We start from the raw sequence: 144,179 nt of genomic DNA on the forward strand, positions 1-144,179 counted from the left end.
TTTTGATGCTAATTTGCTCACTAGTAATTGCCAATTCTTCTTCTTCTTTTCCTTTTCTTTTTAAATGGAGGTACAGGGGATTGAACCCAGGATCTTGTGCATGCTAAGCATATGTTCTGCTGCTGAGCTATACCCTTCCCTCACTCACTAGTAACCGTGTGCTGAGAATCATATGACCTCATGTTCATCCATTATGATTTTGTTTGTAACCCCAGTTTGAATAAAATTTCACTTAAATGAGCTTTTCTGTTCTACACACATGCCCACAGATATAGTTTAACTAGGAAACATCACCCTAATTGGGAAGAAAGAGCTTGCAAAATACTGTGAAGGTTACTCTCAGGTAGCACGCATTTGCAGCCTCTGAGATGGTGAGCAGGGGGCAATCCCGGCTACAAAACTGGTTCCAGTGTCTTAACGTTTTATCTCAGAACGCAAACCTTGCCAGTTTCGTATATGATCGAATGGCGAAATCTACTTTTATATCACCAGCAAGACGCTTTCCCTTGCCATACCTTATTTATTCTTTCATTCCACAAATATTTACTAGGCTCCTACCATATTCCAGGCAAGGTTTGAGGCACAGAGGACATACTGTTGGAAAAGACAGAAAGGCTCCCTCATCAAGTGGTGACAAGTGCTAAAGAGAATTCAAGTAGGTGTCCTGACCGAGAGGCCCTGGCTGCCTGAGAGGTCAGCAAGGACCAGGAGGTAATTCTCAAGGAGGTGCCATCATGCAAATAGCAGGGACCGAGCCCTGGGGGAAGAGGGAGTGAGTGGGGGTGCAGAGGCGCTCTAGGGGTGGGAGCTTGGTGTGTTTGGGGATCTGGATTGGGGTGGGATGAAGCAAGGCGGGAGAGGTAAGCAGAAGCCAGAGCACACAGGACACGGGCTCTCAAACCTGAGACCTGCTGCCCTAAAATGAAGTTCCCAGAAAATATGTTTTTTCTCACCTTAACTGTTTTTTTTAACTTAAAAACACATTAAGAAGGCAACAGCTATCTAATTCCTCTAGGAAACATAAAAGTGGTATTAAAACTGGACTCCCAGCCCCTAGTTTGTGGGTGGCCCATTAGTTGATGGATCTCATATCCAGCTTTTCTCAGGAGAAGACCCCTCCTACATGGCCCATGTCAGTTACGGGTTATTTTGTTATAAGGTTGTTATGACAACTGCACTCCATGCATTGAGAAATAATTTGTGCTTCCTTTCCAAGCGCCCTCATCTCATCCCTCAACGGGTAAATATAATTAGTCCAAAAGTTTTGCTCGTAAGTCCCCACTGGTGTCATCAGTCAACCACTAATTCATGCTAACAGAATCATTTAAAAAAGCGATTTATACTAAAGTACTTTGTGTTTCAACATGTAGTGCTTGGGCACAGCTCTTCTGGAAGGTACTGAGCAGGCAGAGGATTGCCCGTCAGGTAGAACCAACTGTGCACATGGAGGAATTTGCAGTAGTGACGCAGGTACAGCCAGTGGCTTCTCCTGGGGTGAGGTGATTTTCTGCTGTGGTGAACATTTTTAGAACAAGTTTGGAACAAATCAAAACAACACACATCCTTTTTACTTTGCATTTAATATATAATATCGAGTCAGGATCCAGGCTCTGATGCTGATCAACAGGTAGAATAAAGGGCAATCCCACAACTGTGGGACAGCTAGCTTCCCTTACCCTGCCCATTCAGTGCCAGTAGCAGCCCCCTCCAGACTGTTATGACAATCAAAAGTGCTCCCGTACAATGCCAATCACTCCCTAAAAATGAGAACCACTGAGGCAAGAGACACAGAAGGAGTTTAGGTTTGATTCTAAGTGCCCGGGGGAGCCCACTGACAGTTTTGTGCTAGGAAGTGACAAACTATTTGCATTTTTAAGTGACAGTTCTGGAAGCCATGTGGAGAATCAATTGTAGTGAGGGCAAGAATAGAGGCAGGGAGACCAGCCAGGAAGGAAGGTAGTTGTCCAGGCAAGAGATGATAGTGCCTGAGACAAGGATGGAAGGGGCAGATGCAGAAAGAAATGGGTAGATGAAGGATGTGTTTTGAGGGTAGAGGAAACAGGATCTACTGATGGAATGGCTGTAGGATGAGAAAAGGTTTTAGGCTTTAGGAACTGGATGATGGTTAGTGATGGCATTTACTAAGAAGGAGAGGATGTGGGTGGTGGGGGATGTGGTTTGGGAATCATGAGGTTGGTTTGGGCCACGTTAAGTTGGAGATGACACCCGTGTGGAGATGTCAAGTGAGCAGTTAGATGTATGAGTTCCCAAGAGATGCTCTGGCCGGAGACAGGTCTGTGAGTCTGTGGTACCAAAAGGGCAATGAGAGCCAAGGGGTTGGAGAGTGGAGGAGGTCACCTGGGGGGAGGGAGTGGGTGGAGGATGGAAAGGAAGCCAGGGCAGAGCCTTGGGGCCCTCCAACACCACGAACGAGGCGCTCTATTCATTATTCCATTAAGAGAAACACTAAAGTTTTTACACTAATTTAAATGGGAACATTTAATGATTGATGACAACAGTTTTGGCTTATGAACAGAAATTTTGGAAACTAGTTATACTCATTTATCAAAGCCTGAGGATGTACTTCATAACTTTCAAATGATTTCCCAGTGCATGAAGTATGATTATCATAACAATCTTAAGATACAAGAGTCGTAATTAATGTTTGAATTAAGGGCAGACTACATAGGGGAGAACTTGGGCTTGGGTTCTTATGAAAAACCACAGATGAAGTCCTTTAATGAATATTTACTGGTCACCTGCAGAAAACACACTGAGAGTTTTTGGCTTAAACATCCCTTGTTAAAAAAAATCCATTGTATATTTTCTAAGGGGATTCGACAGATTCTGTTTTCTCATTTTTAAAAATCTTTCTTTTGTGTAACTTTCACATCATACAACTTGAATGTTTTTGAACTTGAAGGCAGTTACAGTGACTTTTCAAATAGACACATGCCAATTAAAACATGTCACCCCTCCAGCTTAACCAAACATAGTAACTGTTTGCTGGGCCCCCACTCAGGTGACAGGTAAGACAAGCAGCACTTTGCATCATTGTCCCTAATCTTCACAACGTCCTTGAAGAGTATGTCTCCCGCTTTCCAGGGGGAAAATCCTGGACGATCTGGAGAACATCACAGAGGTCCCCACGGAGGGAGCGCAGGGGCCAGGATTTGGATACAGCTTCTGGCTCAAAGCCTTCCTCTCTCCCTTACCTCATCTTGCTCCCCGTCTTCTGAAAGACAGATGCTAGAGCCTGGAATATATATAGAAACCCTCCCACCTTAAAGAGAGATCAGTGTCACATCCCATTGGGATTGGCTTCTCGACGGCTCACATTTTGAAATGTTTTCCGGGCACACGGGGATGAGCGTCAGAGACCTTTCTTAGTGGTGTTGCCGTTAATGCCTTTATAGGAATTCTCCTCTAAAGGTTAAAGTGGTTTATCTTGTCTCCTTCCTCTCCAAAGGACCTCTGCTAATTGAAGTTTCTAAATATATTTAGGCAAGTGCAGGGGTGGAGTAGGAACACTGGTAGGGCCCCGAGCCCACGGATTTTATTAGATACAAATGAGCTATTAATATCGGATGACTGGTGAGGGTAGAATTTGCTGTGTACTTAGGCAGACACCCAGGGCGGAGCGGTGCCAGTTCACCCGACGAGGAATCTGCCCTCCCAGAAGTAGAAGAGGAGCCGTCCACATCCCGACCGGAGGAGACAAAATCACACCACCAAAATAAATCCCGGCCTGCAAAAGGGATAAACAAGAATCTGGAACGTGGAAGTACACAGGAGAAGAATGGCTGACGCAGTGGTAAAGGCGCCCCCTGGAGGAGAAGCCCCAGTGGGGTGTCCCCTCAGCAGACGATGTCGTCGAGTCAGGGTGGAAGCAAGCACGGGAGCGTGGCTTTGAACCCCTCGGGGTTAGCAGCACCTTAAGACGGGCGGGGGCAGTTCTAGGTCCGAGATCAGGTGTGGCCAGCATTCAGGCAGAATAACCCAGGATGGAACCTGGAATAAACAAATGGTTTTAGCTTGGGAAACCACCAGGGTAAGAGATGCCCTTACAAGCAGCTGGTCTCTAATTTAGGGGTGATGCAGGGAGTCATGTAAATGAAAGTCAGTATTGATAAGCGCCTTGGAAACACAATTATTTAGCAAATAGGATCCAACTTGCAAAAGAGTCACCTCAAGGTTCTTCCATCAAGAATCCAAAGACAGTCTCTTCGCTGGAAGCAAAAGGACAAGATTGATGTTTTATTAACATCAGCTGAGCTACACGCTGGGCACTGCTATTTTTCCTTTTTGCTTTGCCAGAGCTCACTGAATTTTTCTTTACTAGAATGTTCATTATTGTTGTTGGGATTTTAAAAAGCCTTTTACTATGTTTCAAGTCATCTACCACCTTCCAGAGCTACTGAGAACCCTACTGCCCCCCTGTATTGAGAGGCATGCATTCATGAAACCCTCCGGGTCCTCATCACTGTTGCCGCAAGCCGTTATTAAGCATTCACTGTGTGCCTGGCTCTGTGCCAAATATTCAGTGGCCATTACACAGCCTATGAGAGCATGGCTACTATTTTTCCATTTTTACAGTTAAGGAGACTGATGCCTGAAGTGATGCAGCTCAAAAGTGATGGAGCCTGTAAAACAAGCCCACATAACTCCTGTGCCCCGACTCTTAACTGTCACATCTGCATGGGATGGAAATAAGACAGAGGCAACTCTATCTGACCCAAGACCAAGGAAAAGAAGAACATTTTCTCTCTCACATTCTCAAAGGACGTCTAGTCCTAAAGGCGAACAGCAGCTCAATTTCAACTTTTTTCTTTTCTCTTTATTTTCCCCTTTTAAAAACTCACTCTACTTTAAGGGATAAAGAGAGTTGAGCTGTGTGACTTTGATTTATTTGGTTTTCCAATTAAGGGGGGAATTTACCAATTGTCAGCTTTTCGCGAAAGTCTTCCTTAGAGAAGTCAGTCCCAAGCTTTTAAATATAATACAGCCTTTAAAATATCATGGTACATTTCAATGATGACGGCCTCTCAGTTGCCAACACTGAGCTTCCAGATCTGCTGTAAACGTTCTCCGTTCCAGTGCTTGGAAACTGCAGGCCTGAGGATTCCCTCCAGCACCTTTTTTGGGGACCATTGCCTTAAAAAACACTTAAGAATTATAGAAGTGTAGCGGGGAGGGAATAGCTCAGTGGTAGAGCACATGCTTAGCATGCCCAAGGTCCTGGGTTCAATTCCCAGTACCTCCATTCAAAAATAAATAAATAAACTTAATTACCTCCTCTTCTAAAAAGAAAAAAAGAAGAGTTACAAAAGTATAACTGTTACACAGTCACCAGACTCAAGAAAAATGGACTTTTTCTGTTTGAAAGCTCTTCAACTTACACATTGCTCCCTCTTGGACCCTGGGATGAATCGATGGATCACCCTGAGTCTCTCTGGCTTTCTTTCCCACTTGTCTTCCCTTGCAGAGTCATGTTCTTCTGGATTTCTGAAGCTTTAAGTTTTTTTTTTTTTTTCCTTCCACTACTGTGGCTCTGCTGGTGCCTTGCCCTGATTCCACGGTCACCTTCGCCAGTGTCTCCTGCATCACCCTAGCTGACCCCAATGTCCACGCCGTTAGAGCACATCATTCGTGTTTTACGGCGTGCCTACCGTGCGTTAAGCATTATCTGGTGACACAGTGAGGGACAAAACCTCTTAACTCCGCTCAGCCTACTTCCTGGTTCCTTGATTTTCACTCCTCCAGTAACTTTCACGACTCGACCCCACAGGGCACCCTTCACGAAGGGCCATGGTTCAGGATCTGCTGTTTCAGATGCATTGGTCTCAAATTTCTGGGTGACGCAGTGAGCGCAGGCCGCGGGCGTTCACCCCGAACGTGCTCTCTGGCTGGCTTCTTGTCCCGCGCCACCCAGGTCATCGTTCCAGCGATGGTCACCAGTCCCCTGGAATTTCCCCAGGAGCTCGGGGTCAGTCCTTAACTCTGGGCATTCTACCACATTCCTTTTTTCTAATCCGCCCCCCCCCCCGGAATTCCAGAGCTTCTATGGAACCACGCGGATGGGATCTACTTCAAGGCCACGTCACCCCCCTCAGCTGTGCTGCCGATGCTCTCTCCCCATTGCTCGAACTGACGGCTGGTGGAGTCCTCTCTTCGCAGCAACTGCTTTGACCTCGCCACGCTTCCTCAGCCCGGCCTCCCGCCTTGCCCCGGACGACCTCGCCAAGCAGGCGGACATCCCCCAGAGGCGTGCGCTCTGCTCTGACACAGCCTTCCTCCCATCCGCTCCTCTCTCCAACCACCCTACGCGGTTCTTTCCTTGTCTCCTCCTCACCACTCAGCTCTTCTAGAATCAGTGCTCTCGGCCTCCACTTTTTCAGTGCAGACTCTCTAATCCTTGCGACTTGGCTTCATGTACCCCCTCCCCAAACTCTCTAAGGTTCCCAGAGACCTCCTGAGCCTGAGCACAATCCTTCCGCAGTTACACTTACAAGGCTCCCCCTTCTCAGTCCATACTCTTCACACGGCTTGTTCAGCCCTCCTTCTCGGCACGCTTTCCTTGGCTTCTATGACCTTCCCTACTTTGTTAGCTCTTCTCTGCGCCTCGTGTATACACTTCATTGTAGATTCTCCTGGACCCTGGACTGTCCTAACCATTTCTAGGTTGAGATCTCTAGGAGCTAAAATCGTAGGGAAAAAAAACTCCCATCTAAAAAATTCTTTTAAATGAATTACTGATTTTTATTTATTTTGGGGGTGGGTGGGTAATTAGGTTTATTTATTTATTTAATGGAGGTACTGGAGATTGAACCCAGGACCTTGTGCATGCTAAGTGCACACTCTACCACTGAACTATACCCTGCCCTCTTAAAATCCCATTTTTTTAGTATAACATGGACAAGATCTTTAATGACGTGGCTCGTTTTTTCTTCTCCATTCTTTTCTTTACCATCGCTAATTGCCCCACACTCTAGCTACACTGCATCACTGTCCCTAGACGTGCTGGGCTCTTCCACATTCTGCCCTCTCTGCCTGGCACACGTCCTCCCCTACATATCCTGTGCCCGGATCTCTCCTGGTTGGCTCACTAGACTGAACCTGGAGGCACCATCTCCTCTGAGAAGTCTTCCCTTACTCGTCTGGTCCTGATTATGTCCCCTTCTGTGCTCCTCACGGTCACAGCACGTGTCACTGTTTATTCATGTGTCTGCCTCTCTCAGCACAGGGCAGACTCCTTGAGGGCGGGGCTGAGGATTTGCCCACGTTTATACCCAGCACGGTGGCTGCACAGGGCTGGTGCTGGTAACTGCTTAGCCAGTCGGAGCCAGTCATCATCTCTCTACTAATAAGACCAACCTTTAGACCTGAATTTCCTACAGCCTGCTGAACAGCTCTCTGCCAGATTGTCGTAAAACTTTTTAATTTACTTTTCAAGGGTTAGGATGGGTGACTTCTACCTTCTTCTTTTGGTTTTTCTTGGACTTTTAAAATCTTGAGTGAACAACAATTGTTTGGGTTAAAAGGAAATTATCTATAAAAGTGATCTATCTTTAAAAAGTCAAGATATGTTCATACTGTATTGCTTAAATCACATTTGCTTGCAGGTAACAAAAACCCAAATCAGACTACATGAAGCATAAGAAGGGGTTCTCCATTAAGATTCTGGTGTGTCCCAGGATAGCCACGAACAAAAATGTGGCAGCACTTGGTAAATCCCAGACCCGTGAACCCAGATGCCCTGAGAACCCTGTCTCTCTCCGTCGCCAGCCCAGAGAGCAGAAGAGATGGCAGGAGACATCTCTTAATCCCCAAGGTTTACTATAGCTTCCACCAGGCACAGAGAAACTCTATTCCTTCTTACAGTCCCAGAAGGACAGCTCCCGCCTGGACCACCTGACAGTGGCCAGAAGGGACATCACATTTTACTGTGTGACAAATCCCACAGTCATCCTGTGGGTTGGAGGTGTGTCTTTAGAAATTGGTGGGAAGTTTTATATATGCATATATTATACATATATAAATACATATGTGTATATATACATACACAAATTTGGGAAAAAATGGTTACTTTTTTTCTCATTCCTATCCCCTCCTCTGTCTCTCGGTCTCCAATCACACGTATGTTGGACAAACTGAAATTTCCTCATGGATTACTGAGGCTTAGGTACTTTTTAAAAACACTATTTCATTAAATTACCTTGCTATGCCTGAAAAAATTAAAAAAGAAAAAAAGGAAAGAAATTGGTGGGCAGGTGCTGGAATGTTCCAAACTACAGGCATCTGTCACACACACTTCTAACTCAGGCTGTTGTCTTGCTCCAAGTTTTCTCCAAATATCAAAATGCTTCCATCCCTCCAGGTTCAACCCTAAACACCACTTTCTCTGTAAAAAAAAAAAACCTTTACTGGGTTCCACTTGGCCAAGCCCCAATTTTTTTCCTTTACTCTGACCTCCTCTGTACTTTTTTCATTCTGCCTTATTTTACAGTAATTTTATATGTCTGCAAACTGAAAAGATTAAGAATATAATGGAATTAACTCTGGATTTTTAAGTCAGACCTGAATTGAAACTGATTCCCATACTACCTAGAGCTAGGTGACTTGTGACAGGTTATTCAGCTTCTGAACTAGTTTCCTCATTCATTAAAAAAAAATGACACGAGGAGTCAAGGATGGAGTAGAAACTCACATGTTCTTGTGAGGATGAAGGAGATGTGTGGACACCGGGCACGCAGCCCGTCAGTGGACACTCATGAATCGCTTCTCCCTTTGGGTTTCTCTCACAGGACTGTGAAGTCCTTGCGGTCGGGGCTTCCCACTGTGCTTACTAAATGCTTTAAAGGTAAGTAGGTCTCCATCAAACGTTTGTTGACTTGAACTCTTTTCAATTTGTCTTCTGAGCCAGACCTGGTCAGTAGTATTAATACTCACTGAGAGGTTCTAAGTGCTTTGCCTGTATTGACTTCATCTCCATGGTAACCCGGGAGACAGGCTTTATTGCCTCTATTTTACAGATAAGGAGACAGGTGCATAGAAGTTCAGAAGTCTGCTAGAGGTCAAATACTATGAGGTGGTGAAGTGAGGCAGGGGTGCCAGGGCCCCCCGCTTCTAATCACCCCAGCTAGCGAGTGGCTTCTTAGGGGCGGAAAGTATGTCTTCTATGAAACAGTTCACATTGCTTTTGTTTGTTTGTTTGTTTGTTGAACTAGCTTACGTTTTTTCTAGTAATCACAACAAAGAGTTTTGACTTTTTCATCCCTTTAATTAAAACTTCCAGGAGAACAAACCCAATCAAAAAATGGGCTGAAGACCTAAACAAACATTTCTCCAGTGAAGACACACAAATGGCCAACAGGCACATGAAAAGCCACTCAACATTGCTAATTATAAGAGAAATGCAAATCAAAACTACCATGAGGTATCACTTAATACCGGTCAGAATGGCCATCATTAAAAAGTCCACAAATGATAAATGCTAGAGAGGCTGTGGAGAAAAGGGAACCCTCCTGCACTGCTGGTGGGCACGTAATTTGGTACAGCCACTATGGAGAGCAGTATGGAGGCTCCTTAAAAAATGGAAAACAGACTTACCGTATGATCCAGCAATCTCACTCCTGGACATATGTCCAGAGGAAACTCTTAATTCAAAAAGATACATGCACCCCAGAGTACACAGCAGCACTATTTACAATAGCCAAGACATGGAAACACCTAAATGTCCATTAACAGATGACTGGATAAAGTTGTGGTATATTTATACAATGGAATACTATCCAGCCATAAAAATGAATAAAGTCATGTCATTTGCAGCAACATGAATGGACCTGGAGGTTGTCATACTAAGTGAAGTAAGCCAGAAAGAGAAAAATACTAAAATCACTTATATGTAGAACCTAAAAAAAGGACACAACTTATTTACAAAACAGAGACAGATTCACAGACATAGAAAACAAACTTATGGTTACCAGTGGGAAGGGATAAATTGGGGGTTCAGGATTTGCACATACTAACTACTTTATATAAAAAACAGATAAATAACAAGGTCCTACTGTATAGCACAGGAAACTATATTTAATACCTTGTAATAGCTTATAATGAAAAAGAATATGAAAAGGAATATATGTGTGTGTGTGTGTGTGTGTGTGTGTGTATGACTGAATCACTATGCTGTACATCAGAAATTAACACAACATTGTAAATCAACTATACTTCAATTGAAAAAAAAAAAACCCAAAACTTCCAGGAGACTTAAAAACCTCCTATGGCTGATGACAATGATCCTAAGATTTTACCAAAAATATAAATAATTGCAGTTGAGCATCAAGGGCTGATTTATGCACCACGCTACCAGCTCCTCGGGTCCTGGACCCAGTAGGTTTCAACTTCCTGGACGATCTGGGAGTGCCAACTGGTAGATCTCCAAGCTGGCTGCCAGCAATGCCACACCAATTAACCACTTGCATAACTGTCCCAGTAGGCAGCCCCGGGGAGTCAGGGAAAGCCCAAATTAGCTGTCCACTAGGAATATGGTGAAAAATCCTGACCTGAGCTCTTTATTCTTAAGATAATTTCCAGTTATATTTCATAGTTGAAGCCCAAGAGTCTTAATGATTGATCTCCTTTGAGCAGAGCTCATCGATCACCATCGTGTATCCAGATCACCTGGGCCAGGAATGACTTGGCAGGTAAGGGGGAAAACAGCAACCCCAGCTCGCACAGCAGCTGTGTTTTTCCCAGGTATTCTCTTCTCACACACATTTTTCTTCCAATAGATCTTCCCCTGAACTTTGTGATAAGGACACAACATTATCTCCATTTCACAGATGATGACTTGGAGGTTCACACAAGTGAGAAGGCCTGGGAAAGCTTGTGTGAGTTTGTTATAATGAAAGTCTTCCCTCCAGGGCTTTCTATACGTACATACAGTGTCATGTTTCTGGAGACAGCAAAATGCAGTCAAAATTTCAGCTTGGTCATAGTCAGAGGAATAAATGGGGCTGATAAATACCTCTGGGAAAGAGGTATAAAAATGTACAAGAGAAAGAGTGGCATGTATCTGGCCAGGGAAGAATATGAGTCCCCCCTAATCTGTGTCCTTCGTGGGCAAATTTCTTCTTGGGGGTGGGGTGGGCCGGGAGAGAGGGGACGGGATCATCCCAGACCCACGTAGATGGAGACGCACTGTCTCTCACTTAAGTTTTAGTTCTTGTTCCTCCCCCATCTGAAGTCTAGAAACTGGTACTTTCGGTTGACTAAGTGGTATCCACCAGTGATGGCTTCTGCTGCTGAAATTCCTCATGTAAAAAAGTTTGCATATTTAGATCTGGAATTCCAGATTTTGCAAGTTAGCATTTTCTTAATTTTTCAAGTTCCATATGTCCTTTCTTTTCTGATTTAAAGTGACTCTACTCTTTTCATGTTTCAGTCTCCCTGTCTCTATAATTTAGTTTTTTTTAGTAATTTGGTTTGTCATATTTGGCAAAGGAGATTTGAGAAAAATCTCTCAAAAGAGTAGTTAATTTTTTTTATCCTAAAATCTAGTGTGTGAATAAAGGAAACAACAAATTTTTAATCAAAGTAAGCAATAACGACAGGTTTATTTAAAACTTCCAGTAGAGAAAACCCACTAGTTTTGGAATAAAAGTACTTGATGTACGAGAGCGTTAAGTGAATATAAAAGATTAGCAGAAGAAAAATAAAACCAAGCATAGTACAAAAAAATTTAAAAAGTTTGAAATGGATTTAAACAGGGATGTTCTTTAAATCCTCCAGATATTTAAGAGTTACTAGGTTTGGCAAACAATTCACTTGAAAATTAAAGCCTATATCTGTATTGTAAACTCCATAAAAATTGCTTATTAAATTCAAGCACTCCATACCATTGGTATTGAAACATACAGACAGTCAATTTCAGAATAGCAGGAATTATTCATTTGCTCTCACAGTTACATGAATTAACCAGCTGCATAACTGTTTTTTTGGAGAGGATGGGATAGAAGATGTAAAAAAAAAAAAAGTAGGATAAAATCTCTAAAAAATTGAAACACAGCAAAATTCAGACATCAGTTTGTTTCTTTAAAGCAACAAACTGAATTTTACAGTATATTCTACATTTGTCATTTCCCACTCCCCCCACCCCCTCCAATACTCCTAAATCCACTAGTCTAATCAATTCCTAACTTCCAAATATTCTGTACATATATATTTAGCAAAGAGCATATGCCTAACATTATTCTGACAGCAGTATGGTCAGCATACAATTTTAGGAAGATTACTATGTATATCATCAAGATTAACCTTTACTTAAAAAACAAACAAACAAAAACCATTACTAAACAAACAGTTTTAAAATATTATGAAAACCCATGAAGAGAAGACTCCACCTGGGCTCTAAACCTGATAAAAACACACGTCAGCAAGACTATTAATGCTAAACTTCTGCCACACGATGACCTTAAAGTGCCAAACACAGAAGAATCTCTTAGGACCATTTTTCCAATAGATGATTTGTCCCTGGCTTGGCCATCTCTCCTTTAACTATATGCAAAGTCCTGCGAAAAGTATGCATTTCAGTTGACTTTACAACAGAACGTTACAATGTAAACTAAACAGGTTCTCGATATCAACAGTATGTTACCAAGCTTTTAAAATTTCTGAATCCAACAGTTGGTCGCAGAGGTCAAGTATGATCAAGGCTCCGTTGTCAGTTCTCGAAGGTGTCTGACTCATCCATCCTTCAAGTACATGCAAGGCTCAATAGTTTTCAAGAGGCAGAAGCCCGAGGCCGTTTAGGACACGGATGAAATAGGATTATGAGGTGAACCCATCTGAGTAAGAACTTTATCCAGCCACTGGAGGGGGCCGTGCAGATGGATCTCGATCCAGCAGGGGGTGCTGGTCACATCCTGGCGGTGGTATTCTGCTCCCCAACCCTAGAAACAACACTGGAGGTCATTTAACTTGCTTAAGTCAGTGGTTAAACTTAGGAAGCAAAAAGAGTTCACATAATCAGACATTCCAATTAAAGACATGGTTCTCTCCACAAAACAACTGCTTTGTGTGCATCGACGCACACACATGACTTGGTAGGCAATTTCACAGCTCCCCAGAGTCCACACGTAGATTCCAGATTAAGAGGTACTGGTCTTGGGGAATGAAAAGTCTAAAATACACTATAAGACTGTCTTAATAAAGATATTTTCTTTCATTTTCCTTGCCCATTATGTTACTGATATTGTAATAGATACTGTTAAATTCTCATTTTATCATCAAGAAAATAAGGAAAAAGGCATGGTAGATGAGCTGACATTCTATTTCCTCCTATTTTGCCACTGAAGCTCATACACATCCAAAAATTAATTAGTAATAACTAACCATTGCCTTGAATCAATAAATTCCGTATTTTTTTTTGAGGGGGAGGTAATTAGGTTTATTTATTTATTGTTGGAGGAGATACTGGGGATTAAACCCAGGACCTTGTGCGTGCTAAGCATGCGCTCTATCACTTGAGCTATACCCTCCCCCCAATAGATTCCATTATTCTTTTGTACAAGAAGGTAGCTTGCCAGACATCCTCAGAATGACTGAAGTAGGACATGGAAGTTGACAGAAGAAAGTCCTTATGCAAAAAAACTAATTTTGCTATTGCAAACATCAAAACCTCACTGGTGTGGTGGACGATGGAAAATGAGGTTCTGATAAATAACTGTTTCACGAGAGATGTCAGAGAAGGTTGGGTACCATTTATCTCTGCTAACTACTTATTTTCAGGAATTTCAAGAAATGTATCTAAATATCAGAACTTTCAGGAGAAAGCTGTGATACATGAACTGCTTATGTATAAACATCCATTCATTTGTACATATTATCAACAACCTGCTAAGTTTAATTAAAAGGTTTGTTTATGTGCACGTTCCCCGCATTAGACAGTAAGTTCTTTGGAGGCGGGAACCAGATCTTACTTATCTTTGATCTCAAATACCTGGCACAGTGATCGGCACAAAGCAGAAACTCCAGAAAAGCTTGTTCAGCTAAAATGACTTTTACATTTTTCAGATATGGGGAGTTTACTGTGCAAATAATTTATCAAATGCATGTTTATATTAAAGTCTCAAATTGATCATCTTTAAAAAATAGTACAAAACTGGCTATTAATATTAGTACAATTTTCTAAATCCTTTCTCTAAGAGATTAAGTATGAGAGGGCAAAGTGTGCAGTCCTTGTGATAATAAAGAACACTGCTGTACCATGCACACATCTTTTGTTGCCAACATATAATGAATAGCTGCCCTTCATCATGTCAGCAGGAGTTAAATAAGGACTTATTAAAATAAAAATAAGATGTTTGTTTAACTCTCCAAATTCAACTTTCCAGGTATACCCATCACAGCTTGTGTAACCCTTCATTTCACTACTTATCACTTCATTATTAAACACGGACCAGGCCATAAGCATCTTGAAGCTAGAGACTTGAGGGGCTTTTTCAACTTCATGTTAATTCTTTGGAATAGGGCTAAAAATGTTTGCTGAATGAATGAAACCTAATACATTTTTAATGTGTATTTTGCATTATAAACTTTTTATCAGTGTAAAGGTTGTTTTTACTTGTGTAAAAGTAAATAATTAAAAATATGTAAAAGTAAAATCATTAAAGTAGACTGAGTAATCAATAAGAAATGAGTTTGAGGAGAAAGTCAGTTGAAGCATCAGAGTCATAAATTCTCCTAGAGCGGTCCTTCGATGATAATACACTCTTCAAAGGACCTCAGTAATGATTCCACAGTTTCCAACTGCCCCATTTTAAAGGTAATGAACATGGGGGTCAGGAAGGGATCTCTGGGCCTTAATCACACAGTCAGAACTAGAACCTCAGTCTCCTGGCTCTCAAGAGGTCTTCCTTTCTCCAAATCAGTAAAAACAACAAACAAAACAACACTGGTTAAAAAAAAAAAAAAACCCCAAAAAACCAACACTGGCAAGTCACTGTCCTCATTTTAAAATTCATCTTAGTCAAAATGCTAAGTCAAAAAATAAACAGTGCACGTTAATAACAGATGAGAAAGCTCTTTGAAGTCTCACAGGTACACAGCATACAGGTAAACCTCTTTAAAAGGTTAAAAAAAAAAACCAAAAAACCTCTTTCAACACTAAAAAGGTACCACACTAGACTATATGGATCTGTTAAATCATGTTTCAAGAAAACAAACACTAAGAGAACACACTGAAAATCTGCTACTATGACTCAAATAAGTAGGGAAGAAAGGATACTCAGGGAAAGATATCTTTGCTGTAAAGGATGATTAACAAAATGAAGTTCCAAAATTACCCTCTGTAATAAATGCATCACAGAACGGGTTTAACAACAAGTTTGGTGAGCTCCTGAAGACAGGGCATAAAAGATTGCCTCACCCGAATATATAATTAGTTTTGTTTCTCAGGGTCACAGAGGAGGAAAATTTATCTTTGAGGATTCAGAGACAACTCAGTCAGCCACTAGAATAAGTTACTGACTCATACATTTAATTAGATATTTAAATTTTTTTACATTTCCATGGCATCTCAAAGTTCACAACATGATCTGAGCGTTCAGGCAGGAGCCTTATGAACCCTTGAATTATCAGACCATCACAAGCTTTACTGGAACCACCAAAAAAAAAAACTGACCAGTCAAAAATAAATCCCAGGGTGATGCACTTGTATTTTCACAGAAAAGATCACTTGCTTACGGTTGAAACAAAAGCAACAAGTGTTACTAGCGTAAAAGTACTAAAAACACAGAATGAAAAAAAAAAGAGGGGTGTGAGTTTATCGAGCTGATCTCATAAGACAACCAGGCATTTAAATTATATGTTACATACATAACACGACATTCTAACTAACAGTATTACAGTAGCTAAAATAGTGCCATTTGCATAAAGAAGAGTTAGTAAAGCCTGACATTTAACACAAGCACTCGTACATTCCAGTGATAGTTTCCTAATAGCTGACACCCTTGTTAAAGTTTAAAAATGCCTAGATAATAAGCTGGCTGCTTCTGTGGACACGTATCAAGAGGACACAGATTTACATGTAACGCAGGGGTGCCTTAAACCCTGATGGGAGGACTCAGAGCTCGCTTACCTTCACAAAGCTCATGCGAATAGTACACATCTTTGTGAGCTCGTAGACTGTCTCGAAGCCGTGGTTCACAGACTGCGCCAGTAACTGAGCAAATTCTTGGTTATTAAAAATTTTCAAACTACACCCACTGGGGATCTTGCAAACGGTTGTGGGATGAAATCCGTGGTGGTAGTTGCAGTTCCGACTCTGCACAAAGATGCTGCTGTCGCTGAGGCACTCGGCATATACCTCGCCTCCGACATAATACAGATGAACTCCTGCAGGGAGACAGCGTAGAATTTGGTCATTATCGTTCTTTTACAGCTGAAAAGCATCAGCGTAGCCTCGGAATATACATTTACATGGATTTAAACTTTGGTGGATGAGATAAAGACATGCTCCAAGTCTTGCACAGGTGATAAATCTCAGTCAACTGCAGCAGGTGATACAATGCCTGTATGTGAACATGCACGTCTAGGAGTTTTCTAGGAAATAACACAGCGAGGTCAGTAACGGAGCACGGCAATTTCATTTTGAAAAGCGTTTCATGCCCTACGTGGCCATGGACTGAGAGCATGTTCTCACTTTAAAACCACGGCACGATGAAACTAGATCTGATTATCAGGTCCTACACACACTCATCACATAAGCTCTCTTGCATTTATTTTGTAGCTAAGGTGTTTGAAGATTTTTAGGGTGCGGGGAGGGAGAACTGAGAGAAGCAAAAGAACCAGAAAACCACAGGGGGAGGAAGTACTGCTGAGAGCTGGAAGATGTAAGGTCCAGGGGAAAGAAACCTAGAAAAATAATTCATACTGCGTGGAATCTGATCTTACTGAACTATCTGCTCCAGACTCCTTCCTGTGAGATCAAGAGTGCCAGGAGTGTAGGAAATTGATCTTAACCAGCCTTTAAAAAGAAAAAAAAAAAGAAAGAAAAAGACAGACAGACAGAAAGGGGAAAAGACCATTCTGACAAAGCCCCACAAGATTAGAGGCCACCCAGCAAACAGTCACATCCCATGTGGCTTTCAACGATCAGCTGTGCAGGTAACTCTGGCTCAGTCAATGCTAAGACTGTTATCCCATCCGAAACACTGCGCGTCGGGTTTATACTACACACAATGGCTAAGGCTTCTGTAACAATGGAGTAGCTGGTGGAGCAGAAAGCCCACTTTTCTGTCTGACGTAGAGAAAACAATTTAACAGTGTGTTTGTGTGTGTGTTACTTTTCTCTGATTATAAAAATGAGGAATTTTCATTTTAGAAAATTTAGAAAGCGAAACAAAATGTAAAGAAGAGAAAATATTATCACTCCTGTAGTGACCCAGAGGCAAGAGCTGTTAGGACATGTCTCATTCGGTTCTGAGTATCATTAAACTTCCTCTGCAAACATTTAACACACCTACATGACTGCATAAATCCAACAACTTATTTAAAGGATTCTCCCATTACTGGGCCACCCTGTTGATGCTAATTTTCTGCAATTATAACAATGCCGTGATCAATGTCTCTGCATAATTTTTGATAATATCCTTAGGAGAAATTCCTGGAAGTTAAATTACTTGGATCGAAGGCTCTTGATTCACTTTGCCAAACGACTGTCCGGAGTGCTTGTATCAATTTACACTCTCTCCAGCAGCGGCTGAGTGCCTTTCTCATTTCCCGTGCCAGTGTCGAGTCTGAGTTTAAAACAACAAAATTCCCCTAATTTATAGCTGGAAAACAATACTGTTTTAATTTGCATGTGAGCCTGGAAATGCTCTCCTCTGTTTACTGGCCATCTGGGTTTCTCTTATGGATTTACTGTTCATATTTCTTACCTATTTACCCTATTTACTGGGGTTCTAGTGTTTATTATTTTTTTATGAGCTGCACATATAAGAAAGATAGAAATAATTTATTTCCTATTTGCTTCCCTGTTAGTCTTTTGTCTTTTAATTTTGTTCCTGGTATATATATATTTTTTAACCTTGGGGATGACACTGAAATCTTAAGTAGACAAGTCTGTCATTTTTTTTTTTGTTGCTTTCAATGCTTAGAATATTTCTGCCTCTCTGATCAATGTATTTCCTTCTAGTTTTTTAAATAGCTTGCCCTAAAAAAATTCAGCTCATTAATCCATTTGCATATATGGAATGAATTAGGTCAGGTTTTCAATCCCCCAGCCTCCCCCAAAAGCTAACTTTGTTACTGTAGGACCATTAGAAGACTCTACCAATTATGCTTCATTTACATACGTTAAAATTTTAAATACAGTATACAGTCTGAGTTTAATTTATTCTATTGTTTTGTGGGCACACCAATTTAATTGTGGTTGCATAATCTTTGATTAACCCTCACATCAAGAATTTTTTTCTTTACTATATTCCATTTAAAAAAATTAGCTATTTTCACTTGTTTATCCTTCCAGGTAATATTCACAATACATTTTCCAACTTTCAGAAAATATTACATTGTGATTCTGACATGGATTGTTTTAAACTATGAATTAAATTAGGAAGAATTAATACCCTTAAAATGTTCTCACAATATTAGGCCTTAATCTTAAGGAACACAGATTGCCTGTTTTTTTTAATTCAGATTTTCTTTCTCTCAGTTACATAGTTCTCATATACTGCTGTTTCAGATTATTTCCAAGAACTTTATGTATTCTGATGCTACTGGGGATGTGATTTTCCTCTCCATTATATTTTTTGACGGGTTATTGTCAGATTAAAGAAAACTGACGTGTAATTTCTAAAAATAAGATGCTTTAGCAGTTTCTAGATAAACAATCATATCATTTGAAGAGACACAATGACCATAAGTAATTCTGAAGGACTAAAGGAGGAAGGACACTCACAGACTTCTGGCATGAGTGGAAATTAATCAAAGCTCTCTAGAAAATAATTTGGCAAAATACATCAAGAGCTTTTGACCTTCTAATTTCACTTCAAGAGTCTATCCCAAGAATATTATCAATTAGTTAATCATATCATCTACATATAATGACAATTTTGGCTCATTTCCGTAATCTGTGATTCTCCATTTGAGTGCACGAGTCACGGCATCTGGAACAATCTTAAATAACAGCATTCCCAGAACACTTACTTTCTTCCTGACTGTTAATAGGAATGTTCCAGAGCACAGGGGCTTTTTACTACTCCGGGGTAGTGGTCAACTTAATGAGAAATACATCCCTTTGTCCCAAATGTATGCCAAACTGGGTTTACATACGGTTTCAGGGGTTTACAGACCAGGGAAAGAGATCTATAGGAGATGAACGTTAAGTTCTAGCATTTCATCATTAAACGTGTAGTTTAGGTTTTTCTTTTTCCTCACTCATACTAAGGAACTATCCATTCCTGTTTAAAGAGGACTTGTTTTTTGTTTTTGCTTTTGTTTCCAGGATTAAATGTTACACTACATCTCCAATGTCTTTTAAGCTTCTATTCAATAACCTTTTTGTTGTTCTTGTTGTTGTTGTTTAGGGGGGAGGTAATTAGGTTTATTTACTTATTTATTTTAATGGCGGTACTGGGGAGTGAACCCTTAATAACCTTTTAATTTGGTCCACTGTTCCAAATTTCATAGCAGGTCATCTAAAAAACTTTCACTCTGGGAATAATTTCAAGTTTATAGAAACAGAACAAGCCACAGAGAAAAACAACAAAGAACACCTGTATACCCATTATCCGGATTCACCCATTGTGACAGTTCACTCAACATCGGCGCCTCCCCCACGACTCTTCCAGACACCCTTGTGTACACACATACACTCACATACGTGGACATATTCTGACACAGGACTGTTTTAGATGGAGAGATATCTATATCTATGTATGTATCTAAATAGAAATATATATATTTATATATATATGATTTCTTCCTGAACCATTTCATCATGACCCTTTACCCCTAAATACTTAAGTGTGTATTTCCTAAGAGAGATGTTCTCTTATAAAACACAGCACAGTCAGCAATGCTAGTGCATGGAGTGCTGACAAAATACTTCTATCTTATCAACCACTCACATTCTGATTTTGGTTCTTCGTAATACTCTTTCCCTGTGTGGTACGGGGTCACATCTGGGGTCAGGTTATTACACGGAGCAGTCACCTCTCTGTAGCCTCTTTTTATTTGGAACATTCTCATACCTTTGTCTTCTGACACTGATATTCTGGAAGAACACAGTTCCTCCTCACCCTTTTAAACAGAACGTTCCTCGTCTAGGGTGTGTGTGAAGTCACCCCGTGGTTAGCGTCAGACTTGCAACCTCCACTGGGATTCTGCAGGTGGTGCTACGTCCTTCTTCGGCCCCACGGCTGGAGGTGTATGGTATCCGTCTGCCTCTTGCTCGGGATGACCATTTCACTCTCCCAGTCACACTGTTGTCCAATTTCTCCACTATATAATGACTGATTGTTATTCTCCCTTGTAAGTAATAGGTAGTCTGTGAGGAGACACTTAAAGACCACGCAAGTACCTGTTCTCCTAAAAACCTCTCTCAGTATTTAGCATCCACTGATGATTCTTGCCTGATGGCTGCAAAATGGGGGCCTTCCAATTTGACCACTCAGTCCACATTCACCAGTCCGCCTGCCTCATCCATTTCTTTATTTCTTATGGTCATGCGTGGCCTTATGAATTAGTATTGTTTTCCAGTAGTTTAAATTCATTACTGTATTTAATCATTTTGGTGCTCAAACCCCCCACAGGTGGCCAGTGGAAGTCCCTCCGAGTTGGCCCCTGTGACATACCTCCCGCACGTGTGCAAGTACTTGTTTACTTTCGGACATAACAAAATGCTTCATGCTCATCCTGTGCCTACCTGTCCTGGCCTTGGAGTCAGTCCTTTCTCCAGAAGCCCTGGTTCCTCTCAGTGGGAAATGGTGGTAAGAGATGATGATCTGAGCACTAGATGTGCTTATTGCTACCGGGTATCTTTGCCTCTTGGCCCTTTCAGCAGACAGATCAGACACTGTATGCATGTACAGACACGTCTCTATGTGTACTCATACACACACACGTGTACAGGAGAACAGAAACATGCATATACACGTACATACACATACTGCTAAAAGCATGGTTTCACGCCGATACCTCCACAGGGTTTATGTGTTACCGTCCTCCACACTCGTGCGTCTCTTAATCCGCAGTGAAAACCCCAGTTCCCAGAACACCCACACAGTTAGTCATTTGCTTAATCTTGTAATACACCTTAAAGTTTCATAACTGTTTCATTCAAATGGCCACTAAATAATCAAGTCTACTAAAAAGCGTTCAGGATTTGTTTGCGGTCACTCTACCTTACCCGGCCCAGGCTGAGAATATATAGGCCAAATACCATATTTATAAGTTATTCTGGATTAGTTTCCTTTTTTTTCTCCAGTGAGTTATGGTACTCATTTGAAATTCATTAGGTTTACTTGTTTTAATTTGCTTTTAGTTTGAGGTTGTAAAGAATTTTTTACCAGCTATTTCATTCTGCAGTAAAACATACGCTAGAACAGTGCCCCTGAGTAGCAAGTCACTATTTCAGCTAATAAGTATCAATTTTCATGAGGAAGCAGACCACAAAAATCGCTGGTTGGGAAATGAAGTCCATCCTGATAATGCAATTGAAAACATATTTACAAACTGGAGCAAGTAGGTATTATCTGCTGTTTGCTACAAGGAATGACAAGGTGAGTCCTGGGGGAACAGGGACCCAACAGATTAACATTCAAGAGAGGTCCAACTGGAAACTCACCTTTCCCGATATGCCGCCTGGTGTTTTCGATGGTGGAGTTCCGGTTCACGTTGGAGAGCAGCCCGAGGCAGAAACGGTTCTTGTTGTTGGAAGGATCAGTGAAACCGTCCACCAGCACGCTGGTGGAGGAGGCATGGAACGCTTCACCCACGCGATTATTGAGCTCATAGTAGACAATAGAGCACCAGTGTTTGGGTTCCTCATAAGCGACGGCTTGAACATCTGTAAGAAAGAGAAGCGTGTAGTCAGCCATGGTGAGGGCCCCGGGCTCTCAAGAACTGAAACTGTGTCGTAAAGCTGGCTCAGGGTCATGGAATGAAGATGGGGAAGAGCAAACTGCTCTCATCGGGTGTGCAGTTTGGGATCTCGAAAGCAGGTACTCCCCACTGAGTGTGACATTCCCCTCTAACTGGAAAATCCTTTTCTCCAACGACTATCAGAGCACCAAGGCGCCAGCTCAGCCAGCACGCTGGCAGCACCTGCTGAACGCTCACAACGCACTGCTTGCTCTGTTATGTGCCAACATGGAAATGACCCCACCGCTGACCCTGGATCGCCATCTAGAGAAATGCAGCAAGTGGCAAGTGAAAAAACCAGTGAGGAGAAAACAACAGACGACAGGAAGTATGCCAAAGGTGCTGGCACAAAAAGGGTAACATGGGACAAGCCTTAGGATGCCGATGCCTTTTCAAAGCAAAGAAAATCAGTTTCCAATTATTAAGAAGTTACTTTACTTCACGTCAGGTTCCAATAACCATCACAGCCACAGCCTTGCTCCGGGTCCTCAAACTCAGGAAGAAATCCTGCCAGCTGGCCATTCTTAAAGAATGAATCATATCTCTCTCATCCAGATTTCATGCTAACTTCCTTATATTTGCTTTAAGTCCTGTAGAGCAGGTGTGTTTTGTCTCTCCATTCCCAGAATGGGCCAACAATGGAAATTACCCAACTTTACTGACAGGATGCAGCTTGTTAAGTCAAATCTCTTAAGACTAACAAATCTCCAAATAGAACAGGCCTCTAAACATTTGCAGCTAAAAGGTTCTAAAGATAAGTTCCTTCTGGAGTAAAACCTCTTATACCACTGCTTTAGAGATTCCAGGAACACAAACCATACATATCCGGGATGCCAATATGTAATGATCTGAGGTTTACGAAGCCTGGAGTGTACAATCGTAAAAAAGAAAAAAAAAGAAAGAAAGAGAAAATCCAGGATGTAAGCATGAACTGTAACTGTTAAGGGAGAATTACCTCTGTGCTCTTAACATCAACTGCCACAAATAGTAAGCTGCACTGTGCTTTAGAATTCGGTAAAAAAAATGATCATTTAAAAAATTCACACATTAGTTTTCTTTACACTTATACAGGTGAGATGAAAACATTACCACCTTCCCTGTTTGCTAAGCATCATCCCAAGTCCATCAGCTGTATTTCAAAGAGCAGATTTTTTTAGTGATTTACAAGTGCCAGATCTTAAAGAAGGCTGCGCCATCATTAACAGAAGGCTTTAATCAGCTATTAGGACTGTTCACAGTACTATTCATCTGGGTCAGAGGCTGGTAATTTTTTTTCTGTAAAAGGCCACAAAGGTCTTGTGGGACATACGGTCTCGACTGCAGCTACTCAGCTGTGCCCTGGCCGTGCTAAAGCAGCTACAGATAATCTGTCATGAATGAACAGAGCTGCGTTCCAATAAAGCTTTATTTACAAAAACAGGCTGAAGTAGCTGGTGGGCTGCAGTCTGCTGACCCCTGCTCCAGGAAAACCTCCAAAATACAACAACAAGGCCAATAGCCCTGACTCATGAAAATATTAACTATAAACTTATTCTGGTGGGCAAAAATTTTTAAGCCTTTTAAAGGAAAAAATTTAAAGCAATTTAAAGGTCTATTTCCTGAAATCAGACATTTTAGGCCTAACGACCACGGCTGCAGGTCCACATGCTCACAACTGGTTAGCCCATTCTGTCCTGCTAGCCTGTTCCCCAAATGCAAATTCCAAAGATGTGTGAGACAGGAGTTATTTTCTGCAACCAGCATCTTTATCTGTTGGCTCATAATTTCTATGTCGGAGAGAATGTTCTAGAGAATATTCAGGAACCATAAAACACAGAGCCAGTAAAAAAGACATAAAAAATGTTTACAGATTAAAAAGGTATGCATTCCAATTCATTACACTGCACGTCAAAGGAAGGTTCTTTGAGTTCATCATCAACTTTTAAGAACTTAAAAAATACGGGGAGGAGGGTACGGCTCAGTGGTAGAGCACATGCCTAGCATACCTGAGGTCCTGGGTTCCATCCCCAGCACCTCTACTGAAAAGTCAAATAAATAAATAAACCTAATTACCTCCTCCCTGCAAAAAAAAATTAAGTAAAATAAAAATATTTTAAAAATATAACCAACACTGACAGAGTCTGAGGTGCCTCCAGCAAAAAAGTGATAAGAATGATGAGATAAGACATACCTAGTAATCTGATTGCATTTTAACTTCCATTTGTGTTAAAGGAATACAAACTGCATGCTCTATGCCCTAGCTGAGTGCATGGTGAGGCACGTCCCTCCAAGGGACGTTCCTTGGGGACAGTTTCAGCCAACAGTGTGGTCATGACGTCTTACAGTTACTCGGGGATTCTCCCAGCACTTCCTGACCCGAGTTCTCAGCTTCACGAACCTGCTGGACCTGCCCCTGCAGCCAGGGCAGGGTGACGGCCCCCTCACCTCAGGCACTCTCTCAGGGTAACACAGACCCACCTCTACTAGAGGAGACGAGAAGTGAGCGCTTCAGGGTGAGGAGAGGAGGAACACGTGCCTCAATCCCGTCTTACAGCAAGGTTAGCAACAAGCGCAGAGCACGAGAGAAACACATGTGATTAGCTTCCGCTGCAGCCACTCACAGATGAGGGCTGCAGAAGAGACGGGGCTTAGGAGTGCCTCTCTCAACTACAGAAGAACCTTCTGGAAAGCCCTGGTACATGAACTTCTAATTTTGGAAATCACCAGGGAAAACGCTCCTTCAGTTTTGTTAGGTTTGCTGTTTTTCAATAACCCTTGGCCTTCACTTAAAAATATTCTTTTTTTCAAGATTTTTAAAAATTCATTTCTGCTCATTTCTGGCATACAGCACAGTGATTCAGTTATATACGTATGTATTCCTTTCCATATTCTTTTTCACTATAGGCCATTACAAGGTATTGAATATAGTTCCCTGTGCTGTACAGTAGGACCTTGCTGTTTATCCATTTTATATATATAGTTAGTATCTGCAAATTCCAAACTGCCAATTTATCCCTGTCCATCCCCTAAAAATATTCTTTTATCATCAATCCAAACTTGTTAAGCACTGATGCTCTAAACAGATGACTGCACAGTTACACCCAGGTCTTCGCTGGTTACGTCAGTGTGTTTGTTCTCCCTATAAAAGGCTCATCTGAAACCCAAAGAATTCTTTCTGTCCAGCTCCTCTCATTGTGCTTTTACTAAAATAGCGATCTAATAAAGACTAATAAAAATCTATGAGAAAAAGTAATACTTGGACAGATAAACTTTCAGCTCTAAAAAGGGAATCAGCAGCAACTCGTTTTACCTCCTCGGCTGATTTCTGAGGGCAGTGAAGGCGCCAGCATGTTCGTGTCCATGGGCTGAGAGCCATCCTGGCTCATGGGGTCTTCAGGGGGCAGGTAAGCAGGCGGGGGTGTATCTGCTACAAAATTTTGAAAAAAAAGAAACAAAGATTTCTTTATCCTTAGTAAACATATTCTTTTAAAACATACTCTCTTCCGTGCTGAAATTCTTAGAAATTAAACTTGTTTCAACTTCCTCATCAGAAGATGGGATGCTAAAGACACTGGACTTGGTGTACATTTTTGGAAAGTTACTACCATCTCATGATCTTATACAATTGTAGTGGAAATGCAGTGGTAGGAAAGCACTACATGCCAGTTCCAGAACTTGTCTGCCCACCCAGGGTCATGCCATTTACAAACAATCAGAAGGGCATCCAAACGTGCCTTCACACAATCCACTTGGAAAGGACCTCTGCATTTCGTTGTTACCCAGGTAGGTGGAAAACAGTTGAAAGCCACCCAGGACTTAAGAAAATGGGCTTCAGGGTCTCTCGCATTAAATCTATAGGCTCTCAGGGATTTACCAACTAAGACCCGTTACGGCCAACTTCCTGGCTGCAACTGTTAGTTTCCTATGACTTCAAGAAGTCAGAGGACTACCTTCTCCCTGCTCCCTTAAATAGTCACTAGTTTCAAAATCCCTAGTAGCAGCATAATAGGAAATGAATCAGTTTATCACAATTATCTTCTATTTCAGAATTTGCATATGTTTCTTCTGGAGAGCTCACAGCCAGATGCCAAGTAAGAGGCAAATAGTGTGGTTTTTGAAACAAAGAACACTAACACAAGTCCTGAGCTTTCTTAAAAGAAAGGGTATGGCTTTCCCAGGAACCATCCTTTGCGATGGAAAACGAATTCCTCCTGGGCTATGGTGAGCCCATCTAGTACCACGTAGCAGAAACCACAGAGCAGGGAACAAAGTTTCACCTTAAGGAACCACCAATAAGTAGGATGTACTCTAGACCACTCAGGGCAACCATCGCATACAAATAGCTAACACTGTTCTTCCAGAGTTTCTTCACGATTTCCCAGACTGACTACAGCTGAACCACAACCTGCTAACGCCCAGGATCCAGCTGCTGGCCAGGCCTCAGAGCACGAAGTCAGGACTACGGGGACCCGGTCTGGATGCCTTTTCCACCCCTTCTCCAGCTTCTTTTAATTCAGCTTCTTCCCTGCAGCTGTAACACTGCCTCCTCTTTATTTCCAACCAGGAATGAAGACAAAGAGACTCGTCTGAGACCAAACCCAGTAAATTTCTGCAAACAAGCTGGTGAAAAAGTCACGAACACCCCATGGCACCAGCACCACTGGGAGGGACCAGACACCACCGACGATGCTCCACAAGGTCCTCCTCCCTCCCCTTTCGCTTTCTCGTCTCCGTATTCCCTCTGCTTGGCCTGTGCCTTAATCTCCGACAGCCGGGTACACAGTATAATTTCAAGCGATAATCTTCAGTTTTTTCATTCTTGGGCCCACTCAAGGTCTACCACTGCCCCAAAGCCTTCTGAAACAATCTCCTTGCCACCAACCTGTTCATCGGAGCCAATGGGCTCCAGAGGGGGTGGAGTGGCTGGATGGGAAATCACCAGATGATATTAATCGGACTTTTAATCTATCTCCTACCCTCACCTTAAATAGTTTAGGATTGAAAAGCAAAGAAAACAATGCAAAATAAACAGGCTTAACATTTTTAAAAAGCAATAAATGTACAAAAAAAGATGGTAATATCAAGCGTGTACGACTTTTCAATGAGGACACACCAGCTCTGCTGTCGAATTCAAATTTGCTTAAAAACACTTCAAGTGGCCCAATGAACACGGCAACCCACTCATTTTCCTTCTTGAAATGTTAACAGATGTCGAGTGTATTTGCTTAAGAGTACCCTTCGTGAGGTCTACTGGCACGACCTAATCATTTTTTGTTCTGAAGTACTTGCTTATTAACCTATAACTTGAAAAACATGAGGTCCTAATTAATCATTTAATTTGACAAACATTACACCATCAGAGAAGTCTAAAAAATAAAAAGGAAGGATAATGGTGTTTTGTCTTTGCTAAGTTAAATAAGCAGATGGTTTCTAGTGCTTCTGTTGCAATCGCTTTGTTGTTAAAGTATATGTTTCTTGGGATTACATCACCACTCAAACAAATTTAATTAAGTGGTGGGTGGGGTGGGATCCCCCAGGAAATGTCTTTTCTGAGGTTGTGTTTATACAGGGTTTTCTCCTCGCGTGAAAACAGCAAATGCATGCAGCATGCTCTCTCTTTTTTATCAAGAGCAAAGGCTGCTAACAGTTAACTACGCCACTCCCAGGATGCAGCTGTTTCAAAACCTTTCAAAATAAGAAATGAAAACGTATTCAAGCATCTGTGCCGGACAAAGAAAACACAACACTGGCGTACTTGGCCGCGAGGTCTCCTTTCATTCAAAGCCATATCCTGAGTTTAGAGCACAGTGCCCTGGACCAGGGCTGGAAAGCTCGCTCCATGCCAGGTGAGCAGCTTCTCCTCGACACCGGGATGACACAGCTGATCTGACCACAGCGCATCCCCCACATCCCAACCTACCTGGCATCTGAAAGGGGCTTCCTGGGTCTGAGCTGGTCGGAGAGTGAGGGTAGGTGCTGCTGCTGCTTCCAGGAGAGTTTGGGTAACTGCTGTTGGGAGAATGAGGAAACGGGTGGCTGTTGGGTTGCTGGAAGGAATCCGGGAAAGTGGCATTGAGTGGCATGTGAGGCTCGTTTTGTCCTAAGTTACGGAACTGAGCTAGGAGGCTGTGCTGAGGATTGTATTCACTGTGTCTCGGAACCAGTACTGGAGGGAGAACTAGAAAAAGGGAAAGAAAAAAAAAAGAGGGACAAAAATGAGAATGATGCAAATCTTCAATGACATCACAAGAAAGCTGAAACATATCTGCAAGGAACAACAAATTATTTGAACCCCATCATGCCGCCAACTCAAAAGCACAGTTCAAATGAAAAGCCATTTTCCACCCAGGAACAAATGCAGTACAAACCAGTCTCCTTAGAATCACTGATGGCATATGCCTCAGGCCTGCGCCACGGACATGCTGTCCAAGGAAAGCCTGCAAAATGTCTTCTTTCAGGTTGAAAATGTTAAGGTTCCCCATTCTTAATTGTTTTCATTCACTGAAGAGCAAAGCACAACTAAACATATATCACCATTGACAATTCCAGTTTATATCCCTGGCTGATAAGATTTTACATTTAAGAGTCAGTAATATTTATTGAATGATATGAATTATCTATCGTGAATGTTTTAAATGGACACATTAGCTCACTTTAAACCAAAGGAAGTAAATAAAGCTGAGAGGGCAAATACAGTGAGTAGTATAAAATTCAGATGCCAGCAAAGACCGTTAATTAGACAAAATACGACGTTTCGTGGGACAGACTTCCCATGTTGTGTCTTAGTAGTCACATTTTATTTTTTTCTCTGTTGATCTTACTGTATTTACCCACTTCTCAGTAGTCCTGATCACAAACTGATAGAGGAAGAAACAGGTCATGTCATCCACATTTTGCTAACTGAACACTCAAGGTATAATGGCCAAGAAATGTATGCGCAGGAAATAAACAAGTCAAGCCATTCCTAAAAGCTCCGCCTGTTACGAACCTAAGGAGTTAGTAATTTGCATGGTCCTCAACCTCCAGAAACCACCAGAAGCAAAACCACTACAAATGCAATGACAGCTGAAGGGAAGGACTGGCCACCAGGGTTGGAGCTTAAGCTCCTTGCCAGGGTCACCAGATTCATCCCCCCACCCTCCAATAATAAAGGTCCTCGGAATCCCTACAGCTCTTGCGGCCTTGGCTGGAAGGAGGAAAACAACCCATTTGGTAAACTGCATGGGAGGCGAGAAGAGGAGATTTAAAATCTGTTGCTGTTAGGAGTTAGGACTCAGAATGTATTTTCCCAAAGAAACCATATTTAGTGGCATCAGGAATTAAGTAGATTTTTGAGGGCTTTCCAGGGAATCCATCCATGACTTATATCATTTCTATAGGAAAAAGTGCTCTTAACACTTGGATTATCACTAATTCATGAGCTGAAAATCGTTTCCCTTAAGTAAAAATAGGTTTTTGAAGGTATTAAAATCGGAAATTTCTACATAATCCTGTAGCAGTCAGATTTGCTGATTTCCCTACTGGATGGATCCCTTAGAAACAAATCTTTTTAGGGTAACAAACATTTTTTTCTTTTTCACAGTGATGGACTCTGTCCATATCAAGTCATCAAAAGCGTAATTCCTCCTTCTACCTTTCCACAGTCACTGGAAATGTAAGCTACTTTGTTTTGTTAAAGGAAACGTTCCTAATCGTCACAAAGGCTCCCCCCAACACCAAAAGAAATCTATATTCAAAAAAAAAAACATGTGCTCTGAAATAGCACAACATCTTTAAATTACCTATGTAATCAAACATTCTCTTATTCTTTTAGCTGCTGCAGTTTGAGTTACCACTTTCCAACTTGCCTTTTATGGTCATCAAGCTAATGCCTCCATTCTGATTCCTCCTTTAAAAGGTGGAAAACATTGGCCTCTAAACCCCTCCCACCAACTGCAGCGCCAGACAGTAACTTAAATCAGTTCTCCATCTCTCTCCTCTGTCTCTTTCCCTCCCCCTCCCCTTACTGGAGCCCCTGTTGTAGCGACTGGACTTTTTCCCACTGCCTGCAGATAACAGAAGCAGCAGAAAACAAAGTATTTCTGCATCTCCAGTTGGCACGCTTTACACGGGCTCCTGTGTAACTGCTGACTGATGTGCAGTGGTCTGGCCCTAAAGCACTGGGCTGCCCTTAGTGAACGCCATGGGTGAGATCAGTCAGCTTTTGTGCGTGACCTGCAAAGTGACTACCAACAGCACTCTCCAGAGGAACTTGAGAAGACCAAGACCTTTCTCCTGCCCTCTGATTATTCAGATGAGAAGGTTTTGCCACTGCTGATATAGGTACAGGTCTATTTTAATGAACGTCAAAAGGGTGCTGAGGTATCACACATCTATAATAAAACACACAAATCTTCACATAAATGGGATCGTACACGTTTTTGTGCCTGGTTTCTTCAGTTCAACATCATGTCTGTGAAATTCATCCACTGTTGTGTGTGTCTCGTTGTATGTATACATTACAACTGATTCACTCAGTACCCCTATCTTCCTCAGAGTATAATCAATTTCATTGTTTTCTGGTTTATCCTTCCTGTGTTTCTTCTTGAAGAAATTAAGCAGATAACTGTGCGCTTTCCAATTTCATCTTCATTACTAGAAAGAAAGGCAGCCTACTAAACAGCCTTTTGCACATGGCTTTTTTCACTACAACCCAGAATTAACTTCATATTAGCTTACTGAGATCTTCCTTATTTGTCTTCACAGCTACTAGCACCACAGTTTATGCAACCAGTCTACAACGTCTGGGCATTTGGGCAGTTTACAAATATTTAATTATTACATATGCAATGAATAACCCCGAGCATATACTGTAGTACTGTTAAAGGTGTACCTTCAGGGTAAATTCCTAGAAGTGGAAATACTGGGTGAAAGGGTAAATGCAGGTAGAATTTTGTTACTGTCAAGTACCCCTTCACAGGGGTTGCATGGCACCAGCAACAAATGAGTGGCTTTTTCTCCACTGCCTCCAGAACAGACTATTTTGCCAAGTTTTTAAATTTTTTTGGACAATCTGATGGGTGAGAAATGGTATGGATTTTGGTGCAATTTTCATATACACTTCTATTATAGTGAAAGTTGGATCATCTTTGTGTGGATTTCAGAAGACATAATTTTACTTTTGGTGAATTGTCTCGTGCCTTTTGCCCATTTTTGGACTTACCCAATTTTGACAAGAATAGATATATTAGAGACATCAGCCAATGATATGTAATGTTACAAATATTTTATCACAATCTGTTAATTTGTCTTTTGACTTTGCTTATGTGAAAGTTTATTTCTTATTTTTCAGTAGTCAAGTTTATCAATAATTGCATATGGATTTTGAGTCAGAGAAAGCCTTCTTTTAAAACCAGATTGCAAGGAGGAATTCATCCATGCATTCTTCCCGTGCATGTACAGTTTCATAATTTATTTAAATCTCAGATCCATTTGGAGTTCAGTTTATTTACGGCAGGAGAAACAGATCTCATTTTATCTTTCTCCAAATGGTTAGCCAGTTGCCCCAATACTGTTTATTAAAAAGCCCATCTCTGCCCTAGTGATTGGAGATACTACCCTTCTCGTAAACTTCCATATATGTTAGGGTCTGTTTCCAGACATTCCACCCCATTCCACTCTAGTCTGCGCCCCAGTACCACTGTCTTAATTACAGAGACTTCACAGTAAGTGTTAGTATCTGCAGGGCTAGTCCCCTCTCACAGTTTTTTTTCAGTGTCTTGCTTGTGTGCTTACTTTTTCCACATGAACTTTTGTTACTGCCTTGTAGACCTTCAGAAAAAAAAATTATTGGCACTTTTATTGGGATCACATTATATTTATACATTAACTTAGTAAGAATTAATAGCTTGACGATGTTGAAGTACTCTATCCAACACCTGGGAAGGTCTGTTCAAGTCTACTTCTGCGTCTTTCAGGACTGTTCCATAGCTGCTGTCTATTAGTGTGCTCAGCCTGCCCGTGACAAAATACCACTGACTGGGCGGCTTAACCAACAGAAATTTATTTACTCAAAGTTCTAGTGGCCGGAAGTCTGAGATCAAGGCATTGGCAGGTTGGTTTCTCCTGAGCCCTCTCTTCCTGGCTTGCGGACATACGGCCACTTTCTTGCTGTGTCCTCCCATGGCTTATTTCCCTGGTGTCTCTCTGTATGTATCAATCTCCTCTTTTTACAAGGACACCAAACAGTTTGGGGCCCACCCCAATGGCCTCATTTTAACTTTTTAAAGGCCCTATCTCCAAATACAATCACATTCTTAGTATTTACGATTAGGGCTTCAATATATAAGTTGGGGGGGGACACAATTCTATCTATAAGCATGCATTAGGTCTTAAACATTTCTTATTTAATTTATGAAGAATCTTATCTTTTCTGTTGCTATTTTAAATGGAACTTTCGCTTCCATTGTATCTTCTAACTGGTAATTATTTATACATATGGTTATTGGTATTTCCATGATATCTTATATACTACTTCCTGGCTGAATTCTTTTGTTTTCTGAGTTATTTTTGTCATTGACTCATTATGAAGTTAGTTCTCCAGCAAATGGTCATGTTTCCAACAAAAAGATAATTTTATGTTTTCCTTTCCAGTTGTTTCCTCTTGACTAATTGCACTGGTCAACAGCACCAATACAACGTAAGAAGTAGTAGAGACAGTGAACTTCCATGACTTCTTCTTGACCTTGGTGAGAATGCCTCTAGCATTTCCCTATTAAGTAGGATGCTGACTTTAGGACTGATGTATATGTACCCATTCCTATGGTTAAGAGGTTTTATTAGGAATAGGTGTTCAAATCTCATCAGAGAATTTTTCAGGATTTCTAAAGATATTATGATTTTTCTTTTTACACCTATTAATGTAAATTATCTTTGCATTCCTGGCATTAAAAACCCTGCTTGGTCATGATGTATTATTTCCTTAAAATGGGGTGTTAAAGTCTAATAACTAATTTTTGTTTCGGATCTTTGCATTAACATCCATTCAGTGACACTGGTCTGTAAGTTTCTTTGAGTGTGCTACCTCTAGCAGGGTTCGGTGTCAGTGTTACACTTGCTTCATAAGTGCTCGTGTGCTCAGAAATAGTTCATGTTTCTAAATGCCTGGTAGGCCACCCCCCTCTTAAACTCTGGGATTAGTGCTTTCCTGAGGAGTAGTTCCTTGAAACTTTGTCCTATGTAAATACATTTAAGCTTCTTAAGTCTACAGAGGGTATTTTGGTAAATTGTATTTCCTCCTAGAAAATTACCCATTTCATCTAGGTTTTCAAGTTTACTGGCATAAAGGAATGCAAAGTAATCTTAAAATAAAATTTTCTATTCTCTGTATCAATAGCTGTTTCTCTCATTTCTTATTTTTTATACTTGTGCTTTCTTCTTGTAACACCTTTTTTTCCTTTATTAAACTAACTCTAGGGTTTTCTGTTTTATTTTGTTTGCTTTTATTTGTTTTTTAAAAGTAGGATTTGGATTTGTTAATTTGATCTGACTTTTTACTATCTCATTATTTTTTGCTTTAATCTCTATTATCTTTTTCCTTATACTTTTCTGGCTTACTTTTATGTTTTTCCCCTAGCCTCCTGATTGGGAATTTAAATTTTTCTTCTCTCATTTTTACTGATATAAGTATTCAAGGCTATGAGCTTTCCTCTGAGGACTGGTTTAAATGGATACCACAGGTTCTAATATGTAGCTGTTTGACCATTATTTTCTAGAAACTACATAATTTTCTTTATATTTTCCTATTTGCTTCTGGGTCACTTAATAGAATAGTTTTAAAATTCCCAGATAGGAGAGATTATTTGCTTCAAATTTCCAGGCTTCTGGCATTATGATAAGATTTTTGGGGGGTTAGATTAGGTTTATTTATTTTTAGAGGAGGTACCGGGGACTGAATCCAGGACCTTGTGCATGTTAAGTATGTCCTCTACCACTTGAGCTATACCCTCCCTACCACTGTAATAAGAATTTTGATCACAGTATTTCTAACTTACGGAACTTGATATTTTCTTTGCAACCTACTATATGATACATTTTTGTGAGTGTTCCTGGTACACCTGAGAAGGGACATTTTCTATTATTAGGATGCAGTGTTCAATATGTTTCCATAGAAGTTACCTAATTAACAATGTTGCTTAAGTCTCCTACATCAGGAAGTCAGTGAGCTTTTTCTGTAAAGGATAAGAGAGTAAATATTTTAGGTTTTGTGGACCACAGGGCCTCTGTCACAACTATTCAACTCTGCTGTTACAGTAAGAAAGCCATAGACAATATGGAAAGGAATGTGGCTACACTAAACAAGTACCAGACTGGATTTGGCCTATAGGCAGTTCCCCAACCTCCAGCTGATATGATTACTTATGTTTTTTCCCACATGACCTGTCTTGCATTTAGACTGGTGTATTAAAGTTCCTATTATTGACGTGTTTCTAGTTGTTGGTCCTGCCATATCCTGCTTCACACAGGAGGCTGCTGTGATGCTCGGTGCACACATGTTCACTTCCAAGTACCCTCTGCGTCAGTGCTTTCTGGTCGCCTGAATTCTGTTTTGCGTGACATCAGAAGCACAAGCCCCCACTTGTTGTTTACAGGGTGCCTGATACCCCTTTGCCAATTCCTTGATTTTTAGCTTTTTAATCACTTTTTTTTTTTGAGGGGTGGGTCTCTTCAACATATCATAGAGTTTTGCTTTATGAACCAACTTGAAAATCTTTTAATTTTAATAGGTGATTTACTAATATGGCTGATGTTTGGCCTCAACTCTGTCATGTTATTTTATATCATACTTACTGTATCATATTTACTATATTTCTCTGTGTGATGTAATCCTTTGTCTTCTACTATTTTTTTTAAAGGAAATTCTAAAGATAGTTTTATATTGCTGCTCTGTGGTTATTTTTCTATTTGCATCTTTTAATATCTTCAATCTCCATTTTTTTTCTTACTTCATCTTATACTGTCTAGTTGGTCAGTTTTTTTTTTAAATGGAGATACTGGGGATTGAACCCAGGACCTTGTGTATGCTAAGTATGTGTTCTACCACTGAGCTATACCCTCCTGCCTCTCATTGGTCAGTCTTAAATGGTATCTTAACTCCCATCTATCATCTATACAATTGATCTTTCTCTCCTCTTGTTATTCTTCTATTCCATTTTCATAGTTGCACCCTTTCTACTTTGTCAGAACAACTACAGACTATATACTTTTCTTGCATCCATATCACCACTCATATTTTAGCCTTATCTCTATTATTAAATATATTAATTGCTCACCACATGTCCTTGTGCCAAATTTTCCCCAGTCACATCTTAGTTGAATGAAGTGACCCCAGCAGACTCCTCAGGAAGAGCTCATTGTTACAGTATTCTCCGACTTCAGCACGTTTAAAACTTTATCTGTAGCCCTGATGCTTGAAGGAGAGCTTGGCTTGTCCTTGGTTTCCTGAAGTTTCTTAAATGCCTTCTCACTGTTGCCTGTTTTTAGATGATGCTTTTGAGAAATCTGATTTTAGCTTACTTTCTTTGCCTTTACAAGCCATGTGCTCTTTTTGCCCGGAAGCCCTGAGGACTTCTGACTGTAAAGTATAATAGTTTTACTAGGATATATCTCAAAGGTGATCATGCTAGGTGAGTTTTCCTAAGTATATGCTGAGTTCTTTCACTATGTATTTAGGTTTCCTCTAATTTCTGAAATTTTCTTGAATTATAGTTTTAAATATTAGTCCTGTTCTACCGTCTGTTTACTTCAGAGCTCCAATTATACATATGTTGGATCTTTGTGGGCCGTTCCAATCACTTTCTCTCAAACTTTACCTCTTTTTAAAATTTCTTATTCATTCCTTTAGTTGTTTTCTTGCCATCCTTCAATGAACCTTATTACACTTTAATATAAATCTATTCTCCTTTTGGCACACTGCAATTTATTCCTCACTTATGAAATGTTTTTCTTTTAAACTTACTGAATTCCATCAATTCTCTTTGATTTTCCAATTTTTGTCTATTTCTGTACTTAGTTTCTGAATTTCTGATGTTCCCCCCACAAATACTTGTTTGAGGATACTTGATTTATTTTGAAGTGCTGTCCTACACTTAACACATTCAAGCCACAGACTCAAAAGAAACATTTGCAATCACATATCTGATAAAGGACTTGTGTTCTGAATACATAAAGAACTCTCAGAACTCGTTAATAAAAACCCAAATAATCCAGTTAAAAATTAGACAAAGGATGTGAAAAGACTCTTCACTAAAGAAGATGGATCTTAAAAACATTATGTTTACTGAAATAAGCCAGACACAGAAGTACAAATATTTTGATCCTACTTATATGAGGTACTTAGAATAGCCAGAGTCACAGATAAAAAGTAAAACAGAGGTTACCAGGGGCTGGAGGAAATAGAAGAGGTGAAGTTATTTAATGGGTATACCAAGTTTTTGTTGGGGATGATGGGAAAGTTTTGGGCATGGATAGTGGTAACAGCTGTAAAACACTATAAATGCATTTAATGCCATGTAAGTGTATACTTACAAATGGTTAAAATGGTAAGTATTAAGTATATTTTACCACAATAAAAATTTCTTTAATTAAAAGTATTGGCAACAGGGACTCTCGCATATTGCTGGCTGGAATGTAAAACAGCACAATCACTTTGGACAATATTTTGGCAGTTTCTTATAAATCGAATGTGCACTTAACCGTATGACCCAGCCATTCTCTTCTAGGTATTTACCCACAAGAAATGAAAACAACTATCTACATAGACATGTATATTTTACTTGAGATAGCTGAAAACTGGAAACAAACCAAATGTCCATCAACAAATGAATGAATGAACAAACTATGGTATAGCCACACAATGGAATACTACTCAGTAACAAAAAGGAATGAAATACTGATTCACGCATAACATGGGTGAACCTCAAAAGAACACACTGAAAGAGTGTATACTGTATCATCTCATGCATCTAAAATCTACCTTAGTTCTAGAGTCTACTTTTATATCTTATTTGCCTCCCTTCTTGCTGTTAACAGAGCATTTGAACCACTGGTTGCTGCTATTATTAGAGGGTTAAACTGAACTTTAGGTAAACCTGACAGAAAAGTCCTCTCTAATGAGTGTATAGGAGGATATCCATTTATTTTTGCCCTTGCAGTTCTACTGATTAACTTTGAATGGCCTGTTGAAGACACTGTATTTCTTCAGTATCATCACCACTTAAGCATGAGAATTCCTTGCAGCTCTTTACCTTTGGTACCTTCAGTTGGTTTTCACTGAAGGAGCTGGTGTGTCTGTCATAGAGAACTAGAATTTCTTTCCTGGATGTGGATTCTGAATTGGGAGATGTGCATTTTACAGCTCCAGTAATAGAACAGTGTCATGAAACTGTTTTAATTGGGAATATAGTACTATTGAGAGCTCAGAGTAAGAGGTTCCCAAATCTTGAAGATGGATTTAGAAAAGGAATTGATAACAGAACATTTTAGTCATTTTTTTAAATTGGCAAAAGATGACTTTAAATTGCCCCTTCACATTTACTTTTTGAAGTGCTTTACTGAGGAATAATCAGCTTAAAATAAACTGCACATGTTTAAAATGTACAATGTGATTAGTTTTGACATATACACGTGAAAGCATCACCACAATCAAGATGATGAACATACTCATCATGCGTAAAAGTTTACTCCTCAACTCTGCCGTCTCTCCCCAAGAGAGACCGCTTCCCTGCCCTCCTCCCCGGGCCGCTACTGATCTGCTTCCTGTCACCATACATTGGTTTTCATATTCTAGATTTATGAAGAGACACAGAGGAAACTTAAATGTATGTCACTAAGGGAAAGAAGTCAACTGCAAAGGCTTCTTATTGTATGTTCCCAAGTCTATGAGATTCTGGAAAAAGCAAACTATGGAGACAGTGAAGATCAGTGGTTGCCAGGGACTCAGGGGGAGAAAGGAATGAACAGGTGGAGCACAGAGAATTTTTAGGGCAGTGAACTTATTCTGTATGACACTATAATGGTGACTGCATGTCACCACACATTTGTCAAAAACCCATAGAATGGGTAACACCAAGAGTGAATCCTACTGTCAACGATGGACTTTGGTTAATAGTAATGTATCAATATTGACTGGCTCGTTGATTATAATGATGTCCCACACTAATGCAAGGCGTTAATAATCAAGGAAACTCTGTGCAGGGAGAGGGAGGCTATGGGAAGTCTTTGAACTATCCAATTTATCTGTAAACTTAACATTGCTTAAAAAATAAAAAGCTATTTAAAAAAATAAATAAAATCAGGCTGTGTTGTGTTATTCCTGTACTCTAGGAGTTCTAACTCAGATTTAAAAAACAAACAAAAAACAAACCCTGAGCTGGTGTTACATCACCTTTTCAGATATATTCTGGGGGTAAGGGAAAAAAAAGCCTTCTAGGTAATTTCACTACACCTCCCTCAACCCGCTTGAATATCTCTAATAACTGCTGTATGTCTTGAAAAGGAGGAAGCATTTTCCTGTCTTTTCCTGACCCCCCATGAGGAAAAAAAGTCAGACTGTTGCTTATCATTAGTGATGTATACCTCTGCTTTTCAAAGTACTTATGCATCTCTTTCTGTTAAAATAAATAAATAAATAAAATCCCTTTTCCAGTTAACAGGGAAACCAAACTAAGAACACTTCAGGAGGCATTTGTGATTCTGGTACTGGGCTCACTTTTTCTGCGTTACCAAGACACAGGAAAAGGAATGAAAAAGAAACAGCTAAAATTGGAAAGAGGGGCTGAGTTCTGGAGAGCATCCATGTACACCCTCTAGATGTGTGAACTTTTTCAAGATTCTGAAGTATTGTTTAAAATTCTCTCATCAAGTCATCCGTGTCGAGCAGTCTAGTGACCAGACTAAGGCTGACAAGGTTGTGATCTGCCCAATGTTAGTGGACAGGCTTACTTTTTTTTCTTTAAAACCACACAAGAGAGTTCCGATAACAAAGCTGCCAGGCTGGTGCCTATGTCCGCCCACACAGACATAATGGCAAATAAGCTGGCTGCTACCCAGCCATACATAAAGGCCCTTTGGTTCCAAAGACTTGAAAAACGAATTTAGGTGACGGTCAGGACGCCTCAGTTCTAGCCCTGGCTATGGTAACTGTTACTTTTGTGAATTTGAGCAAGTTACTTAGTTTCTCTGGGTCTCGATTTCCTCACTGCAAAGAGCAAAGGGATCTGAATTCCAAGGGGCCTTCTTGCCCTAAATTGTGCGAGTCTGCTGACTGCTGCTGCTGCTGCTGCTTTGGGGACATCTGGGGCAGCCTGGTGCACACAGTTCAGGGCCAGAGCATACGTCAGTCAGTGCTCAGGACAGACAGCGAGGTCACCCAAGAGCAGAAAGGTGGCCCAAGGCTAACGGGGAAATGGCCCGAGAGCTGTCCAGGGGCCGCAACTCTCCTCTGAAAACAGGTGGGCGTGGAAGAGGGACGGCCATGGTGCCAGAGCAGCTGTGTCCAGTATAATATCTACACTAGACAGATGTCCCTGGACATGGGGTGTGGTCAGTGACCTTCTAAACAGAAACACTGCCAGGAGAAAGTGGAGGAGAAGGTGAGACTATTTAGAAGTTAACAGTATATGCATTTATGAAATAAAATTCCGTACCTCGGGGTATGTCAGGGAAACTACACTGAAGGAAAGATTCTCAGAAAACTTTAATCAAAGTTAAATTTCAATGCACATATCCCCAAATCCCTGGGCAGTGGCACTTTATAATTTTGTGGGGTTATTGGTGGTAAGGCAGCAGGAGGGAGGGTCTGAAATAAGACGAGGTAATGAGCCTGGGCACACGTATCCGCCCATCCAGTGCTGACCCGGGGTCAGGCACTAGGGGGCGCACACGTGCAGAGGGCGACAGCCACTGTCCCCGCCCACATGGAGCTTCCCACAGAGCCCTGAGTCCTCCCTGTGGACAAGCGAGCATCAGCCCAGCAACGTGACATGCCGCCCAAGGTCGCACAGCTGCTGAATCCAGCCAGGGTCTGAATCCAGGTCTGCTCAGAATCACCAGATGACAGCACTTAGCCCCACACGCCTGGAAGGAAGACTGTGGAGGTGGCTTTTAACATTCTCTTTCTCCTCTTCTGTTCAGCTTTTTTGAAGGAACATCTTACGAGAAGTTAATTTTGCCTAAAGACAGCAACTTCGTAGTATTTACTTTCTAGGAATACATCAATTACTCTTGAGTACAGATACATGAATAGAAGACACACATGTGAATGAAATTTCAATATGAACAGAGAAATAAACTGTATTCAATAAAAATATCTGCAAAAAAACCTATCATTAAATTTACTTAAAAAGAGCCTAAATTGAAATCTCCTTCTGAGAACCCAACCCCCTAGGTAACTGCAGGCCGGTGAGTGTTTCTGTAGGCCAGAGATGATTTCCTTGAAATACATCTTCTCTGTGCCATCACACACCCAAGCGCATGCTCTGGGACTCTGTGACCTAGCGCAGATTCCTGCTCAACCTCTCTCTCGGGGTAGCTGCCCTCCCACCCTGCTCTTCGCCCAGCCACCCCGAGCCCTAGCAGTTTCCATCTGCTGGCTTCACACTCTTGCACTTCTGCTCAGTTGACATCCTTCCAAGTCTCAGTTTCAGTGTTACCTCCTTCACGGTGTCTTTCTTGGTTTTTCTACCCACCCCCAATGGAGGTGAATTCCTCTCACTGTGGCTTAAACAGACTTCATCAAAGCATTTGCAACGTTTCACTGCTAATTTGACTTTACCTCACCCAGACTGTGAGACCCCTGGGGGCAGAAGCGAGTTGTCTTTCTTCTGTATCATCCCAGCGCCTGGCATATAAGAGGTCCTTAGTAAACGTTTTTACAATTAACAGATGCTTGTGAATTATATTGCTATTCCTGGACTGTTTATTCCAAGCTGATTAATACACACCAGTCTTGCTCAAAGTAGAGTCCTCAGACTCCTTGAATCTGATTTAGCAAGATACTTGTTTAAAAAGGCAGAGTCTTGTACCTCATCCCAGACACAATGAATCAGATCTCCGGGAGTTTGGGTGACTGCAGCCTGGGCAGGGGAAGCAGAGGGGTCACCGTGTTTGTTGGCTACACAGCACCAGGCCTCTTGCCCTGCCTCTAACTAGCTGTGGGACCTGAACTTCAATTTTCTCCCCTTAAGTCAAATTTCTAGAAATCATCCCTTTCACCTCTAAACTCCAGTCAGTCCCATTCTCAGATTAAGAGATTCAATGTAGATTAAACTAGAATGATATAGAAAAGACCAGCACGGACTTACACTAAGTTGACAAGAAGAGTCACGAAGTGTCCAGTTTTTCTGGTCAGGCGGCATGATGCCAAGGAAAGAGCACTGCCTTCAGACGCAGGAGCCCAGGGTTCTAGCCGCATGGATCTGGGCAGCCTGAGCCTCTGTTTCCCCCGCAGGGCTAACGAACCAGCTCCGGAGGGGGCACCTGGCAGGCAGGCAGGCGCCCTCCTTCCACCTCTTCCTCCTATCCTCACCCCAGGTTTCGGAATCCTTCGCCAAATATTTGCTTAACTACCACAGAAGGACAGTGCTATGTTCTTAGAGACTTCACAGTTTGTTAGAGGCAGAAGAACTTCAGGGTGTCAGCCAAAAATATCAGGAGGGGTCAAGGCCTCCATCGGGCACCCAGGAAGCTGGGCAGCAGTCAGGGGTGGACTTTAGTTCTGCACTTCTGAAGCTGGCAGCCCTGCTCCGTCACTCACTCGCCAATTAAGGGGGAACTTACTCTTTACACCTCATTTCTTCCTAGTAAATTGGGAATCAGAGTACTTCTCCCAGATTTCCTTTTTACTTACCATTTACATGGAGCTTATTTATGCCAACTGCTGTACCAAGCGTTAGCTCTTAATCCTCGCAGCAGCTCTGGCCTAGGCACTGCTGTTACCTCCACCTTGTACAAGTGGATGCTGAGGTAGAGAGAGATTAAGTGACTTGCCTCTGAATATACAACCAGGAACTAATGGAGACAGGATTCAAACCGAGCTGTCTCGATGCGGAACCTCAGCTCCTAACCACTGCACGCACTGTCTCTCAGCGTCGCACGGGTTAGTTTTCCCAAGTGCCGGGGCTTGGTCAGCACTCGGCGGGGGACAGCTACCACTGTAACACCCAGAGCCGTCCGCCAGCCTAGGGTGCCTGCTCGTCCATCACACGCCACTGATATGTAAATGGCCGTCCCCAGGTGTCCCCCCAGGCAGCTGGGCTTCATTTGTAATTGCAGCTGAGCGTAGTTAGTTCTCATTTGGAGTTCAACTTGATTCTCTTAAATATATTCCAGGAAACAGACACTTGTTATCAAATGATGAAGATTGACCAATGGGAAATAAACAGAAATAAAGCCTCCAGAAACACTTCAAGCATAGATGTGAACTCTCAATTTACCATTATCAACCCCAAATTCAAGCAGCTGGTGCACATATGGATTTCACATCAAATTCTCTACGACTGAAAACTCTGGATCCCTTTCCTCTTAAAGAGAAATCATTAAGGAGGGGAAAATGACTTTTTGGGGGAAGCAGCAGTGTGGCTGGTTGCAGCCTGGATTTTGCAGTTAGATTTCAGAATGAATCCTGGCTCCCCCTCTACAAGCTGCGGGACAGCTGACTTCAACTGCATCCCGGTGGCCCTGTCGGCAGGCATCCCTACCGCTTAGAGTTGTGGTCAGGATGAAATGAAAATACGTGTGAACAGGTAAGCACAGTTGCTGATACACAGTAAGCACACAAAGTAGCTATTTTAGGAGGGAGGGTATAGCTCAAGTGGCTCCTGGGTTCAATCCCCAGTACCTCCTCCAAATATAAATAAATAAACCCAATTACCTCCCCCTCATAAAACAAAACAAACAAAAAGTAGCTATTTTAACTGGCATTGTTACCAATATTAATATTGTAAATAGTGACCCTTGAAATAATGTGGGCTTGAACCACACAAACTGAATGAATTTTTTTTCACCAAACATGTACTTGGGTACACCACAATCCACATTTGGTTGAATCTGAGGACGTAGAACCGCAGACATGGAGGGCCGACTGTAAATTTAAATTTATACATTTGATCTTCCCCTGCGTGGAGGGTTGGCGCCTCTAACCTCCAAGCTGCTCAAGGGTCAATGGTATTATAATCAGTTTTCTGAAGATCTGTTCAGTGAAAACTTACTTAACATTACCAACTTTGTGTTTAAAGATGTGCACAGAAGTTATGCTCCTTATTTCACTGTTTCAGCCACATTATGTTTCAAGAACTTATAAAGCCTTTTCTTGTGTGTGATTTAATTTAATCCTTGCCACGACCCTGGAAAGTCACTAGTATTACTCCCTATCTTACAGGTTCGCAAATACCAGCTCAAAGAGGACAAGTAACTGGCCCAAGGTCAAAGATACCAAGTGCCAAAACTGTAGTGCAGGCCTTCTGACCCGAGTTTCCACCCCAGGACATGTGAGCCTCACACCACAGAGAAGTCAGTATCTCCTTTCACAGTCCTTATTGGTCCTAAATTTTAAAGAATTCCATCCACATCCAGTCGGCCATCGGCATCTACTGTGAGCAAGAGTCCCTCCCCTCCCTCGTTTATTATCAGCTCAGACTCCTGTTTGTATCCCCCAGTGGCTTATAATTCATTTCTGCCCTTAATTATTTTGTTGATCACACTGTCTGATTTAGCCAGGGGCAGCCCCTTCAAGCTGACCTCCGTGTCCTTGTGACACGCTCCCATCAGTTTTCCCTTTGAAAAACAACTCACTTTAAAATCAGCTGTCCTTTTTCCTATTTCAAAGCTGTAAGTTCTATGTTTCAAAAGCGTCCACCCACAACTGTTTCCTAACATGACCCTCTTACTTAAACACCTGCCCGGTACACTACCATTCCCTGGATAAACTTTTCAGATGCTCAAAGAAAGACACCGTCACAGAAGGAAATACTGCTGAGTCTGCCACGGAGCTGGCTAGATAGGACTGTCATGAAATTATAGGGAAACACACAGGAAAAAGCATACAAGGCATCCCCACTCTGTTGTCATGTACGTGTTTACTTTTAGTTTACAAAAAGCTGCCCAAATACCACTTAAAAAAATCGTAGGCTCTCCTTTCACCTTATTCTGACTGAAGATCCCATCCAGGCAACCAGGTGGTTAGGTGAGGGGATGTGTGACTAGAGGCCAGATGACCACTTAGGTACGAAATGTGAAGTCAGCCAGAAAGAGAAAGAAAAATACTGTATGACATCACTGATATGTGGAATCTAAAAAAAAAATGACACAAATGAACTTACTTACAAAACAGAGACAGACTCAGACACAGAAAACAAACTTACGGTTACCGGGGGGGAGGATGTGGAGGGCGGATAAATTGGGAGTTAGGGATTTGCAGATACTAACTACTATATATAAAATAGATAAACAAGGTCCTACTGTGTAGCACAGGGAACTATGTTCAATACCTTGTAATAACCTATAATGAAAAATATGAAAAGGAATATATACATGTATAACTGAATCACAATGCTGTATACCAGAAATTAATACAACATTGTAAATCAAATATATTTCAATAAAAACAAACAAAAGAAATGGCTTGTTTCGTGTGAGAGAGCGAGGAACTGAGAACAGCATCATCTCTCAGAGTTGTTTTAGAACTGAGGTAGTGATGGAATAGAATGTAAACGCCGCCTCCCATTCCAAGGGCTGCTCAAATGGACTCCAGCGCATAAGACTGACCATTTAAGGAACTGCGGGACAAAAATGCCAAACAGTCCTTTGTGGACCTAAATCTTTAAACATAATCTATGTTTCCAGATTCTAGTTCTTTTATCAGGGAGGTTCCCGTTACTTCTAGTTACATAACCCACGTGGCCTGAAGCAGTTTTATGAAGAGCAGACCTGGACGGGGTGTTACCGGCAGGCTTCCGCGCATGCTACAGGTCACGAGAGTGGAGAAATCCAGTTGTGGGCACTGATGATTAGGAAAGTGAAATGAAGCCGCAAGTTCAGTGTTCATCTCCCCACCTCCCACACACAGGGAAGGAGTGCTGTTGGCAGAGTGCAAGCCCACACCAGACTAAACGCAGGGGAAACAGAAGTCTTTCAAACCAGTCCTAAGAACAGGATCTAAGAATCAGGAATCCTCAGCCAAGTTGGCAAATTAACAACATTTGGTTTTTTCGGTTCTCCCATTCTCCAGGCCCTCTGAGATTGTGAACACAGTGCTCAGGGAAACTGACAGCTGCTCAAAGTCCCCCAGCTCTGCTGTTTAGAACAAATAAATATGCACTCTTTGCTTCCCCATCTCCTCCCCCTAACAAACTTGTTTTTCCAAATACCAGGGCAGAAGTCTGATGATCTGGCTAATTCATGATGATTAGGCATGATGCTGGGTCTTTTCAAGAGAATATTTGCATTTCAAAGTGGAAAAAGACAAGGGGATGGGACATACATTTCGGGGAAAGAAATCTCCAGTCTTTTCTTTGAGGCTTGAACATCTAGTGCAAATGAGGCTGAAAGAAAAATGGGGGAGAATCAGCCTGAGAGCATTACAAAAGCCAAGCTCCCCTCCATTTCTTCTCTTTTCAAGTGTCCCTCAGAAGCCTAGGGCATTACAGACACGGGCAAACCATCTGTGACTCCCCCCCCACAACCACACAAAACATCCCCGGACCCACAAGAAGCCACTGTCTGAGGGCGATCCACACGTGGGGACAAAAAGCTAAAAAGCACCATTCGCGGTCTTGATATTATTTCACCCAAAGGTAGTCTTGGAAGGTATTAGCTCTTTTAGCCCTTTTGATTCAAAACATTATTTCCACATCACTGCAGTCAGTGAACTACTTTATTACAACCAATGTTTTCTGTGGTTCTCAAAACTGCCTTTTCATCAGCCGTGCTCTTCTGGGAGTGTGTTTTGTTTGTAACAGCTGCTAGCTGGCTAGCGTTCCTTCAGCCCCGTAAGCCAGCAGGGCTGGGTGGAGGAGCGCTGAACTTTAAGTGAATCGGAAAGGTCTGGAGATACTCTCTCTTGCCCACCTAGTGTCGCAGAGACAGACAAGGAAAGAAGTGGAGGACAATGGTCAGGAAAGCAAAAGGATGCAGGAAACTTTGTACAATCTGTGGAGCAGTCTTAAAATTTCAAAATTGCAGTAGATTTGGCAAGAGAAAAGTTCCACCCAGAAACAAGTCAGGTAGTAACTGTCTAGAGGTCTACTTCAGTTTATATAATTTATGTACTTTTACAATTTATGTAAGAGTAATATATAGTAACTGCTAAAACTTAACCATGTGTTCGTCAATTAATAAATAACACAAAATCAATGCCCTAAACAATGCACTAGGAACAGTCAGTTGCTCAGGAAAAAAAAATGAACTAACTAAATAAAAAAGAATAAATAAACTTCACATTTTTGCCTTGGACTTAAGAAAATGGAATTCACTAAGAAATCTGGGTATAAAATCCCACACATGATTATATTACTTCATCTGTTTCTAACACTATTGTAAATGACAGTGATGAAATTATCAAACACAAGCCAAATGCCAATATTTGGGGGAAAAAGTTCACCATCTAAACTCCACGTCCACTTGGCTGTGTCTTGAGCTTGGACAGAAGCAGAAGTAGTGACCAAACGCTTTTTCAAAACAAACCTTCCATGGGGACAGAAGGGAGCCCCGAGTGGACTGTGGAAGAGTAAGTGCAAACTCTGGGGAACACTGTCCTCGCCCCACGGATCCCTCCTGCAGGAGCCCCTGCAAACTGCCTAGACGGCTCTGCCCACCACCCACCCTCAGGCACAAATGCTCTGAAACTACCTCTTTTAAGGTTTTAAAGCATCCCTTCCTCATCTCAGTGTTGTACACCTCTCTCTCAAGCACCCAAAGTATCACAGAACCACCCAGATGAGGACCACAGACATACAGTAACTACGCACAGGAGCACATCTGTATCACAGTGACCCTTATGGAACACGTATGTGCTAATTTTCTCTTTGGTCTTGACCTTCCTTTTGAATTTGTTTTCCTTGGTCTGCACTATTACCAATACTTTCTACTTTACTGTAAGTCTTCTTATAAACTGACTTAAATCCTTCGCACAATGAAATATACACATACGTATCTGAACCACCACACGGGCTGGAACGCAATGTCCAGATGTGTTAGAGTCAAGTGAGCTTCACTGGGGCTGCTCTCAGGCTTGGAGGAGTTAACTGGCTGCCTCCCCTGTCCACAGCTCTATTATTCAATTCCTGTGCTGTGGTCGGTCCTTCCCAGGCAATGCCTGTTCCTGGGAAGCTGTGTACATGCCGTGGATGTTTGAGTGAAGAGAAATTTAGACATAGATGATATAGTGTCACGGTGCAACAGTTAATTTTACATGTCAACTTGACTGGGTGAAGGGCCGCTCAAAGAGCTGGTAAACAGTAGTTCTCACTTGTCTGTGAGGGTGTCTCCAGAGGAGGTGAGCATTCAAACTGGAAGACAGAGAAAAGATCACCCTCGCCAACGTGAGTGGACATCACCCAACTGCTGAGTGTGGAACAGGACAGGAAGGCTGGGACACTTCCCTTCTCCTGCTCCTGAACACTGGTGCTCCTGGCTCCCAGGGCTTTGGACTAAGACGGGGACTGACACCACCAGCCTTCCTGGCTCTCCAGCTGGCAGACAGCAGACCATGGACTTCTCGGCCTCCACACTCACGTGAGCCAAGTCCTATAATAAATCTCCATATATACACATCTCTATAATATAGATCCTATCGGTTCTGTTCTCTGGAGAACCCTGACTGTAAGATGCAGGTCATAATGCTTTAGTTTAATTTTTATACTTGATATTGTTGCCAATGAATCCTAAATCTTTAAAGCACTTGTTATCATCATAGCCTGATATCTGGCTTACAGCTTCAGTTATCAGACTCAGATATCACCACTCAGATAAACTTGAAGGAAAAGTCAATACTTGCCCCCAGCCCCATCCTCCAAATGGACATACACGAAACTTTAAAAAAAAACTTTCACTGGAAATTTTTGTCATCACTGCCTCAAGTAAAAACATACAACATGAAGAAACATTAAATTTTTTTACTTTTATTTAAAAAAAATTAACGTTATTCAATCTCAGTCCTTGAGTATATGTCTTTTTATTATTCTGTGTGACAAATAAAATAAAATACTCCTACAGCACCTCTGCTGTGTGCCCAAACACAGCGGCTGGGTCCTGAGGGAAAGCACTCGTGTGACTGAGTTGTGAGCTGAATTAGATGCTTTTTCAGGGGTCACCATGCTTAAATTCAGATAATGCTAGGTTCACGTGCAGCTGTAAGAAGTGACAGAGAAACTGCCTACCCTCTACCCAGCTTCCTCCAATGGTAACACCCTGCAAAACAACAGATCAACATCACAGTGAGGACACTAACACTGATACTGTCAAGACACAGAGCACTGCCATCAACCTAAGGGCCCCTTCCCCATGTTGCCTTTTTACAGCCACACCCACTCCCCCACCCCGACCCCCATGCCCTCCTCAGCCCCTGGCAACCACCAATTCCTCCTCCACTGCTATGATTTTAAGGCTTTCCTTTTAAGGTAAAATTGACCAAGCCACGAATTACGTGGTGACTGATGCAGTCGAAGGGCCAAAACTTGCATTCAGCCAACAAGTGAAGAGGACTTCAGGTGTATTTTCATTTTAAACAGCTGCGAGCCATTATGCTGAACACGAAAGCACCTGGGAGCTAGCGCCAGCTCGAAATCGAGATCTCAAAATTTAAGCTCAGGTTCAATGTGGCCTTTCAAGTTGATGAAGTTCAAAGTACAGAAGATAATTTTCAAGAACCACGTGAAAAACATTAAAAAAAAAAAAAAGGCCAAATGACAGGAAGTCCCCATGAAGGCATTTTAATGGCGGCAGATACAACTGAATGGTCTTCTCGATGCCACAGGGAGATGACTGACTTCACCGTGGTCAGCATTTACTTTGGTAAAGAGAAAGAAAACCCACATTTAACGCAACCACTAATAAGTAGCCTTGACTCTACAGGCTACCAAAAGTCCAAGTAAACAGTCACCCCGTTACATCATCAGCAAGGTCATAGTCTTCAGAAGCTGCTGAACTTCCTCCTTCCCATAACTGTCTACGCATTTGCAGAAAAAGAAATCCTTACCATTTTCTACTTTCCCAAAGGTGCACATTTCAGTGAGGGCCAACGTACTCACTACCTTTCGCAAAAAGGAAGGAAGGCTCTTCCCTCCCACGCTCTTTCCCATTGTTAACTAGGATGAACACAAGCTGCGACAAAGTGTTTCTGCATCTTTCCGTTTTTGCTCCACTACAATTTTTAGACTCTTCTATTTATATCAAGATAAATGGCACAGGTTAAAGAAAAACTACAATTACTTAAATCCATAAAACTATTTTCAGTCAAAGAAACAGAGATAGTAAGATTCCCAGAAGAACAATTATAAAACTCGCACTGGGCCAAACAACAAAGCATTCATTCCCTTCTCCCCCCAGACTCCTCCATCCTCTTAAAGACAACTTATCATATTGTATCACAATGCTGAACTTACTGGATATCAGCAGGAAGGGAAGTTCTGGAAAGAGCAAGACAATTTTATACCCCTAACAACATGCAGAGTTCAAAATGGTGAAGGGTTTCAAATTCTAACTCACTTAACATCTTTCTCGTTTTGTTTTTTTTTTTAACGGAGGTACTGGGAATTGAACCCGGGACCTCCCACAGCTAAGCACATGCTCAACCACTGAGCTATACGCCCACTCCAGCATCTTATTTCAATAAGAGGCTTCATCTTGTCAACTGGACTTGATGACTCGCCTAGATACTTACTTAAACCAGTGGTTCTCACACCTTAGCCTGAATCGGAATCACCTGGAGAGCTTGTCAAAATACAGATTGCTGGCTCCATCCCCAGAGTTTGATTCAATAGGTCTGTGGAAGGGTAAAAACCTGCCTTCTTAACAAGTTCCCATGTGATGCTGACGCTGCTAGTCTGGGGACCACACACTTTGAAAACCACTATTCTACACCTTCCAGAGACTCCCGATTTCTGTTGAATTTTTCTCTAGGTCTCAACAGGGACGTTGAAAGAAAACACTAAGTTTGGAAGACGTGACTATCTTATGCTTAAACTGCTGAATTGCTCTTTGAAGTAATGTATCTGATGTAAAAGGGAGTTCAAAGCAATTCAGTGTTGAGCTGTGTATCTGCAGCTTAGAATTCCAGACCCCTTTTGTCCTCTTCCACAGAAACAGTAACCAGGTGTGCTCCACGCTGCGTTACAGAGGGAAAACGCCCACTTAACTCTGGGCCCCCCGCACTCTGACTGAGTGGGCCTCTCCCAGGAGGTGTAGGGCTGCTTCACAGCGGTCTCCGGGAAAAAGCCCCTTGTTCTTAGTCCCACATCAGACACTTCACAACAGGAAAAATCTAAGGAAAATCCTGATATGTTCAAATTTAACAGATCTTGGCCCCAAAGTTTTTGAGAACTGGTCTATGAATGGTTCACTAGATTCCTGGCTAAAGGGGAGGATGAAATAATATTCGTGGAGTCTCAAAATGCCTAATTTCAGCTGGTTTTCCACCTCCTCCCTATCAAGAACTTTTTACAAGTAAATTATTAAGAGTAACCAAATCATCTCAAGATTAACTTTAAAAAAAAACACAAACTTTCCATCTTATGTCAGACAAAAACAGCAATGAAATGAACAAAAAAGGAAGATGATGGTCAGCGGTACAAACTGAAAACTCATCTCTAAAAAAAAAATGACCACAGGGTGACATTAAAACCAGCATTTTCATTGAACAGTAAAAATGTACCAACAGTGCTCACTATTAATGTAGGGACATTAATAATACACATGGTCCCTGACCTCATGAAGCTCTATTTACTATCCTGCAAGGAAGACTAAAAGAATGGTAAATTTAAGTGTGAAGAACAGTAGGAAAAAATTCAGATTGCTATGCAAAACAGAGACCAGCCTACTGGGGGAGGAGGAGGTTATCAAGAAAGGCTTCTTTCTCTGTGAAGTGGCCTCCATCAAGCTTAGGTCTGAAGGAGAAATAAGAGTGGGTGAGGCAAAGAGGGAGGAGAAATGACGTCCAGAGGAAAACTGCGCTAGGTGTTTCTGTGAGACTCAAGCAGACACAGCGTGGAACAGTGGGAAAAAAGATGGAGAGGCAGGCCAGCGCCAGAACCTGCAGAGCTGCGGTAAGAGCGTCGGAAGCATCTTTAAAGAACACTGCCTGTAAAGCAGTGGTCCCCCCGCAGGGGACATGGGTCAGGACACAGAGAGCAGCGCAAGACGAAAGGGTGGAGCTGAGCGGCAGAAGGGTGGCTGGAGGAAATACGTCCACAGTGTTTTCTCAATACTGAACCTTAGTTGTCTGACACACAGGTCACTTAATTTATAGGGACCTGAGTGTCACTGTTTGTGAAGTGGGATTAGACTCTTTCATGTGTACCTCTTAAACTTACTACTGGGATCAAAAACCGATGAATCTAAACAATCTTGTTGTACATATTACACACTCAGAGTTACATCACAGTGAGTGTAACAAGCAGTAAAGAATGTCTGTATTAGAACAAGAATTCAGCAAAATTGTTGGAAAAAAGCAAGTATAGTCCTAGCCATGAACATTAACAACATGACTTTTAAAAGGATACAATAAAACCCAGTTATCTAGAAATAAATCTAAGAAAAGACATGCAAGAACTTTATGGAGGAAACTTAAAGACTTAAATAAATTTAGAAAAATATTGTGCTCAAGAGCATAACTAGGTCAGTCCTTCTCCAAATGAAATCAACGAAATTTCAGTAAAATCTCCAGAGGATTTTTCACAGGACTTGACAAAGCAATACTAAAGTACATAGTACAGAAATCACAAAACTATGATGCGGAATGAATATAGCAAGTTGTAGAAGGATACTCCAATATCATTCTATAACACCTTTAAATATACAAAATAATAGTATATACCATCAAGGATTCGTACAAAGGTAATACCAGTATTGGGAATAATAAAGATTAACTCTAATTGTCAAATTCAGAACATCAGTTATTGAAAGCAAGTGGGTGTTGGATACAAAGATGTTTACTATATTATTCCATAGTCTTTAAACTTTTTGTATGTTGTAAATATTCCATAAAAAGTCAGAATGCCTTGTACTGGAGAGCCCTGGTATTATAGGATCTAGCTTAGTAGTTCCCAAACACCAACCCAAGAGCTCCCGTCAGCACCACCTGGAGCACTTGGTAAAAACACGGATTAACGGGCTATGCCAGAATCACAACCTCCGGGAGGCAGCCATGTGAATCTGCACACAGCCTCATTTGGGAGCCCTTGCCACCATGAGCTATGAATAACTAATCCATCAACAAAATTGGTTCTGACCTGACAGAGACATTTAAGTGCTTGGGATTGCCTAATCAGTTTCCAACTGATGCAACTGTCTAGAATTTGGACTCTCATCTGAGGGCAAACCCAGGCAAATTTTAAAGTAGATTCTTTGCTATGCTCCCCTACCCTGCACTGTCCCCTGCCAAAGGTCATACACGTAAAAACTAGGACTCTCTTACAGAGTAATTGTATCAAATGATTCCACAGCAGAACGTAATTCCTTCCTGCCCTCCACAGGGACTAAGCCATAACAAAATCCCATGGACGACGAGGATAAAGCGAGACAAGTCACTGGCAACTGCCCTTAAGTACGCAGATGGCTACACCGTGCTTCTCTCCTTTCCTGATTTTCCTCCCCTTGCAATAAAATCATAGCTAAAAGTGTCTAGAGAAAGGCACAGAACCGAAGGGAAACATGAAGAATAAACTTAGAAAGGAATAACTTATTACAAGTTAGCAGTGTCAGTACCACTATGACCGTTTTCACAGCACCTAGGAAATAATGTCAACCAGAGAGGAGTACATGGTTGGAGCATATGAAATGTCCAAGGGCTGACAAACACAGCTTTTCCCCTAATGCTTAAAAATTACAACCAAAAACATGGAAAGGAATGATCTGGATAAACGACACAAATCCGCTAAATGCATCAGCACAAAAGGACTCACTTACCAGGGCTCTCGACCCGCTTGTAGTGGTAGGGATTGATGCACACCTCCTTCTGCTTGGAGCCGAAAGGAAACTCACAGCATTCCAGTGGTTTGAGTTCGTGGTGGCTCTGCAGGTCGGGCCAGCGCCACACACGACAGTAAATGACGTGCGGCAGCCCCTTGCGGTGGGAGACCTGCAGCCGGCCGTCCAGGGAGCGAGGGATGGTCACACAGTTACTGGGCTGCCCCGGGCAGCTCAGGGCCTTTTCCAGTTCCTCCATGGCACCTTTCTTTTTCTTCAGTTTTTTCACCAAAGCGTCAACAGCCTTCTCGGCCCATTTTTCTTCTTCGTCACCCTGTTTCCACCCAAGAAGTCTCTTCACAGCTGGACTTGTGAAGGAAAATAAACTTGTCACGTTCATGATGGCACCAGGATGCTCCTTGCAGGTGGAGAAAGAAAGATGGTCCCAATGTGAAAGGCCAGCGGAAGAGGTGTCACTTTATTTACATAGGATTCTCCTTAGCTCCTTCGTGTTGAGGTCCTGAAAGGTAGAAATGACCATTCCTAGTGTTTCAAAAAGTCACCCAAAGTCAGCACCTAGAAAAGAGAAAAGGGAAAAAGATGTTTAAAATCTTCTCTACCACAAACCCACGATTTATTAAACAATTTCTCTGGGCCAGGTACTAAAGTGCTTGTATGTATTACAGTATGCTATGGACTGAATTATGTCCCCCCTAAAATTCATGTTGAAGCTCTTACCCCCAAGTGTGACAGTATTTGGAGATGGGGCCTCTAAGAAAGTAATTAAGGTTAAAAGAGGTCATGAGGGTGGGGCCCTGATCTGAAAGGATTGGTGGCTTTACGAGAAAGAAGGAGAGATTTTTCTCTCTCTCCCTCCCTCCATGCGCACCCACTGAGGAGAGGCCACATGAAGACACAGAGAGAAGGCAGCTGTCTGCAAGCCTGAAAGAGAGCCCTCACCAGAAAGATTAACATGTTTAAAAACTTAACTCAGTTCATGTATGTAGATCATTAAACCTAACAACTGGAGTATCCAAACTGACCAAATAATGAGCCATTAAGAAAATTTCAACACTAGCAAAGGAATAAAACCATGCAATTCCCTTTGATCACAGTATAACTAAGAATAAATGTCAAAAATACTGTTATTGAAAATAACTGCACTTCTAAATAACCCATGGGTCAAAAAAGAAAATACAGGGGAAATTAGAAAGTATTTGGAACAGAATGATTATAAAAATATGACACATGAAAACTTGTAGGATGTAGTTCAATCATGCTTAGAGGGAAATTTAGTCTTGAATGCATATATTAGAAAAGAAAAAAAGCTGGAAACAAATTTTATATTATCTATCACAAGAAGAAGATAAAAAAGAGAGAGAGAGAGAGAGAGAAACAGCAAATTAAACCCAAAGAAAGCAGAAGGAAATGAGAGCAAAAATTTACATTAAAAAAAAAAGTGTAACAGAGAAAATCTATAAAATCAAAGTCAGTTCTTTGAAAATACTAATAAAATTGGATATTCCTCTAGCAAAACTCATCAAATTACCAGTAACAGGAATAAAGGGGAGAAATCATTACTGAGCCTCAGAACGTGAAGGGATAATGATGATGAACAGCTATCACAGCAAATCGTGCATGTCTATGGCTACCACGTGGCCGTCTCCACACCTGCCTTCCTCACTAGAGGAAAATGATTCAGGAATTCTATATTATTGTTTTCCTATCTTTGGAGCCTAGCATTGTAGCTGGACCATATCAGAGTCTGAATAAATGTTTGATGAATGACTTAGCTCCCTCAAGAATCAGAAGGCCAAGTGTGGAACTTCAACAGGCTGTAGGAGGTTGTTTCCTTTTGTAAAGAGTTTTACCCAGATTTACCAGTTCTTTGACACTGGTATTATTCTCATTTAACAGAAAAAGAGAAAACAAAACCATGCTATTATCAAGTCACACTTGGTCAGAGTGTACCTCCTGAAATGATCATTCACTTTTACTAAAGGTTAATTTTGCAAAAGAACAAGAAAGACAACTTCTTTTTCTTTTCCTCTAGTAACAATTTATAAAAGAAACACATTTCTTCTTATTCTGCATATCCTTTTCTTCGACTCCAGAAACTGCTTTTTTCTATTTTAGTCAACAGTTTTCAAGTTAGAGGGGGTGTGTTTATTATCAAAATCACTTGGCACTATTTCAAACTCTATCACTGATGGGTTTGTTATATAAGGTAAGAGTATTGGGGGTAGGGGAGAAGATTAGGAACCACCATTTCAGACCTTTGTTTTAACTATTTCAATTGACATTTATTCAACAAAGCTGTACTGAATGCCTGCTGAGCACTTGTGGTATACACAGAGGACAGAGGCAAAGATGTCTCCATCCTCAACGGGCACCCAATTTAACCGAAGAGTCAGTGTGTAAACAATGAACTCTCATGAAGCAAAATTCGCTCCCCTGAATGCCAACACTGGAGGACTGTACTGCAAAGTCTCAGGGCAGAACTCAGCAGGAAGGAGGGCATGACCACACTGAGGCAGACCCTGTGTGCAGGAACAGGAGTGGCAGCCTGTGTACTGTGCGGTACCACCATCAACCAATCATAACACTGGGTGACGAAAGCTCTACAACAGGTATAAACGATAATACATAAAAGCAGAAAAGCAATTAACTTTTACAATTAATTCCAGGCATTTCAGGAAGTTTTCCCAAAGAGAAAGTATCATACAGGCCTTAAAGGAGGAGCAGAATTTTGCAAATCAATAACGTTAAAATTTTGAATGATCATTACATGACAGACACTATTCCAAGAACTTTATATCCATTAACAAGTTCAGCCTTTGCCACAAACCCTCTTTAGTGAACACTTTCATTTTCCCCATTTACCGGGTAAGGAAAGTGAAATACGGAAAAGTAAAACAACTTGTCCAGGGTTTATGTGCACAGTTCTAAACGGCAGGGCCAGGGTTCGAACCTGTGTCGTCTGGCTCTAGAGCCTCAATTTTTAAACCACTTTTCTAGATTGCTAGTTCTAACAGACATAATAGAAATACTAGGGTTCAAGGTTGTTACAAACAAGGCTGATAAGGGCAGGGCGTGGCTGTGAAGGGCCTGTGATACATCTTACCCCGTGGACAAATGGAAGGTTTTAAATCACAGCATCAGTGTGATGAGATTTAGGTTTTAGAAAGACAGCTGAGGTGATATCCTCAACACAGAAGGCTTCTCCACCAGGGAATAAAAGACAAAACAAACTACTGCTTCCAAATACTGTGTGCCAGGTGGGGGGTTTGCTGTGACAAGATCACAGACTCTTGCATATTAAACGCACACACCAAACAAAATGCAGGCTGACTTTTGCCTACTTCAGTTAAGCATTTTAATATTCAAGTCAAACAAGTAGCGTACCTGCCATCAGGAACTCAATGAGTCCATGGCACCCTGGCCTTGGCAAGACAACTTTTTTTTTTTTTCTGCCCCTTTTTGTACTTCCTGCTTTAGTTTATGTCAAAAGCTAAGTGGCCTTATCAGTTTAAAGTGCAAAATAAAAACATGAGTCAGCAAACAGAGATTTCCTTCCCTCTTCTCCAAATACAAACATTTCACACTGACAGAAAAAGAAAAAGCATTCATCTGGTAAAGAACCCCCAAGAAGCCTTAAAAAAGAAGCGAGATTTATGTTTCAGCAACTTCACTTCTAGAAATTTACTCTAAGGAAATATTCTGCACTGGAAAGGTAAGAAAGTTTTTTGCACAGTGATTTTTATCACAGCATTCTTTGTTATAAAGGGGAAAAAAAAGAAGTATCTAAAAATTGGAAAATAATTAAGCTATAGTATAACCCACTCAATAGAATATTATGTAGCCCTTAAAAATTATGTACATAAAGACTGTAATAACTTGGGGGAAAACCTTAAGCAGAACATAAAACGGCATATATAGTAGGAACAACTATGTAAATATACCAAAATATTAACAGTGGCTGGATTTGGAAGGTTAATAATCTCTCTCTCCTACCTGTTAAAACTTTTCAAACATTCTTTCATGAAAAACTATAACTTTCAAATTTTTTAAAAGCCTCTATACACAAATATTTGCAAATTACCCACCCCTCCCATCCAAATCAGTTCGTTAACTCAAGCCACATACAAAGTCCACTTATAAATCAGCTTGGACTTATAGTGTGGTCCGATTTTGCAAGTAATAAAAATGCAGTTTAAGACAGGGTTCTAAATACAGAACCTTTCCCTATGGAGTCTCGCCCGTGGGAGGCATTTCTATTAGCAGTGCCAGAAGCCAAATGAGAGAAATACTCTTATAATGCTCCTTTTGACACGGCTATTTAATTTTGCAGCGTCTGTGGTATTCCTTAATGTTAAAAGGAAAAAGAGCAAAAAGTTGTAGAATGCCTTTCACTGCTGTGTAACTCGCTTTTTATTTAAAGGAAGCCTAATCGGCTAACTGCACAACAATGAGAAAATTTTCTTCAACTTGGCCTCGTCTAGTAAAGAAACATGCCATTTTCCAGTTGCATGAACACCAACAAAATACACTCTCTGCCATTCAATACCTCAGATCCCGGAGTCCCAGAGTCCCAGAGAAAGTTTTGAAAAAAAATTATTCTAATTCGTATCTGAAGATACAATAAAAAGGCATGGGATTAGGCGGGGGGCGGGGGGGTGTCATGGCAAAGTGCTACGAACCAAGTCCCTTTAATAAAAGGATGAGGAGAGGAGACAGATAATGGCCAACTGCCCCTGTAGCTTCAGACTTGTGGTGTTTTACAATTCTTGCCCTGGCACAGAATTCAGTGAACTAGACAAAATAAATAATCCCCTTAAATATTGAGGGAATGATTAAATTATTCAATAAAATAAACATAAAATATGGGCTCCAAAAAGTGATTGGGGGTAAAATATCAAAGACTTCTAGTACCTTCAAAAAAGCGACTGACAAAAGATAAACTGTCTGTTGTCAACGAAGCGAGCAACTTGGCCCCCCCACCCCTTCTTGTCCTTTGGCTCAGTACCCTGTCTTAACTCTCCTGGTAAAACATCATGGCATAAAGATCAAAAGCAGCAAGGAACTAAAAGCGCAGGGTACTGATTAACTTTACTTTGGAACTGTTTTAGTTACTTAAGAAAGAACGATAACTTTATAATGATTATCTTCCTATTAAAAATGTCTGACCCACTTTTGGGGCATGGGGGAACAAGGATTTCCAAGTAACCAAACAAAGTGTATGCAGATCTCTGACTTACACTACTAGCTCTTTTTGTGAAGAAACAGAAAAGGTGAAAGTCCAGCTCCCAAAGTGCTACTGTGGGTGTCAGAGAAGTTGTAAGCAAACTATATAATTTCCGCAGCTCCGAAGTTTTTACATCTAAATCATTTCGCCACATACCTCACTAGAATGTCATGGAGATGCAAAGTGCCTCAGAGGTGTGCTGTATAAAGTGACTGGTGGAGATACTAATTACTGCTGTGAAAAGGTATGTACCTATCCTAAGAACTGCCTCCAGTGAGATGCTTAGCTAAATTAAAACATGCAAAAGGGTGAAAAAGTGAACATACCAGGGGATTTGTAATGCAACTTTTCATTGCTCCAACATGGACTATGTTTTCTTAACCTACTTGATTTCACTTAAGGACTGACATCAACTGTATGCTCCTAACCAAAAGCAGAATTGTCCAAGACAGATCATAATTTCCAAAGAGGATAAAACAGACACCTTAACACTCATAGCACATTCTTGACACTCATAGAAACCATAGAATCACAGACTAGACACTACAAATTAGGGTTAAAAATGCTTGAAAAGGGGGAAGGTCAAATTCCAGAGACTCGATGCCAGTATTTTAAAACATAAGGAGCAATCCATCATTAAGCCAGGAACAGCAATGAGTTTTGCTGGTAAGAGTATGATGGAGAATTCACTAGAAGGGGGAAAAAAAACCACAATCATATTCATTAGGCCTAAATAAAATCAGGCTACATAATTAATCAAAAGTCCTGAGGAAGTGAGAACTTACCAGACTTCTGATAAAGCTAAGATTACTTAAAAGCAGAACAGGAGGCAACCCACCCAGTGGCTCGGCAGGAGGGAGAGTCGGGGCAGCGGCAGCAACACGTGTGCTCCCACCTCCCGATGGAGAACCAAGCCTGGGAACAGGCCCAGGAAAACCAGTGATGAAGGCGAGTGGAGACAGTATCGCGGACCATGCAGAACACAACCAGAGTGGTACCCAGTCTGAACAGTTCCTAATAAAAGCATGATTGATGTTGATGGTACCGCTCCTTCAGAGAAATGACACATCTTATCTACTCTTGAGGCAGAGAGGAGAAAATAAAACACAAGTAAAATCTGCTACACAGTATAATGCCATCACAGTGACTATAAAAACAGAGACGAGGTTTCTCTAGCTATTTCAGTCTCAGAAAATACCCCAAAGCAACAATGGTCTGGTGATTCGGTTTCAACAAATAATGTGTTCAAATGCTTCTTTTCCCCAGTTACTCCAATTAGGAACTCACTTGGTTTTGAGATATTTGTCTTGAAGGAGCAAACAGCTGAAGTGCTTCTGTTTTTCTTTTTTCCTGTTCTAAAACAGCAGTTAGCCCTGGACTTTCAACATTTCTCAATTTCAGTTGGGCTACGTGTAGCTAAATAAAGCTCATCACTAACCAAAATAAAGGAGGGAAAAAATCCTGTAACAGGGAGAAAGTGAGGATGAATAAGACTTCCCTCCATTTCTTTCACAGATTTGAAAGCACTTTTTAAGCTACCTACTTCATTGCTGAGAACCTGGGCCCTCAGGAACTCTACTTTGACTAAGTCCTTCGAAAAAGAAAATATATTTAAACACAGTTCCCACACATGAATGCGAGATGAAGACCCACTGGGGATCACAGCACCCTGTTGCTCTTTGATCAAAGCCACAGCAACGCCCTGCTCCACAAACACCCAGAGGTCAGACTGCACTTTACTGAGCCTCTGACTATGACACCTTGTTCTGGTTACTTCCAAACATTTACCAACTTTCTAAAAGCGTGATGCATGACATAGAAATAGCTAGTTTGCCATTTTTTCATTAAAATTCTTTTCCAGAGATTAATTTTCCAAATCTGGAGAAACTGGGGAGGGGGTGGTGAAGGTGGAAGAGAGGAGGGGCTCTTGAAAGCCGACTTTTCGTCACTTAATTATGCAGGTCTCAGTGCTTTTAAAACGCAGGCACTAATAGCCGGGTCTTGCGGTCTCTCAGGTGTGAGTGTGATGCTCGCAGGAGCTGGGATGGGGGTTCGCAGCGGAGTGTTAAGTGAGTGGGAATCTCAGGAATCAAAAAGAAAAGGAGTAACACGGAGACTCTGAATTTCAGTTTACCACCTACCACTTCTAAGTTCATTGCCAGCTGTGACATTTCAGCCAGATGATTTCAAAAGTAGCATCCTCCCAACGAAAAGGAAGCGAGGAATTTATGGATGTCACACCTGATCCAAGTCTCTAAGGACAGGACTGTAGTTTACATATTTAGTTGTGCCAAGTAATGCCATTCAGCGCATCTTCATTGTGTTAGAAAATTCTTGAAGACAAGAACTCTTTCTGGTTCTGCTCTGCATATACAAAGTCCTTCCATCCAGACAAATCTAGGCTGCTTATAAGGCACCTGGTCAATTTTTCTTAGTCACAGAGACTCCCCATAGAATAGCAAGTGTCCATTCTGTTTTGTTTCATTAGATGATTACTTGTTTAGTTAAGCAGACTGAAGACACTTAAAAAGTTTTCTTACTGTCCTCAACTTCAACAAACTTGTCTTACTTCTACATCTCCTTGCCACTTCCTCTAAATGTTGTACAACATTCCTTAATTCCACTGAATCTTTGTTCTCAAAGTCATGCTTATAATGGAAAACTGTCCTCTGGTATATGGTAACCTTTCAAGATATCCAGGTTGTAACTGCCTCACCCTGATAAATCTCATCTGTATTCACCTCAGCTCAGAAGTTAGAGTCACTTGGCTGCAAGTGCTCACTCGTCAAACACAGGAGACTGAAGACCAGAGGCATTTTAAAATTTAACTTTACTGACTACAAGAGGAAAGTCTACAGCAGTCTCTTAGGAAAAAACTGTTCTCTTTGAGTCACTGTTATCATAGAAAAGCAGTTTTACAGATTGCAAAGAATGCTAAATGTGGTAAATTTCCAAAAGTGACCAGTTATGAATGATTCAATAATTAATAAATGAAAGGAAATTATTTTGACTGAGCTATCACCTTCTGCAAGGGTTACAAGGGTAGTTTTTACAGACACTATCCTGTTGACTTCTTATAGCAGGCCTTCAAGAGATGTATCGTCTCCATTTTCCTAATAAACCTGAGGATCAGAGGTTGTTAAACAGCTTTCTCAAGATCATATTCTAATAAGTGACAGATTACATTTTAAACCAGAACAGGTACTAAAGTCTATTCATCAGGTTTTAAAAAACAAGTAATTCAAATGCCAAATTCATAGGTGAAAAAGGAACAGGCCAGAGGAGGGAAAAAACGATGCCTTTTATTTAAAAAAAAAAAAATCCTGCTGTATTTCATTTTTTGGAACACACTTCTCCCCATCCACTGATCTCACAGGTGCTGTTTACAACACGCACGCACATCTGTAGGGGTGAGCTGACATACACAAGGCAGGACGGCCTGAACCCTCTCCCTATATTTAGATCCTCCAGCTCCACTCTTAATTGAGTAATTTAATCAGGACCCTCTAGAAGGGAAACACATCCATATTCATCACAGGCATCAAAGGAAACATCTTTACAAGTTATATCCTTTTACAAACCAACATATGGTCTCACGCCATTCTCCCAATTGTTGAACTCCTCCTCTGGGAAGAGCATGGAATTTTATTTCTTTTTATCACTTGAAAAAATCACTTCCCTCCTAATTCAGTAAAACTGGGTGGAGGCCACTTCCTCCACAGGTGAGAGAAATAAACCTTGTTGCTCTGTCATTGTCAGGAATTTTAAAGTTAACCATTTATTTCATGTGCTTTCAAAATGAAAACAAAAGGCAGACTAAATCCAGAATAAGAAATCAGGGCAGGTTCCCCAGACGTTCAGATAAGACCCCCCCAAAGTCATTTGAAGATGTATTTAAATGGGAAAACAAGAGCCCTTCACTTGGAATGAAAAAGGTAGGTGTGAAGGGCAGCCTTCCACTTTGTAGCTGATCTTTGAACAAAACACCTCCCTGAGCCTCAGTCTGCTTTCCACCAAACTTGGATTCCAACACCGACCCCGCTGGGTTATCACCCTTAAACATGAACATGTACAACTGATTCAAAAATTATAACATGCTGAAAAGGGTAACATTTACAGGGCAGTTTCACAAATAAGCTAGTTTCAATATTTTGTGTATACAAAAAAAAATGAAGTGTCTGTTCCAGTTTTTGTCTGTCCAGTGGAAGTTCTAACGGTACAAAAAAATAAAAAGAATGATAAAAAGAAAAGCTGATAACATTGCAGTCACTCAACTCATTCGACAAACACCTACAAAGCGCTAGACGCTATTCTAAGCACTGGACGAGACAAGTTATTTTATACGAAACTGAATATAGTTCCCTGTGCTATACAGTAAAATAACTGTTTCTTGTAGTAAGCTACAATGGAGAAGAATCTGAATATATGTATATATGTAGGTATATGTATAACTGAATCACTTTGCTGTACACTTGAAACTAACATTGTAAATCAACTACACTTAGATAAGAAATAAAAATTTTTTAAAAAAATTATTTTTTTAAAAAGTCCACCAGGGCAGGGTATAGCTCAGCAGTAGAGCGCCTGCCTAGCATGCACAAGGTCCTGGGTTCAATACCCAGTACCTCCATTAAAATAAATAGATAAATAAACCTAATTACCATCCCTCCAAAACAAATAAATAAATAAAAATGCTTTAAAAAGAAAGTAATAGAAAAAGTCCATGCCCTCATGAGACCTACATTGTAGCAGTCAGGGAAGGCCTCCCTGTTGAACAGAAGCCTGCAAAGTGAGGGACGGAGCCACGGGGAGACCTGGGGACGCACATCCCAAGTAGGAGCAGAGCAAGGGCAGAGGCCGTTGGGCGGGAAAGGGCCGGCAGTGCTCCAGGGACAGCGAGGGGCCCAACGCGGCTGGGATGGAGAGGGAGGGGCAGGACAGGGAGGGGACAGACAGGACAGCCGCAAGGACTTCACAGCTTTCCCTCTGAACTGAGACAGGAACCGTGGGGAGCAGAGATACCAGCCCTCACCAGCTTCCAGCTTAACAGGAGGGCTCTGGCTGGGCTGAGCACAAACTGAAAGGAGGGCAGGAGGAGGAGGAGGAAGAAAGAGGGGGGAGGAAGGAGGAGGAGGAGTGTCAGAAGTAGGGAGCAGTAAAGAGACCAGTTAGGAAGCTACAGCAACTGTTCCAGCTCACGGCGACACAGGTTTGGCTCAGCCCAGCAGAAGTGATCAGGTTCTAGATCCTATGTCTTCTGAAGGTATGGCTATGAATAAATACGCTCTTCTGATTAATAAAGAAAAGAATTAACCATAAAGTTGGAGAAGTCTGTTTAATTTTTAGAAGTGCAAGATCTCATATTCCAGGACCAGGAGTCCCTGAGGTGGGGTCAAAGGTCCCTGGGGAAGCAGTCCAAAAATTATCACTGGAGCAGTCGGAAGGGGACAACGACTGGACACTAAATCCTGCAGGGACTGGGGTGGAGGACGGGGAGTGAGGCAGTAAGTGACTAAGGAGGAAGGGAAGTGTGGGGGAATCGCACGTGAGGGGCTTTCATGGAGGACGTGGGAAGAGAGTTCTGGGTGGGGCGATGAGAAGCCCCCACCTCCCGGCCCCGTGGTACGGGGGTTATGAGAGAAAACAGCCACAATCTGAGACAGCTACAAGGGAAGCTGCATCCTCAGATGAGCCTGATCTATGCTCAAGATCATTCATGTTCCAAATAACCCAGACGTCCAACAATAATGGAACAATTAAACAAATTATTGTACATGCAACAATGATGTAAACTGTTAAAAAAAGAGAAGAAAAAGGACAGGTTTTCATGTCTACAAGGGAAAGAAAACCGTATTATAATTGTCCAGTTAAAACGAGGTTTAATACACATAGTACAATCCCATTTTAAAAACACAAATAGAAACAAAACCTGTCCGTGTATAATATGTGTGCATCTTTAAAAGCCTGGAAGGAAACAGACAAATGTGAACCAGTGGTTGCCTTGATTGCGAGCTGGGGAGGAGGGGCGTGTAGAGGAGCAGACCACTTTCACTCACAACCAATCACTGTTTGCAATTTTAACAGCCCAATATAAAAATAAGTAAAAACCGAAAGTAGGTCATAGATTTCTTCTACATGGCTCCAGAAGACAGTATTATGATCAAGAGGCAGCAAGATTTATCTTTTTATACAGAAAAAAATAACTGAAAGTGTTCCTGCACAGAATGGGGTATCACTGAACTAGGATTTTCAGGGAAACGTTTTCCTGTATGGTGGGGATATATGACCTAATTCTGAATGAATATGATCTGGGGGGGAAGGTACTTTTTATTAAAGAACTCAATCACATGCTCAAAAAATTCAGTTCTACAAAATGGCACATTATAACAAAAAGCAAGTTTCCTTCCCATTCTAGCCCCCTAGTCCCCTTTCCACTAACAATTCAAATATCCTTAAAATTTCTCAATGTATGAATTTCTTACCAAAGAAAGGTTTTGTATTATTCAAATATTTCAAGAGCAATTTGGTCCTGTCCCCTTTCCAGTAAATCTGTCATTTGAAGAATAAAGTAACCTCTCAAAATCAGAGTTTACATAACCTCTGAAACAACCACTGAGATCAGCCAGATATCACTCTCCTCCACGTGATGATTAATGACGCCCTGTTTTCAATCTGCCAAAAACTAAACTGGACTTACAAGCGTTCACCTGGCCACGTCAGAGGAGAAACTGAACAAAGAGCAGCGGCCCTCTCCCAGAACAGTAAGCCCTGCCTCCAGCTAAGAGGACGGACACACCGTCCTGCATGGGGTGAGGGAAATCATGCTGTGGACACAAGCAAGCAGCACCTACAGGATTAGGTGAGACCCGGACCATAAACTTAGCCCTCTTCTGCTTCAGATCACTTGTTCAGTCCAGTTCTAGCCATTAACCTCCCCACGGTGAGAGATTTTCCAATCGGGATGAAAAAACCTAATAAAGAGGGTGCTCTTAGAAGACTTCAAAACCCAAGTTCTCCTTTGTCCGTTTTAAGAGAGCCAGTAATACACCATGTAACCAAACAATTCTTCAAGCACTTATTACCAACATAAAGGTGCAGGAGGAGGAGAATGGGTATGATACAGTTCCCAGCATCCCCACGCTTACAGTTACAAGGGCCACGGCAGGCTTGTTTATCAGCTCCACTTCCAGACCCGAGGACACAAGAACTGCTGATTCCTTCAAGGAGGAAAAAGGGAAAGAGCTCAGACACACATATCCTTTCTTCCTAAAAAAGAGGGAGCAAAGAAGTTAACCGTCAGAATTGCCTGGGGTGTCTGGAGCAGCTGTGACAGACATCACAGGGCACCACGTGCTGCTGGATGGACAAGACACAGTTTTTCTCACAACGAACCCACAGGCCCTGGTTCCTGGCATGTGTTTAAAAGCACATCAATATGAAAAAACTCACTACCACATCAGTACTGTGTGTCCAGCCGACAGTCCTTAACAGTGCTGTACATAAGACTCACCTGTGGTGCCTGCTGAAAGGCCACCAGGCCCCCAACCCCAGGACAGGCCCTCTCAGGGAGGGCCTGGCATTTTTGTCGTGGTGGTTGTTCATGGGATTCTGATGTGCAGACAAAGCAAGAACCAGAGTGTTAACATCAAGATCAGAAAGACACTGTCCACACACACTCAGGAACTCAGTCCAAAGAATTAGTAACTGTAACAAAAGCTAGTAAAACAGAAGGCACAGCAGGCAAGCAGGTTTGTATTTTTCCTCCAAGTTGTAAGATCTCAGTGCAAATTCTACATTTATGATCCCTTATCCCAACTTTATCAAGCTGCACAAGAGATACACTATAAGTATAAATATAGACACTCAAAAACTTGCTGAAAGAATCAACTAAGCTGGAAGTGGGCAGGACACAGGAGCTCTCCAACAACATCAGCTCCTTACCAGTCCCGTGATGTTTAAAGGCTGACCCAAGTGGAGAAACAGCCTCCAACTAAGATGATACGACATTAATAACGATGGCTTGTTACTGAAGTTTTCATATAACCATAATCTCCTCTTAGCAGTAGGATTACTTCTGCAGGGCAGAAACTGACTTACACGTTTCTCCAAACCTCCCTGAAACAGAGCCCAGTGCTGGACGCAGGAAGAACTTGCTGAATGATTAATATTGGCTCAACAAAAAGCAGAAGCTCACAGTGAGGATGCACCTATTCGAAAGGAGACTTTCCTGGAATACAGATCAACATTTCAGCCCCATGATTTGACAGGACAAAACTCTTCACCATTTAAGTGCAAATAAAAGCCATATATATAAGTCTGGGTGCCAATCATTTCAATAATAATCAAGTTAATTTTGTTCACAGTTAACAGAAGACCATTAGAAACCAATCAAACATTCTCTCAAGCTTGAACGAACCGAACAGAAGTCCTGAGCACACAAACAAGAACATGGGGGAAATACAGAGGTTGTTATTAAATACGCCAGACTGCAAAGCCTGCAGCGGACACGGAGCACAATGGAAAGCTGTGACAGACGAGATGGTAAGCTCCATTCAGGCAGCCGTCCTGGGCTGCAGAGGGCTAAACGTGTACTCTCCAAGGCAACATTCACGGCAGCATGATCACTCCCTTCCATGAAAAGCTACCCATAAAAATTAATGACCAATTTTGATAAAATTAAGACATTTTGCCAGCTTTCATCCTCCCTCCCCAATTTAGCTTAGAGTTTGAGGAATGGGTCTGACCGATGCACAGGCCCCTGACTCCCAGTCACCATCCACAGAAAGGACATAAAAAATGAAGAGGAGATGATAACACGTAAGTGGTAAGCCTGTGGGTGAGATTCAAAAGCCTTCCCCTGCCTCCAAATTTGAAATACTGGCAGATCATTTAAGAGAAAGGAGGTGGTGGGGCAGAGATGCTGACAAATTCTCTTCTGTCTAGAGGCCAGGTAACAACTCAAAGCTGAGGTAAGACTAAGTGTGTTTCATTTAGGTAAGGACCCCACCAATAACCGCCTTATGGGTGACACATGGAAAGCCTTTCTTACACCCATGACCCTACCACCCTTTAGAGAAAATCTGGGAAATTAAATACTGATGCCTAACTCCTTAAATTTCTCTCACCCAGGAGGTTTTACTACATGGGAGAGCTTTTCTCTTTAATACCTTATGAACTAGTCCATCTCAATAATTAAAACCATGTTGTAATAATTTGGTGCAGCCACTGTGGAAAAAAGTATGGAGATTCCTTAAAAAACTAAAAATAGACTAACCGTATGATCCAGCAATCCCACACCAGGGCATGTATCTGGAGGGAACTCTAATTCAAAAAGACACATGCACCCCAGTGTTCAGAGCAACACTGTTTACAATAGCCAAGACATGGAAACAGCCTAAATGTCCAATGATAAATGACTGGATAAAGAAGTTGTGGGTGTGGGTGTGGGTGTGGGGGTGTGTGTGTGGGGGGGTATGTGTGTATGAATACTACTCAGCCATAAAAAAAGAATGAAATAATGCCATTTGCAGCAACATGGATGGACCTAAAGATGACCACACTAAGTAAAGTAAGTCAGACAAAGACAAATACCATAGGACATCACTTAAGTGTGCAATCTAAAATATGATACAAATGAACATATTTACAGAACAGAAATAGACTCACAGACACAGAAAACAAATCTACAATTACCAAAGGGGAAAGGCAGGGGGAGGGATAAATTAAGAGTCTGGGATTAGTAGACACAAAGCACTATATACAGAATAGATAAACAACAAGGTCTTACTGTATATATAGCACAGGGAACTATATTCAACAGCTTGTAATAACTGTAATGACAAATCATGAAAAAGATATGTATAACTGAATCACTATGCTGTACATCAGAAACTAACACAACATTGTAAATCAACTATATTTCAATTAAAAAACAAAAAATCCACGTTCCAAGACCATAACTGTGTCTCATGTGAATAAGGAAATTCCACTACAAATCAAATCTAATACTGCAACTCAGGTAGGAGGGAAAGAGGCCCCTTTCGAACCTTAAGGTATCCTTAAGGTTCACCGATCATGAGAGCTGATCGAGAAACTGCACAAAACTACAGCCCCTAAAGGGCTGAGAACACCTCACATTCGAATGAGAAGACTCCTAGCCCAAGTCCTGTCCCAAGGGCAGCAAAGCAGTGCCAAGGAAATGGGATAGAGATGGCCTGTCCCTTACCACTCTGGCTTACATGCTTCCTTACAGCTCCAGCTTCTTTTAGGAGGTGGGAAATCTGGCTTCCTTTCCTACAATGAGAAAAGCCCAGTTTCCCCAGAGTAATACTTCCCGGTCCGCAAAGAATGATACAATAAAGTAAAAAAGACAAGGTCCCCATTCCAGTGACGCATCTGCTCCAGGACACAGCAGAACAGTTTATTAGCAGCCTGCATTGCATTTGTTTGTGAATTGCCTGTTCATGTCCTTTACCAATTTTTCTTAGGGGTGGTATTTTCTATTGATTTAAAAAGCTTACAAAGAAGAATAACTTGAAGCAAATTTGTTACTGAAAGGTTGTGATTTTGTGTGCGGTCATTTGTGAGTGTGTGTTTGGTCACAGAAATGTTACCAAATCCATAAATTTCTCCTTTATGGTTCCTGCCGTTGGAGCCGTGTTTATAGAGCTCTACAGGTAGCTATTAATACTTCCCGCCCCCGACCATTTTGTGAAATGACACGAATCAATCTCCCCCTTTCCTTCTGACACTATGACGAGAATACATGCCAGAAATATTTTGCACTGAGCATCTATAACGGTAATGAAAAAAAAATTTTTTTACACTAATGAATACTGTAAGAAAAACCATAGACAAACTCAGAACAATTACTTTTAAAAGCTTTGGGCAATTTAGAGGGTCTTCTTCTCTTAGTTCAATTACTATACTTTTCTTAAAAACCTTTATCTGAAATTGCCAGGGAAACGCTCCATCTACAAATTCCCAAACTTGCTATCTCACAATTTCATTACCAGGATTCCACCGCTTAACTCTTTTCAATTCATTTAATCCATTAGACTCCTCATAACCCATGACCCCTTATGGAGATTAGATTCGATATTGGTCTAAGATTCTAGACTCTAAAACCACAGTGACTTTTGTACGTAGCTAACATTTTCCGAATGCTTATTATGTTCCAGGTCCTACTGCTGAGTCCTTTGGGTATTCCGTGCTTCACTGACTGCAAGACGCACACCCACCCGCGCCAAACCAGGAAGTTTACAATCAACTGTACGTCATGTACTAACTGATGGCTTTTTCCTCAATAGTACATGGAATAATGTCTTACAATTAGCAGCATCCCAGATTAAATGAAACATGGGAGGCTAACTCATTTCATCTTATGATCAGTCCTGAGGCTGGTACTATTATCTCTATTTTTCAGATGAGGGTAAGTGAGCTTCAAAAGTTAACAGCAGCTTTCCCAAGGTTATAAAAAGCAAGTAAGTGTTGGGGCGTGGACTTAAACTCAGGCAACCTGACTCTAGAGCCTTATTTCTTAATCTATTGGCTATCTCTAAGCCAGAATCATCTCTATCAACATTCCTTTCCAATCTTACTTTCGGGCCAACAAGTCACACTAAAAAGCGACAATGACCTAGTGTACTCTACAGCCACCTCAAACCTCACCCCAGGCTTCCCTCAACTGTTCAAACTTCGAGCTCTCCATAGATCTCCTGACAACCACCTACAATGGTTCTTCCAAAACTTCTCTGTTATTCTTAAACTTCCAGTACCACTTTCTGATTCCCACAGCTCACCAGCCTAATGAAGGGACTGATCAGACTCCTACCCTACTAGGAAACCCCGTGCAGCTGGCGTGAGCTCTGCCATCTGCTTTCCTCTCTAACCTAGACCCCATTCTGCTTCTTTCTCAATCTCCCTCCTTACCATGACGGATGGATACACATCCCCCGTGCTCCAGATCACTAACTCCATCATCTCTGATTGTTCTCCGTCCATTAACTTCTTTCCCTCAACCTTCGAATATGAAGACATCTCGTCTAGTTTGAAACATAAGTCACTCGAGGGCATATAAGACTCTATTTCTCATTTCTTAATATACTCAGTCCTTCCCCCTCAACTACGTTCACTTGATTGCACTGACATTTTCCCCTTCACCCTGAACCATACAACATCTCCCCCTTTGAACCGATGTCTGGAATCTCTCTTCCCTTGGCATCCTCTCACCCCACATCTTTCTTTTAGTTCGTTCCTTCTTTTGTCTACTTCAAACATGCCTCTCCCTTCAACTGATTCCTAATTGTGGCATCAATGGAAGATTGAACTCACCAGCTCTTTTTTTCAGTTCATGGTCCTTTCCAAATACCCATCTGTTCTTAGATGTTCAATCATCGTTCCCATTAGTCCCAGTAGATGACTACCGCGAATCTCCATGTAAAGCTCTGAGCCCTTCCCTAGGCTTTAGCTTAGTTACGTTATCTCCAAATTGCCTGTGGAATACTGAGATACCTCACCTCAAATTCAACCTGTCAACTCTGATTTATCATCCACACAAGCTTTATTCCTTCTACAACCAGTTCTTCTCTCTTCCTAAGTAAAGGCTTTATTATTTTCCAGCCACTCAGGATGGAAACTTAAGAATAATCTCTGACACCTTTCTCTCCCACTACCCCATAGCCAAATAATCACCAAGTGTTTTTTGGCTCACACAACCCACCTCCTTAGAGAGAGAACTCAAAAGAGCTTCCTTACTCTCCTGGCATAAATGCTCTACCCCTCCACCCCAAACTGCATGCTCAAAAACATTCAGTGACTTTCCAGCTCTTCCAGGTTCTGGCATGCTAAGGTCCTCAAATCTTCATCCAGCTTAATCTTCCCGAACACCTCTCCCAGCTCGTTGTACAAGGGGCCCCATCAGAAATACCACGGGGGTCGGGCAGAGCTGCGTACCAGCCTCCAGGTCTGTGCTGTCCAGTGACAGCACATTGCTAAATTGGTGGCTATTTAAACATAAATAAATGAAAGTTAAAAATGCAGTACTCCTCAGTTGTGCTAGCCACCTTTTAAGTGCAAACAGCCACTTGTAGCTAGTGGCTACAGTATCGGATGGCATACATACAGAGTTTCACTGGACAGCTCCTAACACTCGTATTTACCCCCTGAGTCTCCACCACTGCTCGCCCAGAATGCCTCTTCCTCCTACCTATGCAAACCCACCCGCCCTTCCATACCATGGAGGGCCTCAGGTGAGCAGTTTGCACCACTTACTCCTATACTACCTTGCAGCAACTCTTGTAATGTTGCATTTAATTTTTCATTTTTATGTGCCTTCTCTGCAGTTACTGAGCCGCTCTGAACTAATAAATCTTTGAGTAAGTGAAACATATGCTCATTACAATACTGCATCAAAATTATCCAATGAGGAGATATTTAATACCCCTCTCCTCCATTAAAAAGACATGTTTTCTTTCAGTCGAAACCAACAAAGGATCTTACATTTAGCTAACTAAATAATGACTTAATTTAATGCCTAATTATAATACTTGAAAGATAATTAGTTTCCTTTTTTTTCTTGCAGTATTTGAAACTGAAAGAAAAAAAACTATAAAGGTCTGAAATACTTCCACTTTGCATAAGCACACCACAAAGAAACCACAAAAGACAGACAAGGAGAGGAAAATGAATGAATAGTTTGAGTAACTATACCTAACTATCCAAGACTGTAGGAAAAAATATAGTACAGCTGCCCTAAAATTAAGCAGAAACTAAAAATAAAGCATTAAAAATTTATGCATATGAATATATTGCTGAATCCAAAGCTAGACCTCTCTTACTCTCCTTTTTGCAAACATGCCATAGTGACTACATATTTTCATTGTGAGCTCAAAGCATACAGATGCATAATTAACTGTGGTGTGTATATATGTTTTCCTTGAAATTCAGGCTTGTCTATCTCAAGAAAATAAGTTAAGAAACCAATCCACCACACCACAGGCCTGCGTTCTTATAAGAGAAGAAGGCTCCTTACCTGAACACTAGGAATCGAGCAGGGATTTGGGAGAATGGCCAGGTAAGGATTCCCTCAAACCTTAGAGGGTTTGATGCTTTATCTTCAGGATGGAGTCTTCCCTAAAGTTCTGATTTGGCTTCTAACAAAAATCACAAAGATGTTAAACTGCTCGAATCCTGCAGTTCCCAGTACCTGCCTAAAAATCTGATACAGTCACTGGAGCCGAACTGTTTAAGAAAATTTTGGCTCTTCCCATCAGAAAGATAGCTTTCCTTATGGAAATGAATGCTCTACAGAGCCCGCTCATTTCTGCACGTCAGCCACAGCACCTGCAAATGTTACTTTTCCATGACTAGTAGTACATCTCTAAAACCGACACCATCTTAATAAGGAACACCAAAGTGAAGATTTTGACTTAGATTTTAAGTACATTCATGCGATTTAGCTTAGTCTTTTTTTTTTTTTTTTTAAGGAAGTAACTCTAGAAGAAGTGTTAAAAAATACTTCAGGTATTTTTGCGGCAAATCAGATGACAGCTCACCAGATTAGACTGAACCGCTGCTCTCCGAGGTTTAACAGCACAAAAGGAACAGAGTCAAGGGACTTCAGTTCGCAGCAAAATGGAGATGCCTCTATTTGTTATCAAAGCACGTCCTGCTATTCTTGGCACCAAAAAGTAAAGCCAGAGCTTCCAGGTTGGTGACCACGTGAAGGTGTCAAGAGGAAGGGGAGCCTGGAGAGGGCATGGAAGCTCTGTGCCCCTTCCCTGCACCTGGCCTGTGCATCCCTTCCACCTGGCTGTTCCTGACTTGTATCCACTTACAATAAATCAGTAATAGTAAGTTTTAAAAAAAAGAAAAGAAAAACCACATACCAAAGTACAATTACTGAGAACACTCCATCAACTTCAATGGCATTTTATGACTTAATATGGAATTTCTCTACCTTTCCATATGTAAATTATCCTTTTTCTCCTTAGACCTTTCCAACTCTCTCCCTAGTGCCCCCAAGCTCCTTCCCTAAATATCCCAATCTGTCTGTAGCTTTTGGTTGGGAATGTGATTTGTTTTTGAGAGCAAAAAGAGATGCGTAGAGCAGAACTGCCTGATTTAGTCTGAACTTTGTACCATCTCGGATCACCCATTTTCTAGTAAGGTCCCATGATTAAACCAGGCATAGGGCTTTTCTGTTCCATCTCTAAAATGAAAAAAAAAAAATCAGTATTAGTCTGTAAAAAACAACTCTCTGAGGTTGTCAGACTTGATCCTACTCAGTTCAAACAATGCTGGGAACAAAAAGTCACTATCACGCCAAAAAATTCTTCTTTCCTCCCCTCCCCAAATAACACTGGCTATGCTCAGACCAAAGCCCCAGGAACACAGCGAGTGCGGTAGGAAAAAATAAACAAATGAGAAGGTGACAATGAGAGTGACCTGGATTTAGGACTTCTCTCCTCCAATCACCAGATAGATAGGCAGACAGAGAGCAAGTCTGGTGTCTTCCGTGGGACTCGGATTGCTCAATTTGATATCATCCAGCTGGATAAGAAAACTTTCAGAGCAGCTTTTCACAGGCGATATCTCTATTCTTCGTAAAGGAAATTACAAATCTTAATGTTTCTGAACACAAGGCAGTCCCATGATGTCCTTTACCTGAAGTGTCATGCAATTTGCGTACTTCTGTGTACACACAAGCCTATGAGGGCATATAAGCATTTCTGGACTGGCAGGTGGGAGTGACAAGGAGACAGACTCTACAGTTTCATCAGATTCTTAAACCAAAAAAAAAAAAAAAAGAAAGAAAGAAAAGAAAAAGAAAATTTATGAACGACTGAATTGTAAAACCATACAAAAGGTAACATTAAATGTAAAAAGAAAAAAATTCCAAAGAACTGGCAATGAACTATTTGTCTCTCAAGGTGCAGGGTTTATTTAACAGCTAAGGGAAGACTAATTTTGACAAGATAAACTGAATACCAGAACTTTTTTCAGTACCATCAGCTCATGATTATATAAAAGAAAGCCAAGGGGAACGTGACAGGAATTATCCAGAAAAGCAGAGATAAAACTAATTTGGCATTACTTTTATGTCAGACTTATTCTTCTAATTATATTCTGCTGAGATACATATTCACATTATGTTTCCTTTATTAAGCACTTATAAGAAGACAAGAGACGACAGCCTAGAAAAGCACAACAGAGGGCAAATCTGCTTAAAAGCCGAAAAAATAAAAGTAAAGTCACGTCTACACTGGAATTAATGAAGCCCAGCAGAACAATGATTATTTAAGTATTCTGGACAACCGTATTCATACAGATACAGTTAACAGGGAGGCTCCAGAGTCACACTGCCTGGTTCACAACACACCCAAGCTTATAATCATGTATGTACCCTGAGGCAGGGCAATGAATCAGTCTGAACTCAGTTTCTTGACCTGTAAAATGAGACAATAGCAGTACTTAGGGAAGTTCTGAGGCTTAAATGAGATGAGTATTGAACACGAGGACATAGTAAAAACACAGGAAAAAAATCAGCTACCGTTTACTCCTCCTGCCCAAAGCTCTAAATCAAATTAGAATCCATGACCCCAGTGATACGCACGTTTCCACTGAAAAGTCAACCTCATTTTCTCCCATAGCTTCAACTGTCACTTCCAAACTTCAACAAGAGCAACCAGAAAGTAGCAAAACTGACATGTATCTGTTTGTCTTTGACCCCACCACCTCATCCACACAGGTAGCAAGCAGAGAAGCAGCCAAAAGATGAGCAGAAAAGGAGGATGAGAGGCAAGGGCTGGAGAGCAGCAGTGTCCAACACAGCCTTCTGGGATGATGAGACGGTTCTGTGCCTACGCTCCCCAGTGTGGGAGCCATGAGCCACATTAGCTATTGAGCCCTTCAAATGTGGCCATTGCTACTGAGAAGACGAATTCTTATTTAACTTTCATTAATTTCAATGTAAATATCCGCATGCGGTTATGGCTGCTTTACTGGACGGCACAGCCCTAAATGACCCATAAACCAAACATGGATTGCCAGAAATTTAAGAAAAGAATAAGAATCTTCTTTTCTCAAGTTGTTCATATGTTAAATTCAAATATCTCTGTTTTCATTGGAGACCTGATAACTAGACTTGTTAAAGTAATAACTTTTTGTTTTGCTTATGGTTTCCTTTGCTGTGCAAAAGCTTGTAAGTTAAAAAAAAATAACTTATCAGCAGATGCATCAATGAAGAGCAACTCAGCATTAATAGAAGGATCAGAGACATGAAGTACAAGGTCCTTCGATATTTCCGAAGGTCCCCAAGGCCAACTTAAATTCAAGCTCACATGAAGCCTGATACAGTACACGGATCAGAGCTGCAAAGGTCCTTACTGGCAACCCTCAAAGCATGCATTTCTCCACTACCAAATGGAAAGCTACTTAGACAATGCAGACTGCACATCCCTTAACTTATCCTCAATTTTTTCAGAGACTCAGAGTTCTGTAAGCCCTTCTCCGTTTTCAGGAACGCTAGCGGTTCGGCCTTTCCACTACAAACAAAATCCATGTACCACCCATATCTGAAGAACGCCAGACTCCTGCTTAGTTGCCCCTGTAATACAGTTTAATTATGATGACTGAACTAATAGGCTGACATCATAGACTTTTACAGGCTGACCCCATGTCATCCTGATGTATCATTTTGCACCAGTTCAGTGCTGTAAATCAATTTAAGATCTCAGGCAGGTTGAAAAGGCTGGTAATGATGCTTTCTCTGCCGTCTCTGGAGACTCCATATTATACACAACTTACATTATTTATAAAGCCTCCATGATGCCTCCATTAGCCTTGTAAGACTACACAAATGAGATCTTTTATACACACACAACTTGGCCTTGATTATGTAGGCGACTGCAGCTTAAATATTCTTGTCTAATTACACTCAAGTTTATTCTTTTTCCAATCCAACCAAGCTACTGAACCCAGAATTACTAGAAATCAAAATTACCAGCTGCAATTTAGTTTTTAACTAATAAATGTACGTGGGAAAATGAGACTGACTTCTTCTTAATGCTTTAATGAACTCAGTAGAAAACGAAAATTAAATTCCAAGAGGTGTAAGAGGTTAACATTTCTAATGGCCTAAAAACTGTCATCTCTCTAAAATGCTAAGGTCATCAGCTCTTCATTGTTATAAAACCAAAGGATACTACAAAAAGAAAAAATGTATTTGGTTACATACCTATGGTTGGAGGGGTCAAAACTAAATCAAGGACAAAACCCTCCCCCCTCAGAAGAAATCCGACCCTGCCCAGATCCTCCAGAGGCTCTGGCATCACCCACCTCTAGCAAATCATCTCCCACGACACTGGTTATAGTTTCCTAAGAATTGCAGTATTCCACAAATGTACACCACCTGCACAGAAATATCAAATAACTGCAAATGGGGAAGAGGGAGGGGGCTGGGGAGGACAAACACTTCAATCAGTACAGCATACTGAGGCCTGGCACCTCAGTCAGAACAACCCTAATGCAAAATATTTATACTAACTGAAAATCCTGGGGGCAGTGAACACTCATTCTGCCTCCATTCTCTTTAAATAGTGGTTCCAATACAGCTCACCTACCTCCAATAAAGCGGCAAGTGGTAACCAGAAACAAGATGAAAATTCAACCTGGGCAGAGAACAGTTTTCTTATTGTGTTACTGAAAGGAGGCATGTTATCCACGACAGGCGATCAGAGCGAGCAATGTTCTGAAATAAAAGCGAATATTCCGCCACTGAGCTGCGGGCTAAGAGTTTCAGCAACAGAAACAGAGAGAGATCAGGCAACTTCTGTATCCTACCTACTTCCACCTACTTTCAAACTTCAGCTATAAGGGCAAGAGAACCTTAGGGGAAAGAAAAAGGCAGGTGGTCACAGCACTCACGACAACGATGCTCTCTCGGGAGCTGGTTCTGAGACGCGCCTCAATTTTCCGAAGGGACGCACCTTACTGGGGGGTCCAGCAAAGTGCATGTAAAAATCGTCCGCGCCTCCAAATAAACAAAAGCCGCAGCTACTGTAGTTGTAAGATCCGGCAGGCGTCTGTTCCTCCTCCCTTCCCAGACTACATCAAGGAAACGCTCTCCCGGGAAGCCTTCATATACATTAAGCAACTAGAAAAACAAGCCCACGTCTGTCTCTCTCACACCCACCACCCCCACCTTGCTGCAGAAACAACCCCGAGAAACACTAACAAAGACAGGGCGCCGAGTAAATGAACAGTTGTTCAGCAGCGAACTCACAAATACACATGCAGTGAGGCAATCGAATCCGGGAAAGGGAAAGGAATGAGAGGACACTTGGGGAGACTCAGGGGGTGTAGGCGGAAGAGAGAAAGAAAGAGAGAAAATTACGCGCCGCCGCCGCCGCCAAACCTTTGAATAAATTAGAGGGAATTTCGGTACGAACTTTCCTTGACCTCGACCCCCAAGAGGCTGGTGAGGGGCAGAGGAGGGAACCCGTCCCGGACGCGGAGGGACCCAGGGCAGCGGGCGTCCGCCTCGCGGCAGCGCAGCTCCGCGGGAAGGGCAGCGCCCGCGGCCGCCCCCCCGACTCCCACACGGGTCGCCCGGGCTGGCGTGGGACACAATGGGCCCGCGGGCCGCGCCGACGGCCCAGGCCCGGCTGCAGGAAGGGAAAGGGAAACGGGCGGCCGGCGGCTGGCGGAGGGGGAGGGTGGCCGCGGGCAGGGCCCGGGCGGAGGAACGCGGCTTCCCGGCCCGCAGACCCAACAAAGACGCGGGGACACCCTGGCCGAGGCCGGCCCGGCTGGCCGGGAGCGAGGAGAGAAGGAAGTAGCAGGTTTGCTCCGCTGACCCTCCGGGAGGCGCCATCATTGGGGGGGTGGGGTCCCGGGTCCGCCCCACGCGGGGAAGACCCCCTTACCGCCGCAGCCCTCGCCAACGGTCCCGCACGATCGCGGCCACCCGGCCCGCCCGCCCCAGCCTGAGGCGGCGGCGGCGGCACTGGAAAGCCCGGGGCGCCGAGGGGAGGGCGGGGACGCGGCGGAGGGGAAAGTTGGGTTCGGGTCTGTTTCGTTTTACCGGGTTGGCTGCACGCCCGTCCGCGCGGGCGCACGAGTTGGCAGGGCGAGCGGGGTCCCCGTGCGGCCCCGATCCGGCCGGCCGAACGCTGCGCGGCGCTGCGCTCGCAGGGTCCCTCCCCGCGCCTCGGCCCGGGCTCAGCCGCTCGGCCTCTCCTTCCTCCTCCCGCCCGCCCGTTCGTTCGCTCGCTCGCTCGCTCCCGGAGCCTGGATTGATCTGGTCGCGCTGGCGTCAGGGAGTCGGAGCCGCCCAGCCTCCACTCCTCGGCTGCCAATACCCGGCGCACTCGCCCGCCCGCCCGCCTGCTCGCTCGCTCGCTTGCTCACCCGCGCACCCGCGCGCCGCCTCCGCCACCGCCGCTGCCGCGCGACCAGGGATCCTCTCCAAATTCCCGGCCCCGCCGGCGCGAGCGCGGGGCCGGCGCCGCCTCCCCCGACCCCAGCCCCACGCCCTCTGATTCCAAGGAGAAAACACAACGGCCCCTGCCTCCTTTAGTCGCGGGGGAGCGGACTCGGTGCCTTACCTGCAAGTGAAGTTCTGAGTTCAGTGTTTATTTTCTGAAACGTTCATCCACACGTCCACCGCGCCCACTGAACCGCGCTATAAACGTTTGACGATTTTGACGATTTGACGATTACCTTGCCCAATAATTTGCAAGCCCCAGAAGTTTCACGTACCCAGAATTGGAAAGCCTAGTAACTACTGCGTGTGCTTCTACCTAACCCTGAATCAATACGTGTGTTTTATGCCAGTTCGGGAGCTAATGATTCCAGTAGGTAACCTCGTTGCTCCAAACGACAAATGCTACAATAGACTTCTAAATTTTTTGATCCAATTTCTACAATCTTTTAAGTGACACCAATCTCTCAAAATGAAGACAAACTGGCTCCCATCTACCTGATCTGCATAGATATTGAAAATATCTTTTTATAAGATTTAATTTTTTTTCTTGGCCAGCTCTCTGGAAGCTGGCATGAAATCTTGGATAATTACCATAATGTTGAGTTATGTTTAGAGGCAAATAATTATTCTGAGGAATTAATTTCCCATGTACCAAAAAAACCATTACCACCAATATTTTTTTAAATCAATGGTCCTCTCCAATTGTTCAAGTATGTTTACGAGACTACAGTCTATTTAAAATTCTTATTTATTAACTATTTTATTATTTCTGCATTCCATGTGTAGTTATTCAAAGGAAATGAAAGTCTCGCCAAATACATAAAATACTGTTTATAGATAGATCAGAATATTTCTGTTAATGTCTTCATTAAATTATTTGAGCACTTACAGGTCAGCTCTTGGGCCTCATCTTATTTTCCCTAAAAGCAGCATTTGACATAGTTAATTCCTTCTCACCTCCTCAGAACAACAGCTGGAGTGAGCCTTGTTAAATGCCACTGGAATCAGGTCACTCCTCTGCTCAAACCCTCTCTATGATAAACAGAATGTGCTATATCCATACAATGGAACATTATTCAGTCATAAAAAGGAATGAAGTACTGGCCCATGCTACATGGATGAAATTTGAAAACACTATGCTAAGTGAAAGAAGCCAGACACAAAAGACCACAATTGTATACTTCCATTTATATAAAATATCAAGGAGGGAGGGTATAGCTCAGTGTCCGAATTAGTGCTTAGCATGTGCAAGGTCCTAGGTTCAATCCCCAGTACCTCCATTAAGAAAGTAATGAATTAATTTAAAAAAATGCTTTTAAATAAAATATCCAGAATAGGCAAACCTACAGAGACAGTAGAATGGTGGTTGCCTATGTTTGGGAGAATGGGGAGGTTGGGGGCTGGGGGCAGTGATAGCTGAAGGTTATGGGGTTTCTTTTTGGGGGAAACAAAAATGTTCTAAAATTAGTTTGTGGTGACAGTGTCACAACTCCGTGAGTGTACTAGAACCCATTGAATCGTACACTGTAAGTGGACAAATTATATGGCATGTGAATTACATTTCAATAAAGCTGTTTATAAAAAAAAAACAAGGCATGACAGCTAATCCTTGATTGGATCATGGATTGGAGAGAAAAACTACAAAAAGACATAGAACTGTTAATTTTTTTAACCTATAGATGACCTTTCTCAGCACTGTCCTAGTAGCCCCAAGTGATAATTACTAATACTATGAATTCTATAAAATTTGATTTTGCCCCTTGTGCAAGCTAGTTCTTTAAATAGTAATAGAAAGTTAGACAAATAAAAGGACATTATTGGGGCGGTTGTGAAAACTTGAATGTAGTTGCATATTAATATCACTGTATCCAAAAAATCCTTCCTTGGCTCCCTATCTGACTCAAAATAAAAATTCTCACAGTGTGTACAAGACCCTGCGTGAACGTTCCTTCCCACCTTACCTCTCTGACCTGGTCTCCTACTCCCTTCCTTGCTCACTTCCTCAAGTCACCATGGTTGCCTGAAAAGTCCTGGAACCACCAGAGCACACTCCCACCTCAGGACCTTTGTACCTACTGTTTCCTCCCTGGAAAGCCCTTCCTGAAGACGCCCACATAGGCTTCTCCCTGGCCTCCCTCAGTCTTTATTCAAATGTTCCTCTCTCGATGAGGCCTCCTCTGGCCACTGTATCTAAAATTTCACCCCCCCAACACACCATATCCCACCCAAATGCACACATTTTATGTCCTCTTTCTCTGCTTGGCGTGGATGTTATGTTTATGAAACCTAATTTGTCGTGATCCATTCCAATCTATAGTTAAAATATTTTGTAGGCAACTCAGAACACAGCTCTTTTGAAAGTACTGGACACTTTTAGATAAGAATTAAAAGCAACATATGTAAGTGAAAAAAAAAAAAAAAGTCCCACCTAATTCCTTCCTTCACTGAAACAGCAGGTTTTTTTGGTCTGTTCTGTGCGTAGCTGTACTCTCAGGGTCTGGAGCAGTGTCCCGCACCTGTTGAATGAATGAATGAATGAGTGAAAGAATCAATTAAGCATCCAAGTCAGAGGGGATATGGTGCAAACCAAACAGATAAAATCCCTGCTCTCATCGAGGAAGTCGAATAATGAATAAATGCACGAAGACGTCACGTGGTGGTATATGGGATGGAAGCCGAAGGGTAAGAGGGGTTGGGAGTAGGGGAGGCTGCTGTTTCTCTAGGAGTATGGAAAACCTCACTGACAAGAAGTCCTAAAGGAAGAGAAAGCACCAGGTGATCTGGGGGAGATTTCCAACCTCCCAAGCAGAGGAGAGAGCAAGTGCAAAGATCCTGAGGCTGAGTCTTCTTCCCTTTTTCACAGAAGAGCCAGGAGCCAGTGCGCTGACCAGGGAAAAGGTAGCCCAGGAGGGAAGGTGGAGTGTGTGGACCCAGATGCATGTGGGCTGGTGGCTGTGGAGAGGGGAACATGGGGACATCCTCTTCTCTCTGCTTCTCTTATCTTGGTAAGATAGCCATGGACCCTACCTCCTGAGAATGGTGAGGGTGGAAGAAATGTTAGAGGTTGAAAGAGAGAAGCCAATATGAGATAGTTCTCTTTTGGGAGAGTTTGAGAGTAAATGAACTCCAGAAATGGGGTAGGATGGCCAGGCAGCGCTAGAAAGTGCCCATTGATGTTAATGGTCATGACTTTAAAGCAAGACCAGTCAGCATGGCTATGGATTCCTCTCTAGCATCAGTCAGCCTAAGGGGACAGAGCTGGGGTATTGCAGCTGGGTGTGATGGAGGGAAAGAGGATCTGAGAGTGGAGCAGTTACGCAAGAGAGTGTCTGTGTAGGACTGTGATAAAGAGGGAGGTGAGGACACAGAAGAATATGATGACGATGGAAAGGTGAGAAGATCGAAGGTCCCAGTGGGGTCCAAGCAGTGCTGGAACTGGAGACCACTCCCCAAAGCTGGGGACCAGTCTGAGAATGGGATGCTGGAGATTGAAATCAGGGAGCTGGGATGGTTTGGGACAATGCCAAGACCTAGCAGTGGATGGGCTGAGCTAGGGAGGAGGACAAGATCCCCAGAGAAAAGGAAGTATCAAGGAACTGAAGGCAAATTAATTAAGCTATTTAACCAGTTTGTGCCCCACCCCCAAATCAATTACTAATCATTTACAGTAAGGCCAGCCCTTAAAATTGGCTGCAAATTTTATATATGCGAAATATGCACCCAAAAACTTATTTTAAGAGATACTTCTACTCAATAGAAAAATAAATGCGATGTCGAATTTCTGTAACAGCTCCTTACAAGTTCCACTGAAGAATTTCAGTGGAACGAGCCCACCAGGGATCACTGGAGCAGTATTCTTCACATTATAAAGGGATGTCCCAAACTTATGGTTACCAGGTGGGAAAGGGGGTGGGGAGGGATAAATTGAGAGTTCGGGGTTTGTAGATATACACTACTGTATATAAAATAAGCAACAAGTTCTTTCTGTACAGACCAGGGAACCATATTCAATACCACATAATGGCCTATAATGAAAAAGAATATGAAAGGGATGTATATGTGTATCTGTATAAATGATACAGCAGAAATTAACACAACATTGCAAATTGACTGTACATCAGTCAATCAATATTAAAAATAAATAAAAATGAAAAGGGATGTTCCTTCTACTTGTATCTATATGAGATGATAGATGTTCACTAAACTTATCGTGGTCATGATGTGTGTAAGTCGAGTCATTACACTGTAAAACTGAAACTTACACAGTGCTAGATGTCAATTATATCTCCATGAAACTAGAAGGAAAAAAGACAGAAAGCAAAAGAAAGAAAGACAGAAAAAAGGATGCTCCAGTGAAAACTCTGTGTGTAGGGGGGCGGTGATTATGAATTTTTGATGTTGAAATCCTTTTATTTTCTCATCATACCCTTTCCTCCAGAGAACCTGGAACTATTTGCAGTTGTAAGTGTATTTAGGCACGCTGTTGGTATTTGTGGGAAGACCTTATCAGCCTTCTAAGTAGCATGAAGTTGGGTACTCTACCTCGCTTGTTTCCCACCACATGCCCAGAGTTCGCACAGATCTATCATCGCAGACGCTCAGATATTTGCTGAAGGAAGAAATCTCTAATAGAACAGCTGTAAAAATGCCAACTGGTGTCTTTCGTAAAGGAGAGCATGCTTCACAGTAATGATTCTATCTCGTGATTGTCATTTCTCTCAAATCTGAATTTTAAATCTAATTATACATTCTAGGAATTTGGGAAAAAAAAGTTGTTAGCCCTTTTTATAAGAGTTTCAAAACAGTCTGTGCACTGTGAAAGTTCTAAGTGAAAATTTGATGATAACTCTTATGGTGACAGTAGAATTTTAGATGAATTTCCAGTTTCTGAAGTTTATGGAGCATTCTATAAAATCCTTGCTTAGAATTATTCTCTGAGACCACACTTCCAGTTGGGGTCAGGTAGTATTTGTAGCATCTAGACACAGGCCTTTGAGGACTATTCCTTCCTCCATTTTCCTGCTGCACAAAACTGCAATGTTGTTATCCCCCCCAAAAAACTCACAGTGAATATTAAATCTACCGAACTCCTAAATTGTCCTAAGTCAACAACAATCTCTTTGCTTACCTGACCCCTATTAATTGACTGTCATTAACAAAGGTTGATTCCTGATTTTCTGAGTTTACTACACACTGTTCAAACTGTTGTTTCCAAATTCACCAAACAACTTTTCAGCCCCCTAATTTGTGCCAAGAATGGCTCTGCACTAAACTGCTGAACTGTTACGTCTACTTGCCAGTGAAATCATATGGGAGAACTTTCCATGGGTTCATTCCTTCCATGAGATACTCACATCCTTCTCGAAACTCTCATGTCCTTCCTTTCCCACGCCTCCAGTTACTTTGATCTCGTGCCTAGCCCTCTAGAGTAATCCCCCAACTCTCCTCCAGGCCTCAGGTGACCCTCACATCTTTCTCGTTGCTGAAATAATCTCCCAAGGGAAGTGGCTTGATCATGTCCTTCCTTTGCTCAGAAAAGTTCAATGGCTTAGCAGTGTCCCCCAGTAAACTTCTAAACCTCAAGGCCTGATACCCAAGTTCTCAAAGTATGACCCTGAATCACATTTCGTGTCTGGTCTCCTTCATACTCTCACACAAATGCTGGTAAATTTGCAACGATACTCCCCTCAAAGCATTGAAATATTATATCCTGCGTTCATACTTGATGTAGCATCCCAGCAGCTCCAGTTTTCAAAATGCCACCTATTCTTTAAGGTCCAACACTATCTCCTAGATGTTAAACAAATGAACAAACAAAATGACTTTTTAGAGTTGGGGTGGATGAGTCTCTGGAGCTCAAAATTGTCATTTTAACAAATGAGGGAAATGAAAAGTAATTTGCCCAAGGTCAAAAAACTAGTAAATGTCAGAATCAGGTCCAACTCCAGGTCTGAACCTAAGCCAGAGTCATCTCTTCTCTATCCCCAAGCCCCATCCCTAGGCCTTCTCTTCTCCTTCCCTCTTGCTGTGCCCCGTATATTTGGTTTGTATCTATTACATGTCAAATATCGCTCATCCTTTGGCGCATTAATTACATATCATGAGGCACCATAAGTACATTATAGAGATGGGTGAATAATGACCAGCCTTCTCTCCCACACACACACACACACACACACAAAAGCTAGTTTTATTTTTCTCTTCACTGATCCAATATGTTGGCACAAATCTCACTACAAGAGCCTCATCCCAGTGTGGCTCTGTACCAAACTCATGATAGCCAGATTTTACTGAGCATTTATCTGGCACAATGCTAACCACTTGGAGGTATCATGTCCTCACAGCCTCCCTATGAGATTGATGCTGTTGCCCTCATCTGCTGGTAATATCAGTACCTATTGTACAGGTTTTATGGGGAAAATGAGCATGATATTAGTAGCCAACTTGTATTTAGTGCTTACTATTTGCCAGGCATTGTTTTGAGCACCAAACATACATATTATTATATTTTTATTAACTCCTTTATCCTTCAAAACAACCCTATGCTATAGCTATTGTTATCTCCATTTTACAGATAAGAATGAAGCACCAAGATGGGAAGTGACTTGCCCAAGGTCACGCAGCCAGCATGCTGATGCCTCTAAGCGCATCTGGTGCACAGTGTCTGGTACCTCGTATGTATTCAGTAATGGTAGCCAGTATTCTTCTCACTGAATGTTCACAGTGCTATGCTGAGAATACAATTTCTGCCTCCAAAGTCAAGTATTTTAGGTAGACTCATTCCAACAAAGTGTGTAGTGGATGGGCCAGTTTTTGAAAGTTTTAGTGACTATATGAGTTCCAGAAAAAAATTCGCAAACACTTTTGTTTCTGGTAGTAATTTCTCTTCACTAGGGCTGCATTCATTGGCAAGTTTGCCCAAGGTGAAAATTGCCTTTGGTCTCCTTTAACACAAAACCTAAATGACAATGGCTTAAGCAATAGAAAAGTATATTTTATTTCTTGTAAAGAAAAGATCAGAAATAGGAATTCCAGAGGTGGTGAGGCAACTCGAAGATGTCAAGACCAAGGTCTCTGTGATTTCCTTGTCCTCTCCCTTACTGTTGATTATAAAATGGCTGCTGCAGCTCCAGTCATCATGTCTGCTTTCCAGGCAGAAAAAAGAAAAGGATAAGGACAAAAGGGGTGAACTGAGTCTGAAGCTCCTTTAAGGAACACACCACTAGCACCACCATCTGCGGCAGGCCACCACTGTCTCAATGACATGTGCCTACTTCTCATCAGCAAATACTGTCTTATGCATCTCCTATTTGCAAGAATGACTGGGAAGCGCCTTTCTTTTTTTTTAATCTTAGGAAATTGCCAGTGCAACAGAATGGGATGTCTGCTTGTGATGAAGAAGACAATGACTGCAGTGCTGTGCTCCAAATGGCTCACTCTGGCTTGTGAGAGCCTATGGTTACATTTCCAGGTTTTTTGGCAGCCTGAAAATGGTCACAGCGGGAACATTTACACCACAATAACTGGCAAACATCAACAAACTAAGGGTTTTTTTTGAGAGAGAACCAGTTGTTAGACTTCTTACCAGCACACCATTGAATATTGCATAGGTAACCAGAAATCCCTGCCACAGAAGGCTTTTCATCTTCCTTGTTACATTTATCACTTATATGTGCCCATAATAGTTGAGGCTTGTGAACACTTAGGCAGGTAATCTTTTGATGTACTGGTGTATTAATTATCCCTCTCTCGTTAGTCCATAAAGAGGCGTATTTATTTATACTGGGTTTTAGAATTTCCCCAGAGATTGTACAACTTGCTCTTTAGCATTAAGTTAGGGATGTCATGAAACAGTTGTAAATTTCTGTTCCAGAACTTGAAAAAGTTTTAGGTAAAAATATTTTGTTCTGGTAAGACTCCTTTTTTAAAATTATTTTTTGGGGGGGTAGGTAATTAGTTTATTTATTTCTTAATGGAGGTACTGGGGATTGAACCCAGGACCTTCTGATGTTAAGTACACACTCTACCGCTGAGCTGTCCCCTCCCCTTTGGTATGACTCTTATATGTGCAGAAACAGCAGTTATGTTTTGTATTTGAGGCAATTGTTATATCAAGCTGTTGCAAAGACAGACCAGCCTTTCTAAGACAAGGTGTAACTTTACTGAAGTATAAAAACTTCTTTGGCGGGGGGGAGGGATAGATTAGGAGTTTGGGATTAATAGATAAACATTACTATATACAAAATCAATAAAGACAAGGATCTACTGTAGAACACAGGGAACTATATTCAATTGATTGTCATTAGCTATAATGGAAAATAATCTGAAAAAATATGTATGTATGTATACGTATAACTGAATCGCTTTGCTGTACACATGAAACTAACATTGTAAATCGACCACACTTCAATAAAAAATAAGAATTAAAAAAAATTCTTTAAAATAATTTCTTCTTCCAAAATTTACTCCTAGAAAAAGAAGAAAGTGGAATATTTTCTTCTCCTGATTATAAGGAGGAACTAATGGTTCTTCACTCTTAAGGAGGAGAATCCTAGGTAGATCTTCTTTGATTTCTTCTGAACACAACCAGGCACTTAAAAACCCAGCACTGTTAAGAACAAAGAATGCCTTCCCTTTGATTTAGAGGGAGGGAATAAGAAAAAAATGATTTCAGGAGCTGAGCCAGGAACTGAAAAGTAAATCTCAAGGGCTTATAAACATGACCTCACCTAAGGGGTTTTGCCTCCAAAACAGGGTATTTAGAAATGAGTGCTAGAAATAAAGTCACATATAAATCTGAGTTGCCAGATGTATCTTTAGATTTTTCTTTTTCTTTTTCTCGTGATAAACTGACAAGACTGACAAAGAGAAGCCTTTGAAATTTTGCACTGAACTTTCCTTTAACTTTTTATTTCTTTGGATAATATCTTTTATGACCTGAATTTTTAGTGTTGTTTTGTGACCTTTAAAATTCATTGTATAAATATAGTAAATCCTTTGTCCAAAAGATATTTCTTTAAAAAAAATCTTGCTTTGCATGATTTACTTTAGCTAATGTCATCTGATTAGCAGTGGTGATAAAAAATCTCACTTGGAAATAAAAGCACTGATTAGCAGCGATTGATCTCTAAGGCTTGGGTATCCAACTGAATCAGTCTCACTTGAGGCACTGTCTGTTCGGGGGGAGGGGGGGTAGAGGATGGTTGATAAATAACACCTGCTTTGTCTCCTGAATATAGAGACAAGTAATAACCAAACCCAGAACTCAGGCAGAAGGAACTCCAAACATCACCTTTATTATCTGTAAAGTAGACCAGAATATTTAGCCATAGGCCTGTGACCAAATTAGCTTGCTAATATTTTACCTCCAAATTAGAAAGTCTAGGCACTAGCACAGGCTGCAATTTATTTGTACAGCCGTGGATGAAAAGGGTCACTGGTTCACAGAGAACACCCTTCTCCTGGTTTCCTAAAAGATTCTTCCCCCTCTGCATTAGCATATACCCTGTGTTATCTCATCTTTCAAAAGAAAAGCTAATGTTGCACTTTTCCACTTGAGACAGGTGATTGGGTTGGTTTTTTTGTTTTCTTTTTTTTTTCCAGTTAACTCAGGGATGCTCCACTTTGCCTTAATAAAGCTCCCTAAAGTTTGCATTTCGTTGTTAAGGAGCTCAAATTCAAATTTTGTTCATTTCAACGAGGTCCTATTTCGTAGCACAGGGAACTTTATAAATATCTTGTAATAGCCTATAATGAAAAAGAATATGAAAAGGAATATATATATGTATAACTGAACCACTGTGCTGTACACCAGAAACTAACACAACATTGTGAACTGACCATACTTCAATAAAAGAAGTCCACTTCAATGTTTCTGCAGTTGTATTGATTCTCCAAGGTCATCACTATTAAATTGAAATGCTTTGTGTAAAACCAAAGGAGAGAAAATAAAAGGTAAAAAGATGTGAAAATTTGCATAGCAGGTCCTTGCAAAAGGCAAAGAACAATATTAACATAGTCAGAAAATATAGGTTGAGTGGCTACCATATGCTGGGCATTGTTTAAGGTACTGGGGTTACCACAGCGAACAAAGAGCTTTTCCTTTCAGTTGGCACGTATTTTAATTGGGGAGATAGACAATGAACAAAGGAATACAGGATAAGATGTGATCATTTAAACTATGAGGACAATAAGACAGGGTGATGTGAATGACTGACTTCGGGGAGTGGGCAGCTTCTGTTTTAGGTAGGGCAGCCGGAGAAGGCCTTTTTGAGGGAAGAGCTTTGAGCGAAGATGTGGACAATGAGAAGGAGGCTGAAGAAGTTACAGATTGTCATTGTAGACCTTCACAAAGACTTTGGAGTTTTTTTCTAACTGTAATAGGGAGTCACTGAATGATTAAAAGCAGGGGAGAAAGAAGATTTGAGCTACATTTTCCTGGCTTCTCTGCAGAAAAGTGGGAACTACAGAAAGATCAAGAGTGAAAGAGGTAGGTCAGTTAGGAGGCTACTACATCGGTCCCAAGAGAAGAAAGGGCCTTGGACTTGGCAGTTGTGATATGATGACCCAAAGATGGTAGAATGCTGTAGTAAGGATAAATGCTTCTTTTACTATAAGTGTCAAGGGCATAAGGATCAGGCCAGAGAATGTTGCCTTTTCATGGTGACTTGAGTTTCTATAAATTTCAGGAAATATATATATTTTTAAAGATGTCTGTGACATGCTTGTATTTTCCAATCATACTTTCAACAACCTCAAGAGTCTTCTCTTCAAAAATATAGAGTTACAGCATTTCTCTGCCATCAACACCTTTTTTTTCCTCCCATTCTAACTCTTTCCCTGTATGGCTCCTTCCCCCAAACAGTAAACAGGCTGTGCTATTTTCTATTCTAAAATCATATTTGCACAAACATACATACGTGTATAAAACAAAGCCACAAACTAAAACCCTTCTTGTTTCCAAATACTTACCTAGTTATACCTTTGTGTCCCTTCTTGTCCAAATTCCTCAAAGAGCAGTTTATACTTCCTACTGTATAATTTTCTCACATTCACCCAGTGACCCACTGTAATTTGATCTCAGTTTGCACCATGACACTGAAACTATTCTTGCGAAGCGAGGCCACTGCATACTGCTGGTAGGTTGTGTATCTACATCTTAGCCCTGGTTACGATTTCATGGACCTTCACATTGCGAAGTCCAATGAATACTTTAATGTCTTCTCTTGGGTGGCTCAGATGCATTGGGCGCTACTAGTCATTCCTTCATTCTCAAAGCCTTTGGCTTTGTAAAAGACTGGAAACAACCCAAATATCCATTCCTAGAGGGCTAGTTGAATTAACATAATGGAATACTTTGGAGCTGTAATAAGGAATCAGGGCTATTTTCTATATGCTGCATGGGGGTAATCTCCAGGTTATTTTGTTAAGTGAAAGAGTAAGGTGAAGAAAAGTATGTATAGTATATTATCATCTATTTCAAGAAAGTAGAGAGAGATGAATATCTATCTATCTATCTATCTATCTATCTATCTATCTACCTATCTATCTATATTTGCTCATCGCAAAACAATAATACAAGGATAAACCAAAACTTTTTTTTTTAAGTTACGTATAAGGGAGACAGAGGATAAATTGGAGAAAACAGAGATGGAAGCTAGATTCCTCTGAAAATACTCTACTTGTAAAATTGACTTTGGAACCATGGAAATGTTTTACCAAGTTACAAAGCAAAAGTAATTTTTAAAAAGAATCAATAAGAACTCAAATCAAAATGAAACAAATGAACCTAACTATAAATCAGGACTATAACATAAACACACAGCGGTGAATTATTTCAAATGACAAAAAATATAGCAATTGGATTGTAAATCCTTATTGGGATATAATTTAAGGACAAAAAGAACTAAACAAAATCTTCAGTTATTTTCAGTAGTCATGTTATTAGTAATAATATTGGGCAGTTTTATTCTGAAATTATCCTAAAATATGTTTAAAAAGTAATTGTTTTAACATTGTTGCAAACCAAGATTTTCAGTGTAAGAGAAAAGCAATACAAATACTAATTTAATTAAAGATGCTTAATCGAGTTTGGAAATGGGGTTATCAATCTGAACTCATGGTGCATTTTGTCTAAAAATACATATTCCCTGGCTCTTTTGAGGAAGAAGTCCTAAAAATAATTACCAAATGCAACAGCAATGAGCATCTTCAGCACCCAGATTGTGGTCTTTGGATACCATTACCCCTTAAAAGTTTTTTCTCTTTTTTGAGCAATAACTGAATCTAGATCTGGAGCAACAAATGTATGAAATGACAATAAAACATTTTGTCATACCAGAATGCAAGAAAGCTAGCAATTGCTACTGGAGTTATTTCAGAAAACTCAGGAACCAAATTTTTTAAGTCCCTATGGGCCAAAGATGGGGCAATTTGTACATTAATAATAACTACAATACACTGAAACATGTAAAATATTTAAATAAATGATGTAATAATGCTTTGAAAGCATTCCCCATGAAATGCTAGGGAATCACATTATTATATTGAAAAATGGTAAATAAAAAGAAAAGATGAAGCATTCTTTCCTGCCTTTCTCGTATAACCAGACCACAGGGTGGTCATGTAGTAGACGTGGGAAAGTTTCTCTTTATGAAAGTATTTCAATTAATGAATGGAAAAAAAGGAATACATGAAAAAAAAGATAGAATCAGAATTTTTTGGTAATCCCTGATGAAATAATGTTATCTAGATAATGATCATCAGTGATTGTTCTGTCATAAAAAGAGAGAGAGAACCAGAAACGCACAAGACCGCCTATGAAGCTATTCCTGTCAAAAGATGGAACCTAAATTAGTCAAGCCTCACCTCTAGGCCTAAATTACCAATACACAGGAAATAAAGTAGATAAAAGAATATATTTAATGACATGATGAGAACACATTCAGCAAAATCTAGAATGTGGAAAATTCTACAGGACCCAGTTTGTTCAATAAATAATAAGTAGCCAAGGGAAAAATTAGGGGAGTAGAGTGGACACTTGTAGATTAAAGAGAGCTAAGAGACATATCAACTAATTGCATTGTTTGGACTTTATTTGTCTCTTGCTTCAATACAAAAAAAAAATTGTAAAACCAAAAAAAAATTATAAGATGGTTGAGGAATTTTGGATATTGACTGAAAATTTGATGACGTTATGGAATTGATGGTCTTCAGTGAGATAATGGTATTACTGGGCTATTTTTTGAAAGAGGTCTTATCTTTTAGAGAAGTATAGTGAAACATTTGCTAATAAACTAATATGATGCCTATTATTTGTTTAAAAAATAATATGGTTTAGTTGGCAGGAGGGAGAGGGTGGAGATGTAAGTAAAATAAAAGTGACTGTGAGTTGGCCATTATTGACGGCTGTATGAGAAATCACTGTGTTATTCTTTCCACTCTTTTTTTATGTTTAAAATTTTATATAATAAAAAGTAAAACAACCAAACAACAAAATCCCGTGGCTCCCATGACAGTGCACTCCCCCAGTTCTCTTCTACGTCTCCGACCATCTCCTTTGTCCGTCTTTTCAGTGCTCCCTCTTCTTGATCTGATACATAAAACGTGATGCTTCACTCTTCTCCCTCCACCTGCTCCCCTTGAGCAATTTCATTCAGCAATATATGACTACCTCCCAAATATCCACCTGCCAGTGGGTTCCAAACTGGTATCTCCGGCCCAGAGCTCTCACTCTCTGGGCTTTGGATTCACACATCCCGCTGTCTAATGATTTTATTCTCCTGGAACTCTCACACATTCTTCAAATGCAACATATCTAAAACAGATCACCATCTCCACCCCAAAGTTGCCCTTCGTCCTGTAATATCTGTCGTTATTCACGGCATCGCTCATAGTCATCCGAGGTAGGAACCTGGGAGTCAGTCTTTTTTCTATCTTACTCCTATATCATCAGGGAATGTTCATTTTATCTCCTGAGTATTTCCTGAATCTATTATCCACTTAATTTATTCAGTGAATGTTTTTGAGCACTTGCTACATGCCAGACTAGTCCAGGTGGTAGACGTACCGAATTAAATACGCTAGACAAAATCTCTCTTAAAGCTTAGACTCTAGGTCTAGATTTTTTTTTAATTGAAAAGCATTTATTATTTGCACATAAAGCTTTATGTTGAAAATAATAACAGTAAAACTAGATTTTACTTTATTTCCTAAATTCCTGGATTCCTGATATGTCTTATTTCCCAAATTTCCAAAATGACTGATATTAGCCTCTTAAGTGGTCTCTAGCCTTGCCCCCTTCAAATACATCCTCCAAAATGCCAGTGGAGTTCTCCACATGCGGTGCCTGCAGCCGCAGCAGCGTCACTTGGAACTGGTTAGAAATGCAAATTCTCGGGCCTCACATCAAGCCTATGGGATGAGAAACACGGGGCATGGGGCCCAGCCATGTGTTTTAAAAGCCCTCCTGTGATGCTGGTGCCCATGTGCGCATGCCCGAGTCTGAGATCCACTGCTCTGAAAAACCATGGGAGAAATGCAAGTAAATGTAGGCCTGGCCATGTTGTTTCTCAGCTCACAGCCTTTCTGTAGAATCTCCCTGAAAACAGAGAAAAGCCCAGGCTCCTTAGGAAGGTACAGAGACCTCTCCATGGGCTGGCTTCCGCCTGCCTCACCTCACCTCACCTCAATCATCATCTTAATGCTCATTTATCATTTAAGGCCTCCTCCTGCACTGACTTCCTCTAGGAAGATTTCCCTCGTTGTTAACTCCACCCCAGTCCAAAGTTTCTGTGTCCTTCACCATTTGCATGTCCATTGTTGTATATACCACACATAAGTGGAGAAGTGCTTCAAGGGCTCTGGAGCCAGATTAGCCATGTGGACTTGGGCAAGAAACTCAGATTCTTTGCTTCTTCATCCATGAAATGGATTCATAAGTCCTCCAACATAAGATTGTGAGAATTGTGCTTAGTGCTGGCTGGCGCTTGGTAAGAGCTCACTGTTACCTATTTTATGAATCAGCTTTGTTTGAGCATCTCCTCCCCGGATTATGAGCTGCTACAAGGCAAGTGCCTGGGTGTTACTCAGCAATGTGTTCAAAACACCTAGGACAGCATCTGCCACCTAACAGGTACTCAATATGTATTTGTCTATGAAGTAATTTCCCAAGTGTTACTTTAAATTCAGATAGAAGACTCAATAGTTGGGCCCTAGGTCTCTGTTGTTAAATGGTCAATATATTGTTTATAGCAAAACACTTATAATAAACTAATACACAGAATCAAACCTGAAAAATATGACAAATACACGCTCTAATTTAGTTGACTTTATTCTATTTATGTTTCCTTAATGTCAATAATGGTAATTGTGTAAAACAGTCTCTCTGCTGGTTTATTCTTTTGGCAAAATTGCTTTTCACACATTTAAATGATCCTTTCACAACAAGGAAATGCAGGGAAATTGTAAAATGTTGTTGCCGCTAGGTTTTACCTCTACTTTTACAGTAGTGAGAACCGCAGCCCTGTATGAGTAAATTTTCTAAATGTGTTTGCTTTTCCACTCAAGATTTCTGGAGCCTGTAGCTCTTTCAGTCTCTCAAACTCATATGCTTTGAAATTCTCACTTTTGCAGACAGCCTTCCCCTCTTGTGTGAATTAGGTGTAAACTTTTCAGGCTAGAGAAACCCTATGCCTTTTCAAAATTCTACATTTTTTCAAAATGTATTCCCCATGTTACAGGCAGCAAGACACAAATGATTTACTAGATTATTCTCAATATTTGCATAAGGAAAAAATATGGTACAAACCCAGAAAACCTGCAAAAATAGTTTCCTAACAAGGTAACATTTTTTTAATATATGCATTTTTATTGAAGTATAGTCAGTTTAAACAATATTGTATCAATTTCTGGTGTACGGCACAGTGCTTCAGTCATACATGAGCATACATATATTCATTCTCACGTTCTGTGTCTTTTTTTTTCTTCTATGGAGGTACTGGGGTTTAAACCCAGGACCTCCGGCATGCTAAGCATGCTCTCTACCATTGAGTTATACACGCCCCCTCATTTTTTAAAATCAATGATAAAATATTCTTCTTTCCCAGAGAGTAGAGGCTACCCTGACCTTTTCAGTCACTCTGGGGGAAATCAAATCATTAACACACGTCCAGCCCCAGTCATCCTTGGATAAGTAACATCTTACCGTCGTCCCATTTCTTCTCACATAGTCTAGACATCATAACATGACTTAGACCTCAAGCCTCCCTGACAGTGTGGTTCCTAAAATTACAGAGAGAACGCCGAAAACATCTTTCCCCACCTACTCTATTACTTCCTGGACACACATTGCTCAACGCCGGCTAACCCACAAAGGGAGGAAAATATACAATCTGGAATAGGTCTTAAGGTGTTGTCTCCTTTGTCTGTCATCTTTAATGTGCTGTAATATCTGGCATCGGGCCCAGAAAATTGAGATTTACTTTCCCTTCTTTGAAGCTCTCTATTTCCTCTTGGTAGGGACACTTATCAGCAAGCAAATGTTCTTTGGCTCAATTTAGCTCAGAGGGACCTAGATGGAAGCCCTCCATCACACAAGCTTTCTCCCTGGTGTATTTGTATTAATGTGTTCCTTCCTCCCACGAATCCTCTCTGAGGAACTTCTCCCTCCCAACGAGTGTTTTCAATGGACAGAAATGAACCCTCATCAATCTTCAATCCTCCATAGTCGTGCTTGGATACTTTCATGTCCGTTAGCTCAGTAGATTCATTTGTTTGTTTAATAAATATTTACTGAGCTTCTATCTGGCCCTCTTATAGGTCAATAAGCAACGCGGTACTCTTGCTTTCACGGAACAGCCAACCTAGGGGATCCTGCAAACGTCCTGTGAGCTGGTCTCAAACAGACAGCATGCTGGGATGTAAGGAAGAAGCAGCAGAACCGACTAACGCTGTACAGCACAGGGAACTGTGCTCAATATCTTGTAGTAACCTACAAAGAAAAAGGATATGAAAAGGAACATATGTATGCTCATGTATGACTGAAGCAGTGTGCTGTACACCAGAAATGGACACAACACTGTAAACTGACTATACTTTAATAATAATAATAATAATACTATAAAAAGAACCAGACTCGTACATGCAGATTTCCTGTTCTCAAAGCTCTCATTACTCCCCTCCAAGGCTGTTTTTCTCAGTGATAGGTTAGATGCTTTGCTTCTTATATTCCCAGAAACATTGGGCTTAACTGCAGGTGTTACGGGAATACACTTTAGAAATTTTGAGAAAGACGGTGAGGGAAATGACTCACTTTGTAGAAATCCAGGTCAGTGGGGTATCTGGAATGATCCACGTTACTAGGTTGGAGGGCGAACACGATCACCTTACTTCTCTTTGTTCAGTTTATTGCTCGGGTGCCCACCAGCCCTCAGTGACAGGAAGTCTCTTTATTTCCCAAGGCTTCCCCCAACCGACCTACTTGGGTAGGAACACTAGGGACTCAGTTCAAAAAAAGACTGGTCCTGTTGCAAAAAGCCAGGAAGGGAGAGAAAACCAGGAAGAGTGAGCAGTCCACTGACGCCAGGGCTTGGGTCTCTGCCACGTGAGGTTACAGGGGGTTGTGCACGTTCTGATGGCAGGAAATTTGTTCACGGTGGTTACAATACTGCTATTGATTCAGCCCTTTTCTTCCCGTCACCTGGACAGTGTCCCCTTGAGCTCTGAGGATGCTCTTTTAGATCACACTCATACTCAGCCATTTCCCCCTAAGGCTTTGCACAGTGCCAAGTGGCCACGCTGGAGAAGAAAGCAGACCCAGCCTCCTGTTGTGCTGGAGTAAGTCTTCCCCGTGGGGGCGGGTTCACCCCCGGGTGCACCTTTGCCTGCACGGGACCACCTGGGCACAACCCAACAAGGGATCTCCCCATTACATGTAAAAAGGGGGAAAGCACATGTTGCTAAGCAACAAACACACCCATTTTACATACTTACACCCACACGCAAACTTTCACTGCCGAGGATGGCCTGTCTGTCTCACATTTTCATAACTTAGAGGGTCTTTTAAATCCTCCTGTACAATGAAGCAATATCTTTCCAGGAACTATTCTCAAATTCTTAGAGGCCCAAGGTTACCACATTTATGTTTGATAATAGATACAGATGTAACTTGATGAGTAAAAATAACCAATATTTATTGAGTGCTGACCATATGCCAGGCACTCAGCTAAATGTTTTACATGCAGCATCACAATTAATTCTCATGAGACTTTATGTGGCAGATACTACAGTTATCCCCATTTAAGGTTAAGTGACTTGCCCGAGACTATCCAACACGAAGAAGTGAAGCCAGGATTCATACCCGAGCATCCTGGCCCCAGAGCACACACTCCTAATGACTTCACTGTAAAGGGCTTTTTGTTCCAACAATGATTTCAGTTGAGTGGTCTACCCTTGATGCCTCCTTTTCACCATCACCCACCTTTTCTTAATTCCTAAAACCTGATGTCCCCTATAGCCCACTGACGCTGTTCTTGAAAGTGTCAAATTACTCTTTTCTTATCAGTTCCAATGGCATTATAATTTGTGCCATGATGTTTTCACTCTGTACACTGGGTTAGAACTTAGATGCTATTTTGCCTTCTGTCCTATATCTTTAAGCTCCAAGGACAGGGACTTTATATCCTCGGGTCCAGAACTAAATGCTGAGCATCACAGAATGCAGCCCCAACTATTTGTTTTTCCTCCTTGTGACAATATTTTGAAAGTCTTAAAATTTTTAAATTATAGAAGAAGTTATGCACATTTGAAATTCTAAAATAGAAATATATAGAGTAATAAGTGAGAGATATCTTATTTTCCTCATTATTTTTCAGGGATAGATTGTTTAAAATTGTGGCTTTGACACAGTTTGTTAAAAATTATGAATATTTTTAATTATAAAAGAAATGTAAACTCATGATTAAAGAAACTGAAAATTTTCCAATTATACAGAAGAATATGCAAAAATAAAGTCTCCCCAAGTCCTACTTGTCAGAGGAAACTGCTCTTGAAAGTTTACTACTGTAAAACTCCAGAAGTTTTCTATATCTACAAGCTTTTTGTGTTTTGTTTTTGTTTTTGGCAGGAATAGAATCAGGGCATGCACTGTGATCTCCTCCAGTCCAGGTTTCCCTAAGACTTTTGCTGCCTTTGACACTGTCACACGTCTTTTTTCCCCATTCTAGCCACTCATTTTCTAGGCACTATTCAATCTTTTTCCTCTTTTTCAGACTACCTCTTTCTGACTCCAGAGTATCTGGGATCTCTGCTCTTTCTCTGAATATCTTCATCCTCAGAGAGCTCCTCCATTCTCTGAGCAGGCTGCCATATTCTCTCACTCTGTTCTCTTGCTTCCTTTTAGACTTTCTCAGCCCACATCATTCCTCGGCCCCTTGAGATCTGCCTTGCATGCACCACTCCAATAAAATGACATGTGAAGTTTCCTGAGACATCTCTTAATCACAGAAATTCTCTTAGCATGGGCTTCTGGGGCCATTCACTCTTTTTTTTTTTTTTCTCCTAAGAAACACTCCCTTCGTGGCTTCTGAGACATTGCAAAATCCAAAAATCTAAGTTTTTCCTCTGCTTTTGTGACCTGAGCTGCCCCCACTCTATTGCTATCCCTCTGGGTCTTCTGTTCCCAATCTCTCTCTCCCTCTTTCTCTCTCTCTCTCTCTCCCCCAGTGCCTCCTTGGGGAATGTCTTCACAGTCTCAGATACCACTCAACTCCACATGTCCAACCTGGACTAATCTCTCTCAAACTCCAATTCCACATCCCCAACTATCTGCTTGTCTGATTCACGATTTTACCTCAAGGTTAACATATCAAAGCTTAAACTCACACCACCTAAAAACACATCTTCCTCCCCATGTCCTTATTTCTGTTAATGGTACCACCACTCTCTCGGTCAACAAGGGCCACGCTATTCATCTTCCTCCCCAGTGCCCCTTGAGTCCCTCCAGCTGTCTCTCGCATGGATTCTACTGCTGGACCTTTTTGCCTATTTCTTCCACCTACTCCCAGCATCTCACTGCTGCTCAACTGCATCTTTACAGCCTCCAGTTTGTTTTATCTTCATCTCTCCACTTTATGGTCCTTCTACCCACAAATATATCAAGTAAGTTCCCAAAATCCTCACTCCCACCTTACACCTCCCTGTTCAAAACTCTTCAGTGATAAGCCACTGCCTGTGACTGAAAGACAAGTCCTTCCACACAGTTTCAGAAATCTTCTGTAACAGCCATTCTCCAACTTCTCTTTCAGGATCCCTTTTCACACTTAAAAATTCTTCAGAACCCCAAAGAGCTTTCATTTATAAGGGCAACATCTACCACTATTTACTGTATTGGAAGTCAGTTTAAAAAAATTTTTTTGTTTTGTTCATTTTTGGGGGGGTAATTAGATTTATTTATTTTATTTTTTAATTTTTTTTTCTAATGGAGGTACTGGGGATTGAACCCAGGACCTCGTGCATGCTAAGCACACACTCTACCACTGAGCACACACTCTATTCCCGCCCCTTGTGTTGGAAGGCAAGACTGAAGGAACTTTAAAAACATTTACTTACATATTTAAAAATAATAACAAACTCATTGCACGTTAACATAAATACCACACTTTATGAATAAAAAAATTAGTGAAGAGATTGGCATTGTTTCACATTTTTATAAATCTCTCGAGTGTCTGACTTAATAGAAGACGGCTGCATTCTCCTAGCTGCTTCTGCATTCAATCTGTTATGATATCCCAGGTCATATAGCCTCTGAAAAACTCCACTGTATACTTGGACAGGAGGAGGGTGAAAAGAGAAATAACATCTCAGTGTGAATGGTGAAGAGCTTTGATCTCACAGATGCTTTAAAAGTGTCCAGGTCCCCAGACCACGCCTTGAGAATCACACTATGTCTTCTCTCTCATGTCTCCTCAGTCAGCCTGACACTCCAGTTACACTATTCTTTACCCCCAAACATATTTATGTTTTCATGGCTCTTCTCTTAAAGAAATATTTTGGGCAAACAATTTTGTTCATTTATTAGAAGTACCTTGTGGTTTGCTGGGGGTACAGGCACTTAGTGAAAAAAAAATGAGATTTCTTTTTTTCCCTCTGATTTACTAGAAAGTACTCAAGGCTGAGAATCAAGGAACTTAAATGCTAGTGACAATTCTGTAACTAAGTTTATGTCACCTCAGACAAGTCAATTAACTTGGTTAATTTCTTGGTTCTCAGCTTGTGTGTGTGTAAAGAGAGGAAATAGATAAGATGATCTCTGGAAGTTGTTCCAAGTCTGAAATCATCTGTGATTTGGAATTAAATCACCTGCAGCCTGTTCTGAAGAAACAGGAAACAGCTGCCACTTCCAATCTTCTGTGTACACCCATCCTCAGTTAACTACAAACCGCTGACTTTTTACAAATGCATTAAAAAATCAGGTTCTCTATGTTTGCAGTTTTCAATGACCATCTTGAGGTGCTTCAAGAAAGAACCACTGGTTATTTAGAGAAATTAAAAAAAAAAAAAAGGAAGAAACACTGAAAATTTTGCTGGATTTCTTTTTTTCTTTTAAACTGAGATGTAAGTGCCACACAACTTTATGCTGCTTTCTGATTTTTTTGTTCCCTTTAGGAGGATCTGGATTCTCCTAGTCGTCTTTATCTCTTTTGCTGTCTTTTTCATTACTTACATTTTCTTGGCTCTTATGATTCTTTTCTTTCTCGTGATTTTGATTACCAAAGGGTTTAGTTTTGCTATGATACTTAGAAAAGAATGATAAAATAATTATTTTGGGTTTTCTCTGAGGTACTTTGCATCATATTCCCATTTTGGTGTGATCAATAATTCTGAAAAGTGTAAATAATCAGAAATTTAGGCACATGTAAGAGCATTTTAAATGTATTTTAAAATTGCTACCATACTATGTTGGGCTATGATTGCATAAGCCAATTACTCTTGCAATATATACATTGACTAGTATGAATCCGAGAAGGTGTTTCATCGCTGGGATACTGGCATCTTCGGGCTATTTTACGAGGGTGGTGGCAATTTTCTTCTGTAACTTCTAGATCTGCAACAGGACCAGATGTGTCAGGAAGACTAAGGTGGGATGCAGACATAAACAGCTTCACAGTCATATTTGCTGCTTGTGGCATTGCTTACAAAGACAGGAATTCTGATCAAATTTATTTCATTGTGCGTAGTTTAGGTCCAAAGAAAAACAGATACCAGGTCAACGTGAAAGAGGTTTACTTGGAGGGGAGCAGGAGAAGGAAGGAAGAGCCTTAGGTTGTGCTGTGGGTCTGGGAGAAAGGAGGGAGGGAAGGATGCTAAGAAAGATTGCCAGACTCCAGCGTAGGACCAGGGAGGTTCAGCCAGGCTGACGGGGAGCCCTTAACCCGAGTGACCCATTGGAAGAGTCCCATATCTCACTAGAATTGGCCCATCTTAGCCCACTGTGCTTGGTCGCTGGCTGTGAATGGTCTGCATTCCCATGCTCATGGACTCTGAAGTGCTGCCTCAGCCCAGACACAGTGCTGAGTTCAGAGGGGCGGGAGCTGGGGTGTCCGTCAGTGATGTTCCCTGCAGCAAAATTCTCAGGCTGCCACAGTCACCCCTTGTGCTGCACAGATCTAGGTCTCCGTGAAGGTTCAAAAAGGAACACCTCCCCATTTCCATGAGCCTTTCCTTCTGGGGCCAACGTAGAAGCGATAGGTTAGTGAGCTGAACTGCAGCCTCCATCCCTGCATCTATGGGACTCAGGACCACAGCAGGGCTCGTCCTCAACCTTCTCTACCACCCGCTCCCATTTCCCCTCACTCTCCACTGTCACCGCAGCAGATGCTTGTGGCTCTCCTGATGGTGTCTGAGCTGGCGACCATACCTTTCCTAGTCTAGGTTTGCTGCACATATCTGATCACAGTTACAAAAGGTTTATTTAACGCCAGGAGGCACCAAGTGGATCACCTGGATTCCAGTTGTGTCCCTTCATGTCCTTGTATGAGAGCAGCCTTCCTCTTCCGCTGATCAGGGTCAGCTTCTGGCCAGTGCCTAGCCACAAGGTGCAGTGAGGGTAGTTGTACCCTCTTTGCTGCCAAAGAACTGAACATCTCTGAACTGCCCTTGCGGTTAGTCAGAGTGTCTTCCTACTTCCTCAGTCTGTACTTTTTTCCTGGGTGTGTTGGTCTCGGCTCGGGGAGAGCCGCAGCTGGATTCTACCCTATGTCCCCCTCCCCACGGCCTTCTCTTCTTTCACAAGACGCTCTCATCCAGGGCTCCAATAATTGCTCTAGACTTTAGAGAACTGTTGTTCCAACTTTTCTGAGCAGAAGACTTAATGCTTGTTAAATACAGATCCACGGAATTCCAACATATTCTCCGGAAACTCTCCGGGGGAGAAAAGGAGAAATTGCGTTATGTTGTGGTTCTTGATCTTTAGAAACAGAAGTGCCAGGTCCTGCTCTTAGGCTATTTCTCCTCTCTTTCTCCGACCCCATTCCCTTCCCTCTCCTGTCCTGACAAGCATCCCTCTTAATGTCTGGGGTGTGTTACCCTTTTCTATTGTGTGTATTTTTGCATTACAGGTATCGTTGTCTTGCATGCACACATTTTAACATTTATATAATGTCATTGTGCTATACACGCCTCTGCTTCTCCTTTTCCATGAAGTACTATGTGGTTCAGGTCCACTCACGTGGCTATGTGTACCTTTAAGTCATCGCTTCTCACCACTGCTCAGTATTCCTTGGTGTGTGCGCCCACGACCCTCCACCTCCCCGCTAGCACAAACACTGCAGCAACAAACAACCCGACCTTCTTTCTAGGAGCCTGAATTATCTTTCTGATTGGGTGAGCTTATTATTTATTTAGTGATGGTTGTGTGGGGTAAACAAGTATAAAGAAAGAGGGGCAAATTTCATGCTTTCCAACTAGCTGTTGACTAGCAGACCTGAAGGAGGCCAGGAACCCAATTATTTTCTAACCAAGGAAGATAACACTACAAAAAATATTTATTTTTATTTTTTAAAAATTAAAAAATAAATTTGAGGGGGGAGAGGTAATTAGGTTTGTTTGTTTATTTATTTACTTATTTATTTAATGGCGGTCCTGGGGATTTGAACCCAGGACCTCGTACATGCTAAGCACACACTCTACCACTAACCAATACCCTCCCCCGATTTTCAAGACACAAACTTCAGTAAGATTGGTAATCCCAACAAGTTCTGGATAATTTATAACAAGGCTTGCAAGAAGGCTGAAGGTTCTTAGCACTAAGCTTTTATTAATTTGGAAGCAATTATGGGAACACCCTCATTACACCCTTGAGAAAACCCTGACTCAAAAGAAAATTGGGTAAACAACAGTGATTTCCCTTAAAGCGCTCCTGAAGACCGTCCAGCCTGGCTCTCAGTCAGGTCCCGTCTGCAGTCATCCAGTGCACTTAAGCAGAAGTCAGTTGCCCTGCACTGGAGTGCAGGTATTTTTAAAAGCCGAGCACCGCAGAGGCTCCCCCGTCAATGCTGGCTGGTCTCAGTTTGTTGCCTGCAGCTACACTGCAGAACCTCTGATGTATTGCCAGAGGGGTCACTGGAGGATTGTGTCTTTGCTCAAAGATACTCCAGCCCTCTTGTCTTTGCCCATAAGTCATGGTGTTGAAATGCACGTATTGGCAAAAACTATGCCAGCTGCCCAGGGCTTCTTATGACAAGCCCTTCAGATCTTCTGCCATCGTATCTAACAATTGGAAAAAGCAGAGGTATCTATAGCTCTTGAAATAATAACATAGCATCAAGACGGGAATGGAAGGAAATCCAAGGGGTTAACAAGAAGTTATAGTAACAACTTGGGGCAGCTGAGTCCCACAGCTCTAAGAGCATCCCTTGTTTCCCTGGCTCAAAGAATTAGGACTGCTTATGATTTAAAAACGCAAGGGTAAAGAATAAAGAACTGCAGGTTCCTCATGTGGATCATACCGCTGAGAGCAAATGGTATCCAAATTCCAGCCTCCTCTCTGCTCAGCCCAGGGCTATAGAAGAAAGGACACATTTTTCTATTTAGTCTGACCAGAGAGGCACCTTTTTTCTAATTGGTCAGTGAAAAGGGGACACATTTCTGTAAAGCCCTCCTCTGGAGGGATTTGGAGGAGATTTCCATCTCCTCTGTTAAGAGGCACTTTCTGCTCTAGAAGCAGCCCCGGGGGCTGGGACACAGTGCCATTCATATTTTAACCCTTAGTGGAAGGTGCAATGAATGACATGGTGATGAACGACAAAATACAGGTTTGTTGAACTGAATGTTTGTCAGACGGGGTCGTGTGGCTTTAACATCCTGGCCTCTGCCTCCAAGAGCATGTTTGTAATAAAGCTGATAAATCCATTTTACATGCCTCCCCAACTAGATGGGGAGTTTCCTTTTTAAGAGTGAGAATCACCTTAAAAAACTAGAGTTACCAAATGATCCAGCAATCCCACTTCTGGATCCAGAGGAAACTCTAATTCAAAAAGACACCTGCACCCCAATGTTCATAGCAGCACTATTTACAACAGTCAAAACATGGAAACAATGTAAATGTCCATCGACAGATGACTGGATAAAGAAGCTGTGGTATATACATATAATGGAATACTCCTCAGCCAGAAAAAAGAATAAAATAATGCCACTTGCAGCAACATAGATGGACCAGGAAATCGTCATTCTAAGTGAAGTAAGCCAGAAAGAGAAAGACAAATACCATGTGATATTGCTTATACGTGGAGTCTAAAAAAAAAAAAAAAAGAGAGAGAGACAAATGAACTTATTTACAAAACAGAAACAGACTCACAGATGTAGAAAACAAAAAAACAAACATGTGGGATGGAGGGATAATTGGGAGTTCAGGATTTCAGATACTACTATATGAAAAGTAAATAAACAACAAGGTCCTACTGTATGGCACAGGGAACTATATTCAATACCTTATAATAGCTATAATGAAAAAGAATATGAAAAGGAATATATATATATATGTATATATATAACTGAATCACTATGCTGTACACTAGAAATTAACACAACATTGTAAACCAACTATACTTCAGTAAAAAAAGAAAAACTTTTTTTTAAAGCGAGAATCATGTCCATTTCCTTTGTGATCCCCAAAGTAGCATGGATAGTATTAAGGCCCATAGTTGATATCCAATAAACACTGTCTCCTCCAGATGAAATGGGGAGTTTGTTTTAAAACCTGTACAATAAGGCCTGTGCTGTTTGAGAAGGGCTAGAGCTGATTTGCTGAGACTCTGTCTTTTAATGTAACTTTTGACACAGAACTTTGGAATCCCTGAAGGCAAATTTTAATTTATACAAGGGTTCCAAAGAGACTACCCTGAAGGTATACAGGTGTTTCTTAACACCGGTGAGTCAGGCCTGGCAATGGGAACAAGATCGGTTCTTAAAGAGACAGCATTTCCCAATACAGGCAAAGAGATAGATTCATTCCTCTTCTGATTAATTGGTTTTAAAGACCAGTGACTTTAATAGACACTACAACATAAATCTCCAAAGTGTGAGGGGGTTCTCTATAGAAGACATTTACCGATATATTTTAAAATAGAAATTTCTTCAGAATCTGTGGGTCATTCTTTTTAATGTGCTCAATGTGGCAGCATTTTAAAATGAACATGATTAAGCAAAATTAGGGTCCTTCCTTAGAATTGTTCCATATCGAGCTGGAAGAGAAGGCGTCCTGTCCTCTCTCTAGAGTCACATCACTGAAAAGAGGATATTAAATACATTAATATTTAATGTTAAGCACACTAAATACATGAGTGTGAGTGACTAACTGAGGAAATTATATTTGGGGTAAAAGTAAGATGGTAATGCTAATCCTGCTTTTTTTTTTTTTTTTTGTACTTTTGAAATGCAGTTTCAAAGGAGGAGTGCCCAAACTTCATCCAGTGATGGTGGGATCATTTGAAATAAGTGTGTGGTCTTTCATGGTGCCCATTTTAAAGCGGAAAACACTAATTTTAATAAGATCTGATGCTTACTTGAAAAATAGCCAGCTCATTCCAACACGGTCATAGCTCATTTAGCCTTAATCCTGGCAAACTACTTTGCTTCTTCTCAGGTAGCTTTGCCTGTATAAGTAAGTCTTATATTCAGCTGGTTAGTTGTCTTTGCATCCTAATTTGAAATACTGATTTAAAAATCTGTTACACAAGTACTGTCTCTGCTTGTTTGGACATCATCGATTTTCACCAATGCATGTCTTTAACATTGAAAGTGAAGAAATAACTGTTTGTTACATAGTTATTCCAACTAATGTTACTGTAGAATCTAGGTTTATAGCAATAATAGCAAAACACAGATTTACTGCTATTAAGAGAAGAAAGAGGCTACGTGTCAAGATGCCTGGTTTTCGTTCCAGTGGGAGCTGCTGTGTGACTGTGGACAGATGTTAATTCCTTCTGAACTATCCTTCTCTCATTTAAAAAAGTTAAGTGATATATCATATTTCTTACGGATGGCAGCACCTCGGTGTTTTTTTTGATAGATTCCTAGTTTAAATAGCTTTTGTTGTTGTTGTTTTAAACTCAATTTTCACTGCAGCTGTGGGAAAGTAATTAAATGTTTTGATGGTAAGGGATTTTCCCATTACCCAGTATTTGAAATAATGGGGGAAAGTACTATCCTGGCACTAACCAAGTAAGTATTGTCAAAAAAGATGTCATTGAAAAAACAAAACAAAACAAAACAAAAAAGAATGTCATTGAATGATTTGCACAGATAACTTCAACATGCATAAAAATATTTATCCTGCTAGGAAAGAAGATATATAAATATAATATATAACAAATATAAGCATATATATAATATACACCTTAAATATAATATATAACAAATAAAAAGTTTCCTATATAAAACTGAATCATACATATTACAGACAACTGTAATAAATTGAATACAGAAATCATTCTGTTCATTCTGAAAGTGGGAGAGAGGCATAAACCGGCAGGTCAGGGTTTGCAGATACCAACTACTATATATAAAAATAGATAAAACAGCGAAGTCCTACTGTATCGCACAGGGAACTCTATTCAATACCTTGTAATAGCCTATACCAAAAAAGAATATGAAAAGGAATATATATATATAATCTGAATCACCAGGCTGTACACCAGAAATTAACACATTGTAAATTGACTATACTTCAATTTAAAAAAAAAAATCATTCTGTTCATTTATGCCTGTAACCTGGAGAATATCGTGGGACCAAGCTTTCAAAAGTGAAAGACCAGTTGGGGAACTTCCCAAGTCTATTCATGTTTTTTAAGATTTCTTGAAAGTTTTTTGGGGGGAGGTAATTAGGCTTATTTATTTATTTTCTTAAATGGAGGTATTGAGGATCGAACCCAGGCCCCTGTGCATGCTAAGCATGTGCTCTGCCACTGAGCTACAACCTCCCACCAGCACGTTAGTGTTAATCATTTAAGATCCACATAGCTACCTAGCTGTATTGTTTATTCCTAAAGCACACAATGCAAAGTGTGGTCTAGTTCCTGATGAACATTGCTATTGGAATTCTTTGTAATAAACTATTTTCCAAATGCGCCGATAGGATTCATTTTATTTTTGCCAGTTGAGTAGTTTGGAACCAAACAAGATAACCATCAATAAGCAATGCCTATGTTTGATATCTTTGGAAGGCAGCCATACCACACACCCACACACACACCCACACACACACCCACACACACACAAGGAAAAATAATTAACTGAACATCTGTTATTTTCCTTCAAATTTGGGCTTGGCTAAAGGGACACAAAGTACATAGCAATGAGCAGCTGTTGACAAGTAAAGTTTCGCAAACATTTTAAGACTGTGGCAAATGTTTACTACCTCTTCCTCTGTCAAATTTAATGGTGAAATACACAACCACAAAATGCATAAGGAAGCATACAATTATGGAATATAATCTTAATGAAGATGGGCCAAATTTGTATATGCCCATGAAAATTCATGCTATCAGAGTCAAGTTTTGCCTTTAGGTAAGAATTCATCTCTGGGAATTTATTCTGATACTAGGAACCTGGTCTTCTAAGATATTGCATCTAGCCTTTCATAGATCACTGCAGTTGGGCCCCTGACCAATGCATTTTGGCTATAATCTTCAACATCTAAGGTTGCGCTTTGTCATTCGATTTTCTGGATGCTCAGTTGAAAATGTAGGAATCAGCAGGTGTGTAGACTCTGAGATAATGGCAAAACAATCAGAGTACTTCTTGGCATCTTTGAGTATAAACAAAAGTCTATTTGCTTATTTCTACAAATTTTTTCTACAAATTTTCACAGCACTTACCATGTGCCCAGCGTGGTCTCTGTGGACGCAACTATGCACAAGGCACATTCCTTTCCCCCAAAGAAGTTACCAGATAGCAAATAATAAGCAAGATCTTTAATCTCAAATAACCAAATAATAGAGCTTTGTGAAAAGGGGGACGATTTTTAAAGCTTCCTTTTCACTCATCACTTTGGGGGTATGCTTGGAGGTGTTCAGCACATATTAGATACTAACCAGCTGGGAAACTCTGTTTGTGGGATTTCAGTAGGGAAACTATGCTAAACATTTGCAAATGAAGATCTGAATGCCTAGGAGTTAACAGTGAGACTTTGTCCAGTAGCACAGACATATTTCTGAGGCACACGGAAGTACAAACGTAAGAAAAACCATCAACCATATGGAAACTCAGTGGCTGTGGTCGTGTATAAAATGAGAAGAAAAATGTTTTACTGTATTTAAGGAAAAAATTTAGAGCACTCAGAACATAATCAATTTCTGTTTTCTAATCATTTAATCATAGCTTTTGCCCAATTCTAGCAAATACCAGTTTTCACTGCATTGGAATGAACTCAGTGATAAATTTTCATATTTTCCTGGTTGGTTAATTATTGCCCATACCCTGAGGACAGAAAGCAAATAACTCTCTGCAATAGTTGTCCCAACAACATAAAAGACTTCAGCTTCTAAACACAATAGAATGCCAAGGACCAGATTTACTTCCCCACCTTAAATAAATATAAAACTGGAAAAAATACATTTATAAAAATCTAATTACACAGATGATAGAATTAGTAGAAAAGGACATCAAACCATCTATGAAAACACTACATATATTCAAGAAGGTAGAGGAAATTACAAACATAAGAAGAGAAATGGAAGATATTAAAAAAAAAAAGGCCCAAATGGAACTTTCAGAGATGAAATATACAATATCTGAGGCAAAAAATTCATGGACAGAATGAACAGCAGATTAGATACTTCAGAAGAAAAGAAGATAGTGCACTTGGAGACCTAGAAATAGAAGCTATTCAAATGAAACAAAGAGAGAACAAAGCCTGGAGTGAAGTGGACAGGCAGCAGAGATGCAGAACAAGTTGAAGCAGCCCTACCATGTTTGTCACTGAAGTCCCAGAAGAGGCAGGCTGGGGAGGGAAACAGAAAACTTATTTGAAAAACTAATGGCCACAATTTCCTAAATTTGATAAAAAGGATAAACGGACAAATCGGAGAAGCCTGACAAACTCTAAGCAGAAAACAGGAAGGAAACGGCATTAAGGCAGAACATGACTAAATTGCTAGGAACTACTAACAGAAAGGAAACAGAAATATTACATATAGGAGAATAAGGATACGTTAGATCAGCTCTAACTGGTTAGCTAATACCACAGAAATTCAGAAATGTATTTTCTCCCAGTTCTGGAATTTGAGATCACATGCCAGCACGGTTGAGTTCTGGTGAGTGAGAGATCTCTTCTTGACTAGCAGATGACAGCTTTCCGGCTGTGTGTTCACGTGCATGCAGAGAGGAAGGGAGAGAGAAAGAGAAATCTCCCTCTTCTTACAATGCCACCAATCCTATGGGGTAAGGACTCCACCCTTGTGACCTCATTTAACCTTAATTTAACCTAAAAGCCTTATCTCCAAATACAGTCACATTTGGCTTCCACGTATGAATTTGGAGGGTGGGGAACCACACAATTCAGTCCATAGCAAAAATAAGAATAACAGTAGTCTTCCCCTTAAAAAAAAATGTAAGTCGGAACACAATGGATTGACATCTTTAAAGTACTCAAAGGAGGAAAATTAGAAGCTCAGCAAAACGATCTCTCAAGAGATTTTTCAAATAAATAAAACCTGAGGGAATTTATTACTAGCACATTGCCACTACAAGAAATAAAAAAGGAGGTCCTTTAGGCAGAAGGAAAATATTATTTCAGGTGGAAATGTGGATCTTACAAAGGAGTGAAGAGCATCAGATATGGCAAATATGTGAAGAAACGTATTAGATTTCTTTGTTAATTTTAAGTCTCTTGAAAAGGTAACTGATTAGTAAAAGTAATCACGTATTGTGGGATTTATACCATAGGTAACAGTGAAATGCTTGATAGCAATAGCACAAGGGTGGAGGTGTGGAAAGGACATACACTGCTCTAAGGTTCTTATACCATATGTTAAAGTCACATGTTTGAAAGTAAACTGTAATAAGTGGAAGATGTACACTATAAATCCCAGAGGAATCACTAAAAACAAAAACCAAAAAACATCCACCAAAGCCCAGGAAAAAACCAAACCAAAAAACAAAAGCTCATAATAGAGATAAAATGAAATCATAAAAAAACACAATCCAAAAGAAGGAAGGAGAAGAAGAAAAAAAGGTAACAAAGAGTGAATAGGAAAAAAAGCAAAACAAATAGGAACCTGGTTACTGTAGATTGGATGTTTGTGTCCTCCCAAATCCCATATGGTGAAAACTAGTCCCCAGTATGATAATATGTGGAGGTGGAAACTTTGGGAGGTGATCAGTTAGATTTCGAAGGTGGAGCCCTTGTAAGTGTGATTAGTGCCCTTATAAAAGAGGCCCCGGAGAGCCTCCTTCCCCTCTTCCACCATGTGAGGACATAGTGAAAATATGGTGGTCTACGAACTAGGAAGTGGGTCCTCACCAGATACTGTGATCTTGGACTCTCCAGCCTCCAGAACTGTGAGAAATATGCTCCTATGGCTTGTAAGCTACCTATTATAGTATTCTGTTATAACAGTTTGAACTAAGACAACAATAGATTTAAAACCAAACATTTTGATAATTACATTAAGTGTAACAAGGCTAAACACCCAATTTAAAAGTCAGAGATTGTCAGATTGGATGAAGAGCAAGACCCAACTGTATGACGTCCACCAGAAACCCACTTGACTTATAAAGACATGTAAATGAAAGTACATGGATAGAAAAATATATACTATGCTAAAATACGTTTTATAAAAGCTGAGTGGCAGCCTACTGATCAAACTGTGATGACAACGATCAGCAGTATCGTGATGATGGTGTCTTTATTTTTGAAAGCATATTATAAAAACACCGAAGGGACTGTAAAAGGCTGTTTCAAATTAGCATAGAACAGCCTTGCCTTAGTTATCCAGTAGTTTACGTTCCTGTTATGTTAGCCTAATATGGTAAATAATAAGTGTTACGATTCAGCTCTAGAAAGCTACCCCTGGTCAAGTTGGCACTAGCAAGAATTGTTTCAGGAAATCTCCTTGTGGTGCTCTCCTGGTGATTCCCCAGGAATCAGCACATTGTATCCAGACAAAGAAACAGAATATTCCATTTCAAGTTTCTTTCCAAAGAAGCAGATGACCACAAATTAAGGAAAGTGTCTTGTAGTTACAAGGTCAATCCTCTGTTATGGACATTTCAAATGAGTAAAGGCTTATCATGAAGTCTTCCTGGAATTCTCACTTCCAAATGGAGGTAGGTTACATGGGCCCTTCCGGGAATAGAACCAAAACTGTTAGAAATGCATAAATACCAGAGAACGGTCATGGTTGAATCACCCAGGGAGGCATTTTATAGAAGTTCCTTTGGAAGTAAACACTACTTTCCTTTGACTTTTTACGTCATTACTATAACATATAAAACAAAGTAGGTAACAGTAAGTGTCATGTCTGTAGAGATGTGATAAAGATCAGTTATTTTTAGAAAATTGAAAAAAGGCCCAAGCCAAAAAAGGGAGAGTGAGAATATCAAAACAACCATTTTTGAGATCTCACTATTTTTCAGGTTTGCAAAGCACTTTACCTTCATTCATCACCTTATGGAACCCTTAGAGTAATCCTTAGAAGGAAGTATTATTTCCATTTTACAGATGAGCAAAGTGAGACTCAGAGAGATGCAGTGTCTTATCTAAGATTGCACACCTAGTAACTGGTGAAGTCTGAATTCAGATCCTGAATTCAAAGACCCGCCCCCCAAAATTTAACCACCCCGAAACACTGCCTCTGGAGTGCTGCCTACTAATGCCTTTCCCAAAAATGTGGAGCTTCAGCTCACTTGAAGATCCAACTTCACTTCCCCCTAGTCATTTGCATTTAAAATACATGGCTCCATTTATTAGCCCATAAATATACCATAAGTCTTAAGTAGATCAGTGGTATGCTGATTTTGAAATATTTCTAAAATCATGTTTTACACACTTCATTCTTATGCCTTTGTGATTTTTTTTCTTATCAAGTTTATGTCTTCCTCTAAGTTAACTGTTTCTTTTTACTTTAGCTTCTTCCTAATATTCACAAAGTCATCAGTTTGACATGCTATTTGTATTTTTCTAATGGATATTAAACATCTGTAATTATAAAAATACAGCTCTTCCCCAGAGATCCCCAGAGATGATAAAGAACACCTCCCTGCTCCCTTAAAGTTGATTTTTTAAAAAATTAATTAATTTATTGGGGGGATAATTATGTTTATTTTATTTATTTCTTGATGGAGGTACTGGGGTTTGAACCCAGGATGTCGTGCAGGCTAACCAGGCACTCTGCCGCCGAGCTATATCCTCCCCATAAAGTTGAGTTTTCATTTCAACCTCACCCAACCAGTGGGACATTTCCCCAGTTTTCAGAATCTGAAAACTTCTGCCCTCACATGGTGGAGTTTACCATCAAATGATCCAGAATACCAGGTCCTGAGACTGTCCCCTTACCCACCCTCATTTAGGGTTCACACACTTGTCCCTTGTCCCTGCTGTCTCTCCCCAGACCCAAGAAGGGTCTCTACTCAGGACCACTATAGCTCCTTTCTCATCTTCAAAATCTTTCCCATTGAGTCAGTTCTCTAGGGCACATCACAATTTGCTTGTCTTATCCATGCCAAGTGTTAATAAATTAATGCAACACTCCTCGCAGGTAAAATACTGGCATGCTAATTGAACTTTCTGGGGGCCACCTTATGGCTCCGAAGGTGGAACTCCAGGTATTTTGACAGCCTGTGGTGAGACAGTCCTTCAGACCATCACATCAGATACGTGGCCCGTATAGTCCGATCCTATCTCCTCCAGGTATTCTGAGGCCCTTGATAACATGACTAAGCATGGAATTTCACCCCTGTGATATCCCGGAGGGGCTGGTTTGGATCTCTTTCGATTGCAAAAGCTCTCATTTTTAAACAATGCTCTATCCTGTCCACAAAGCCAGAAGTTACCATGCTATTTGAGAAAATTTATCATCACTGCTTTAAAATATGCTTAATAATAATAAAGACATTCCCCAGTATTACATCATTGTCAATAAGTAAAAATGTATGTATATATAATAATTATGTATCAATTTGACAAAGTTAACTTCGCCTAATTTCGTTTCAGTGATCAAAGTACAAAGTTTTCACTCCTGGGGATTCCGTAGACCCAAGTTTTATGCTTGAAGATTGGAAGAGGAACAGAATGACTTCCCCTATTAACCTCAAAGAGGAAACTGGGACCTGCCTTAGAACAGCCATGTGAAGTCTGAGACAATTTTACATTTATTCCCAGAAAAAGCAATGAAAATATGAAATACCAAATGCAGTTGGGGAAACACGATGCAGCACTATTTGTGTCCTCAATCTTTAAATCTGCCTTTCTGTGCGTATGTGCGGTTCAGCAGCTGCCCCCACGCCCAGCGCAGGAACTGCGGGTATGTTCGCTCCCTCTTCTTCCTGCAGGGCGCATCTCCGAGTCTGCATGGTTTTCACTTTTGCACGTTGCTGCTCAAAGAACAACCACAGGGGGTTAGAGAGGGCTGACCAAAAGGAGTTGGAACTGGCTCCAGACATTCGACTATGTCTTGGCATCTGGGAAAGGACGAAGCTTTTTATTAGTAAGGATAGTAATGTTCTCGCTGTTCCCTGAACACACGCTGTCTTGAGCAGCTGTGTGTCCTGGGAGCCCTCTTCTTACCGGGGGAACTGTCTCAATGCGTCTTAACATCTTTTTCATCAAAGAACTCAGAAATACTCGATCAGATTTTTCCTTTCTGGCTAAAAACGGACATGTTGAGAATTGTATAACTTGCTCCAGCATTCTTTCACTAAATATGAAAGTGTCCCATTCCTCTTAAGTGTAGAGTTGATTCTCTTTCTTTAAGTACCAACGTGGGGAAAATGTTGGTTAAAATTTATGTCTTTCTTCCTAGAGTCCTCTGTCTGAAAAGTCCACATTTGTGACTTAAATATGAAGTGCTGGCATTATTTCAAGCAAATGGGAATTTGTAAGTCTGGCCACCTTCTTCACAAATATAATTTAAAATAATGCTATATATATACTTTTCCCCCAAGGCAATCCTCCCCACATTTTACCATTTGAAAAAAGACAATTTTGCAACATATTGGGATTAATCAGGAATAATCATTACCCAAATTCTTACAGCTCTAAGACGGGCAAAACAGCAGCTGGTGTCTTTCTATTGATTTACACCACGAGGTGCGATATAAGCACTATTTCCCACCAACATGCGCTGTTGTGTCAGAGATCTTCCAAGATGTTCCCCAGGCAGTGAGTCAATGCTCCATCATTATCTTCTGTGTTTAAATGTGAAGGTATTGGTATTTTCTGAGCTCATATTCTATGCCTGACACTGTATTGGGCAGAGGAGAGTAAGACAGTTCATGCTCTCAAAAAGGTTTCACTGCCCCCCCAAGACAGAGAAGCCAAGCATCTGCCAAGCCAATTTGTTAAATGACAAGTTCCACAATGCCCCTCGCAGGGTGGTTGGGAGGAATGGCAGGACAGCGACAGGTAGAAGAGAGAGGCAGGCATCCCCTTCTCCTCTGAGGAAGGTCTGAGAACCTCTGCTACATCTGAGCAGGCTTGAGTCAAGACAGCACGGGCAGGTCAGCCGCACACAAGCCATCTCTGTTCTTCAGTTTCTTTTTGCTGCAAGCACTGCCTAGAACTGAATGAAGCAAGAGGCGTGTGTTATTCAGGCTCTCACCTATGCCCGAACACACTCAGCATCACTGTTGCAAGGCACATTAGACCACCTGTTTGGTTTTCACCTGTTGTCTCTTAACTGCAGGCTTCCCTTCTCATCTATTTCCCAGAGTCCCTGGAGGGAGGAGGGGTTGGTACTTGTTTCTTTGCTCTCCCCACAATTCCTTAGGGGGTTCTCAATGCAGCTGGGGCTGGAGATAGCTTTTCTTCAGTTGGCTCTCAAAGGAGTATCTGTACCTTGCCTTGGAACCGTGTTTCAAAAAAGATGTCACTCAGGAGGGATTTTTGTTAAAAAAAAATAAAGATTTCTGGACACACCCAAATTTGCTGATCCAGAATCTCTAGAAATGGGGCTTGGAATGAACAGGTTTACCATCTTTTAAGGTCATTCTTTACATACTGAAGTCTGGGGAAAAGTCTACTAAGAAGTAGCTTGTAGGAACTCATTTGAATCCAAGGGACTCAGGGAATATACTCTATATTTATAGGAGAGTGAAGGTGCAGTGAAGGGTTCCAGGTTCCCAGGAGGCAGGAAGACCTGGTGGGCGACACTGCTGCATTACTTCAGTTAGTCATGCCAGTGAATCAATATTCATTTGATTAGATAAGCTTCACTCTTTCAGTACATAACTTTCTCCTTGGGTTCTGGGAGGAGACATCAGTCAATTACACTTTGGTGTGAATTAGTCTCAGTCTTATTAGCTTTGTCTCCTTTAAAGAAGAGAATGGGATAAGAGGAGAAAAAAACAAACTTGAGAACAAGAGTGTTAGCCTACTTAGTGTGTCTCTCATGGCTCAATTTAAAATGTGTATATATTTTTTATATATCCACACACACACATACATACATACATACATACATATACAAAATGTGGGTGTGTATCTATATTCCTAAGAAGACTGTCTGGAGAGTCAGTTTTTTGTGACAAGTCGATGAGGCTGTAGTACCTAGTTATTTAATAAATGACTAATCTAGATTGTGAAGGTATTTTGTACATGAGGTTGAATCCCTTAACTTTATTTTTTACTTTCTTTTTTTAATCAGTTAACTTTAAATAAAGGAGATTAGCTCTGATAATCTGGGTGCACCTTATCCAATCAGTTGAAAGAGCTTAAGAGCAAAACTGAGGTTTCTCAGAGAGAGCAGGAATTCTGCCGAAAGACTGCAGCGTCAGCTCCTGACATGACAGAGCGTTTCTGCCAGCCTGCCCTACTGATTCCAGACTTAGCTCCACAATCATGTAAATCCTTTGAAATCAGTCTCTCCATAATATCATATATTTACATGTATAAAATATCCCTTTATATTATATATGATATGTGCCATTGTATCCTACTGGTTCTGTTTCTCTGGAGAACCCTGATCGATACACCATCTTACAAATTTCTCTTTTCCTATTTTAACAAAAGGGAGGTGGAAGGAGTGGGGAGGTGGGGGGGGGGCGTGATTCTCAGGAGGGAGAGGAACACAACATCTGTGCTTCGCACTCCTGCCTTCGAGGAAGAGGGCTGGAATGCAAGACAAGTGAGCTCCCCACTCTAGCAGAGAAACAGGGGTTCTTAGGTGGAAGGACAGATAGACTCCTTTCATTTCCAGCAAGCTTCCCAGAGATGCCATCTGACCCTGACTTGAGTACCAGTCCCAGGCTCTGCCCCAGCTTCCAAACCCACTTCGTTGCATCCTTTACCTGCAGGACCATGTGAGGGAGGATGGGCCAAACAGCTCACCAGTGGACATTAGGCTGATTTCACAGTCTGGGACCCTGAAATGGACACTCCACTTTATCCCCACTCCGGCTCCACACCCCTATTAGCTCCTAAGATTTTTTTTTTTAACAAAACTGCAGTTTTCCTGGTTGAAGACCAAAAAAAGTTCTATGAAAATTGCTTCCCTTTGAAAAATCTTCCTGATAGCAGGTGAACTAACCTTTAAAGCTCTGTTTCGCTGGCCCCTGAATAGCAAACTTAGAATCCAGAAATAACTTGTCAGGTGTGGTTTCCTCAGCCTGCTCCCTACAACAGGGCCCATTAAAAACTCACCTTATTGAAATGGAGTTGGAGCAAAGATGCTGCCTTTGTTTGCTATGCTTGTTAGGTTCCTGAAGGTGCTGACACTACAGAAATCTTAGAAAGGAAGAAGTACCCTAGGTCAGCGGTATTTGCTCAGCCAAGATCATTCATCTTATCAAAAACCAAGGATGGTGTCCATTCCACAACTCCTATGGCCCCCCTCGGTAGATGAGGTCACAAAGCTATTTGGCAGGCAAGGGTTCAGCAATTATAAGAGTTGGCAACAATTAAAGGAAATAAAAGCTGATTTTCAAAAATCATCTTAGCCCCAGTGGTTTCCTACCGTAAAGCATCTCTCAGTGTATCACCTCAGAGCCTTTAGATTTCATGTTGAGATATGTTTTGGGCATTGCTTTTACCACTTAAGAATTTAATGTAAAGTTTCACATAAGAAAACTACAAAAGGATTTGGCACTGACTTCTGGAATTTATCCAGAACACAGCCTGTATTGTGTTCCACAGCAATTTATCTGCTTAACAAGTACCACAGCTAGTAAATGGCAGAAACAGGATTTGAACCACCCTCTGCTTAAGATCAAAGCCCATGTGAATTCTTTTTTTTTTTCAATTGACATATAGCTGATTTATAATATAAGGTTAGTTTCAGGTGTACAATATAGTGGTATAAAATTTTTCCATATGCATGCTTTCATTCACCCATTGAACAGACCCTTATTAATCACTCACTGAGTACCAGGCACTGTGTTATACATGTCACATCATCGGAAAAAAAAAGATTAAGAAGGAATAGTGATGGTGCCTGCTCACACCTACCTCCCACCAACTGGAAGTGACGGAAAAGTTCAGCTCCTGAGGCGACAACAGTTAAGAAAAATCTTATCATTAACAGATAAGACATATCTCTCAGAAAGTTGATCTATTCCTCTATTTTCACAATTTCACAGTCCTAGTCCACTCCTCCCTTTTGATTTCCTAAAATAATTGATCTGGAACAATCCCCACATTCGGGTGAAACACGTATCCACATTGTATAAGATTTAACCATGCAGGTGGACTGAACAAGATATTCAATGTCTAGAAATCAATCTTCTTACAATAATCAAAAATTTGGAGAATACTCCATGCATGAACATCTTTACCATCTTGTAATTTATAATTAAAAATTAGGAAGATTGAGTAAATTACGGTATTCTGCCATCATTAAAAAAGAATAGTTTTATCTATGATTCATCACATGAAAATTGTTATGAGATAATATTAAGGGGAAAAAAGCACCCGAAAGTACTAAATATATACGTATATGATGAAAACCAATTCTGTGGGGATGTACTCCCAAAAGACAAAAACGTACCAAGATGATAAAAGTGATTGTTTTAAAATAGTAAGGCATGTATTAAGATGATATTAAGATGATGGTGTTCCCTTAATTTTTAAACATTCTTTGTAGAGAAAATAAAGTTAAAAAAAATGTAACACCTTGGTAGTAGATAGGACCCTCCATGGTAGATGACTTGATGGCAATTTCTATCCCAGTTTCTGGGGGAAGGATGTGGCACTGGAGGCAAATTAAAAACAGGTAATGAATAGAGGGAAGTCTAGCGTGGATGTGGTTACTACTCTATGTGCCATTCCTTCACAGGCGGAACACTTTAATTTTAATTGCCATTTGTTTTCCTTGTAGAGTGTTTTCTGTTTTATCTTAACACAATGACGGGAGAGACACCATTCCTTGCCAAAAGCAATCTAGATCTTCTAAAACTCTCTTGCTAATGGAGTATCTTATCTCCCTGAAGCCAGAGAACTGGGCCAAATGGTTTCTTGAAATCTCTTTCTGCTCTGGGGTCTAAGTTTCGGTGATTTTACAGTGTCACTGTCCCGACAGCCTGGTAACCCTGCTTTGACTTCATACCGTTTCAAGGAAATAGCTGACTTATCAAAACAGAGCTGGGAATATTGCAAGCGCCCTGGAGATATTAGTGAGAAGTAGGGCTGCTCTCTGGTCGCAAAGCTGCAAGTTCAGAAGGAGGACTTCTTCATAATGGATGATGTCAATCATAAGAAATCCCATTTTGGAAAAAAACCAAACAATCGGATGAGAAACTCAGTTCGAGAAACACTGGCCAGAAGTTTAGATGTTGCTTTTATAGATCTCCACTTAAGAGTTGTATCATTTTTTAAAAACTCTCTTGGAGTTCAGTTAGGCAATATGTAGCAAAGCCTTAAAAATGTTCATGCCCCTTGACCAAGAAATTCTAGGACCTAGGAACCCATCTACAGGAGGCAATCAGATAGGCTGGAAAGAAACAGGTGTACTAGAAAATCTACCTGTTTGAAATAGCAGTGTCAACAACATCAGAAATGACAGCTCTAGTAATTAGGGTTTCTCCAGAGAAACAGAACCAATAGGACAACAGAAGATGGATATACATAAAATATACCTATTTTATATATATATATATATATATATATATATATATATATATATATATATATACTGTATATGTGATATGTATATATACCTATTTTATATATATATATATATATACTGTATATGTGATATGTGTGTGTGTATATATATATATACACACACACATATCACATATACAGTATATATAGTGAGGAATTGGCTCATGTAATTACAGAGGTTGAGAAATCCCACAGTCTGACCTCTGTAAGTTGGTGACCCATGAAAAGTGGTGGTGCAATTCAGTTAGAATCCAAAGACCTGAGAACAGAGAGGTTGATGGTGTAAATCCTGGTCCAGGGGCAAGAGAAGATGAGATGAGATGAAATAAGATGAGATGTTCCAGCTCTAGCAAGCAGGCAGAAAAAGGGGCAAATTCCTCCATCCTCTGCCTTTTGTTCTACTGAGGCCCTCAACTGATTAAATAAGGCCCACCCACACTGGGGAGAGCAGTCTACTCAGGGATTTGATTCAAATGCTTATCTCATCTGGAAACACTCTTACAGGCACACCCAGAAGTAATGTTTAATCTGGGCACCCCATGGCTCAATCGAGTTGATACATAAAATTGACCATAACAACAAATGGAAACACTGCAAATGCCCAACAGTAGAGGATTAGTTAAATTATCGTATTTCACACAATGGAATACATATGGCCATTCAGAATGATATTGTACCTCTATTTTTAGTGATGCTGATGAATTTTTATAACATATTAAACAATACAAAAACTGGAAGAGAATGTGATCTTTAGTCCAATCTTGAAAAATGCACACATTTGCTGGGGTAGAAATCTAAAAGGATATGTACCAAAATGTTCATAGTGATTTTTTTTCCTGGGAGTTTTTGATTTTTGCTTGGCTTTAGTTCAATATGTATTTTTAATTTTTGCTCATTTATACTTCTAATATTTCTACATTTCTCATGTAATTATAAAAGAAATTTAAAATCAGTCTTTTTCAACTGTTTAAATTTCTTTAAAAATTCAAAAAAAATCTTGAACTATCTGGTGTGTGCTACTTCTATAAGTGAACTACTAACACCTTGAGAGTCCTGAAGGCCAGGTAAGGAAGTGTGGACTTTATCCTAAGGGCCAGGGGAAATCATGCAAAGACTGAGATGTACAGAAAAAAAGGAGCAAGGGGGAGAGATTCCTGGGAGGTCAAGTGAGAGATGCGGGTGGCTGGTAGTGGAGGTGGGGAAAGAGGGAAAAAAAAACAGAGAAATATATAGGAGATCTGGAGGTCTAGGGAGAAAAAAGTCATAGCCAAGCCTTGGTGGACTTCGATTTAACTGATATAGGAAAGCAGATGCCACAGATTCAAGTTGGTAGGCGGAGTCTAGAATAGCCGTGAAGGCTTACGAGATGAGGTGCAGGGAGCTCTGATTACACAGACTATCCGTGGGTCTTGGTAGGTTGGTAGGCAAGTCCAACACCTGGGCAATCAACAAGGGTATGGGGAGCAAGAAATTACTAGGTCTTATAGAAAACAAACTTATGGTTACTGGGGGGAGAGGGGTTGGGGAGAGGTAAATTGGGGGTTTGGGATTAGCAGATATACACTACTAATATATAAAATAGATAAACAACAAGGTCCTACTGTATAGCACAGGGAACTATATTCAATACCTTGTAATGACCTATAATGAAAAAGAATATGAAAAGGAATATATATGTATGTATAAATGAATCACTATGTTATACATCAGACATTAACACAGCATTGTAAACCAACTATACTTCAATAAAAAATTAATTTAGAAAATGAAACTGCTAGGTCTTAGTTCAAGTGTGATGAGCAAAGGCACAAGGAAATTTAAAAACAAAACAAAACATAACAAAAACTCCTCAATCAATGGATAGAAAAGTAGCTTTTCCAAAACCATATAGGTAAAGAAGAAAGGCAAGATTTGAACCCAGGGCTGTCACACTCCTCTTCAGCGGTCCTTTCTTGACTACAAAGCGACGAGCAAAACAATTGGGTAGAAAGCAAGCAGACTCTGCATTAAGATCTGAGGACACAACTGTGCTCAGAGCTGGTCTTACTGCGGGGCTCCTTAAATATGTATTGAATGAATCAGTTATTGTTATTATTACTATTTCTGCATTTGTCCCTTAACTAGGTCGTCAGCTACATCTTGCCATGCTTTCTCCTTCCATCTCTGCTCTTTGGCCATGTTGTCCTTTCACCTACTCTAATGTGAGGATTTAAATGCTGCAGGAGCCAGACAGGTAAATGAGTGCAGCAGGCCCAGTGGGATGGACTGATAAACTAGAAAAGCTCACGTCAAGTCTGAAGAGGGTGGCGGCTCCCCTCTTTCTTCCCACTGTCTGCTGCGTTAAACCCTAAGCTCTAGGAGGGCAGAGTTCAAGTGTGTTTTTATTCATCATTGTGTTCTTAGCTGAGTACCTGACACTTAATAAACACTCAAGAGATGCTTGGGGATAGATGAATGGCTGGATGCCAGGATGTATAACTGAATCATGGCAGAAGTCATGTTCCAAAGCACGGCAGTGACTGAGAACCTTCTCGCTCTCCAATGCAAGGTAAACATAGGCCTTCATAATTGTATGCAGGGTGAGTGAAAATGTTATTCCTCCCAGATCTCAGTGACTGACTACAACAAAGCTTATCTCTAGCTCAGGTAACAGTTCAACATGGTGGTTCGTGGTCTATTGGCCCTCCTCCAAGCGGTGGTTTTGACTGAGGAGGCAGGTTTCTTCCACCCAGTGGTTCTATCATTCCCTAGAACAGGGATCGGCATTTTTTTTTTTTTCCTGTAGAGGACAAGCTAGTAAATATTCTATGCTTTGTAGGCCATAAAGTGTTTGTCACAACTACTCAACGTTATAGCACAAAAGCAGCCATAGACGAGAAACCCACAGGCTCTTTGTGGATCCCTGCCCTAGGGCATCAGAGACCTTCCTAGGATCTCTGCTTCTGGCCGACAAAGGGTGAAAGAGTGTGGGTGATCATATGGGAGACTCTTAGGAGCCAGGCCTGTAAGTGGCAGTCTCCCTGGCCATCACTCAGTTTACCTGACTCCAACAATCTCTGGAGTAAAGAGGGCTGGGAAAGTCTAGCTGTGTGTCTAGGAGGAAGAGAAAACTAGGTTCAGTAAGCCCTTAGCACTATCCTGGCTCCAGATTGCCCTTCTACTCACGGAGCATCTGTTAACTTCTTCCCATACACAGAACACGCCCAATCTTCCCCTCAAAAGGGCAATCCAAAATCCCACCCAGTCTCTGCATCAGCTTAAGGTCCAGCATCTTCTGATGAAACAAGCCTTCTCCATGTGATTCCTTATAGTTGTCCTTCTCCCCTCCTTAATGAACAATCATGGGACAGGAATGGTACATCCAAACAAACAAACAAACAAATTAACAGCAACTCTCCTATATGGAAAGGATTAGAGGAGAAAGCACAAAGCAGGCACTGGTCCATGCATTTATAAAATCCCATTGTACAGACCTCTGAAAGCCCCCTACCCCGTTTGATTCGGCCCTCTGTGTCCGTTGTTGTCCCTGGCCTCCATCTCTCCCTCTTGCAGGTTCCATCTTGTCCATTGTCTTCTTCCGCCACATCTGAAGTGACCTCCTCAGGGCCTTCACAGTTTTGTAGGACGTTTCCTGTTGGATTGACTTTTGGGCTCGAAAGCTGTTTTATGTTTCAAAGACATTTAAAAGCTGGTCATGATATCTTTCATAAATAAATTTCCTTTATAAACTTAATAAGCTTCTAGCCAGTTTCTTATACCACTAAAAACACCCCAAATTTTACCTACACATACATTCTCAAATTTATTTGTTTGTTTCCTCCTCCTAAGCCATTCTCTCTCAGTTTAATGGTCTCTACCCTACCGCCAATGAAAAGAACAGAAAGGAAGACCACATTCCTTATCTGATCTTTGCCTCAGGGCTAAGTCTTTTGTTTAACTGGGGAGTACCGCCACTGGACTTTAATACTCAAAGCCTTATCTCCTAATATTTGGGAATCTGAAAGCATCAGTGACCCTAACATTTCAACACCCCACGTTTCTTTACTCTTTGTTCCCTTTCATTTCAGCTTGCAAACCAGCCAATTCTCTCCTGAACTCATTTTTTTCCCCTATAAAACATTACCAAAGACAGCTAATGGCAGCCAACACACACTAGCACTCAAATTACTTCCAACCGTTTCCCCATGTGCTCTGTTTCAGTAAGCACATGATCTTCTTTCAGGTTACTGCAGGTAACCATTTTTCAAAGTGTCTTGCCACTTTATAGCATAATATCCATCATTCCAGCTACTCCCATCAGTCTTCTCACCCGTCACCACTTCACTCACAAATTTTAGGTTTATGCTACAGCAGCGCCCCACTTCAAGTTTCTGAATTGTTATAAAGGCACTAACATTCTGGTGGTTTAAAATACTCAGAAAATATTTTTTGACCTGAAGCAGGTGTCTGTGGTTGGATGGGTTTCCCGGGTAGCTTTCTTCCACATGGCAACTCAGGAACCCAGGCTGCTTCCAGCCTACAGGTTTCACCATCCTCCAGGGTCTTGGAATTCACCAGGTCTCTGCGTCCAGCCACTCGACCTATGATTGGCCCGTGTTCCACTGGCCAGAACTGGGTTAAATGGCTCCACCTAACAGCAAAGGATCCTGGGAATGCAGCCTCACTGGAAGCTGGATGCCCAGGAGGAAAAAAAAAATGATGGTGGTGAACAAACAGCATTCTCTCTGAGTAATGATTTATGGGGTATAATTTTCCTGACTGTGGACAGCCATCGGGTCACCAGGTCTATAGGAAAGTGATCTCTCTCTCCTCCTCTTGGCTTCTAGGTTCTGTTCATGAAAGAAAAGAAAGAAGCTGAGGGTTGCAGCAAGAAGCAGAAGCTGCAAGAAGCAGACACAGTGAGGGGGAGAGAGCAAACAGGGAAAGCCTGGGAATTAAAGGCCTCTTGATTGACAGCTGAAGCCGCGCACAGCTGTAAAAAGGCAAACCCTGGGTTAAATGGCTTCAATCTGTGAACACAGTCCAGGGATCTTAACACCACGAGTTGAAAAATAGTTGAAACTTTTCCTCTGGATAAAGCAAGCTGGAGAACAAATTTAGCTATGAGTTAATACAGTTTGATATGAGATGGATAGTTATTTATAGCTAGACATTTATGTATCTTGGATAATACCTATCATATGCTTTGGGATTTTAATTTTGCATTTTAGGGTTAGTTATCTGTTTAATTTTGGAAATCATAATTGATTAGATCGTGACCCATTTTTATTCTTTTTACTTGGCTGCGTTCGTCAATTAATTCATCCATTCATTCAATAAATATTTATTTAAGCCCTATTAAGTGCTAGGCACTGGGCTAGGTACTATTCAAAGCTAAACTGGTCCCTGCCCTTGTGGAACTTAGAGTCTAGTGCGTAACACAGACGTTGAGCAAATACTCCGGGACCAAGAACTGTTTACTTTCGTATTCTATGATTATGAAATAGGGGGTTAAGGTTATCATAGGATCTGGTTGTGAAGGAGAAGTACAAAAAGTTCTCAGTGTATCACCCTGACCCTTTCTGAGGGGTCAAGGACAGCCTCCTTGGTAAAATCACATTTCTTATTTTTAAAAAGGGCACGCAGGGAAGAGCGTTTTCCTGGCTGCCACCTCTGCACCAGCCTCCTAGTTTCTCTGCCTGGAAGTGACTACTCTTCCTAGACATTCCTTGAATGTCTCTGTTTTAAAACATCCTCACAACAGTTGGCACTGTTACACGTACTGTTCCATTTCTTGCTTTTTTCACTCAGTATGTACTCCAGAGATTGTTCGCTGCTCGTTCCATGGTCGTTTCCTCAGTCTTCTGTAAAGCCTGCACGGTATTCCTCTGTGTGGATTACCATAGCTTATTGAATTAGCCCCGGTATGAGTTTCTTATTGCTGCTGTAACGAGTTGTCACAAATTTAGTAGCTTAAAACAGTGCAAATTTGTTATAATGCAGTTCTGGAGGTCAAAAGTCTGAAATGGGTCTCCCTGGGCTAACATCAAGGTGTCACGAGGACTTTGTTCATTTCCAGAAGTTCTAGGAGGAAAATCAGTTTTCTTACCTTTTCCATCTTCTGAGAGCTGCCTGAATCACCAAGGCAATTTGGTGTAAAATTTGTCAAATGACCTTTAGAGAGTCAGCCTGAAGCTACTCTGAGTAATGGCAAAATTAGCGTATTTCCTCTCTCTACTTCCTTTCTTCCTACCGTTAAAGAAAAAATTATTTATGACGCTTGTTAAAGACAGTAAGGCTAACTTTATCCAGGGGAACTACTACAATGGGTTTTGTAGTAAGGGAGAGAGATCGGGCTCCACTCCAAATTCAACAAGGACAAGTGAGAATTTACAGCCAAGGAGCCGGGTGGGAGGTGAGTGGATGGAAAATTACCAACAGAAAATATTAAGACTAGGGGGATTCTTGCTAGATCCACAAGGTCTTGCTGCAGGCAGGCTAGCTGATAAGATACCAAGCATGGGGGATGAGGAATTTGATCAGATATCAAAAGTGGGGAGTTTCAGGATTATTGCTGAAACTGGGCTAAATGGGCCACAGAAAGAGTCTAAACTCAGGGATTAGTCAGAAAGAGCACTCAGAGAGCCTGATACGTTTGGTCAAAGGAGAGAGTCTTTGTTGTTACCCCCCAACCACCTATTTTAGTTGATTATGTTAACTTTCCTTAATGTTTACTGTTATATCTGGAAGTAAAATTACTGCATTACTTGATTTATCCTTTTCTTTTTACCTTTTATCATAAAAGATGGGAAAATCTGCATGTTTGTCTTTCACCCTATCTCCTCCTTCCCTGCAACTTGTTTAGCTATTTCATTTATGCTTTATCATGATTTATAACAGTTACAGTCTGTTTTAGACTATTATCCTCATAATTTGCTTTAGTTTTATCAATTAAATGCATTGAATTAATTTTTTGACCATAGTGTTTTCACTTACCATTGGATTGGCTGAAGTTTGACCTCTTCAAGGAGATCCTGGGATCTTTATTCCTCGAGATTTTATATATTCAAAAATGTTTGTTGCCTTTAGACCTGAAAGACAGTTTGGGAAGAAACATTTGGAATCACAATTTCTTTCTTAAACATCTGGTAAGCATTGCTCCACTTCCTTCTAGTATTGAGTTGGTAGAGGTTTGAAGTCATCTGTTGGTTTCTCCTATGAGTTACTTTTAAATTTCGGCTGAATATGCAAACTATTCACTTTTTTCAAATGCTAATTTTTACTTGCTCTACCATTTCCATTCCTATGAGCCTGAGGCAGCAACTTTCAACTTCCTCAGACATTTCTTTTGTTATGTCTTTCTGTCCTAATAGGTCATGCTATTTGATAATCTTTGAGATATAGATTTTATGTGTTGGTTTCCTACAATGGAGGGTTTAGCTCCTGTGCTACCCAGCCCCAACTCACATCATCCATACACACACAGGTACATACAACCATATATACTTCCCTTCCTTTCCTCTTCCTCTTCATTTGGAGTTAAACCAATATCCAGTGGGCATATTATGATGATGTAACTGTCATTCGCAGCCCAGCTATACAGTATGCAATGATTACATTTCCTTTTTAGAACAACTTGTTGTTTGTTGGTTTCTTTCTTCTGCTTGGTTTTCTGCAGTTAAAAACTGCCTCCTTTTTGTGTAATTTTTCATGTAGCCATTCCAAACTCTTACTAGAACTGAAAACTTCCTTAAAATACACTCAGATATATTGAATATTCTATATACTTGATATTCTTCTTGCAAATGTCTCTCTTGTATTGCCATGTCCTGCTCCAGCCTGGACAGTGTGTATCCCAGGCTCCGGCTCGCTTGCAGCCTAGGACTTCCCCTGTCATCTTTATCCTGGAAATTCCTTTTCTGTCTGGAGCCCTTACAAACTATGTGCTTTCTTCGCTCTTAGTTATGTCCTCATTTGGTCAGGTCACATCTCCTGTCAGCCTTCTGGGAAAGTGTGTCTGGAAAGACAATTCTTGAGTCCTTACTTTCTCAAATTATTTTTGCTTTACCCTCACAATTTATCATTCAGCAGGACAGGGAATTCTAAGTGGGAAATAATTACATAAAACATTGAAAGAAATCGCTTCATTGTCTTCTAGCACTAATGTCGTTAAGCCTTTTTCCGATCTGATCCGCAAACATTTGTATGTTCTCTCTGGAAACTTTTAGAAACTCTCCTTTATCCCTGACGCTCTGGAAATTCGCAACAATCTACCTGGGGGAAGTCATATTTCCATTTAGTGTGCTAGCACTTACTGGCCCTTTCAATCTGGAAAATCATGTACTTAAATAAAGAGAAATTTTTTGTTGGTTACTTAATAATTTCCTCCCTTTCATTTTCTTTTTTCTTATTTTTTGAAAATCCAGATATTTGCATGTGAATTCCCAATAATCTATTAATGTTCTTTCTCGTGTTTCATTTCTTTTTTCCCCCTTTTATCTGGGAATTTTTTCTTTTCTTTCTTTCAGAAATGTTAGATTTTGCTATCTGATGATTAATTTGAAGGAGTTCTTTTTTTTCTCTGAATGTTCAGTATATAAATATCTATGTCTATGTTCTTGTTTCATGGCTCTGATATATTCTCTTATTTCTCTGAATTATACATTTTATTAAAGTTTTCTTCTGCTCTTTTCATTTTTTACTTTCACAATTTAGTTAGTTTGCTTTCTTCTCTGTTTTTCGTGCTAGAAACTTTCTTCAAATGTGTAATAAGCATTTGCTGTCAGTTCACATTCAAGAATGAAGCCCTAAAAAGTAGAACGGGACTCCACTGCATTGGAAATTGATGAACCTCGCTGGGGAGTAATTAGGAGAGACTTGATCCTTTCTTTGGGGGCCTTTTCTCTTGTAACCAGTGACTTCATCTGAAAGAAATTCCCCAGTTGCAAATACGGGTTGAGCCAGGGTTAAGCATGACAGCTAGATTTCTAGGACCTAAGAAAAGAAAGTTGGAGGGTAGTTGTCACCTCTTAGATTTGTGTCACCCTTAAGGTGTTCCTGGTGTCCTCCAGTCCAGAGTCAGTCTGTCTGGTTTGGGTTCTCCAGCAAGTGATCTCTAGCCTTCTGCTGAGGCTCATAAGAGGAGGTCTCATGGCTATTTGGGGTAGGGAAGAGATGGAGGGGGTGGGATTTAATGTCTCTTTTTAAACGTTTATAGCCATTTTTCCTGTTTTCAACGCACCCTGCCCTTCTGTCTTCAGAACTACCTGTTGCCTTCAATATGTGAGTTTCCATGTGAGCAAGCCTTTCATTTCGTGTGAACTTTATTACACACACTGGGCCACACTTCAACCTTCTTTGCTCTGCTAGGTCAATTACCACCTGCTTTCCAGTTCCACAATGTTGTTGTCATAAATCATCCTTCCCTTCTATTCTCTTTGCTTTTTTTGTGGAGTTTTGCCTTTTTATGTATTTACCATCCTCTCGATGAAGTTTTGAGGGGAAATGGAGATAAATGCGTAATTCCATTCGTGGCAGCCATGAAAGTGCACTTCTCAGCTGCCCTGCGGCAGGGAGTATAATGGACCAAAGGCCCGGCTGTTAGGCTCTGGAATCCAACACCATGTGAGGAGGCCATGTTTCCCGACTAGCTGCTCCCAGCAGTGATGGAGTGTGTCAGGGATACTGAGGCTGGCTCGGTCCTGGGAGCTGTGAGGCTCCTCTAACGGACAATGCTGGCTGGAGGACGGACGCCTCACCAGCCTTGCCAAAATCCCCTTAGAAGTGCGTTACATCTGAGGCCTGACTTACTGACTCATTTCCTTCCTTCCTTCCTCCGCTCCTTCACAGGGGTCACAACTGCATCGTGGTCCCGGGGCTCACCCAGCCTCCCCTGGCTTCCTCCTCGTTCTCTCTCACAGGTGTTTCCCCGCTTCCCCACCCCATCCAAAATATCTTGTACATGGAATCCTGTCTTGGTATCTGCTTTCTGGAGAACCTGGGCTGATGTAGCATCCAACACTTTAATCTGGAAATTAAGAATTTTTCTGGATTTGAAGTCTAGAGACTTGGCTGAGACATAGTTGTTGTGGGTCATCTGTCTCAGTTTTTCCTAAGGCACAAGGTGCCTTTTCAGTCCTTTGGGTCATGTCTTATTTCTGGGAACTTTTCTTAAATTATGTTTATGTTCAATTATTTGTTTCATTTCTTCAGGGATATCAAAGTATGCATGTTTAATTTTAATTTTTATCTCCTCACCTGATCTTTTGTTAATCAATTTTATTTTCTCAATCCTCTTCTCCTTCTCCTATACTTTCAGTTGTGACTATTCCTTTTTTCTAATGAGACCCTTGCTTCTAATAAGACTATACATTTGCTTTCCACTCATTTTTCTTCTTTTTTTCTGTCTTCTCAGCACTTATTTCCCCCAATTCTTATAAGTCTACTTTGAGCTCTTATTTTATATCAGCACTTCCTTCATTAAATGTTTTTAATTCATGAGCAATATATTTGGTAATAATTCTCATCTAGTTCATAGCAAAATTCTTCTAGGGGATATTCTTTATCTGCCATTTGTTTTTCCTGTTCCTTCAACAGTTTTTAAAAGAAGCATTCCATAGATCCAGTGTGGTTCCTTTGTGGCTATCCCTCACCTCTGAATGAAAGAAAATTCGTCATGAACTGGATGTTTGCAGCACAGAAGCAGTAGATTGTAGCTCTGATTTCAAATTACAGCTCTGCCCCAGAATAGCCGCATGACTTTAGTTCTGCAGTAAAAAGGTAGTAGAAGTAATAATGATAATAATAATAATATAATAACAACAACAACATTATTTATCTCATTGAGCACCATGAGGGCTAATATATGAATTAATACATGAAAAAACATGTCCACTGGGCTTGTAGACAAAGCACTGTATGAATGTGATGAACAATACCTTTCAAGAGGTCATCTCTCAATATCTTTTTGCACTTGCATTTTTATCTTCCTTTATCTGGCATCTTTTTTTTTTTTTAATGGAGCTACTGGGATTGAACCCAGGACCTCATGCATGCTAAGCACACCCTCTACCACTGAGCTGTACTCTCCCATCTTTTCCTCACTTCAGAAGTTACCTATATCTCAGAGCTACGTGTATCTACTAGATTTGTGTAAGATGAAGTTCATATTTCTGGAATTTTTCCCCCTTTTTGCTCTTGAATGATTTCTTTTAGGAAAAGGGGGACAGTCCTGTCCTTACTTCGCCATTTCTATGTGTCTATCAGGACTTGACATTTAAATTAAGATATGAGGGGTGAGTGGGAATAAAGCAGATAAAAGGAGGGGAAGGAGGAGGAACATTCTAGAAAAGGGAAATGTATGGAACATCTCTGGTATGGGAAGAAACTGTGAAGTTTGAGGAACTGAAAAGACTGTGAGGCTATGATATAAGGAAAGAGAGAGAGTGAGTGGAGTAAGAATGAGGCTGCAAGCAGGCGGGCTTCCCCACAGTTTCAAGCAACACTGCTCACCTAAGAACATCACAGCACTTCAGACAGCCGGCCTGTCCTCCTCAGTTGTTGGTTGAATAGGGAAGGGCTCATAAGAGAAGAAATGGAAAAGAACTTGGGTTTTCTTTGGGGCTGGATTCTAAGTCCAAACTTGAAGCTATCAAGTGTCTTTCCTTGGGAAAAAAAAAAATTATTCACTGCCACTTTATTGGATGACAATCTAGATGATGTTGGACAATGTTTGCACCATATTGCAGACATGTCTGCATCCATTTATAAAATAAAACATTACCAGGGTTTCTGACTCCAATTTAAATGTAAAAATATAAATATATTTTGCTTTTTAATTTTTTAGGTTTTTTTCCCCCTCCTAAAAAATTATACTGCTATGAATAGAATTCTAAATGAAAGAAAGAAGAAAGTCAACCACAAACACACCTACATCAACAAATCAAACTGTTTCCGTTTATCCATGTTCCCTTGTAGATGTATTTTAGCAATCATTTCAGAACAATAGATATTTGGGTAAATGGTAAAATGTTATTTGGATTCAGAGGAGTGGCTGTAGAAGTGTTTATTTCCGTTCTGTTGACCTCAACCCGTTTATGTGGTTTTTTTGGAAAATCAAATCAGAATGTCCCAATAGAAATGATTTTCAGACTTAGACACTAACAACTCATCCACCATCTAATTTGGGAAACATCCTCTTAGCTGCTCTTGTCTATATACTTGATACAGTTTTTTTTAAGTGCTGAAAGAAAAGAACCATCAACCCAGAATTTTTTACCCAATAAAATATTCTTCAAGCATAAAGGGAAAATCTTTCCACTCTGGCTGGTGGGAAGATACACTGTTCTCAAGTCTGTGTGATTTCCAAGAATTGTTCCACTGGCTCCTTTCTGGAAGCTCTTTCCCTGCCATGATAGTTTCCTCAATACATGCACTGGTCAGTACTTAGGAAACCCTCTGGGCATTTCCAGAGCCTTTTCTCTCTGAAGATCTCCCTTCTCTGTGACTGTCTCATGAATTTTAAGCAACTTGGCCTCTGTGAACTGAGAACTTGGGACTCGTCATCTCAGAGAGGCTACCTGGCTGTGTTAGGCTGCATGCTTGCTGTTCTGAGACCCAGACTCCGGGAAATGGGCTGGGACCATCACTGGGCTCAGCTTCTTTGTTTTCCTTTTCTCAGAAATCGCTCTTCTGCACTGCTTCTTGTCCAAGGCCTAAAAGCTAATGTTTTGTCGATTTCCCTCAGTCCTTCACCTCTTTGAGGCGGGAAAATAAACCTAGCCCCTGCTACTCCACATGGACTAGGAGCAGAAGTCTCAAAATTCTTTTTTTTTTTTCTTCAAAACTCCAGAGGTTTCTCTTGGGAAACAGTGTTTATGTTCACAAGGAAATATTTATCTAATGTATCTCAGTTACTTCTTTTTCATTTTTGTATTATCTATGGATTTCAAGTAAAAATAAACTTAGTATTTTAAATTTAAACATAGTTTGATTTTCTCAGAATTATATCTAGCTCTTGTTCTTCCTTTCCACATGTCAATATAAAGAGATGTCTAAAATAATGGTCACGTATGTTAAGAATAGTGATTCTACGTGGTAGGATGTTGGGGTGGCTTTTTACCTTTTTTTTCTAATCGAATACTTGTATGTATCACTTGTTACACAAATTTTAAGGAGCTCATGATTTTTTTAAAGGTAAATAAGAAAGAATAGGGAAAATGTGGGAGTGATTTTCTCAAGGATATGGGAAATTTGGGGAAGGGTGATCTCAGAGGAGGAAGAGAACTTTTTTTTTTTAATGTATCTATTTTGCTTTTATTTAGAATGATACCTTTGCTGATTTTGATAGCATGACTGATCGTCTTCTGGATGAGATAATACAATATATTCAGATATATAGTCTAACGGTCTCAAAAATAAGGTAATTTCTATAATACTATGTAATTTACCTATACATCTCTATGGATGATAGAAAAATTACACAGAATTTCTGGTAATTTTGTTGTCCTATTCTGAAATACAGGAGAGCACAACTCAGATTAATTTAAAGTGAGAACAAAAAGGTGAAAGATTTTAGGGAAAGACAATATATGATTCTGTCTATATGAATTGCCCAGAATTGGCAAATCTACAGAGACAGAAGTAGATCAGTGATTGCTCAGGGCTGAGAAAGATGGGAGTGGGGTGGAGGGGTGATAACTTGTGGTGGTGGCTGCACTACTCTGTAAATACACTAAAAACCATTCAATTGTACACTTTAAATGGATAAGTTGTATATGTGAATGATATCTCGATAAAGGTGTTACCAAAAAAGAAAGGTTATAGGGAAATGGATATATATAAACAAATGAAACAGCAAAAATACTACCAGTTTCATGACTGTACTTCATGAGTCAGTTTTCCTTAAGCAAGAGTTGATGATCAAACCAATATATGTTTCAGTATTTAATCAGATATTGCAAATAGACATGGGAAAGAAAAGCATTTGTTTCCTTCTCATTCAGTAAGGATTAAAGAAAAAGTCAAAGCTAATCTTCTTGCCTCAAAATTCTTTTTAGAATAAACTGGTTCCTTTCATACCCAGCTAGGTCAGAGGAAGAAGCTGGCTCTTTATCCTGCAGGCTTTATTTAGAGTTTGTCTCTGGTTTGAAGTATGGAGTAGGGATGAAGAGGAGAGAGGCAGTTTTTTATTTGAAGTCATTTTTTAAAAGCAGATTTTTGTTAAAATACGGTGAGAGATGCAAGTATGTTGAGGGGAAGAGAGATTGTTTTCTTGTTCTAATTATTCTCTTCATTTATGGACTTTAATCTGTTTACTAAACTTTCTGTAGTCATCTTACGTTCCTTTCATTAATTTATTATTTTATGGTGAGAAAATGATGTGTTGTTTCCATTGTGTCATTCATCTGCAAAAGTATGCCCTCTCTTAGATGAGATGGTCAGTTATAATCAACCTTACCCAAAAGCTTCATCTGGCAGAAGAGGACTGTTGGTTACCCTCAGAACTCTTCCCTCCCAGCTTTGGGAACTTCACCTTGGGAGGGAGTTTGTCAACCTCTCAGTCCTCACATCTGTCAGCCACGTTCAGACAGTTCTCCAGCTCTCCTCTTTCACTTAGTGTCCCCAGGGATTCGGATACTGTCTGTTGTGAAACCATGTGAGCAAAAACGCTCTTTTGGTTCCAACTATTCCTTGAAGATGAAATGCCTTTTAGCTGTTCTTTTAAGAGAACCTTTTTTTCTGAGATAAAAGGACAAAAAGATAATTGTAGAGATTTTTAAAAAATGAATCTATGTTAAGGGATAGTTAGAGTTCACACCAGATGTTCAGATGAGCTGCAGCATTTTAGAAAAGTAGAAGATGAGGTCATTTCCGGTGAAACCATTTCTTTCATAAGAATCACATCATGAAAAATGTGGACTCCAGGCTTTGAAGCAGTTGAACTCTCAGATCTGAGGATTAATTGGATGTGTCACTTTTCTGACTTCATTATTCCCTGGCTAGATTATAATGTAGTTGAACAAAAGGTGAAGGGTGAAAATCTAAGTAGATGAGTCAGGACAGGGTGACATGAGGAGGAATAATAATAATGGTGGTAGTAGCAGTGCAGCAGCTACTGTTTATTGAATGCACGCCGTGTGCCAGGCAGAGTGATCGGTGCTTCCTCTGCATTACCTCACTTGGTCCTCTTAGCAACTGAGTCTCAGAGACGTTAAGAAATCTACCCACAGTCACAAAGCTAGCCAATGGAAAAATTGGAATCTGAACCCTGTCTGTCTGACAACAATAAATCTCCAGTTTCTAAATAAGAATTTTGAGTTAACTTTCCTTCACCTACTGGCTTCCTCAAAAAGAGATCTTCCTTTGAATAGTTTTAATGGCCTTCCTGAGATTTTTGCTTCCTGAGATATAAGAACACATTCAAATGACTTCCAAGGGTTCACAGCTCTCTATGATGAAAACTGAGTTTCCTCTATCTTGTTTCTTGCCTCTTATGTTACTTTCATTTTTGCAAACTCAGTTTCTTCCCAAATCACTGGAATGCCACCTTCTAGCTCAGTCGGGATAGACTAGCCATCTTTATCTCTTCTTTGGTTATGTGACACCTGGATGTGCATCCAGGACTTCAGTTTCCGTGCCACACACATTCTCTCTTTGACCCTGGCCAATCTTTTTGCTTTCTTGTCCTTGTTTGTAGAAAGTCAGCAGTGATCACTGCATCTTAGAGCACTCAAGGCCCAGACAATTTATTTTTAAAGTGTTGGAAAGGTCCTTGACAAACATTGGATAGAAGTGTGAAGTGTTAATTAATATTTCATTGCTTCAAAACAAGTAAAGTTTGCCGATATATTAAAGTAATCTAAACTCGTATGAATAATTCACTAGTCTATAGAATTTCTACCAATCCACTCAGCTTGTTCAAGGTAGAAAGTATGCTGGCCAACACAGTTTGACCTGGGTTATGGCTGAAGGCAGTAAAGTGGAGCATCTCAAGAGTACTGATCTTTGTTAATATATTTTCTCAAATGCTGCCTAAATTGATTTTTATTTGGTCTAATTTTTTTCAGGTCCTGGACTGGAATGTAAGGCTGCAATTTTAACTTACTCACAATCAAGCAAACTCAAAAAAAAAAAAAAAGACTGTAGAAACTCCAATCTTTCTCTAGATTTTTTCAGCAATGTTTGAGAAAAAAGAGCAAACAAACATGTCTGTGGGTGCCCGTCCTGTGGTCACGGCTAGTGGATCTGAAGCTTGCAGACAGAGATCAGTCCAGCTTCTTGGAGACAAAATAAAATGTTAGTACTCTGGTGTGATAACTTAGTACTTTTGTGTGTGTGTGAAATCAAAGCATGTCACACAACTTTGGCTTCTGACCTTCAGTTTGTTTATAAAAGAATAACACAAGTTAGGTGGGTTTTCTAAGATATGACAAGAAGATTGAACTCTTCCAGGACTTACAATAATAAATACAGAGTCTGCATAAAGGTACACGATAACAATTCTTTTCGATTCAGGAGAACATGTCTACCTGTCTTTTGTTCAGAGAGGATACACTTGCCTCTGACATCCTTTGGACTCATAGTTGGTGTTTGAAAAACTTCACTTAAAGGTTGGGCAAGAGAGCTCCCTGGAGGAATTGGCAACATGACAAATTGGCTGTTGCGTGCCCTTTGGCTCGTGTCGGGGTTGTGACGTGGTGGCAGGGAAGCTGGAGCAGAGTCAGAAGGTCGGCACCACTTAGCTGGACCACATGCCAGCTCTGCCGTCTCCAGCCCGTCCACCCTCAGCCTCAATTTCCATGTCCAGAAAACGGAAAAATTCTCAAATTTTGCTCCCTCTCTTCTGGTCTTTACTCAGTTGGTATAGTCCCCATGACTGTCACTTCCTCTAAATCCTCCCTGCTTGAGAACCACTGATTTATGGGAACCCAGCACGGGGAGGGGCTGCCTAATGGAAACTATGGATTTAACTAGAGGACGGCAGTCTTTGGGGGATAAATATCCAGCATTTCTCTTCTCTTACCCTTTCATCTCTTATTTGTGTCTCTCATTGGCCAAACCCCACTAGAGGCTGGAGAATAAGGGAGCCCGAGTGAGGCAGACCGTGGAAATGAGAACTCCCGGGGTACAGAGCAGAGCGGACAAGGATGGAAAGTGTGTCTGCAGGATGAACAGGGACTACCTGACTCAGCATGTGAGGAGTTTGGACCTCATGCTATAAGCCACGCAGAATCTCACGTGCAGAATTTTTTTGAGTTTTGCTGAGTAAACATTCTTCCACCAGTTTTACAGCAATCGGCTTCTCTCTTTAAGGGAACAGAAGACTTTATGCTGTTTCAACCCATGCTTGAGTTACCATCTTTCTAACATTGGTGACGCATTAAGAAATTGAATCATAGGTAAATTCCATCTCCTGTTTAATAATCACATTTCCCCCAAGAAATGGGATGTAATTACTCCTGATAATGACCCTTTAGTTTGAACAGTCCCTTTAGAAATGGGATTATCTCAAAGACGACCTGGACTGTATGAGTTGGAACCATGAGGATGTTTTTTCTACTATCAGTGGTATCGTGGGGATTCTGTATAGTACGGGCTTGTGAGTGTCAGCTCGGGGAAGGTTACGTAAGTTCATTAAGTGCTTATCCTGAATGCAGGCAGCAGGAGACAGTGTGGAAATGGAAAAGAGCCCGTGGGCTGGGTGTCAGAAACAGTGGCCATGTCTCGTGACCCAAGGGTTATGATTACACTCCTAGTTGGCTCTGTGAAATGGGGCTAATTTGTGTACTTGCTCAGCCTCAGTATGCACACCTGTAAAATGTGGGTGTTAAACTGGCCGCCAAAGTCCCTTCACTAACAAATAGTGGAAATTCTGCAGAGGGTGGAAGACTTCTGGGTTTGGAGGCTTTGTTTTTCCTCTCTCTTTTTAGAGTCTGCCAGCCTGCAAAAGCCCAGATGCAACAGCCTAAAGCACATTTACAAATCGGCCACACTTCATTTCTACCTTTGCCAAAGGACGGATGCACTGATGCCTAGGACCCCAGAGGATTCCAAATTATACACAATCACATCAAACTGAGGAGCCTGGAAAGCAGATTCTTGACAAATAAGGCAAAATTGAGTGTGTTTGTTGGAGCTTATGCAAGCACAGTGTTCTTTGTGTGCGTGGAAGCTGAGTTTAGTCCTTTGCATTGTCTTCATTGTGAATGAAGACTGCTGGCATCTTGGAAAATGTTACAATAGCACATGTTACTGTGGTAAGATAGTGCAATGTCACAAATGGATTTTTGGATTTCTTACTGTAACTGTTAGAGATCTTAAAGTCCTGGAATATGAGAATCCTCATATTCCCTCCTTCTCCTATCCCCCAATATAATTTGCTAATATTTTGTTGAGGATTTTTGCATCTATGTTAATGAGAGATATTGGTCTGCAGTTTTTCTTCTCACTGTATTTATCTGGTTTGGTATTAGGATAATGCTAGCTTTATCTTAGAATGACTTAAGAAGTTTTCCCCTCATTTCTATTTTCTGGAAGTGACTGTAGAGAACTGATATTAGTTCTTCCTTAAATATTGGGCAGAATTCACTAGTGACACTATCTGAGGCTGATGCCTTCTTTTTTCAAGGGTATAAATTACTGACTCAATTTCTTCAGCTGTTACAGACTATGATAGTTAATTTCATGTGTGTACTTGGCCAGGCTGTGGGAGTGCCCATATATTTGGTCAAACATTCTTCTTTTTTTTTTTAACCTTTTATTTTATTTAACATTTTTATTGATTTATAATCATTTTACAATGTTGTGTCAAATTCCAGTGTAGAGCACAATTTTTCAGTTATACATGAACATACATATATTCATTGTCACATTTTTTTTCTCTGTGAGCTACCATAAGACCTTGTATGTATTTCCCTGTGCTGTACGGCATAATCTTGTTTATCTAGGCAAACATTCTTCTTGATGTTTCTGGATGAGTTTAACATTTAAATCTGTGGACTCTGAGAAGAGTAGATTTCGCTTCATAATGTGAGTGGGCCTTATCCAAGCAAATGAAGGCTTGAATAGACAAAAAGATCAAGCTTTCCCTGAGCCAGAGAAAATTCTCCAGCATACTGCCTGCAGACCTTCTCTGCAATACTGGGTCTTTCTGGCCCTACAGCAGACAGCCTTAGGGCTGGGACTGGAGCATGGACTCTCCTGGGTCTCCAGCCTGCTGGCCCACCCTGGTGATCTGAATTTGCCAGTCTCCATAATCATGTGAACAAATGCCTTATAATTAATCTCATATATTTACGACATTATACGTATATATTTCCTTGGCTGTTTCTCCTGGAGAAACCTACTATGTGAGCTTATTCAGATGATCTCTTTCTCCCTGTGCTGATTTTGGTGGTTGGTATCTTTCAAGGGCACTTAAATTTCATTTAAGTGATCAAACTGGTGGGCAGAGAATTGTTGATAGTATTCCTGAGATACTGTTTTAATGTCCATAGGCTCAGTCGTAACGACCCCTCCTTCATTTCTGATATTACTCATTTGTCTTTTCTTTTTCCTTCTTGGTTAGCCTCACTCCAAGTTTATCAAATTTATTGATCTTTTCAAAGAATCAGGTTTTGATTTCTCTATTGATTTCCTGTTCTGAATTTCATCGATTCCTGCTTTAACATTTATATTTCTTTTCTTCTGCTTGCTTTAGCCTTAAACTTCTCTTTTTTTCCCCTAGTTTCCTAAGATGGAAGCTTAGATGATTGACTTCAGGTCTTTCTTCTTTTTAATACAAGCACTCAGTGCTATACATTTCCCTCTGATTATTGCTTTCACTGTATCCCACAAATTTTGATGTTATGCTTTTAATTTTTGTTTAGTACAAAATATGAGCCTCCATTGGTGAATGTTCTACGTGAACCACCAGCTCAATTGTAATAAAAAAATTAAAACAGTTTCAAAGTGAACTTACAAAATTAATGTGGCAAAAAGGAAGTTGAAACAAGACCAGGTAAGGACTGACAGGATTCAGGATGCTCTTGCTGCATCTGTCTACAGTGATAAAACACATTTCCAGACTTGATTCAAGTACCATATACACCCAACCATGTCAACAGTCTTCTGTTGAAATATTGTTTATTCACGTTTTTCTTAGGGGAGGTGTCTGAATCAGAGATCCTGAAAGAAGGGGAAACTGCATTCAATTCTTTAACCTTTCAGTTTTGGCCTGGCTTTGCATCATTCGGGTTGCAACTAATTCTGCACAGTGTTTATCAGGCCCACAGGGATGAACGTTAAATGTCACTTTTTACCTCTGAGCTCCACACGCACGCACCACACACCAAAATAAACATCAAGGGCTGCTGATCTGTCAATAAAAAAGCAACCTGTTTTGTTATTGTTTTGTTGTTGACTGTTTATTTTTTTGGCTGGCAGTATCACCTGGTAAATGTCTAGTATATTACCACTACTCACATCTCCAATGACAGTTTTGCCACTAGGATGATGAAAATGGTGATTCACTTGTCATCGTAATGTAGGTAACGGGTGACCTGTCTTCTCCAGGACTTCTTGTCCTAAGTGGATTCCAGTCTTTCAGACAGAGAAAATTCCAGCAGGAGTAATCCAACCTCCAGCTCCCTCTGTGGCCGGGCCAGCTTCCAGCGGGTTTGGCTGCTCTCCGGGCTGAGCCTTCTATCTCCAAGGTCTCTAAGCAGACCGGCTGGGGCCTTCAACCATGCAGCCTCAGCACGGGGAAAACTGAGTTATAAGTGCTTAGTGTGGGTTCAGCCAGAGATCCCACAAAATGGATTCAGGGTTTGTTTGAAAAGACTTCTTCAAACAGAAAAGGCCTTTTGAATCTGTTGGAAGATTCTTTTTTAGCAGCACCTAGTTGCAGCTGTGCATGAGTGGAAGGGCATCACACAGATACAGTGTGTCTCTCAGCTGTGCCAAATGTCCCCCTTTGCTTAGAAATTAAAAGCTGCTCCTGGGCTTGGGTCATTAAACCACTTGGCTTGGATTGTCCTGGGGATGAGGAGGCCAGTGCAGGTGTGGACCTGCATCTAAGCCTCGGCCCCTGGGCTGACCAACAGGACAGCGTTGTAGCCACGGAGTGAGAGGTGAGAGGTCAACTTGCCCTGAATCTCCTCCCAACCTGGGCACTGAGAAAGCTTAACAGCTTTCCCAAAGGGAAAGCTCTGTTCTGAGGAGCCAAGACAGCAAGAACTCTCTTTGGGAAGAAAAATTAAGTGAACTGAGGTAGGTCACCTGGGATATATGAAAGATGTAATTTTTGGAATAAAAGAAGATCCAGGTAAACAAGAGAACAGTCATTTCCAAGCGTCCCCAGGAAATGTTCTCTCTTCTTCTCAGTCTCCTATCATCAAATTCTTGGCACCGCCAATCAGAGGAGAACTTGCAGAAGGACTGGTAGGTGACTTGACGATGACTCCACTTTGTTCTGCTTTTCTAAGAACCCAGAGTAACAGCCGCAGGCGGGCAGCAGGTGTGCTGGAATGGACCAAAGTGTTCCAGGGTCTAGTTCAGACTCTGAGCTCACAGCCTTCTTTGGGCTCAGTTTCTTTGCCTCTAAAAGTTATCATGGTTTCCAAACCTTATTATGAGATAGAATCCAATATTTTGCACTGTATAGAACTGGGGGTTTATAGAATATGTTCATATACACCGAAGCCTTATAACACGTAAGGAAGGTATTATTATCTTTATATCATAAGAATGAAAACTGAGGAGAAACTATATATCTTCCCCAGTTTAGACCACTGGGTTCCATCAGTGCAGGCTTTTCTTTTCTTTCTTTTTTTGGGGGCGTGGGAAGTGGAGGTTTGTTTTTTATTGTGATAAAATATACAAGACACAGAATGTACAATTATTTTTGAGTGTACAGTTCAGTGGTATTAAGCAAATTCACATTGTTCTGAAATTATCATCCATCTCCAGAACTTCTTTATCTTCCCCAACCGAAACTTTAAGCTATTAAACTAACTCTGCATCTCTTCCTCCCCTAACCCTGACAACCACATTCTACTTTCTGTCTCTATGAACTGGACTACTCTATAAATGGAATCATGCAATATTTGTCTTTTTGTGACTGGCTTATGCAACTTAGCTTAATGTTCTCAAAGTTCATCCATGTTGTGTCATGTGTCAGAATTTCCTCCCTTTTAATACTGAATAATATTCTACAGTGTGTATAGACCACATTTTCTTTATCCATTCATCTGTCAATGGACACAAGTTGTTTCCACCTTTTGGCTACTGTGAATAATGGTTCTGTAAGCATGAGTGTATAACTATCTTTAAATTCTTGCTTTCTCTTCTTTTGGGTATACACCCAGAAGTAGAATTGCTGGATCATATGATAATTTTTGTTTAATTTATTTGATTTCTCCTTTTTTAATAGGTAAATCCATTTGTTCTCTTAAAATAAAATAAAAATAATTTCCCAAAAAAAAATTATTATTTACACGTGAAGCCATATCTTCCTCTATTTTTCTTAAATTAGCTGTGGTGTTCTTTTGATGCTTTGGTCTAGCTGAATCAATACATTGCTAGTGATAAAAAAAAACTACCTTGCCTTTATTTTGTGATTTGTCTCTACATGCAAAGCATCACATTGATGTTATCGCATTTACCTTGTCAAGGTCTACGAGAACAGGATTAAGGGGGGGGAGGGTATTATTAACCTCATTTTACAAATGATAAAAAAAAATAAGGTTTAAGAAGAGTAAAAGAATTTCTTAGGGGGTGGGGAGGAATAAATAGGGAGTTTGGGATTTGCAGATACTAACTACAATATATAAAATAGATAAACAAGGTCCTGCTGTATAGCACAGGGAATTGCAGTCAACACCTTGTAATGGCCTATAATGAAAAAGAATATGAAAAGGAATTTTTTTATATATATATACACACATATATATATACACACACACACACACGAATCTTTCTGCTGTACCCCAGAAATTAACACAACATTGTAAATCGACTATGCTTCAAAAAAGAAAAAAAAAAAGATTTTTTCCAGTAAGATTACAGTAGTAATAAAACTAAAATCCAACTTTCTAATTCAATTGACTGCTTACTCATATGGATCTCATATGGATCTCTATATACTTAAACGGGATATACTGTCAAATAATTCTAATTTGATTTGATATAACACTTGTTTTGTAAACTTAGAAAAGTCTCCAAAACTTTTTGTGCCTGTTTCTTCATCTACTTAAAAAAAAAAAAGCCAATAATATTAATAGCCTACAAGAAGAATTTAAAGAATAGCCAACAAAATAGCAGCAAAGTACTTCACAAAAGACAGAGTTATGGCAAATTATTAACGATTCAATTATGTAACCACTTAACAACTATTACTAAAGCAGGACCTTAAATGGGAACATTCATTAGTTCCTCTGAAATGTCAATGGGATGCTGAAAATCATTCTGAAAACATGAAAGCTTGGAAAAAAAGCCAGCTACACATGAGTATATTCTCATAACGATGTGTGTCTTCCCAAGTGGCAGGGCCTCAGCCCCTCCGGGGTGGGCTAATGGTTTGGCGGGATGTCAGAAATCTCTGCATGGCCACGCTCATGCTCTCCCTCTGCTGTCTCCATCCCTTGTGAATCTAGCTTTCAAGTCCCTGAGCAAAGTGACGTCTTGCCCATCCTCACTTCTCTGCTTCCTTTGCGAGGTTGCTCCTGTCTCTGCGTCCCCAGTGCAGGCACACTTCTGTTGGGTCATGTGTGGGTTTGTGGTCCATCTCTTTCTCCTACATTCTTATTCCCCTGGTGCTTGTCATGGAGCCTAACCTACAACACATACTCAAACATTATTTGCAAAATGAAAAGAAATCCAACAATGTGAACAAGTAAAGAAGCCCAGGGTGGTTTTCAAGGACATGCACGTCCTTACGTTGGACACAGGAGCCTCCTTCCTGCTGTAAAAGCAGCACCCTTGTTCTCTGCTCCTTCCTGCCCCCCCACCACAAGACTGTTGACATCACTCCGCTACCCTCTGCTCTCCAAAGTTCTAGAAGAGAGTGGGAATGAGAAACAAGGTGCCCTGATTTGGAAGGGCTGACCTCTGGTTGAAAAGGGATTTGAATGTAATTACGTGACAGTAAAAAAGAAATGGGGAGCCAACAGGTTGTCACTAAGAGAAGGAGAGATTGAAAGGGGAGAGATTTTCATTTGTGGCTGTGAATGGAATTGGGGCTGGGAGATGGGGAGTTCCTTCGGGGAAGATCACTTCCTGTGCATCTTTGTAAGTGAAGGCAAAGTGTGGCCTCCACTCTAGGGTTATTGACCTAAGTTGAGACTGATACACAAATCATTATCAATAAAGAAAGAACTGATTAGAGGCTGGCACATAGA

The 144,179-nt window shown here is 40.9% G+C and overlaps 1 protein-coding gene and 2 long non-coding RNA genes across 15 annotated transcripts; 2 read left to right on the plus strand and 1 right to left on the minus strand.

Annotated features, from left to right (window-relative positions):
- Window positions 1–11,583: 11,583 nt before the first annotated feature.
- Window positions 11,584–79,989, minus strand: SMAD1 (SMAD family member 1). 13 transcript variants are annotated; one of them, XM_072976228.1, is made up of 8 exons: window positions 78,612–78,924; window positions 65,671–65,791; window positions 53,281–53,856; window positions 28,046–28,303; window positions 25,436–25,552; window positions 21,851–22,072; window positions 16,139–16,395; window positions 11,584–12,950 (listed from the first exon to the last, which is right to left on the minus strand). In XM_072976228.1, exons 3-8 carry the CDS (start codon window positions 53,678–53,680, stop codon window positions 12,807–12,809), a joined length of 1,398 nt encoding a protein of 465 aa, XP_072832329.1. In that variant the 5' UTR covers window positions 53,681–53,856; window positions 65,671–65,791; window positions 78,612–78,924; the 3' UTR covers window positions 11,584–12,806. The 13 variants fall into 13 exon arrangements, with proteins under 13 accessions (XP_072832329.1, XP_072832378.1, XP_072832362.1 ...); XM_072976277.1 differs by lacking the exons at window positions 65,671–65,791; window positions 78,612–78,924 and adding an exon at window positions 79,971–79,989; XM_072976261.1 differs by lacking the exons at window positions 65,671–65,791; window positions 78,612–78,924 and adding an exon at window positions 79,903–79,923.
- LOC140699994 (uncharacterized) lies at window positions 72,445–73,381 on the plus strand. The gene is made up of 2 exons (XR_012078196.1): window positions 72,445–72,599; window positions 73,012–73,381. It is a non-coding gene; the product is annotated as an uncharacterized lncRNA (long non-coding RNA).
- Window positions 78,121–95,967, plus strand: LOC140701127 (uncharacterized). The gene is made up of 2 exons (XR_012080004.1): window positions 78,121–78,369; window positions 95,832–95,967. It is a non-coding gene; the product is annotated as an uncharacterized lncRNA (long non-coding RNA).
- Window positions 95,968–144,179: the final 48,212 nt, after the last annotated feature.

This window comes from Vicugna pacos, chromosome 2, assembly GCF_048564905.1.
Source record: "Vicugna pacos chromosome 2, VicPac4, whole genome shotgun sequence".
Classification (NCBI taxonomy): Eukaryota; Metazoa; Chordata; class Mammalia; order Artiodactyla; family Camelidae; genus Vicugna; species Vicugna pacos.

Excerpts from the sequence above, each read along its gene's own strand:
- SMAD1 (XM_072976277.1), bottom strand. The coding sequence starts at position 53,680 with ATGAACGTGACAAGTTTATTTTCCTTCACAAGTCCAGCTGTGAAGAGA. Across the intron at positions 28,304-53,280 it reads CAAGCGGGTCGAGAGCCCTG|TTCTCCCTCCAGTACTGGTT; the intron begins GTAAGTGAGTCC and ends CCCTTTTTCTAG. Across the intron at positions 22,073-25,435 it reads CTCAGAAATCAGCCGAGGAG|ATGTTCAAGCCGTCGCTTAT; the intron begins GTAAAACGAGTT and ends TCTTTCTTACAG.